This window comes from Polypterus senegalus, chromosome 5, assembly GCF_016835505.1.
Source record: "Polypterus senegalus isolate Bchr_013 chromosome 5, ASM1683550v1, whole genome shotgun sequence".
NCBI lineage: Eukaryota > Metazoa > Chordata > Cladistia > Polypteriformes > Polypteridae > Polypterus > Polypterus senegalus.
Window position 1 is genome coordinate 29687242 of NC_053158.1, and position 144179 is coordinate 29831420.

The 144179-nt window shown below is 39.2% G+C and overlaps 1 protein-coding gene across 2 annotated transcripts; it reads right to left on the bottom strand.

Annotated features, from left to right (window-relative positions):
• Window positions 1–15073: 15073 nt before the first annotated feature.
• LOC120530177 (cysteine-rich secretory protein LCCL domain-containing 1-like) lies at window positions 15074–90257 on the bottom strand. 2 transcript variants are annotated; one of them, XM_039754414.1, is made up of 15 exons: window positions 89869–90257; window positions 87419–87751; window positions 51478–51596; window positions 41469–41601; window positions 39384–39499; window positions 37101–37201; window positions 35704–35871; window positions 35440–35500; window positions 32257–32323; window positions 31546–31676; window positions 29595–29638; window positions 29253–29325; window positions 25196–25271; window positions 18452–18585; window positions 15074–16191 (listed from the first exon to the last, which is right to left on the bottom strand). In XM_039754414.1, the coding sequence occupies exons 2-15, from the start codon at window positions 87680–87682 to the stop codon at window positions 16140–16142; spliced, it is 1539 nt and encodes a 512-aa protein (XP_039610348.1). In that variant the 5' UTR covers window positions 87683–87751; window positions 89869–90257; the 3' UTR covers window positions 15074–16139. The 2 variants fall into 2 exon arrangements, with proteins under 2 accessions (XP_039610348.1, XP_039610349.1); XM_039754415.1 differs by lacking the exon at window positions 89869–90257 and adding an exon at window positions 89177–89459.
• Between the last annotated feature and the right edge of the window lie 53922 nt (window positions 90258–144179).

Genomic DNA, 144179 nt, shown 5'->3' on the forward strand with positions numbered 1-144179 from the left:
CTGATTTCCTGCTCTTTACTTTGAGGTGACTGGCTATCCTTAAAAGGACTGATTGTCTTTGCTGCACTAGTTGGAAAAAGCACCTGTGACTGTGCGGAGCTGCCATTTTTATTGGCTCTCCTGCTATAGATGATGTAATGCCAGCTCATTCTTTTGATGATACATCCCAGGCTGATGTGACTTGTCCAGCATCATTTTAATAGCAATATGTGTGCTCTGATTACATTTGGGAAACCGGACATTGCTACAAATTGTGTTTTGATATTTCCTAGTTCAACCAGAGTGTAAAGAAATCTAATCCGGATGACAAGTGGATAATACCTTCTTATACAGCTGGCATGACATGACTCAGTGATGTTTGTGAAATACCTGATTGGTTAGCAAGTTCATGTTGGAAACCTCCTGTGGCTAAAAGCCTGGGAGTGGGCAGAACTTGCAGAGGAGCAGGTAGAGCACAATTCCTCAAAGTCTGCCTTTGTAAAGCCGGCGCCAGTTCAGCACACAGCTCCATGAAGATGCTCTTGGAAATCAAAATCGACTTAGAAGCCAGTCATCATCATGTAAATATACATACTCTCTTCTAATTCTTCCAATTGCAATATCTTCTAACAATGCTAAAGCAGCTATGGTATTTGGAATAATTTGGCTGCCATTCCATGTACCATTATATTGTTACAGAATGGTTACAATCAAGTGAAATAAATTTACCAACGATATGCAATTAATTTCAGCATTTTTGATAAAGCCCACGTCATTGATGCGAATGTAAAAAAGAAAGGCAAATCACAGAAAGAGTAGCATTGCATTGACACTGGGTGCCAAAGTTTGCAAAACCAAGCAGAAAAGTGCATACACAGGTGGCGAGGCTGCCGTGAAAATGTGCGTGGTTTTACACCAAGTTTAGGAAATAGGCATACGCAACATTCTTCTTGTCTTGTCCCGTCTGACATGAACAAACACACTGCAGCCATCACTAAGTCTGAGGCATACAGTACTACACAACAGTTAACACTTTGTCACTATTATCAATCATTTTGTGCTTTCATGTACACACGTCAATGAGTGTAACTGCCTGTGCATGTAGCCCTGCGATAAGCTCTGTTACAGGTAAGCAGTTGTTTGGCTAAGTGGCATAGCCCAATGATTTCCAACATCCTATACACAAGTCTCAGAGAATGTAGCCACTGAGAGGAGGAGGCGACACTCTGAGCAATTCCTTGGACAAGACCGCATGTTTCTTACAGTTATCAGTTTGTGATGGGTTTTTGTGCCATCATTATGCCTTTTCCAACTCCATGAGGTAATATATCATTAACAGAAACACTAGAGTGTTGTCACACATGTGCACCAGAGGATCACCTTCCAGTCTTACCTAAGGTATGTGGTACCACCCCAGACGAGAGGGGGCACTGTCGCTAACAGACTTGTCTCTTTTTTCCCTCACAGCCTCCAGAAACCACCCCTTAAGGGCAAAGAAGCCAAGGAAGCCTCATCCATTGTGGTCTGCTCAGTATAAAAGGGAGATTTTCCAGGAAGGTGGCATCTCATTTCAGACTTGAGTGCTAAAGAGAGTGCACACTATAAAAAAGCACTATCCTAGGGGAACTGTACAAGCGAGAGAGCGCTATTGAACGTGTGTTTCATTTAACATTTTCTAAATTCTGTTGGAATTTAAAAGGGCGTTTTGCCTGGTTGGCACCCCAAGGGTTTGGATTCTGCCTTCCATTATTCCTGCTACAATGTTTAAGCATAATGTTGACAAACTGTAAATACTCATACTTAAGTTGTGTTATTTTTGTTTTGTGATTTAAAGTACAGTAATATTGATTCACTGTTGTTTTATTAAAAGTTGCTTCAAATCATGGGTCGGTCTGTCAGCTAAATGACATTGCCTTCCAGGAACCCGGGAAGCCCTTATAGTTGGTGAACAAGATTGGGCAGAGCTAGGTGCCCTCACTGGCCAGTTTGGGTCATTACCTACCTTGACAGAGCCCCAGAGAAGGTCCTTGCACGTACATGTGTGACAATGTACATACATTTGACTAGCGGGTATTTTCAGGGCTCTGCTGAGATTGTTACATGTACTCCCGCTAGAGACAGGATGCAACTGATGATTCATTTTTATTTTTTTAATATACAATATGTTTAATTTTGAATACTGATTCTGTTTGTAAATTTGAGTTTTCAATGTACAGTATTTCTCAAGATCTTTTATTTTTATTCTTAAGGATATTTCTAGCCAACAATTACAGTGGAACCTCGGTTTGCGAGCATAATTCGTTCCGGAAACGTGCTCGCAATCCAAAACACTTGTATATCAAAGCGAATTTCCCCATAAGAAATAATGGAAACTCAGATGATTCGTTCCACAACCCAAAACTATCCATCCATCCATCCATTTTCTAACCCGCTGAATCCGAATACAGGGTCACGGGGGTCTGCTGGAGCCAATCCCAGCCAACACAGGGCACAAGGCAGGAACCAATCCTGGGCAGGGTGCCAACCCACCGCAGGACACACACTAACACACCCACACACCAAGCACACACTAGGGCCAATTTAGAATCGCCAATCCACCTAACCTGCATGTCTTTGGATTGTGGGAGGAAACCGGAGCGCCCGGAGGAAACCCACGCAGACACGGGAGAACATGCAAACTCCACGCAGGGAGGACCCGGGAAGCGAACCCGGGTCTCCTAACTGCGAGGCAGCAGCGCTACCACTGCGCCACCGTGCCGCCCAACCCAAAACTATTCATATAAAAAATGATTAATACAAAATATAAAGTAAAATACATAATACAAATTAACCTGCACTTTACCTTTAAAAAGAATCATGGCTGGTGTGAGTTTCTAAACTCATGTGGGATTCCACCCAACAGGACGACACGCGGAAGAGCGTCCCAAAGCAAATCGCAGTCTCCCAGCACTGTAGCAGTTCGCCGTATAAGCGCATCCAAAAAGATCGTAGACATGCTATAAGCGCCTGTCGTCAATGGGTCATACAAGGAACATTATAAAGATCCCGCAGCAATAAATAACAGCTCTGTTGCTGTTTAAAGCTGAATAAAGCTAGTGTTAAAGTACTGAGACTCAGCTTCGTGTTTTGGGGAGCAAGATGGGGACTCGCACTTCACAGCGCACACACACACAGTCACAGTGCTGTAGTAAACAGAGAGACGCGCTGGGCGAGCGAGATAAGGAGAGAGAGAGAGAGACGCGCTGTAAACAGAGAGACGCGCTGGGCGAGCAAGCAAGCAAGATAAGGAGAGAGAGAGGTGCTGGGCAAGCGAGCGAGATAAGGAGAGAGAGACGCACTGTAAACAGAGACGTGCTGGGCGAGCGAGATAAGGAGAGAGAGAGAGACGCGCTGGGCGAGCAAGCAAGATAAGGAGAGAGAGAGACGCGCTGGGCAAGCGAGCAAGATAAGGAGAGAGAGAGAAGAACCATCAGCTCAGTTGTGATCACATGACGCTCAGCAGACAAAGTGTATCCATACTGCTGGTATTGCAAGACATCGCTCGTTTATCAAGTCAAAATGTATTAAAAATTTTTGCTCGTCTTGCAAAACACTCGTAAACCGAGGTTCCACTGTGCTAAAAATTCAAATTTTAAATGGCAAGTTACCACATTAAAATATAGTCTCTTAAATTAATTTTTCATTTGAGAATTCAGTCACTTCATACATATTGTATGGAAATGAATCCAGCAAGGATTTGCTGAAAATGTGTGAAACTATCCTAATGTTTGAAAATAACATTTCTTCAATAGAGAGTCTACATCTATGCCAGGCAAACAAAACTGCAAACAGAAAAATCAAACCTAGATGTGCCGCTACAGTGGCGTTCTTTGTGTGCTGCTTGATTTTGAGCCAAGTGAATGAAGTAAGTCTTTTTAGCATATAAAGTTTCTCTATTTCCATATTTTAAGCAGCATGTAGGCTAAAGCAGGCTTCCCTTTTTGTTTAAGTAATCTTCTGCACAGTGCTATTAGTCTAAATTTTAAGTGATACTTTGAAGATATAGAATAATGAACGAAAGTGGAATGTTTATGTTTCAAATGTAATCAATTTACCCTTAGGAGAGGAAATAACATATTTGATCTTCCTAGTATTGTAACAAAATAAAAATTAAGATAAACGTGACAAATAGCAGTAGAGTATATACATAAACAATTGTGACACATCGAAAAGCACCAGCGATCCCCAAACCCTGGACACAACCAACACAAATACAGTCGTGGGTTAAACAAGAGGTTTTTATTTTAAAAATACCTCACAAAGGCTTCTCCAGCAGCAGCACCAATGAATTGCAATTCTGATTCCTTTCTATTCTTCTCTCTCTCTCTGTGCACCTCCAGCCAATGAGTGTTGACTTCCTTACTACCAATTCTGACCCCTCGAAGGAGGAGGGGCAACTTCCTTTTATGTTGGACCCTTGGAGTACTTCCTGTGCCAGGGCATAGCTCACTGGAAGCAGTTCTGGTTCAAGCAGAAGTCCCAAAAAACAGGGACCGTGAATTACAGAAGCACCCCCTGGCAGCACTCATAACACCCAACAGGCCTGATTCATGGCACTTCAACTTCCCTCATGCCCTGCTGGTGTCACTGAGGTCCTGGGATATTGCCATCTGGTGGGTTGGGGACAAACATATTTCAGAAAAGGAGCCTTCCCATTATTGCTCCTTTGTTTTATCATCCCATAAGGGTAAGGGTCCTGTGCCTATCCTGCATGGGATGCCAGGCCAAAGCTGTCATTCCATTCCAGCTTCCCTTCTAGATAGATAGATAGATAGATAGATAGATAGATAGATAGATAGATAGATAGATAGATAGATAGATACTTTATTAATCTCAAGGGGAAATTCACATAATCCAGCAGCAGTATACTGATACAAAGAAACAATATTAAATTAAATAGTAATAAAAATGAAAAAAATAAAATAAAATTAATGTTAGCATTTACTCCCCTGGGTGGAATTGAAGAGTCGCATAGTGTGGGGGAGGAACGATCTCCTCAGTCTGTCAAGACAGTGACAAAAGTCTGTCACTGAAGGTACTCCTCTGTCTGGAGATGACACTGTTAAGTGGATGCAGTGGATTATTCATGATTGACAGGAGTTTGCTTAGTGCCCATCGCTCTGCCACAGATGTTAAACTGTCCAGCTTTATTCCTTCAATAGAGCCTGCCTTCTTAACAAGTTTGTCCAGGCGTGAGACGTCTTTAATCTTTATGCTGCCACCCCAGCACACCACCACGTAGAAGAGGGCACTCGCCACAACCGTCTGGTAGAACATCTGCAGCATTTTACTGCAGATGTTGAAGGATGCCAACCTTCTCAGAAAGTATAGTCGGCTCTGACCTTTCTTACATAGAGCATCAGTATTGGCAGTCCAGTCCAATTTGTCATCCAGCTGCACTCCCAGGTATTTAAAGGTCTGCACCCTCTGCACACAGTCACCTCTGATGATCACAGGGTCCATGAGGGGCCTAGGCCTCCTAAAATCCACCACCAGCTCCTTGGTCTTGCTGGTGTTAAGGTGTAAGTGGTTTGAGTCGCACCATTTAACAAAGTCTTTGATTAACTTCCTGTACTCCTCCTCCTGCCCACTCCTGATACAGCCCACAATAGCAGTGTCATCAGCGAACTTTTGCACGTGGCAGGACTCCGAGTCATATTGGAAGTCTGATGTATATAGATTGAACAGGACCGGAGAAAGTACAGTCCCCTGCGGCGCCCCTGTATTGCTGAACACAATGTCAGACCTGCAGTTCCCAAGACGCACATATTGAGGTCTGTCTGTAAGAGAGTCCACAATCCATGCTACCAGGTGTGAGTCTACTCCCATCTCAGTCAGCTTGTCTCTAAGGAGCAGAGGTTGGATGGTGTTGAAGGCGCTAGAGAAAGTACTCTCGACAAGGGTCTCCCCTTTCTCCCGGATAGGATGCCAAGAAATCCTCCTTGGCACTTAAAACATGTATAATTCCATTGTCAGGAATGCATTATTGATTAATCTTTGGCATTTCTTTTCATTTTCGTACAATAGTTTTTTATTTGGTTTCACACATTTTAAACTTACAATGGTGATGTCACTGTGTCACCACTTTTTTGTTTGTTTTTTTATGTGTGTTGTCATTTTCTGTATTTGGGTGCAGGGGCATAGCCATTTTGTGCTTAAGCATTTCATGCATGTGGTGATTTTGTGTGACTGGTCACTATGATGTGCATGGCTTTCACCCATTAGATAATGAAGAAAAGAGAAGTCCAATGTAAAAAAGAGATTGTAGCCAGAACATAAATCTTACTGCTAGGGCCTACTTAAAGGAAAACTGTGACATTAACAGCGCAATGATCACAGTCACAAGATCAACTAACCAGGTGAACAAAAAGTAGATGGTAATGTAAAGAGCAATTTAATGAGACTGCAATTCCTGGCCTGCCCTGCAGGTCTCCATGCAGGCATTGTGGCCCTGAGAGACAGCCACCTATTGCAATGGGCTAGTAAATAGTGCTGCGAGTGGCCTCCCGCTGTCCTTCCATTAAACTGGCATCCTAGCAGGATAAGGAACCTTGAGCCATCCCAGTTGGAACGCCAGCCCACGCCTGGTGGCCATGACACAGATTACGAGGAATTTTCCTTTCAGCTGCAAGAATCTATGTGACATTTTTGTGTGACAGAATTCTGTTTTGGGTTCAACATGACGTCATTGTCGTTTAGCCATATGTGTACAGTATAGTATACTTGTTTGATTTGGGCATTGCACCAAGGCAGAAGACATTGACAATCCAAAAACTGAATTAGAAGAACTCAGCACCTCTTCCTCCTCCTCTCTTCTTTCTCCCGCTGCCAGAAATATTTGCGCCCCAGACAACTGGGTTACATGTGGGCCCCGCTACCTTCGCCTGGGTCCCCACATGCCAAAACCTTCAAATACGTATACAAAAAAAAAATCAAGCGTAAAGGGGCCCCCTTCTGTTAGGGCCCGACCCAGTGTCCCGTTTGTCCCCCCCTGGCGGCGGGCCTGCTCCCACTTGCTAATGCAATGTCACCACCACTCCAGTCTCTCCTCTTCGTTCTCAATTGGTTTGGTGTGTGTAATGTTGATGTTTTTTCCTTTTTGCTTTACAAATGCTGTTTTATTGTTGTTGTTTTTTTTCATTAAAAGACTAATACTAGTCAATTAAGAAACAAATATATTTTTGCTTTGTTTGCAAATTTAAGTGTACACTACACAATACAGTAGCCACAAATAAGTTTAATGGGAGCCGGTAAACAGACTATATGATTAAATCATACATTAAGGGAAAATACCTCTTTAGAGTGAGTTACAATAAGTAATATTAACTGTTGAAGTCTCTGTGCTCATTTTAGTGGAATCTGGGGCAATTTTGGGAAAGATGGGCGTCAATTATTTGAGTTAGAAATGCTTATGATTAATTTAATAGGGATTACATTTTCAGATTCTAAATAATTTGCTTAGGTGAGAATTGCATTTTGTTAGTAATGTGACCAGAAGGGGGTGCCACTGAGCCCCAAACCCAAGTCACAGTAATACAGCGCACGTTGATGTGATAAATTAAAGGATTTTTATTCTCAAAATGCACTTCTTCTCTCCAGCAATCAGCCACAATAATAATACACACAATAATACACAATTCTTCCTCCTCTCTACCTCCTGGATTTAACAAGTTTGAGAATGTTACATTATATGACTCTTTTCCTTTGTGGTTTTTAACGTTTTCAAGTATTTTGACAGTTTACATGTTTATTCTCATTTTCCTAGTCTAATAAAGAGGAAGTGCTATTTATACGTTTGCATGCTTTGTGGAAGCCTTTAAGACATCTTGTTGCATGGCCTCACAGTAAAGGTTGTGAGCAGCGGCATACGTTACAATTTTATCCTTTGTAAGCAAATCCAGACAGCACAGAAAAAAGATTTTTTCCAGAGTGGATTTTTATTATCGTTGTTTTATATTTGCATTTATCCTGATTTTATTTCCTATTATTATTATAAATATACAGTGGATTCAGAAGGTATTCAGATTCCTTTACTTTCTTACTCACAATTTCCTGTGTGCAGCCTTGTGCTACAAGCACTCACAGTAAATTCATTTTTCACCTCATTGAGCAACACTCAATATTTCAGAATGACAAAGCTAAAACAGGATTTTGTACATTTTTACAAATTTATTGAAAAACAAAAATGTGGTGGCTTCATCACAGTAAGGAGACCAAGGTTTATGTTTGCATGTTCTCCCTGTGCCCCTGTGTGGGTTTCCTCCTGCCCCTCCACAGTCCCAAGTGGGTCAGCGTGAGTTTGTTCTTCTGTAAAGGACTGGTGCCCTGTCCAGGTATTTGTTACTGCCATGTGTCCCTATGCTTGCTGGGATAGGCACCCGTGACCCAGCACAGGATAAAGCAGGCTTTGAAACTGGTATGGTATTTAAAATACAAACCTGAAATATTACATGTATTCCAACTCTTTGCTATAACATTCTATTGATCATCACTAACATATTTCTACACCTTGTCTATAGAAGGTCTCACAACTGACAATGTGTAACAGAGCATAAACCAAGCCATGAGATCGAAGGAACTGCCTGCAGAGTTCAGAGACAGGATTGTGTGAAGGCACCAATTTAGGGAAGGCTACAAAAATCCTGCCACATTGCAAATTTCCAAGAGCACAGTGGCCTCCATAATTCTTAAATAGAAGAAGGAGAAAAAATCCAGGACTCCTCTTCAAGCTGGCAGCCTGGGCATACTAAGCACATGGGAGGAAAGGGCAATGGTAAGACAGGTGACCATGAAACCAATAGTCACTGGCTGAGTTCAAGCAAACCTGTGTGGAGATGAGAGAAGGAGAACCATAACTGCAACTGGCCACTGATTTGGACTTTATGACAGAGTGGTCCAGATAGAAGTTTCTCATCAGCAAAAAAACATAAAAAGTCACTTGGAGTTTGCAGAAAGGCACCTAATGGACTCTCAGACTGTGAGAAACAAGACTTTCTGGTCTGATGAAACCAAGATTAACATCATGTCTGGGGAAAATCAGGCACCGCTCATCACCTGTTCAATACCCTTTCAATGGTGAAGCAGAGTGGTGGCAGGAGTATGCTGTATGGTTGTTTTTCAGTTGGGAGACTAGTCAGTGTTGAACTAAAGTTAAACTGAGCACAGTAAAGAGATCTCCTTAATGAAAACCTGCTCCAGAGAACTCTGGACCTCAGACTTGGCTGAAGGTTCACCTTCCATCAGGACGATGACCCCAAACACAAAGACAACACAAGAGCAACTTAGGGACAACTGTGACAATGTCCATCAGTAGCCAAGCCAAAGCCTAGACTTGAATGCAATTGAACATCTCTGGAGAGATCTGAAACAACTACAGCAATTGTTATCTAGAGGCCTCCATCAAACCTGACAGAGCTTGAGAGGATCTACAGAGAAGAATGGATGAAAATCCCGAAATCCAGGTGTGTGAAGTTTCTCAGTGAGTGCCCGCAAGAAGACTCTGGGCAGAAATAGCTGCCAAAGTGCTTTAGTGATGTTAAGAGTCAGAATAGTTGTGGCCACGGTATATATTTTTTATTTTTTATTTTTAATTAATTTGCAATACCTCCTAAAATAATGACAGCATGAGAAATATGTGAGGGGCCCTGAATACATTGAACCTACTGTGTATACATATACAGTATATATATATATATATATATATATATACATATATATACAGGGTGACACAGAAAAACGGGAACTTTTGAAATGCATAGTGGCAGCCATGTACAGTTGGCAGCACTGCGGAACAGGGACCTTGCGCTGTAAACAATCTCGCCATTTAGTAATCAATTGCAAGGCAATCAATGGCAGCTGTGCGAGAATTGTTCGGTAACCGTGTCATCTAAAGATTCGGTGACATTCCCTGGCCCTCAAGATCACCGATTGGTCCGTTTGTGATTTTTTCTTGTGGGGCTACCTAAAGAATCGGGTCTACACGACTCGGCCAAGGACACTGAATGAATTGAAACAAAGAATTCAAGACGAAATTCGTGGTATCCCAGCTTAGATGTTGCAGCGATCAATGGGGAACCTCAACAGCAGACTGGAAGAATACATACGTACAGGAGGACGCCATCTACAGGACGTAATTTTCAGACATTGATAATTTGGATTACTGTCTCTTAAAAGGCAAGTTGTAGTGGTTCAATTGCTGTCAATAAAATTTTTTGTTGGATTTCTTTTATTTTTATTGGGTTTTTCAAACGTTTCCGTTTTTCTGTGTCACCCTGTATTTATATACATATACACACACTAGGGGGTTCGCCCCCTGCTTGCTTCGCTCACCAACCCCCCTGGCCTGCGCTACTCGCCAGCCACTTCGCATCTCCGCCACTCACGTTGTGAAGAGGAGGGGCTGAACGCACCCCAAGGAGACGCGGTTGCTCCTCTGAAATCCCCTCTTAAACGGTGATACAATAGGAAAAAAATATAGGTTTGTTTTACCTCATCTTTGCTCGATCAGCTGCTGGCTTGCTGCTGCTGCCGTGCCGCATGATCTGCATCTCACGTGGCTCTTCGAACATATAAAAGCCTGTACAGCAGCTGTCTTTGTCACCTACTCTTTGTCTTTTATTTCCGGTACCGGGTATGGTTAAATCTTGGCACAAAGTCTCGTCTCGCGGAACGTGAATTCCTGATATTTTTTAGTTTATAATTAAAAAAACAGAATAAGAATCTGAAACTCCAACAACATCACATTAAAGTTTAAAAAATTCTGAAAAGAATGACTTCAAACATATATTTGTAGGTTTTAAAATAAGCCCGATTTAAAGCGCAACAAAAAAGTGACATAAAAACATTGCACAAAATCGTTGCACTTTTAGGCTTAGGATTTTATATATAGATTTACAGTGGTGAGTACATGAGGCCGGCACTTACAAGATTGTTCCTAAGTGCATTGTGACATTCTTTTGAATTAATAAAGTTAATAAAACTATTGCGTTTATAAAGCTATTGTAATAATCATAACCTGCATTTTCCATAGGAACAACTGTAAACCTATGTTTGCCCACCTCATATATATATATATATATATATTTGTACATATATATCCATCCATCCATTATCCAACTTGCTATATCCCAACTACAGGGTCATGGGGGGTTTGCCGGAGCCAACCTCAGCCAACACAAGGCGCAAGGCAGGAAACAAAGCCCGGGCAGGGCGCCAGCCCACCACAGGACACACACACATCAAGCACACACTAGGGACAATTTAAAATCGCCAGTGCACCTCACCTGCATGTCTTTGGACTGTGGGAGGAAACCCACGCAGACACAGGGAGAACATGCAAACTCCACACAGGGAGGACCCGGGAAGCAAACTCAGGTCTCCTAACTGTGAGGCAGCAGTGCAGTGCAGTGGCACTACCATGCCGCCCTGTACACATATATATATATATATATATATATATATATATATATATATATATATATATATATATATATATATATATATATATTGAGGGACAGCCGACATTTCAGTCTGGACAGGATGTCCCTCAACTGGAAAGAACAGCCTCTAAAGGACACTACATCCCCCGGAATGCTAGATGGCAGCCTCCCTGGATAGAAATGGCTCCTCGAATTCCCGCAGGGCAGCATGGGACATGGAGTCCGTCTCTTCAGCCCTGTTGGGTACCGTGGGTGCCACCAGGGGGAGCTCACGAAGAACCCGGGGACTTTTATGATTACGCCACCCCGGAAGTACTTCGGGGTCATGAGGACAGAAGTCCACAGTTCTTCCAGGGCACTCGAGGAAGGAAGATGTGGAGTTGACCCGGAGAAGAAATGCTTCTGGGTCATGGACTATAAAAGAACTTTGGGAACTCCCAGATGACGAGCTGAGTTGGGAGGCAGGGTGGCTAAGCGTCTGGGAGTGGAGGATTGTGATTTATGAGATTAGTGTGTTGTTTATTGAGAATAGTGGAGTGGTGGTGCTTTGTGCACTTTATTATTATAATAAATAATAATTATTGGACTTTTACCTGGTGTTTGGTGTGGTACCTGAGGGTTAAAGGGAGCAATAGCGCCCCCTACTGTCACTATATATATATATATATGTTTTTTTTGTTGTTGTTGTTAAAAACAGTAACTCTGTGCTAATTGGCCCTGATATGCATGATGTAGAAAGACAGCTGAAGGATTGAAAGTGACTATTAATGTTATAATCATATGGCTGAATGGATCTCTTTTATTTTTGCTAAATTAACTCATAAAGATTTTTTAACAGTTTTGTACATTATTTTTTAAATTGTTAATGATGTCATTGTGACAATACTAACTTTTATTTTAAAAGCTTTCAGTTTTAGCATTACCATAAGATTTCCCTACATTCTTAAGATAGACAACACTTTATTTATCCCCAGCTTTTTACAGAAGCTCAGAAAGAAATAAATCAGCTCAATGAATAAACAAATAAAACAAAACAAACAAATATTATTATATTAAAGCAAACAGCAATACCTCCTCTCAAATACACACCAGAATAACTAAAAGGAAAGAAATCTAAAAATAAAGAAAGGAAAATAAACTCCTAACTTGGTTAAGGATAAAAGGAGCTCTACCAGCCACAGTGAGGCATTGTTACTGTGTGTTACCCAAGTAGTGTTTCTTTACACACAAATACTTTAACATTTACCTTTTGAACTAAAGTACTGGCATAACACTTTAGTTTATGTACTTTAAAATGCCTCTGTTGATCATTTATTACTCCTGTAACAAGACTTTAACAAAGACTTCATTTGGTGTTCACACCTACAACACATCAGTAACGTGGCTATTCATCTGTGCAAAGTGGCCTATTAAAATAACTGGTAGCCTTTAGTTTAAGCACTGATAAAAATGCATCTATTACCCATTTACTATTATGTAACAAGACCTTACCAAACACTTTTTGGGGCCTTCATAACTCTTACAATGCATCAGTCAAGTGTTTCTTCATCTCTGTAATGTGGCCTACTAATAAAACGTCACTTTGGAGTGCTCCGAGGTGGCTTAACTGAGACACATTTCTCTTGATATTCCATATTTAGTATAAGATTAGTGAATCCTTCATACTAACACGTAATTTTACCATCGTGCCACTATGCCACACTGTACAGAGTTTGATAACCGATCGAATGTTGTTTTACAAGTGTCATGAAGACCAAAAGAAGCCTTTATGAAGGTCTTGTTACATAAGAGTGAATGAGTAATACCTTTTTGCAGTACCTAAACTAGAGTGTTACAAATAACTTCACTTTGAAATGGTCAGAGGTGGTTAGAGTGAGACAAACCATACTGTATGTCTCTTGATATTGCATACTTCATTGTAAGGCCTGCAAATCCTTCATATTCATAAGCAATTTTACCAACATTTCATGTGCTACACTGCATGGATGAACAGCCACTTTACTGATGCTTTATAGCTGTAAATTAAGATGAAAAGAAGCTTTTGTTAAGATCTTGTTGCATAAGAGTAAATGTGTACAGTCGGGCTGGGTGGTCTCGTAGCCTCAGAACCCCTGCAAATTTTGTTTGTTTTTTTTTCCTCCAGCACTCTGGAGTGTTTTGTTTTTTCTGTCCTCCTGGCCATCGGACCTTACTTTATTCTTTGTTACTTAGTTTTGCCTAATCTTATTTTTATATTTAAATTTTGTATAAACTTTTCTTTCTTCACCTTGTAAAGCACTTTGAGCTACATCACTTGTATGAAAACGTGCCATAGAAATAAATGTTGTTGCTGTTGTTGAGTAGTACAGCAGATATATGTTTGCAGTACCTAAAGTGTTATCAATACTGCAAACTATTATCTTTCGACCTTTTTGGTTTAATCCCTGACTTTATGCAAAGGAGAAAAACACTGAAGCTTCCGATGCAAGAAATTCTTCAGTTTTTATGATCATAGAGATAAGAGCCACCTTTGATAAAACTGATCACACCATTTTACCTCATAGTTGGGAGAATAATGATGGATTAACAGATTTTGCTTTTATGAGGTTTGCATCCTGAGATAGGGCGGCACGGTGGCGCAGTGGGTAGCGTGGGTTTCCTCCGGGTACTCCAATTTCCTCCCACAGTCCAAAGACATGCAGGTTAGGTGGATTGGCGGCACTAAATTGGCTCTAGTGTGTCTTTTATGTGTGTGTGTTCACCCTGGGATGGACTGCTGCCTTCTCCATGGTTTGTTCCTGCCTTGTGTCATATTCATGCTGGGAGAGGTTCCAGTATCCTCACAATCCTGTTCATGACTAAGCCAGTTAGACACAGACTCTCAGTAAAATGACTAAGTCTCTCGATGTGAAGACTTGTTTGTAGCAGGTTAGGTGCATTGGTGATTCTAAATTGTCTCTAATGTGTGCTTGGTGAGTGTGTGTGTGTGCACGCCCTGCGGTGGGCTGGCACCCTGCCTGGGGTTTGTTTCCTGCCTTGTGCCCTGTGTTGGCTGAGATTGGCTCCAGCAGACCCCCGTGACCCTGTAGTTAGGATATAGCAGGTTGGATAATGGATGGATGGATCCTGAGATAATTAAATTGCATTCAGAGTGTAAAAGTCTTAAGTCTTCTTTTTTTTGTCTTATTTTAAAAGCTAGAAAACTTGGGTTTATAAAATGAACGAATGAAAATATTTTCATTTTTAAATTTGTTATATGTAAAGTTACAAATATTGTCATTTAAAATTAGGACTTATTTCAAATTTCAGTGTATTATTACATGTACAATGTCCAATAAAACATCTTATTTACAGGCCTAATGAACATGCCACACATTGCCGCTCCCTGGTGCAGTGATCAGCAAGAAATATTAGTCCACAATGGAGCTTATCTTCAAATCCCTTTAGATAAGAAAAACTCCAGAGGTTTTGTCAAAAGTGAGTACATTTAAAAACTCACACATTTGATTGTTTTAAATTGTCTTCAGCTGCAGTCATTTATTTGTTTAGAAAAGCATATTAGATTTGTCAAAAATGAATTACAGAAAAGCACACGCAAAATCCGATAGAAAAACAGTGGTCAAAGCCAGGGATCTCTACACATTTCAAGAAAGATGTTTATTCAACATTTGTAGAATGGATGGTAGTGAGTTTTTTCAACTGATTATTATGGTATATTGCGTTCCTTGTGGGGGGAAAAAAAAACACAATAAAGTCAAAACTTGAAAAAAAAAAAAACAAAAACCATGGGACTTTAATAAAAACAAAAATTGCACAAAGCTTTTAAGCACATGAGGTAGTACATATCTAACAAAGGTTTAACAAAAAAATAAAACAAAAAAGAAAAAACAACACCACTTCCCAAATCAACATTTCAGGGGACACCAATAATCAAAGAGTTTAGCAGACCCATAATAAACAGCAGCATACATTATATTATAAACAGGCTTTACAATACTAAGCATACATTTTAATTTTTATATATAAACAATTGTATTATATCTTGTGAACAATATTGTAATTCTATTTCTTTGATAGCGTTTCACCTAAATGTTTGAGCGCATATATTAAATCACAAGTACATCCTGGCCTGCAGGATCTTCTGCCAGCTTGCCAGACTACAAACAACAAAACGTGCTGAAATACATTGCCGTTATTAGCAGCATCCCATCATTTTTTTTATTTTACTCACACTAATTTGGCTTTAGGAAAACTTTTTTTTAATAATTTGAAATAAACATATTTCTGCTGCCATAAACACAAGTTGCAAATATAGGCAAATTGAAATAATGAATATGATACACAAAAACATTTAAGAAAAATGTGGGGTAAAATAGAGAGCTCATGCTTTTTTTTTAATTTATTAGCTTATTGTAGTTTCCCTTAGTAATCGATGAGCTCCAAGGGCTGAGTTAACATAAATCTGCATTTAAAAACAATGAGCCATCAAAAAAGACACAAAATGGAATGGTAATACGTATAAAATGCAAGTTCTCTGGTAAAGATATATTCTGCAGTCAATGCCCAAATACTCAACAAAATGAACACAATGGAAATTGTTTCTGTTTTCAACACTTTGAGGTGAAATATCAAAGAAGATGCTGCAATCTCGGATTGCTTCCTTCCAAACGCTGCACACAGTATAACTTTCTTCATCGCACACATTCATATGACTGCAAATATTCTGAATGCTTTTCCTCCTGGTGGATTCTGTAAACTGAAATGTATTAAAAAAAAACTTTTAGCATAAAGATGAGACGCTAAACATACTCATACACTCGCAGAGCTAATTACTGTATTAGGAACAACTGTACTGCTTGTCCACGCAATTATCTAATCAGCCAATCATGTGACAGCAGCACAATGAATCAAATCACACCGATGCAGATCAGGAGCTTCAGTTATGGTCACATCAAACACCAGGACAGTGATTTCAACAGTGACATGAGTATCTATCTATCTTTCTATTGTTGATGCCAAATGGGCCGCTTTGAGTATTTCCGCAGCTACTAATCTCTTGGGATTTTCGCGCACAACAGTCTCTAGAGTTTACTCAGTAATAGTGCGAAAAACAAAACAAAAAAAAAACATCCTGCAAGTATCTGTCCTGCAGATGGAAACACCATGTTGATGAGAGAGGCTAGAAATGACAAAAAGGCTACGGTAGCTCAGCTAGCCACTTTATACAACTGGTGAGCAGAAAAGCATTTCAGAAGGCATAAGATGTCAAATCTGGAAGTGGATGGGCTACAATAATCAATTAATTTCTTTTTTTAGTCACATGGCTCAGTAATTAACTTAATTCGAGAACAGAAGAAGGAGATGATAAAATGCACGGGTAATGTCTATGTTCAACATCCTTATGTAAAAAAGGTGCAAAGTCACTGATCTTGCCCTTCATTTTCCGAATATTTTCTCTGATGTGTGATGATCCAGACTGTGCTGGTAGGAAGGAAGAATATCCTAGTCTGGAAACACTACAAGAAGAACTTTTCCAACCAAAAATTTCATTTCATGTTGTTATTGGTTAACATATGGAACAAAACGTTTTAATGGATATTTCTGAAAGCGTTCTCATCTCAAATGAAATATGACTGCTGGTGTGGTGCTGCCACAGTGGTTTGGTTTGGCTTCACTCCCTCACAGCTCAGACACCTTGGTTCAGATTCTGGGAATTCTTCCCAACTTTTCCTGGTATCCACATGGATTTTTGTTTGGGAAAACTTATCAATTTCCACAACACAAGAACGTGTATGTTAAGTCTGATTGACAACTATAATTGTACCTGTTCAAGCCTGCGAGTGAAGGGAGTGTTCGATGGAATGGTGTCTTATCCTAGGGTGGGCTCCTGTCTTACCCACAGTGGTAAGAGGTAGGTTTTGCCTTTCAGTTATTCTTATTAAATACATAGGTTTATGAAATGGATGTGTGCATGTTTATTCATTTTCCTTCAGAGATAGTAACTACTCTTGGACTGGTACTATCATTACTACCCATGCTGGATTCAGTGCCTTTCAGATGTATAGTAGCCAGCATCTGGTATTAGATGAACAACAGGTTAATGATTTTTAATTATGTCCTTGCTTAAAAAAGCAGAGGCCTAATATCTGTGGATTTCCTTATGTTACTTTTTAAAAATACATATAGTGATGTCAATTTTTATAACCTGTATAATTAAACAAGTCATACAAAACACACAGAAATAATTTATCAATAATTCATAACCAAGCAGAATGAAGATGTTCAATTTCAAGATCAAACCGAATGCCATGTGTACATAGCAGAGTGAAATTCTTACATGTTTGTCTCCCGCAAGCTACTGAATACAAGATAAACAGTAAAACCAAGAAAGACTGTCATTCCGGGAAACAAATATTATGTGGGAGGCGCCAAATTCACCATTTGTACACTAAACAAAAAGCTAAATGTATTTATTTAGTGAATTGATTTCATACGGTGCCTAAGAATTACTTATATTCCAAAGTGGAGTGCAACCAAAAAGGATTTTCATTGTCTTTATCTGAATTTACAGATACAACTTCACGGGGCCCTGCCTGTTTCTTTATTACGTTTACATCACACTGTAAATCCTAACTAGTGAAGTGTGATTCAATCCCCTAAAAGATCTATTCATCCATTATTGAATCCACTTAATTCTATGCAGAAGAGTGGGGGTTACAGCCCATATCCCATGTATACCACTAATTTTTAGACTTTAGTGATCTCTGTGCTCTTCAAAACTAACAATAAAATGTTCTTACTTATGTGATGCACTGTTGTGTTTCTAATGAGCTTTACATGTGACTTGTCACTTTATATGCTTACAGGTAAGAGGCAGTTACATCACTAGACTTCTGTATCATTGAAACGAGAATTGAAAAGAAAATTTGGTAAGACTGTAAATATAAAGGAACGTCTTAGCTCTGAAATGAAGACCTGCACCAGTGAAATGTAGAAATTCTTGTTAGCTTGGCTACCTTTCTGAGAAGATTCCATTTTGATAGGAAGCGATGTATTGTTTTCTTTTATCTACTGGCATCACATCCACATAGCCTCCTAAATGGTTCTGAATGACCCCAGAATGCACAGCAGTCCTGCATATACTTGATTGCTGAAATAAAGGAAAAAAGGACAATTTCATTTATAAATCACATATTGCTGTATCTATTACATTTAAGCTTTATATAGTGCACTTATAAGCTTAATGCCCTTTATGTACAAGTGGTACAAATCAACAAGCCTACTTTATCCCATTCAGGCACACAAAAGTGCAGAACCAATTCAAGCTGAACTGAACGCATGGTGGGAGCCACCCTAAATGGGGTGCCAGTCTACTGCAGTGTAACAGTCAGAAAAATTCAAATGTACTATAACTCAGAAACTAAAATCACAATAGGAGAGAAGTTGAATAGTATTTTCAAACCTATGCTGTATCTTAATTATGAATTAAACTCCTAAAATTAGATTAAACCATGTCAGTCAAGAGAAACCCACCAGTGCAATTATTAATATCAATATTTCAAACCCGTCTACTGATATCAAAATCGCACCTCAACAAAATACACTGGGTGAAAAATTCATCATATAACTTCATCATAGTTTCTGACAAAGATATATGATGAATTTTGCACCAGGTGTATTTTGTTGAGGTGCGATTTTGATATCAGTAGACGGGTTTGAAATATTGATATTAATAATTGTACGGGTAGGTTTCTCCTGTCTGACATAGTTGAATATAATTTTAGGAGTTTGATTCACACCCTACTGCAGTGCCCATTCACTTGCATTCTCACACTTATATCTTCTTGGGACATTGTGACGATGCGGGTTCACTTCATGCTCCCATCTTGCCTCTGGGAGCCCTTGAAAATGTCACCGTCGGTAATGTCACCAATGAGCTTAGCAGTGAGACAACAACATAGCAAGGGGATGGTGTAAAAGTGTCAGGTGCTTTTATTTAAAAACAATTAACAAAACAAAGTGTTCAAATAAAGAGTGCAGTGTTTCAAAAGTCAATAAATAAATAATCCAAATAAAAGCAAGTGAAAATGTGGAGGTTAAAAACAATAGAAAAAGTCTTCTTAAAAACAACGAGGTTAAAATACTGTAGGAAGCAATCTTTTAAAACAACAAAGCCCGGTGTCTTCTTTCCTGCGGCAATTCCCCTACTCCCATCTGGCCTCTTCAACAGGGGAGTCGCACTACCTGCAGCTGGCCTTCTCTCTTCCCGCAAATTGGTCGTTGGCCTTACCGATCCCTGGCTCCGGTAGGCACCACTGAACAGCGACTTGGGATTCCCCAACGACCAAGGCTCTCACGCTGGGTACACCACGTCCCAAGTCCCGATTTCCTCGGCCTTACACGGATCGTCCTCCGCCTTCTGGTCACTCCCGCCCTTCAAAGTAAAGTCTGCTTGAGAGACCACAACTACTACTTCCCCGGGTGTCGGCTGAACACCCAGTCTGCCTTCTCAGCTGCCACGAGCCTGCTCTCGCTCGCTTGTTCTCCCACACCGACTTCCTCTCTCTCCTCACTGCTTCCTGCTTTTCCTCCACAACCTCTGTTCTCTTCTTTCTTTCTTTCTGTCTTTCTCTCCTTAACTGTTTTGGGCTTCACTTTATAATGGACATGGCAGCTGTGGCAATCAACAGTTCCCGGGAACAATTACGGAGCGGACCGTCTCTCACCTGTGCACTTAGGTGAGAAACATCCACAGCACGAATCCACCCGGGAACCGTTTCAGCCACACTACCACGCCCCCTCACTAAGTTGCGAGCATGGTGATTATTTATTTAAAAGTGGCCCTTTGACGGGAGCTGTGGACCCGCTATGCCACAGACATTAGAAATGATAATTAACCAAAGTTGAATGTCTGTTATTTGAAAGAAAAAAAAAAGAGAAAAATCCACATAGATGTGAAAAGAACATGCAACCTCAACACCAACAATTCATGATGTCACATTAACACAAGTATTCAGATCCTTTGCTCTGACACTTGAATTGGGGTACAGGGGTATCCAATTCGTTTGACTATCTGTGATTGGTTTCTACTAGGTGGTACAGTGGTAGTGTTGGTGCCTCATAGTAAGGAGACTCGGTTTTGTCTGTGGGGTCTCCCCTGTCTCTCTTTCTATCAGGACAATGACCTTAAGCACAAATCAAATACAACATAGGAGCAATTTGTCTGTATGGGTTTCCTTTGCGGGCTCCAGTTTCTTCCCATTGTCCAAACGTACATGTTAGGTGAAGTGGTTTGTGTTCGCCCTGCGATGGACTGGCTCCATGTCCAGGGTTTGTTCTTGCCTTGTACCCTTTGCTAACTAGTATAGGCTCAGCACCAACAATTCTGGTCAGGATTAAGTGGGTTAGAAAAATGACATGACATGTTTCTGCAACATATTTGGAGTCCACTTGTAGTCAGTTCATCTACCTGGACATGGTTAGGAAAGGGGCACACCTGTCTATAGAAGGCCCCACCATTAACATTGTGTATCACAGCAAAAACCAAGCTATGAAGTGAAGGAATTTCCTGCAGAAATTAGACACAGGATTGTATGGAGGCACAAATGTGAGTAAGGCTACAAAATATCCTGCAGCATTTCAGTTTCCCAAGAGAACAGTGGCCTTCATAATTCTTAAATGGAACAACCACAACTCTTCCTAGAGCCATCAACCCAGTCACACTGAATAATCGGAGGCCTTGGTAAGAGAGGTAAACAAGAACTCAATGGTTACTCTGACTGAGCTCCACAAAACCTGTTTGGAGATGGCAGAAAATCCAGAAAGACAATCATCACTCCAATACTACACCAATCTAGGCTTTATAACAGAGTGACCAGATTGAAACTGCTCCACTGTAAAAGACACATGGAAGCCCATTGGGAGTTTGCAAAAAAGCACCTAAAGGACTCTCAGACTGTGAGAAACAAGATTCTCTGGTCTAATGAAACCAAACTTAACGTCTTGTCTTGAGGAAACCATGCACCACTCATCGTCTGTGCAATACCATTCCAAAAGTGAGGCAGGGTGGTGGTGGCATCATGTTGTGGGGCAGCAGGGACTGGGAGACTATATGGGGTTGAGAGAAAGCTGAATGGAGCAATTAATGGAGATACCCTTAATGAAAACCTGCTCCAGAGTCCTCCAGAACCTAGCTTCACCTTCTAACAGGACAATGACTGTAAGCACAAATCAAATATAACATAAGAGTGGCTTTGGGAACAACTGTGGGAATGTCATTGAGTTTCTCTGCCAAATCCCATACTTGCATCCAATCTAACACATCTGAAGAGACATGAAAACAGCTGTCCACCAATGGTCTCCATCCAACCTGAGAAAGCTTGAGAGGATCTGCAGGGAATAAATGGTAGAAAATCCCTGAATCCACGTGTGCAAAGCTTCTCACATCATACCCTAGAGCCAAAGTGGATTCAATGAAGAACCAAGTAAAGTGTCTAAATCATTGTGTCAATGTAATTTGTTTTTTCCCCCCATTTTATGCAAATTTGCATACAAATCAGAAAATCCTGTTTTTGCTTTGTCATTCTGGGATATTGAAAGTTGTTTGATGAGCTCAAAAAATTAATTTGAATGATTTTAGCACAAGACTGCAACATAGCAAAATGTGTAAAAAGAAAAGGGGTCTGATTACTGGCAACAACGTCTCACTAAATGTCAATGAATAGTTGTCACTTATCAAGGAAACTGATGGAAATGTTTGCATTAGTGTATGAACACATATTTTCATGAATATTAAGTGTAAAATTATCTACTGTATGCGAGGATGAAATATTAATGATATGAAATGAAGCTGTAAACAGTAAAATAAACATAATTAACAAAGACAAACTGAACAAACGGTGTACTTGTGAGACATTACATGCAGCGTACCCCTTTGATTTAGCACAGCTTTAGTTGGCTTTTTATAAAGTTCTGTAAGAGCAATGTAAAGTTGTGTTTAGATGAAGAAAATCCTGATAAGTCTGCTAAGCACTCCTCATCTTCTTCCAATTGCAACAGTCTTCTTCAAAGCTTCCAGCCACAACATGCAAAATTCTGTTTTCTTTGTAATTCTTACCTCTTATTAATTTACTACCACTTATCTATTTTTGAAGTGTATTATTTTACTGGCACAGTTTACTGTACTAACTTTTATTTTTAGATTAAGAAAATGTTTTATGTGGAAAATTAACAATGCTTGGTGCTTACTTAAGATTTGCATCTATTACTTACAGATATTATTGCCCAGTATGGAACTCGAATCCACACTATCCACATTATCCAATCCGCTATATCCTAACTAGAGGGTCATGGGGATCTGCTGGAGCCAATCCCAGCCAACACAAGGCACAAGGCAGAAAACAAACCCTGGGCAGGGTGCCAGCCCATCGCAGGGCACACACACAGGGCAATTTAGGATCGCCAATGCACCTAACTAGCACATCTTTGTCCCACTTTGGACTGCGGGAGGAAACCCACACAGACACGGGGAGATCATGCAGACTCCACGCAGGGAGGACCCGGGAAGCGAACCCGGGTCTCCTAACTGCGAGGCAGCAGTGCTACCCACTACACCACTGCGCCGCCCATTCACAGTCCGTTTCTTGTCTGTCTCTTCTGCTACCTCCACTCCCCCCATCACAAGCTCCGCCCTCTGCCTCCCGACTCCGGCTCTCCAAATGGTGTGAAGCGGCCTCTTTTATACTTCACTTGGACCTACTCCAGCTGCTTCCTGATAATCTTCCTTGGCTCCATAATCGTCTGAGCACCCCCTAGCGGTGGCCACAGGCCCCAACAGGGATGAACTTCCAAGCTCTGATCCCGTGGTCCCCATATAGACTAGGGCGGCTGCCCTCTCCTGGTCCTTCCAGGCATCCTGGCTCGGCAGGATCCTCAGCCGTCCACCACACCCACTATAATAGCATTTAACTTTACATTTCATTTTTTGGGTTTATGACGCTGTTGTATAGAGGAAGCTCCCTAAAAATGTACAGCTCCTTTTATATTTTTTTAAATTCTCATCTCATATACATTTCCTTTAACATGCAGAAGAGCACACATCTCCAAGTTGTTAAACTGCAGAGTTTCAAAGAAACTACCCGAATTGTATGAATGCCAGCCTTGGTTGGGTTAAAACCTCAAAAAGATATCGGCCGCAGCCCAAGACCAAAGTAGAAGAAGCCTTTGTGGGTGTGCGGTGTCTGATAGGTTGAGATTGTTGCTGTTCTTGGAGCTGCTTCAAAAGTGTTGCTGTCATTAAACTTCATCTGATAAGATTCAAAGTCAGGCTCCGACATCAATAGGGAGGAAATGTACAAAAAGTTAAGCAAAGAGCTGGCCTTGGCTATTCACAAAAAAAACCTTCTTGCTTTAAGGAAAGCAAACTGTCATCATTTAAATTCCTGAGGCAAACAGATTTTTTTGAATGGTCACTAAAGGATATGAAATTGTGTGTCTGTGAAAATAATTTTGGCTTTATGATGTCAGATACTGACGATGAATGGTAGTCCTGGAATGACAGGAGAAGGTTGGGAGCAGGCGCTGATACAGCACCACATGACGAACCACCTCAGGATCCCAAATTAGGACCCGAGTGCAGCCGTGCAACAGGTGACACCTCAGCATCACACTGAACACTGTGAGATTTTTTTATGGTGGCTGAAGTGCCAATCCTACCACCAACCCCCGGGTTTTCCCTGTAAATTGGGGGTCCTGCTAGCAGGGCTGGATGCAGGTTAACGTCATACCTGGGACAGAGCAATTGCAGGTTAAGGGCCTTGCTCAGGAGCCCAATGGAGTGGAATCACTTCTGGCATTTACAGGATTTAAACTGACAACCTTCTGATTGCTGGTGCAGACCCCTAGCCTCAGGGCCAGCACTCCGCCAAATGGAATGACAACTGTGATGTTATTCAGGAAGAAAAGAAGTCCATAGCTATCAGATTGACTTTGCTTCTGAACCGCAACATTTCAGTCTTGCTCTTCTATTTCACTTGTCTGTCCATAGATAAGTTGAATGTCCTACCATAATTAAACAATGTGAGCGTGATGCTACCCCTCCTTCCACCCATTCACTTCTGCTAGGAAGTTCACTTACCACTATCATTTTTTTTATGTAATGCATATCAGCCAAAGATTAATCTTTCGGTTCTCATTTTGGTGAGGGTGGATGAGATTATTTCCCTCACTGATTTCAAATTTGACCTTTTTATATCCCTTTTCTCCCAAACCCCCATTTTATCCAAACTATTACTTCTTTGCTCTTTTACTTTCTGCTCTAACAAATTAGGACCTCTCATTTCCTATGCAGTCCCCACAGACCTACAATGAAATAAGCAACTTTCAAGAATGGACACAATTTTTCCTTACCTTAAATAAGTCTGATGGCCACTTTTTATGTCCGCTAACCTAATAACAAATTGCTCCTTAAATACCACATGCAAAGTTACTTAAAATGTTAAATGTTGCTAATTCTTCAGAATTACAGACACATACATGCATATTGACATTCAGTACTTCCTTTCTTGTTAGCAATAGACTTGTCAGCCAGTATGTTACTACCACTGATTACAGAGAAGCCAGTTATCGAGAATATCAGGCCACTAAATACAGTAAATTATAATAAATGAGTTTTTAAATATATAAAAATAACTATATTTTGTTTTTTGCCATGTAGGATAATGAATGATTTTTCAATTTGAACAAAATTTTCAAGTACTTACATCAGAATAAATTCGGGTTCCAATCACACGTGCAATATGAGGATTTTCTTGCATACAGTTCCGGGGGCAATATATTCTTTAAAAAAAAAAAAAATAGTGAGATAAAAACATTTATTTTGCAAAAATTTTTAAATCTTTCTTTTATTACAGCTTCGTAACTTCTAAACATACATTAATTAGTGGATGAATTTACAAAGAAATCTAAGTACATTTCTCTGGCCCCTTGCTGGTTTATCTACCATTTTCCGGGTTCACCCAGGTTAGCCAGTTTCCCCCTTCAAAGAGTGGGTGCTGGAGCTCATCCTGATGCCAACCTCCTTTATTCACCTTGTATGACACACCAGTGGGGTGGTGACCTTAAGCCCATCTCACAACTTTTGTAATGATTTTCAATCATAGATTTCATGTACAGAATCTTAGCGGATCTACGGCAGTCATGTCCTGCTCCGGTGACCACCAGTGGCATGGTGTGACATACCTAGTGGTAGGTTTATGTCACAGGGGTGGGCTTTGTGTGCATGACAGCAAACAACCAATGAGTGCCCACCAGAAAGTACATAGCATATAATGTATCAACAAAGAATATAAATATGAACGCTTTGGACATTACAAAAAGAAGAGGGACTCTTTTTTTTTTTTTTAATAATGTCTTGCGTTTTATATACAGGTAAAATTCCGTTATAACGAAGTGCCAGGGACCTAAAAAATATTTTGTTGTAACAAATATTTCATTGTAATGAGATTCTGTATTTGTTACTATACTGCTTTCTTTAACTTGTATCCAGGCGTTTGCAATCATTTCAAAAGCTTCTTTCGCATTACTTTTAATCTTCTGCCTATAAGCTATGCTGACGAGAATTTCTCTCAGCATTTCCTTGCAATAATACACTTTCAGAGTGTGAATGATGCCCAAATCCAATGGCTGAAGCACTGCCATGCAATTGGGTGGGAGGTATTCAAAGCGAACATTATCTGAATGTGGAAGCATGCTGTGGGCAGCACAGTTATCAGTCAGGAGCTGAATCATTATTTCTTCTTCTTCTTATTGTGAGGTTTCTGAACTCTTTTGAGACTCCTACACCCTCCCCCCCTCCACCCAAAAGGAACTACACACTGAAGTGCGTCCTGTAGCGCGATTGCAGCGTCTGTGGAAGTGTGTTTGTCCTTTGCCGGGGCAGGGCAATAGGAGTCTCACAGCGCTGCAGTGAAGCGCCACAGAAACAAATCATAAAAGATCGCAGTCGTGCTATAAGTCCCTGTCTTGCACCCCAACATACGAGGCTTAGTCTCAGTACTTTAGTAAAACCAGCTTTATTCAGCTTGAAACAGGAACGGCACAGTTATTTATTGTAGCATGATCTGCCACTCCGCTATACACAGACATAGCAGTCAGGCAGGGTCGTGGCCAGGTCAGTGATCAAGTAATCCTGTTATCTGCTTTTACAATTTACGTGCTCTTAGCCTTGCATCACCCATGGAGTTCTTTTCTGTTTACCTTGGTGGATAGACGCAGTATATCTGTGAGCCTGCTATTGCCCCGTACAGACGCGGAGATTGCACTTCAGGACGCTCTTCGGCTTGCTGTCTAGTTGGGAGAGGTCCCAAGAGAGTTTATAAACCTCATATTTTCTTGAATGAGTGCCGCATTAATAGGAATGTTTCTTGAACAAGCATCACTGAACCACATAAAAACTGCTTTTTCGACATCTTCAAATGCAGCAGTTCACATATGTTTGCAACCTAAGATTTTTCTACATTTTTTTGCTCTGCCTTTCAAGAAAGTTAGCAGTGTCAATGGCAAAATTTCCGAATTCACTGACAACATCTTTTTTCTTTTTGCAGCAGTTGAGAGCTGCAAAAAAATTTAAGGTTTTTTTTTTCTAATATAAACTGTTATCGTTTTTCCGTATCTACCGTTTCTATAGGAGGTTGACAATGAGTTAAATTCCAATGGATGTTTTTCAAATGTTGACAATCAATAAGTAAAAGGTATCACTGAAAACCACAGGAAACAAAAAAGGCAAAAAAAAAAAAAAATACGATGAAAGTTCGAAGAAAGAAAAAAAATTACAGTGTTTCTGTTTGGGGATCGTTGTGCACAACTGAGCTGTGATCACAGAACTAACTGCTCTGTGGATGATTAATTCAGGCATTTTGTGCACTTCGCTGTAATGAAAATATCTGCTGAATGTACTTCGCAGTAACAAGATTTCAATAGACTCATGTCATATGGGGAAACTGTCGAGACCATAAAAATACTTTGTTGTAATGAAAATTTCATTGTAAAGATATTTGTTATAATGTATTTTTACCTGTACCACAACATAGAAAAAAAAAAAAAAGTATACTTTTAACCGATTTTATTTATTTTAGTTATAAATTCACTAACCACACTTTTCGTATTGTGACTGAATAAAATCGTGGGGCGCACATAAATTGATTGATTCAAACAATCTTTCAAACTTGTTTAGCACGGTGGGGAATTACAATGTTGTTGTTTTTTTATACTTTATGATTAAAGTACCTATTCTATTAATTGATTGAATGAATTAATTTATGTGTGCCTTCTTCCTTACCTGTGGTCACAACAGTAGTGACTGAAAGAATCAGACTGCAAGAATAAGCAGCCAAAATGAGGTTCTTGCATGGAAAAATCTGGCTCACTGTAAATAAGGTGAGGAGGAGTTTGGCAATACGGGGTGGCTTCAGAGTAAAACTGTTGTTTCTCTTATCAAGAGGAGCCAGCTGATTTGGTTTTGGCACCTAGTCACCTACCGCACACGTGCAATCAGCGCAACCTCTTTCCTCTCTTAGGATGTTTATGGGTTTCTCCCATGAAAGCTGGACGACACAAGGCCCAATTACAGAAGACCAAGGTACAAATATAGGATATGTTGGAGGGGTTATACTGTATCTCAGTTGTTCCTTCTCCAACAAGATCTGGAGGAAATTACTAGGAAAGGGAGGTCTGGGCAGCCCAGCTCAATGTGTTGCTACCATGACCCTCAACAGAAAAAAAAAAAAAGTGTTTATAGCATGTTTGTTTTTACTTGGATAAAATTAGGAGATCTTGCTTTCAGGAAAAATAAAATCATTGCCGATTTGGTAGCTTTCAAAAACAGATAAACCACTACATTATAAATTTAACTTAAAATCAAATAAAAGAACAAAAAAATCAAAACAGAGATGCCCGAATAGCGACAAAAACTGACCTCAATTGAATTCAAATAGCGCTGCCAAAGTATCTCATTTGTTACTAACTGACAAACTACCTTTTATTTGATATATCATTTCAAAATGATGTGTGGCAGGGTGGCAGAGTGGTTGCGCTGCTGCCTCGTAGTAAGGTAGCCAGGGTTCACGTGGCGGGTCTTCCTTGTGTGGAGTTTGCATGTTCTCTCCATGTCTACGTGGGTTTCCTCCGGGCGCTTCAGTTTTCTCCCTCAGTCCAAAGACATGCATATTAGGTGGATTGGCGGCACTAAATTGGCTCTAGTTTGTCTTTTATGTGTGTGAGTTCACCCTGTGATGGACTGGTGCCTTCTCCACGGTTTGTTCCTGCCTTGTGTCCTGTTCTTGTTGGGAGAGGTTAGACAGACTCTCAGTAAAATGACTAAGTCTCTCGATGTGAAGACTTGTTTGTAACGTTGTAAGAAGTGACTTTGCTAGATCCCTGGCCTAAATGATCGATCTTCCTGTAACCATGTTACAAAGTGGAATTATACTGGGATGAGAACATGGACAACCCCAAATCCTTAATTATCACCTATTTGGAGAAAATGTATGTTTTTAATGTTTTAATGTAATTTAACATTACACAGAGGGTCAGCTTCCTTGTTCTCATATTCAATCCACCCCATTTTGGGTAAGCAGTCAGATAAATGTCTAGTAATGATGCTCACGTCAAGGTATGACCTTGAATGCTGAAATGTTATACAAATTTTGTACAAAAAAATGTAATTTGTCTAAGACAATACAAAATTGTTTCTGAATATTATCCTTGTCAGCTGCTTACCAGCAATAAAAACACTAAATTTCCCCATTTAAGTGTTATTACCTTGGACAGTGTGTCACTGGCTTCTGGAAGGGGCAGAATTGGGCGACTGTTGTCTGACAGGTGACAGCTTTTACTAAAAAAAAAAAAATTGACCATGTTGATAATAATTCAGAAATAATCGGACAGAAAAGGGCAAGACTCCATTTTTAAAAGTTGACATTTATCACAGTAGGACAGTGTACCATACTGAAACATACATTTCAATCAAACAGTAGCATATCAAAAACTCTGAAAAATGTGCAAATATATATAAAATGGACAGAAGTTACATATATAAAGCAAATTTTAAAGGGAAACATCCAAACGAAAAGAATAAATCAACATGGTGAAGTTAATACTAACCTGTTACTTTTGAGACTGTAAATGAATTAGCAGACTGGTATTTCCTGTTAAACAATGACAAAGATTATTACTTACACATGTATCACTAATTCTAAATTATGTACCCATCCATCAGTTCTTACATTTTTAAAGAGCCAGCTTGCTCAGAACTACCTCAATGGAATACCAGTTAATGTCATAAAAGACCACTGGCTAAGTGAATGGAAATTATTACAACTAACCTGACAGAAATGATTTAATGAAAAGCATTGCGTGTATTAGGAAGGTATACTCACTTACATTAATAAAACTCCAACCACTTGTAATGGAAAAAACAAGTTAAATTTGATACTGTGTCACTTTGGAGAGTACTTGGATACTGCTGGTTTGACTTTGTGTCGAATGAGCGGTTGCTCACGGAGTCCCAAATGAGGCACATGACCTGCATTGTGAGGGAGCGTCAGTTATGGCACTACGGCCATGTGACGCGATTCCCTACAAGGGTGATCCGGCTCCCAGGATCCCGATTTTAGAGGACCTGAGCAGCTGGAACAGGCCAAGGGGATGCCCACGTAACACCTGGCTGCGGCAGATACAGGGTCATTTCTGGAGGGTGGGACTGCATGTCTGCCTGGGGGGTTGCCAAACGGGATCCTAAGCTGTTTCGTCAGGAGGTGGGTGTGGCATACGATGTACCAGTGCATGCTGCCCAGCCTGACCTGACCTGCCCATAAAAATACAGTCTTCATTTTGCAAATAAAAACCTTTTCATTCATTTTTCCTTCCACTCCTCAAAATTTATAGTAAAAAATCCCTTTCAAATGGAAACTCACGGACGAAGACATCCCCACATGGAAAGCAGAAAGCCGCATTGCATTTTTTTGAGTACTGGAGCGAGCAGTATTTTGTTTAATAGTAAAAGACATTGGCTGCAGTCGTCCCTAAACTGATATGTAAGCGGGTCCGACATTGCTATGTTTGTCAGGGTGCTAATTGCTCCCACGGTGTACTGTAAGGTGAACGCAAGTCTGTTTTCTTGTGTTTAGAGTGAAAAACAGCCATGTCAGCAAATCTGTTAAAGTCTATTAAAAGAAGATTTTTTTCCCCAATTTGTACATTACATTATGAGTAGAAAATCAACAATAAAATCAAACAGTCCCATGTAACTGATACTTAGTATTTTGATGTCGGCACCGAGCGCTGCAATGGATGGATTCTCTGTTCTTTACATGGCTTACTGTTCTTGAAATAACTTCTTAAATTTGTCGCATTAGTTGGGAAAGCATGCGATTTTGCAGGCTTGCCACTAGTGACATATTGCCAGCTTATACTTGGCTGACCCATCCCTGGCTGATGTAAATTGTCAGCGCTGTTACATAGCCCTCCCGCTAAAGTTGCTGCCCCAGCAACCACTTCCAACTCCTTGCAATGGCAGACAAACTCATTCAAACGGCAGTGGGGTCTTCTTTCTCACTTTTGTCATGCAGCTAGTGAAGATGACACATCAGGCCAGCAGAGCATACATAAAGACACACTCAATATAAAATTTATAAAAGATTGACATGATGGTACAACTCATACTGAAAAGATTCAGCTCCCTTAGGCAGTAGAGTCGCCGCTGTCTCCTTTTTCTGTTGGCTTTTTAGTTTTCATTAAAAGTTAGTTGTGAGACTATGATTGTCCCCAGATATTTATAACTTTCAGTAATCTCTAATGCCTAGTCTTTCATTTATTTTCCTGTGGGTGAATGGTGTCCCTTCTAAAATTGATCATTAGTTCCTTACTTTATTGTACCATTTAGGTGTAGAAAAGACTCGTCACACCAGTTAACAAGATCATCTACATGTTTCAGTCTCATTCAGTAGGATTATAATCGCCAGAAAATGTTAAGAAACTTATAGTGAAATTCATTATACTGTATTATAAAAAGTACAATTCAATATGTAATTTAATCAAATGTTTTTTTACTCACCCTATAGACTGCACACCATTTCTGTTTGATTTAATAAAATAATCCCTCCTTCCTTGTCTTGTGACATCCAACCAGCCACCATCGTTGTCGATTATTCCATAATGTATTGCAGATCTACAAATACTGGATTGCTTTGGAAGAAAACAAAATTACTTTAAACCGAGATCAGTTTTTCATTTCTGTTCTATTAAATCCATCTGAAGCTGCTTCTGCTGATTTCAGAGTCTGGGAAATTTTCGGTGCAAGGCAGAAACCAACTTTGGGTGGGAAATGAGACTACCACAGATCACAGCAAGATAAAACACCTAGACCTACATGATTAAAAGTATATGTAAAACGTCAGACAGTAAAATTGATAAATGCAAAACATAAAACTTTGAAATTACAAGCCCACAGGCATTGGGTTCAAAATCAGCAGTCGACTAAAAATTTAAATGAATGCCCCTACTGCGAGCTCTACCTTCATAATTCATTGCATTGGTTTAGAAATTCGAAACTGAGTGCATCGTCTAATTGTTCCCATCCACTTTTAAGCCAGATTCACTCATGGTTGTATTAAATACCAATGTATTTTACACATCTGGCTCTGCGAGACTAGTGATGTCTGCTGCCCCATCCAGAGCTGGCTCCATTTTGTCATGAGTTGTTATAATAGAACACCTAAGCTTCCCATTCATTGATGGATAGATGAAAAATATAATATTGTCTTACCATTTCAAAGTACACGCTGCCTATTACTTTTGCTTTGCTGTCTAAACAACCAGGAGGGCACTCGTATCTTGAAAAGATATTGAAAAAAGAGAAAAAATTTAAATGTTGAAATTAGTTTTTAATATGTTTAGCTTTAGACTTTGAATACAGTATATATTCTGAAGGCACTATCAAATTTAGATTAATTAACTAGATATATCTTTATTGTCACATATACTGCAACAATACTGTACAATGTAATGTACAGTAAATTTCACATAAACCAGCAGATGGGTACAGCACACAGTGTATTACCTTCATTCACGCCATAATCTTATGGTTGCCTCTGCTGTGTATGCTCAATCTGAAAACAGTATCACCTCTAAGAACTTTGTGCTTAATGGCAATTTTTTTAATATAAATCCTGCTGATTACTCCTCTGTATTACTTAACCTTACAAATGTGTCCAGCAAATAATGACCATTCAAAATTCAATGAATGCGGACTGCTTTGGTGGTTCTCATTCATTCTGACTTGTATCCTATTTGACTTATGTCAGTGTCTCTCATCACTCTTTGCAGGCCAATATTTTACTACGTGAAATGAATTGGAAGAACTGTTTGTGTTGATGAAAAAAATATAATTTTCTTTACTCAATTGTGTCGCAGTTAGGCAAAATAAAATATCTGTAATGTGCCACATAACTTTTAGTAATTAGAAAGGAAGTAACATTTAAAATTAACATCGCAGGATAGCTATCAAGAATGGTAAAAAGTCTTAGGAAGAATATTGACAGAGAGTCATCGTGTCAGTGTTAAATGGACTGAAAAGAATGTCTTTATCATGCTGAACTGACCAGCTCATCTCTATAATCTGCAATGAACCATGAAAGAGTACAAAGAGAAGCTCTACAATCTTTAGAAGCATGGCGCTTTAAATGAGTCTATTGTTTTGAAAGCAAGTTACACTTACATTAGGAATTTACTCATCCAATCACCAATTCAACAAGAGCTAGCAAAAAAAGTGCTTCCCTCCAAACAACATGGATAATGAGTAAGTATGATAAAGACTTTATAGATGTGGTGGAGGGGGGGTTAAGAGTCTGTTATAGGCTCCTTACTAGAACTTTTATTAGGGACAAATTAGTGGATAATATTATTGAAAATTTGAAACAGATACCCCAGTCAGCTGCAATTGATTTCACATCACGTTCATGTTTTGCCAGAGAATATCCAAAGTGAAGTGTTAGACAGTGTCAGTCAGCCTGATCCTATGTCTAGTGCCATTGATAAATTGACGGACGTCACAGGCTGTGTGTTTATGTTTGATATTTTGATAGAGCAGGATTCAAAGAGGAATAAGCAGGCATGTTTGGGGATGGCTGGGGTACCTAAGGGGGGTTTGTTTTAGCCAGGGTTGCTGTTCTGACTGGCGCTCAAATTCCTTTATGTCTCTTTTCTGTTGTTCATTTTTGAAGCTTTTGCTAATGTTAATATTGTTGTTCATGATTATTTGTATAATTATGTATTCTTCTTGATCTATATACCTATTAAAAATATGTGAATCTCATTTAGAACTTGAAGTCAATCCTGGGAGTGGTGTTTATCGGCGAGAACCTTGTGGCCTCAAGATCCATGCAGTGTGGTTAGACTCAACTTGAAGAAGCAATGGAATGCAGCCATGCAGCTTCATTGACCATGTAAAGCAAAATGTGGCAGTTAAATGTACATGACAGGCATGTAATAGGTTTGCGTGGGAAAGATTACAACAGACTTGACCTTACTAACAGAATCTCTTCCTTAGGAAATGAAATTTGTACAGCATTGACACCAGATCCAGATTTGCTAATATTATAGGGCTTTTCCCCTTTCCGTTTGGGTGAGACCCTAGGTCTTTGTGAAGGTACTCAAACTAATGGTAAATGTACAGTACAAGCTAGAGGTTTTACCAGTCAACTAAACCTTAATGCAAATTTGAATTGCTATCTGTCAGATTTTGTGAATGTATATTGTAATATCAAGTTCAAGGCTTGAACTTGAACTTCATATTTGTGCTTTACATTTTAAATTGGATTCATTAATGTTCAAAACATTCATTCTTTATTTTATGCTATTTGTTTTACCGATGCTGGTATCACTGGGTTTCCAAACAATGATGCAATAGATGAGGAAGCAGTTGCCATTGTCCTACACATTGGCAAACATGTTAGGGAATACAATCACAATGGCCATTTCATGAAAAAGGCAAATACCACATTTAGATCTTTACTGAACTTTGTATAAAAACAAAAAATAAAAAATAAAATAAATCTAGCACAATATTCTATGCGTTTTATAAATCTCTGGACCCTTTATATCCCAAATGTTTTGTTGAGCTCTTTCATATTTTCCAATGGTTTGCATTACATGGAATCGACCGCAACCTACCTTCCTATTATAAATGGGCTTAGCTTTAAAGGTTATCCACTGCTTCTCGAAATATAAATTACTTGCTATACTATTTTGTAATTGCTATACATGTGGTTTTCTGTGATCTGGGAGTTTGTGAGAACTTCAGTTCTGATCTTACTTTTTCCTTTATGTATGTTTTTTGTTACAGTCTTGTTTTTATTATTTGCTTGACACCATTTTGTTACTGTGTCATCACATGGGATTCAGAATCAGATACTTTATTACCTTCCCTATAAATATGGTAATGCATGACAGATTTGATATCTCTCACTAGTTGGTACATATTCGAAACAACCACAAACTTTAGCAATAATTAGCTTCTTTACAAAACAGGCCCTAACTTTAGGATTTTAGTTTTGACTTCAGCTCTGTTTCTGATCTAAGTTTATCTTTGTCCTTTGGTTTTGATCATTCAATTCTAGATGACTTCCTTGCTTTGACCTTGACTCATCCATAAATTTCTTCTGTCAGCTACTGTATCATCTCCTGGTCACCCTTCGCTCATAGTTATTCTAGGGCACACTATTGTCTCCATAACATGTACAAGGATCAATTTAATGCATAGATCTTTTTTAGATATTACATTGGGTGTGGGCTCTTTCCATGGCACATTGGGCAATTAATTGCTTATTTGGAGTCCATCATTTGGTTTGCCAAGAGTCAACGAGTGGTAACACTAATAAGTTAGTTTCATCATGCATGCAAAATATGGCAGATCCTTGTTTCAGTAGATCATTCTCATCATTTTGCTCACCTGTTACAAGTTGTTCCTTTGCATTTGTCCCGAAGTCTTGTTTCACATGTTACAAGCTGTGCTGTAAACATTATTCAAGAATATAAACAGTCATCTTTGTATTGATACTTATTATCATATTCAGTTACAAATATATAAATTTTCATGTACCATCCAGAAAATATAAAGTAACAATTTAGAAAACAAATTCTAAACGAAACGTTTTTGACATTTAATATACTAGTAAATAAACTGACAGCGAGCTTTGTTTATAAGAGTTCTTACACATTTGTTGGGTATTTATAACTTCATTTTTGTCAAGCTCCTCTGTTCTTGTAGATGATGTTGGAGTGTGTGTTCTTGGTTTCGGTTCTTGTGTTTTTGTTCTTTCTCGTTCAATTTCATTGGTTTCTTCAGGTTCCTGAGGTGAGTAATGGGTTTCTGATTCATCACCTGAAATAAAACATGTCACTGACTTTTCCCATTGAAATATATTTTTAGATAAACTTCAATCCTAGGTGGGCAACATTAAAAAAATTGTTGAAATATTTAATGACAATGGACCGCAATTTTTGTTCCTAACGAAATTGTAGATGTGAGGGCACCGAGTCCAAATCTATCAACAAAATTGCTTTATCAGATCCAATTTTTGAGAGATGAATGTTTAAAAATAGAAACAAACTTTCCAAAAATTATTTAGACTTTTAAAAATTATAAACTACACATATAATTATTACTTTCAAAAGTAATCACTTAGTTTTTTTTTTCCTGTTGTAATCCTCTGAATGTTTTCCATGGTGGAATAACCAACAGATACAGTATTTTTTAATAACTGGTAAAAAAAATTAATTCCCCACATACATATCAAATGTATTAAAAAATTGGTTTGTTTGTGTAATATATTTCACTTTCACAAACGTATGGCTTTAAAAATAAAACAAGCTTCACTGTTAGACAACTGAGGTGCTACTGAATCCCAGGAGTGAATGATAGAGTTTGGTTGGCCAGAAGGATTGCCCTCCACTTCCTTTTATTCAATCTACTCCTCTCTCAAAAAGGTGTAAATCCAACAACTTCTGTTGTCTCAATATAAAGGAAGGGTGTGTACTGTTTATAATTCTTCTAAGGATAAGCATTGCTTACAAAATGAGGTGACTTGGTAGCGTTATTCTCTTATAAACCCCTGAAGGCGTTTTACAGTGAAATAACCGACTTCTAACGTAGACTCACTCCACTTTCCTCTATAAAGTCTCTCCATTTCAGTTTTGTTGTAACCTCTCTTCATGTTCAACCCATTTAAACAATTTTAAAAATTTTCTCTCTTCTGGATAATAATCATGCATCTTTTTAACCTTCGAAATATAAAGGCAACTCACAGATTGCTATGTTGAAGGAAAAGGAGAGGAAAAAAAAATGCAGATTTACAGCAAAAAATCTGTGGGTTGTTTCTGTCTCAGTTAACATTATGAACAAGGAAGCAAAACCTACTTCAAAATAAATTCTGAGCATGAGAAATAATTATGTATTTCATACATGGATTCAGAACACCTAAATCTATAAAGTATATTGATTTTTTAGCAAGGAATGATTTTGGAATAGACCAGTGTTTTGTTTCATCAGCAATTGGGAAAATAATAAAAATGCATGTCACCAATAAACAAACAAATAAGGTTTGCACTCACCTTGATAGCACAGATTTTCTCGACAGCCACCACCATAACTAGGTGGACATGCAGAACAGGGACGGCCATGTTTGTAGGGAGCATGACCCCACCAATTACCCCTGTAAAAATAGAGAAAAGCCAAGCAAAATGACACCTTTTATTGGCTAACTAAAAAGATTACAATATGCAAGCTTTTGAGGCAACTCAGGCCCCTTCTTCAGGCAAGATGTTTTACAGAAACTGAAGTTTCCTGTGTTTATATCCACACACTAGGACAAGAAACAACAATGGTAAATTTTTAAATGAAAACTCTTAAATGTAAAAAATTAATAGGTTCATTCAGGCTAAGATTAATTTAACAGGAGAAATTTAACATTTAATTACATAGAAAAACAAATGAGTTCTGTATGGGAGTTAGAATTAATATAATTCATTAATTGTTTAATTAAGTGCAATCTTACTGTGATAGAAAAATTCCAACAAACATTGGACATAGCAGCACAACAGTCATTTATAAAGATTATAATAGTATAAAAAAATCCAGAAAAACAAAGTCTGACACCAGACGTAATGAAACATTGTGGTCCCAGTTTGTGAAGATCAAAGACAACGTCTGTCGGTTACCTTACTACACCTCATGTCTTTGCAAAGGGGAGGCCACTACAGTAGTTTATTTCTTTTAGCAGTCATTGATGACAGGCTCCACGTATTCTGTGAACAGCTTGCAACCTACATCGGATATAAAGTACTGCCCTAGCTAATCATACAAACATATAAACCCAAGAACTTGAACGTGAAGTTGGGAAGGACGAAGGACATTTTGTGACCTCATGGGGAGACTTTTTTTTTAGACCTCTCAATTTGAAAGCTGTGACAACGTTGCCCTCATCAGATGCCGAGAACTATTTGGGGCCTCCTGAAGTCAATGGTGCTCAAATCAGCATCAATAAGGAAGGAAGGCTGCTGTGCTCTTAACAGCACTGATAAAGATATTTCGATGGTTTGGTTTTCCTAGAGATGTTTTGATGTTGATGGGTGGCTACTTTGGGGTACCTGATTAACAGGTCTCAGAGTACTGATGCCATATCATGCTGAATGAACGTTAACTAGTGTGCACCATCTTGTCCAGCTGTGTAATCATTTTGTACTTTTTTTTTTCAAAATGTAAGAAATGTCTCCAAATCAAGTTGTATGCTGGACATAAAACAGGGCCTGTACCCAACTGTTATGGTTAACATTACATTCTCAATCCCATTTCGTCTAATTTAGGGTCAAAGGAGGATCAGAAGTTATCTCAGCAGCACTAGGCAAACATCAGAACATTAGAAAATAGAACAAAAGGTCATTCAGCCGAACAAAGCTAATTTAATAAAATGAACATCAAGTACTAGTTAATTTATTTGTTTGATGTCCGTAAAGTCCAACTTGGGAATTTATTCCATGTGTTTATGGTTCTGTGTGTGAAGAAAAACTTATCATTGGTGCAAAATTCAATCTTAACAAGTTTCCAGCTGTGTCTCTACATTCCTGTTGAACTTATCTTTAAAGTAACAGCCTGGATCTAATGTATTACTTCCTTTTGTAATGCTAAAAACATCATGTCATTTTATAATCTCCTGTAGTCCTACAATCAGCCTAGGAGAGTGCTGGACTCTCTCTAGAGCTTCTGTGTCTTTTGGTACTATGAAGACAAAAATTTCATGTTGTACTCCAGGTGAGGCCTCTCAACTCCATTATAATTCTTAAGAATAACCTTCTTTGACTTGTACTCTACACATCCTGCTATATACCCTAACATTCTGTAACCTTCTTAATAGCTTCTGAAAACTGTCTGGATGTTGCTAGTGACCACTAAGTCCACTATGACTCTTGGGTTCATCTCACATGGGGTGCTTTCCAGTTTCAGATTGACAATTGTGTAATCAAATATAACATTTATGCTTCTTACATGTAATACCTTATATTTATCTACATTAAATTCCATCAGCCATAAATCCAGAGGAAAACTTATGTAGACCTAGGGAGAACGTGCAGACACTCCACATGGATGACAACCAGGCACAGGTCTAAAACTCTGTGTAGGAGAAGCACTAACAACTGCTCTGCTAGGCCAACCAAGTGAGATGTGATATTTCTAAATAAATTAGGATTTCACTACAATGTTTAATGTTTTTCCAAACATATGACAAATGTCATTAAGACAGATCCAGTAGCAGTAGTACTAATCGTCTGAACCATAATGGTATTCCATAGCTTTTTCACATACTTTAAAAGTTAAAAAAAAAAAAAAAAATCACTTACTTGGGGGAATAATTGCAAACCAGATAAACTGCTTTTGGCCATATCTGTCCCCAAATGTTCATATTGTAGCAGAGATTAATGGCACAGCCTATACGACTGCTGGTTGCCCAGACTACCTAGAAGATAGATTAATTTTCTTGTTAAATAAAATAAGGACCAAAATCTCACAATCCATAGATCAGACATGTTTCATTTGTTGTCGTAAGAAAATTTCACAATGTCTATTAAATTACGTATGTCACATTTATTATATAATGGTCACCAGTCTTAGTCTGCACATTCCCCCTGTGTCTGCATGAGGCTTCCTGGTTAGTTTGTTTTTTCTCACACATTGCAAAGGCATACTGTATATGTTAGGTTAACTTGTAACTTGGCCCCATAAACAAACCAAGAACCTTTGTTTAAATGGCACCTTTCTCTAGTGAACTTTCCAAGGTGCTTTACAGAATCACATGGAACAGTTAACTCACTCAGGGTCACTGGTTAGTTAGAGGTGAGAACTAAACCAATCATCTTTTGGTTTATATTACAAAATATTTAGCCACTATGCCCAACTTTAATCATAAGAATGGTTGTGTATGGGTGTGCCCTGAGATGATCTTGTCCAGATTTGGCTCCTGGATTGTTCCTAATTGCAGCCAGGGTCAGCTCCATCCTCCTTGACCCTGTACTGGATTCTGCAGGTTTCATAATGCTGAACAACAAGGCGTCGCTCCCTAAAATAATAATTGGTGACTATGATGGACAGTTGCAAACTGAGCACAAATGTAATATCAGATTGACTATATCACATAGGAATTTGGAGAAACGTGAAATCAACGTTTATTGAATTTAGCGTGTTTTAGTGCTAACATATTGCATTAGTTCAATTAAGCTAAAAATGTTTTACTGCAGAATTTCATTTGCACTCAGCTTCTTGTGCTTCTCATTTTACCGTCCAATAATAGTCTGTCAGAATTGATGGATTCCACACCCCCGTTACCACTTTTCCGTCATTGTAATGTCCTTTTCACTGTGTTCGTCATTGACTGTACCAACATTACCAGTGAAGAAGTCCAAGTGTGCAGAAAATTAATCTTTAACAACATATTGAACTTTGTTTTGTATGCTTGAAGCATGCTATTAAGCAGCTGGATGAAGTTTGGTGCTATGCAGCTGCCAAGAAAATTTGCAACAACATCCTTGAATGCTTTCCATGTGATCTCCTCTGGCCATACTAGCAGAGCCACTCGTCATTGAAGATGGGTCTTATTTGTGGACCACCAAAAATGCCTTCCCAAGTCTTGGTATCAATTGAGAATGTTTCCGCAAACGTCTTCCTTGTTCATCACTGTCACAAAATTTATCAGTCCACGTTTTATATGAAGAGGAGGGAAAGTCAACAAATGGTTTATGTGCCACGATTTTCTATCCTGGAACCAAATGTTCACCGAGTGTCCAGTTCTTTAGAATTTGATGACACTCTTTAGCACATCTGTCCCATTCACAAATGAAACAACTGTACTTGATATACATGAGCTGCATTCCTAGCAGCAGTGATGCTACTTTTAGTTATTTTACGGAATTATGTATATGAGAGGAAATCACAAAAACAGTAAATAGTAGGAAATGGTAAATGGTAGGAAAATTTAAATGTTTGTTTTTTGTGATCAGCAAGCCAAAGTCCTTAAGATACACCTAGAAGTGTTCAGAATGCAAAATCTTTGTTGTCATGTGTAATGGATGATACTCAGCAGCCTTAGCTCAAGATATAAAGTTAACAAAACAATTGTGCATTTTAATACACACTTGCTCATTAATACATCATCATATTTGGCCATTTTAAATCTGCTACTCAACCTAACAGTGACATTCTTGAACCCAACCCAACACAGACACAAAAGAGAACATGTAAACTACACCCAGAAAAGTCACTGGAGTTTTAAAGCGTTACCCCCAATCACAATGCCTGCTTAAAACCTAAAACACTAATAAAACAAAAAGTAGCTCTTTCTTATATTGGTAAAAGCATTCAACCTATATAGACATACTATAATAAATAACTTGCGATAGCAATAACAATATTAACAAGATATTAAGACGTACCTGTGTATAATGAGTGCACACTGGCCCAGAACACCTGAAGGGACAATACGGGTTACACTCTTGGGGGTATGGAAATGTGTAATCCCTTACTTCATCATACCATGCCTGAACATGGAACGTTGGCGGCCTGTACCTGAGGTGCAAAGCAAAATAGTAAAGGTAAACCGATTTAAAAGACTAGTAAATATGTTCATACACACAGTAAAACTGCCAGTATCAAATTAACACTTTATGTGTAGATGTGGGTTTCTTTCAATACTGTACAGTATACAAGGTGTGGCAGAAAAGTAATGAGACTGATGTTTAATTTACCAAAGTTTTTATTTTTTTCAAACATCAATGTTATCCCCTTCAAAGTAGTTCCCTTGGGCAGCTACACACCGATGGAGACGTTGTTCCCACTGTTGGTAGCAGCACTGGAAGTCTTCAACCAGTATGGTCTTCAGCATGTCCGTTACACTCTTTTGGGATGTTTTTCTAAAGTCCCGAAATGACGTCCTTTGAGGACATTTTTCAGTTTAGGAAAAAGGAAAAAGTCACACGGACTGAGGTCAGGTGAATAAGGGGGCTGGGGAACCACAGGAATGCCTTTTGAGGTCAAAAATTCTGTTATGGAGAGGGCAGTTTTTCGGCACCATTTTGGCACAGACCTTTCGCATGTGCAAATGTTCAGTCAAAATTTGATGACCGGTAAATCTGTTCAAATTTAATTGTTCACTCAACATTCTTAATGTTAAACGACGGTCTGATCTCACAAGAGTGTTCACACGTTCGATGTTTTCATTGGTTTTCGAAGTTGAAGTCCTCTCTGAACGGTGTTCATCTTCAACGTGTTTTCTGCCTTCCAAAAATGATGTGTGCCAGCGAAAAACTTGAGCTCGGGATAAAGAATGCTCCCCATAGGCCTGTTTTAACTTTTCAAACGTCACACTTGCCGTTTAATGGCACAACGTTGCTCCAAATTCCACTGTTCCATTTTGCGTGACGCACAACCAAAAACACAACTTCGCTAATAGCAGTCACAAAAATCACGTAGTTAACAGAAGGAGTTGAAACTCGCACTGAGCTATGGGAGGGTACTGATACACGTGCTCTATCAAGGACAACAGCGCAGCGTTGCCAGATCGCTTGCACTGTTGCCAGTCTCATTACTTTTCTGCCACACCTCGTATACTACTTTGACACTATAAAAGTTCATTTAAAACTGGTGTTGTTGCTGTGCACTACATTAGCCTTTTTAAAATACATTTTCTATTAAAACACCTTGAAATCCCTCATAAAATCTAGAAGTTCCCCATAGTTGAATGAATTATTCTCAGTATTTGGCAATTAGTTCCAATGTAACGATTCAGAAAGTATTAAGACCCCTTTACTTTTTTCATATTTTGCTGTGTTGCAGCCTTGGGCTAAAATCATTTAAATTCATTTTTAAATCACATCAACCATACTTTATACCCCAGGATGACAAAATGAAAAAAGGACTAGTAATTTTTTTAAATTTATTAAAAATAAATAGAAAAAAATATATTATATTGACAGTTTTCAGACCCTTTGCTATGACAGTTGAAATGTCACTTAGGTGCATTCTATTCTATTGATCATCGTTGAGACATTACTTCACTTTGTTTGGAGTCCACCTGTGGTCAAGTTAATTCATTGGACATAATTAAGAAAGGTGGACACTTCTGTCTATAGAAGGTCCCACAATGCAATGCTCATCAGAGCAAAAACCCAAGCCTTGAGGTTGTAGAGCTTAGAGACAGAATGGTATCAAAGTACAGATCTGGGGAAGACTACTAAAAATTCCTGCAGCAATAAAGGTTTCCCAGAGTTCAGTGGCCTTTCCTAATTCTTAAGTGCAATAAGTCTGGAAAAGCCACAACTCTTCTGAGAGTTGGCCACCTGGACAAAGTTAGCAATAATTGTAAGAATTGTCATGGTAAGAGATGTGACCAAGAACTCAATGGTCACTCTGCCTGTGCTTCAGAGAAGTCGTGCAGAGACAGAAAAAACTTCCAGAAGGACAGTCATCACTGCAACACCTCACTGATCTGTGTGTTATGCCAGAGTGGCCAGACAGAAGCCTGTACTCGGTAAAAGAAACACGCAAGCCCACTTTGCAAAAAAGTACCTAATGAGCTCTAAGGCTGTGAGAAACAAGGTTCTCTGGTCTGATGAAACCAAAATTACTTTCCAACAGGACACATGACAGTGACCCTTAGCACAAAGCAAAGACAACAGAGGAGTGACTTGGGGACAACTCTGGGAATGCATGAGTTGCCAAGCCTGAGCCTGGACTCAAACACAATCAAACACCTCTAGAGAGACCTCTAAACAGTTGCCCACTGACGGTCTCCATCCATCCTGACAGAACTTGAGAGGATCTGTAGAGAAGAACACCCCAAAATCAAGGTGAGTGTTAAAGTTGTTGTGTCATACCCAAGAAGACTGCAGCCTATAATTGCTGCCAAAAGGGCTTCATGAAGTACTAAGTTAAGGATCTGAATATGTGACTAGATGATATTTCAGCTTAATATTTTAATACATTTGCAAAAATTTCTAAAATTCAGTTTACACTTTGTCATTTTGTGGTATTGAATGATGCTAGATGTGATTAAAAAATGAATTTATGATATTAGCTCAAGGTTGTAACATATCAAAATGTGAAAAAGTGAAGGAGTCTGAATACTTTACAGATCCCATATTAATTATATATATAATTATATATATATATATACATACACATACACACACACACACACAGGGAGTGCAGAATTATTAGGCAAGTTGTATTTTTGAGGATTAATTTTAATATGGAACAAACACAGTGCTATCAGTCAATCCAAAATGTTAATAAACCTGAAACCTGAATGTTTCACAACGGAAATGTGAGTGTGAACATCATCAGGGGAATACATATGTGCGCACAATTATTAGGCAACTATTAGTGTGCAGATTTATTATGCAACTAAAGAAAAATGAAAATTTTCCCATCTCACTTGTTTATTTTCATCTGTTATAGTGAGAATAATAAACAAACACCTCAAAATTTACAAATAAACATCTCTGACATTTCAAAAAATAAATCAATCAATCAATGACCAATATAGCCACCCTTCTTTCCAATAACAGTCATAAGCCTTTCCATTCATGGAGTCTGTCAGTTTCTTGATCTGTTGACGATCAGCTTTTTGTGGAGCAGTGACTACAGCCTCCCAGACACTCTTCAGAGAGGTGGATTGTTTTTCTCCCCCGTAAATCTAGTGTTTAAGAAGTGCCCACAAGTTCTCGATAGGGTTTAGGTCAGATGAGGAAGGGGGGCCATGTCATTATTCCTTCATCTTTAAGGCCTTTACTGGCTGGCCACGCAGTGAGAACTTCGATGCAAGTGATGGAGCATTGGCCTGCATAAAAACATGGTCTTTTCCTGTATCACTGTTTGAAGAAAGTGTCTTGAAAAACTGGCAGTAGGTTTGGGAGTTGATTTTGAGTTCATCTTCAATGCAAAAGGTCCAACTAGCTCATCTTTAAAAATACCAGCTCATACCAGTACCCCACCTCCACGTTGGAGTGGAGCTCTGTGCCCATTACTGATCCACAGGTCCGTCCATCTGGTCCATCAAGAGTCACTCTCATCTCATCGGTCCATAAAACCTTTGAAAAAAATCTGTCTTCAGATATTTCTTGGCCCAGTTTTGGCGTTTCAACTTATGTTTCTTGTTCAGTGGTGGTTGGGTTTCAGCCCTCCTTACCTTGGTCATGTCTTTGAGCACTGAACACCTTGTTCTTCTGGGCACTCCAGGTAGGTTGCAGCTCTGGAATATGAAAGTACTGGAGGATAATGGGTTCCTGGTAGCTTCACGTTTGATTCTTCTCAAATCTTTGGCAGCTAATTTGCGTCTTTTGTTCTCAACACGTTTCTTGCAACCCTGTTGACTATTTGCAACAAAATGTTTGATGGTTCTGTGATCACACACCAATATCTTAGCAATTCCAAAAGTGCTGCATCCCTCTGAAAGACTTTTACAATTTTTGACTTTTCAGAGTCAGTTAAATCTCTTTTTTGGCCCATTCTGCCTGAGGAAAACTAGCTGCCTAATAATTCTGCACACCTTGATATAGGGTGTTGATCTCCTTAGGCCACACCCTCCCTCATTACACAAATACACATCACCTGACGTGCTTAAATCCAATAAGCATTCAAGTTAATACAGCTTGGAGTTGGAATATACGCATTAAAAATGATGATATGGTCAAAATACTCACTTGCCTAATAATTGTGCACACAGTGTATCTATCTATCTAAATAAATAAATAAATAAATAAATAAATAAATAATATATATATATATTAGACATTAAGCCTGTTACAATAATGGGCGCTACAACAGTAGTGCATAAACATTAGTAGAAACAGTCTATATTAAATGGCAAGGGACCTTGTATGTGGCTGTAATATGCGTCACTGTATTCTGTGCCTTTAATTTTCTCTCTCAGTAATATTGGTTTGTATTTTCGTAAAATGGCTGTAATTTTGTCAGACACTAATACAGTGGAACCGAAGTTATTACTCCCTTGAACCTTGAACAACAGAGAAAACTAACTGCAAGAGTTCACGCTATAGCCTTACGACCCGCTCGCTAAAAACACCTTTTTTGTTTTAAGCACAGGGAAAAAAATGAACATTTGAAAAATCCGTAATCTAATAAACAACCAAGAAAAGTAACATTGCAACAATGCACGCGTGCGCCTGTGTGTGTGTGTGTGTGTGTGTGTGTCTGACTCTGTCCCATGTGTGTGTGTGCATGCGTGCGGGCAGGTGTGCATGTGTGTGTGTGTGAGAGTGTCTGTCTCTGTCGCAGGCCTGCCTGTGTGCGTGTGTGCGCGTGCATGTCTGTCCCCCATGCGGGCCTGTCTCTGTGTGTGTGTGTGTGTGTGTGAGTCTCGCGTGCGTGCGTGCGTGCCTCTCGCGTGGGCCTGCCTGCCTGTGTTTCTGTCTGTCTCTCAGGTGGGCCTGCGTTCTGTCTGTCTGTCTCTCGTGCGCACGCACCTGTGTGTCTCTCTCTCTCTCTGCACACACAGGGAATGCACAGGAAGAGACTGAACACATGCTGTGTGGCCCCGCGCATGCACACTTCACCAGAAGACACACACACACGGACACCTGGACACACACAGGGGTTTTATTTAAGAGGATGATATACATATAATTATATATATTGTGAGCTGGAGGGCTGATCGCACCCCAATTAGAAAAAGACATCCCTGGGAAAACCACAAACCCTGAAACACTGACTACCCTCACATTGCTCCTTATCCTTGCACTATAACGCATAATACAAGCCTCACGCGGTACTCCGCCGACTTATAAGCCTTGCGCAGCGCCTGTCAGTTTTGGAAATGATTGTTTGCTTTTATCTCTCTTATCTCTGACTTGTCATGGAGCACGTTTAAGCTCATGTGTTTGCGGTGTTTGAATAAAAATCCTTCTTGTTTCTACGACCTCCTGTGGCTCTGTGCAAATCTGTGACCCAAGTGTGACAAGATATATATATTTAGTGACAAGTAGTTGGCGCTCTCGCTCCATTGAACCCCTGTCCACGACTCCAAACACCAGGTAAAACTCCTCAAATTGACTTTATTTTTATGCCACAGTGTACAAAGCACACTCTCCACCACTATACTCATAAATTAACAATAATCACTAAAATCACTATATATATATTTTATAGCAGCAGACAGCCGGAGTCCATGCCCGGCAGGGACGCCCCATCGCTGTATATTCAGGGGCAGCAGCCATGGAATGTGCAATACCTCCCCCTGGATGCTAGATGGCCACCCCTGGGTATTGACTGGGATAAACGGCCGGTGCCTCAGTTGCTGCTGCCGCAGCAGACAGCTCCATAGGGACGCCATCGCTGTATATTCAGGGGAGTTGGCTGCAGCCCTGTTGTGTCCTGCAGCAGCCACCAAGGGGTGCTGCAGCTGGGACTCCTGAGCCTGCATGGGCAGTGTATTTGGGTGGACTATAAAAGGGGCTAGCAGCCACCACTCAATGGCCAGAGTCGGGAGAAGGAGGATGAAGCTTGGAGGAGGAGTGGTTGTGCAAAAGCGGAGTGTGGTGTGCTTTATTTTGTATGTTTTGGGACTGTGTTGTGCCTGTGGAGGTCATGGGGAAGATGTGCCCCACAGGTCAAGAAAAATTAGACTCCAGTGTGAGCCTGTGTCAGGTTAGGTGTCTATATAGCTCCTTTTACAATATTTACATATCATACTTACATAGACATACATATACACATCTTCCTTTATTTATTTCCTATTACTAAAACTATATAAAATTTGATTTAGAAAACCCATTTTCTTATAAGGTGTGCCACAAGATAGTTTAAATTGATGAAAAGCTCTTAATTTTTTCATTGTTTGTGACATAACCTGTATGAACCATAATGAACATTCCTTTGTTTCTGAGTGGTGCATATTTCAATTGTATTTGCAAAATACTAACACTCTTTCATAACAAAGATGTCAATAATGTAAAAAAAAAATGAATCTCTCTTTTCTTTTCATCTGTGTGTTTGTCTGTGAATATTTGTCAAGGCGTCACTTGCTCACCATCCTTCATGTGACAGACTACAACACAGCACAGAGGTGTCTTAGAATGCTTATACATTTATGTGACTGCAGATGGAAATCTGTTACGGAGCAAATGAGATGTTACAATAACAAAGAGTGACATGAAATTAAAAAATCGGCAGGAATAATTAAACAATTATTGAAAACTGATTATATAATAGATAAAAACACTGTTTATGTTTTGGCCTTCTGGCAAAAAAGAGCCACCGCCTTGGAAAAATCCATACTGAATCACTGAAATTATAAGGGGGTGGGTGATCATTTTGTTAAAAAGGAGCCACTTGCAACTACCCAAGTAAATCTTTATTCTCACATTCAGTCCTAAAAAGCAGGGAAGTAATAAAAATATTCACTATTATGTCAGTCAGATTTTTATTTTCTGTATTACACACTTCATTCCATTAATAACCTAATCTCAAAAATACATGTAATATGGATGTATCTTTGACTTCCTCCACCTTAAACCTACCTTAACAGATTCATAGATCCTCAAGAGAATAAATACTAATGCAATAACTACTAACACACCACACATGGACTCTCCACTTCTATTGTAGTTGGGAAGCCCAATTCACTTGCTAAACAAACAACACAGACAAAAAAAAAAAGAAATAAAATCACCTCTAATTCAATTTACCTCATAACTGATTCATGAACATAAGAAATTTACATCAACATTTAGAAATCACCTCGACAGTTTGTTTGAAAAATATAAAGTCTGTTTAGATTCCTAATGGAGTCAAATGTAACAGGTGAGCACGTATGCTGTGCCGACATGTCACTTTGGGTATAAATTAATGGTCAGTTTAGTCTTGTGAGAACTGACACAGCAGAATGAGTCTGCAGGGTGCACGGTTATTAGGTGAAAGTGTTTGAAAATCCTTTCACCAGGAGCTAAAGGAGTGGCACAGTTCAGCTGAGGGTCTAAGGCCACCTCTTTGTCTGTCTCAATCAGTAGCACCAGGTATACAACTCACACATTGCAGAAATATTAAAAAAAAAAAAAAAAAAAAAAGATTAAAAACAAAAGAATTTGAAGGCAAGAACAGGAAGAGATAAAAACAGAAGAATAATAAAGATCAGTGAAACAGTACTGGCAGGCACAATTGACAAGATCATGGTCTGGAATAGGCAGAAGATCTAAACACAGACTGGAGGAAAAAACTGATCACCAAATCCAAACGCACAAAAAGGAAATGTATCAAAGAACCAAGGCAAAGACATAACCCTAATATTTCTCAGGAAATTCTAAAGACAGACACAAAGAATTTTAGAAAGAGATCCAATATTTGGACGGCAGAAGCTGTGTGCCACCATCTTTTATAGATGAAACTGATGACACAATACATCAAGGCCAACAAGTCTATTGAATGCAAACAATACAACCATGCAAAGAGCAATATAAAAAAAAGAGTGTTCTGATCTTATTGCAACAAGAAATAAAATGGCATTTCCAGAAGAACGATACAAAAAAAATGAAAAAAGGAGAATGTCAAAGCAAAAAAAACTCCTGAATCACCACAAATATGGGGCTTCAACAAGCATAAAAGTGACCAAAGCAATATGAGTAAACTCCTAAACAGCTTCAGAACCTGATTTATGTTGTAATGATAGATGGTAAGGAAAGCCTGAGCTTATTTTGCCAGTAATTTTAACTTGTCAGCCTCGGAAATAAGAAAGTAGAGCATGGTGTGATAAAGCCCTAAAAATCCAACTTGTAACAGTATACCCGACAGCAGGGCCGACACGTAAAGTAATACGAGTCTGAAGCCAGTAACAGAAAAGGAGTGCTTCCGCTGGTGAGGGCGACAACCACCATACTTTACTTAATACCGCCTGAGGCAAGGTATATATTTGCTGCCTATTTTCCCCAACCCCTAAATATCCTAATTACGCATTAGATGATACATTTACAATACATATTTCTGAACAACAGACAGAAAAAGCTATTTTTGGAAAAAAATGTACAATGTCACACACGTGCTCATGGGAGGCAGCTAAAGGGCTCAGAAGAAGGTAATTCCCGGTCAGACCAGGGGGTGGCAGAGTGCACCAATTCTTTCTCTTATCACCCCACAGACCAATTGCAGGAAATTCTGCATGGCTCTCAGGACGACGTTACTTCCAGTTCCACCCTAGAAGATGTTACTTCCAGTCTAATAGAAGAAACCACCTCCTAATTACGTACTTTCCACATCCCAAGAAGTCGCAGCCCGATCACCTAATTACTGGTTGTGGTCCCAAGATCCCTCTTCTCTCTAATTTTCAAATATACAGTATATAATCCATGTTGCCTGTTCAGTTCTGTTGTGGACTCTTATCTGTAAAGCCTTTGCATCAACCTTTTTTGCTATCAGCAGCTAATTCTCAATTACACGGGAGGCTGCCCCAAACCTCTTTATTGTGTCAACCCTTGATTATTACCACAACAACAATAAACATAATTAGCCTTTAAACCATTAAAAAACAGAAGATTGGTATTAATGGTAATAAAATGTATCATACAAAACAGAATGCATGAAATTCTGTTGTGACGTCCCTCCTGCAAGCTAAAAGGTGTATGTCCATTTAACAAAACTTAAGATGCAAATTTAACAGAGACATTTAACAGGCACTGTGACCAACAACAAAAACAGATTAGGGAAATTAACAAAATTGTGGAAATTAACAAGAAAAATCCCCAGAAAAAAATTACAACAATGTCCCCTCAGGGGCTCCATAATAGCGTATTAAGCAGTTAAACATTACAACTTTATGTAAATACCCTAAAAAAGTTTACACCTCAAAACTTTTAGCATTCCTGTTAGTTACCCAATTTTATTTGGCACAATACTCTTGAAACAATGGACAGAAACTGCTGACTCACTAGAGACAATAACAGAAAAAAATGAGAAATGACTAGGAGGTGCGTAATCAAGGAACAGGCCAGGGTCAAAAAAGGATCTTATGTCAAAGCCAATAACACAAAAACAAAAAAAAAAAAAAAAATGGAGTAAAAAAATAAAGGATTCATTACCTAGAAACCCAAGAAAATAACTTTTTTGCTATTTTAGAGAAATCCAAAGAAATTGGATACCCTGGAAGTGCCGAGGACAACCATTAACCTGTCTGCCTGGATGATGTCACAAATATGCACGACTTGGGGAATTCTGGGAGGATTTCCAAGGAGATGTTCATAAGCCAAACATGCCTGTGCCCGTTGCTATAGAAAATCTAAACAAATTATGGGCTTTTTAACAATCCAGGATACAACAAATCATACTTTAAAAGTTCCCCATGTGTCAAAACTCATATTCCATACATAATTAACCAGAAATTAGGAACTAGATGAAGAATGTATATGTTCCAAAGATCACAACAGATACTGTAATACAAACCTGCCCCAGTGAGCACCCAGATTTTGACCTATAGACGGCAGAAGGCTAGCAGGCCCGTGTTCCCACAAACATGTCTCAGCCCAGGCTTCAGCTGTTCTTTCTAGCTCTGTATCCCAAACCTATAAAGAGGAAACACAGAATTATGTCAAAGAAACACGTTATGATTAAAAAATGAAATGAACACAGCATGTGCTTTTAAAGAAGTCTACATACATTGAATAATGTGGCCTCCTTTTTTATTGCAGTGTGTACTGTCTTGCAGTGAGACTGTGTAATTATTTAATGAGGAAGGGCTGGGAGGATAGACATAGTCTGAGATTTGTGCCAAATACATAACCAAGAAATCTAACCAATCTGTCGCCAAACCCAAAACATTAACCCAAAAATCAAAGTTCCTAGTAACACAGATAACCACAGATACATTCGCAGAATCCTAATTTTGGATGATCTGGGAAGGCATGCCTTTATACTTAGTCTCCACTGACATCAGATATTGCTCATTTCCGGACCTCATGGGTAATATTGCTATAGCAACAGACAAAGCTCTCTAAGTCCAAAATAAAAAAGTAAATAATTCAAAGAAAGAAATTCAAACTTTTACAAAACCTTCTAGCAAAAAATATCATAACCACATTCTTTGGTTTAAAAACCCCAGAAAAGACCCATACGTTTCCCCAAATTCACACTACAAACACAATGATGAATGCAGCAAAATATGTATAATACAGTAAAAACCCTTCAAGGTTTGCACCTTGAGCATGAGAAAGGCACTATATAAATAAAATGTATTATTATTATTATTATTATAAGGTAATTAAGGGTAAACTTTCACAGGTTTACAAAAAAAACAGCTAACAGAGTACAGAAAGTAGTTTTATTTTTCACCTTTTCTTCTGTCTTTTAAGATAATATTATAAGAATAACATAATAATATAATAACATGATAATATAATATATACATAATAATAATAAGAAGAAGAATATAAGAATAACCTTCACCTTATAAGGAATACTATGAATATTAACATCTTGAGACAGTAGCTGTTAAAAAAAATTAAGAAAATCTAAGAGGCATTGCCAATCTTTCTCTAATTCTTGAAAAAAAGATCACTCAATTCTTCATCTTTAACAATTACTTGTAGAATCATTTTTCCGTTTTTTTTAAATCTTATTTTTTCACAATTGTAGCATTCATTTGCTAATTTATTAATCAGACTTCAACAATTTGATCATACTGCAGATCAAATGACCATGGCATTCACCTTTGATGTTTTTCAACCTTTGTATATAGCTATAGTATTATAATGGTATATTAATTGCTTTTTGTTCACCTACCTTAATAAAAATAAAAAAAACAAAAAAAAGTGTCTGAGTGTCATTGTATAGATGCTATATCTCTGTTATATGCCATTTAGTATGGAATTTGTTAAAGCAGTGTTAATGTTTGTGATGTGCCATCTGTTGGAATGAAAAATGTAATGAATTTTATTACTACATGCAATGCAAAAGATGATGCACTGTGAATGTTATTACTGAATACATCCAGAGAGTAACTGTCTGATGGACAAAAGATCAGCTTATCCACCTTAATAAACGGTCCTGTGCCTTTGTATATGCGTGTGTGTGTGTCCATCTAGTTGCTGAGTAAGGGAGATAAAATTTGAAAACGGGTGAAAGATGGAGAAGGGTCAAAAAATCAAAAATTCTAAAACAAATTACAAATAAGTGTCTAAAAATAAGAACATTGGTCGTTACAGTCTATTCTGTTGTCCGACATTATACGCCAGAAGTAAGGTTTATATCTGTAATGCTAATGACTGATAACTGCATGGTGGAGGAGTAAAAATAACAATAAAATTGGCTTGCATGTCAGGGAAACCAAAGCCCCAACACACCTAAGCTATAATTGCTAAACCAGGCCAATGCAGTAGTGACCTCTGACGCAGCAACACAATGCTGAGCAAAGCCCTTTGACTATAAAAGGTGGTTAATTCAACAGCAACACCAAGAGGAAGCAGTGAAAATGGGTGACTCTATCCAAAGACGAAAAGGCCACTGTAAGGGAAATTGATTGGCTGGGTGTTACTATACCAAACCAAATAGTCAACCAACATATCAAAAAATATAAAAAACACAAGGTCTGCATTGATTACTTAGATGTCAACCCATCTTAAACAGGTAGCACAGCTAGACAGTCATCCATCCATCCATATCTTAACTACAGGGTCACAGGGGTCTGCTGGAGCCAATCCCAGCCAACACAGGGCGCAAAGCAGGAAACAAACCACAGGCAGGGTGCCAGCCCACCACAGGGCGCACACACACAGCACAACACTAGGGACAATTTAGGATCGCCAATGCACCTAACCTGCATGTCTCCGGACTGTGGGAGGAAACCGGAGCACCCGGAGGAAAACCACACAGACACGGGGAGAACATGCAAACTCCATATAGGGAGGACCCGGGAAGCGAACCCGGGTCATCTAACTGTGAGGCAGCAGCACTACCCACTGCACCACCCTGCCGCCCAGCTAGACAGTCATAAAAAAGTAAAATAAATACAATGTACAATGCCCTCTGTAAGTGTTATTATACTCATTCATTCATTTTTCCGGACTCTCTTAATTTCAACACTGTGTAATGGGAAGCAGGAGCTCATCACAGCAACATTTAGTTTGAGGACGGAAATGTTCAGGACAGTCAAATCCAGATGAATGAGACGATGAATGATAAATTACTACTGTTGATCTGTACTGCTGTGTGATGATGCTGTGAACATTTCGTCTTTAGACAAAATGTTGGGAATGTTTGTTAAATGAAATATTATTCAATTGTACACATTTCTATATGTTGTATTGTTCTTCTTTACACAGAAGTTCAAGAGTATCATTTAAATCATCTTGATCTTTTGCGAGTGGAGGCATCTTTTTTTGCGTTTTTTCAGCGTAACCCAGCATATATACTGTGTATCTGATAAAGAATTATAAATCAGCCAACAATTCAGATTATAGTTCCATTAATCCTTCCTGGGAAAACTTCTCTCTGTAACTCTTAAATTTAACAATGTGTCTTTTTTTGTCTATGTTAAAGTCAGGTCCCAGTCTGTTTTCTTTACAACATGTTTTCAGATCTGCTCTTGATGGCATTATGTGCCATCTGAGTATTGCTGCTGATCACCTTGCTTTAATCACATCAGTAAATCTGGTACATGCATTGCCACCAGGTTTGGAAGTACACTCAGGCGTGAATTGCAAGTTGACTCTGGAGAAGAGCCTGCAGCCTCAGTAGCCTCCAGTGTTGAAAATATCCATAGATGACATCGCGTTTCTCATCTTTACTGTGTGAAGTCTGCCCATTAAAAGTAAATCATCTAGTTGCACAAGGAGTTTGAAAGGCACTGGGATGCTTGCCTATGTTGACTCTAGTGGGTTTGTTTGTACAGATGCTCAGTTGGATTTGGATCTGATGACTGAAGAGGCCACATCATTAATTCTGAAGTGTCTGTCATATTCTAACATCATTCTTGGACTTCACAAGCTTTGTTGCATGGTTGTAAATTTTTATTAAAAGGACAACAAACTCTTTTAATCAAGAAATATAATTGAACAATATTCAGATATTTTGGGGCTTCAAATTTTGCTTAAGCCTTTTCAACTGACAGATTTGAAGTAATAGCCCTTTGTCTGAAAGTTTTGTCAAGTTAAATGTTTGTATTCTAGGAAAGCCAAAAGGCAACGGAGGATTGAGAGTAATTTACACAGAAAGTGAAGCAGGACCGTAAAATGGTTTCTATAGCCAGTTTGTTTTCAGCTTTATGAAGCTTTCGATGCCCATGGGGATTGACCTTCATCTTGTATGATAAGTACTACCATTTTCTGTGTTTTGAGAAACTGTAAAAATGTCAACGGTCCTCCTAACAGAAAGAAAGTCAGATGTGTGTACTTATCTTCATTCACAACCTTCACTAAGGCAGTACTGTGCTGACCAGATATATACAGTGGGATGCAAAAGTTTGGGCAACCTTGTTAATAGTCATTATTTTCCTGTATAAATCGTTGGATGTTACGATAAAAAATGTCAGTTAAATATATCATATAGGAGACACACACAGTGATATTTGAGAAGTGAAATGAAGTTTATTGGATTTACAGAAAGTGTGCAATAATTGTTCAAACAAAATCAGGCAGTTGCATAAATTTGGGCAACGTTGTCATTTTATTGATTCCAAAACTTTTATAACTAATTATTGGAACTCAAATTGGCTTGGTAAGCTCAGTGACCCCTGACCTACATACACAGGTGAATCCTATAATGAGAAAGAGTATTTAAGGGGGTCAATTGTAAGTTTCTCCTCCTTTAATTTTCTCTGAAGAGTAGCAACATGGGGGTCACAAAACAAATCTCAAATGACCTGAAGACAAAGATTGTTCACCATCATGGTTTAGGGAAGGATACAGAAAGCTGTCCCAGAGATTTAAGCTGTCTGTTTCCACAGTTAGGAACATATTGAGGAAATGGAAGACCACAGGCTCAGTTCAAGTTAAGGCTTGAAGTGGCAGACCAAGAAAGATTTCGGATAGACAGAAGCGACAAATGGTGAGAACAGTCAGAGTCAACCCACAGACCAGCACCAAAGACCTACAACATCATCTTGTAGCAGATGGAGTCACTGTGCCTCATTCAACCATTCGCACTTTACACAAGGAGATGCTGTATGTGAGAGTGATGCAGAGGAAGCCTTTTCTCCGCCCACAGCACAAACAGAGCCGCTTGAGGTCTGCTCAAGCACATTTGGACAAGCCAGCTTCATTTTGGAATAAGGTGCTGTGGACTGATGAAACTAAAATTGAGTTATTTGGGCATAACAAGGGCGTTATGCATGGAGGAAAAAGAACACAGCATTCCAAGAAAAACACCTGCTACCTACAGTAAAATATGGTGGTGGTTCCATCATGCTGTGGGGCTGTGTGGCCAGTGCAGGGACTGGGAATCTTGTCAAAGTTGAGGGACGCATGGATTCCACTCAGTATCAGCAGATTCTGGAGACCAATGTCCAGGAATCAGTGACAAAGCTGAAGCTGCGCGGGGCTGGATCTTTCAACAAGACAACGACCCGAAACACTGCTCAAAATCCACTAAGGCATTCATGCAGAGGAACAAGTACAACATTCTGGAATGGCCATCTCAGTCCCCAGACCTGAATATAATTGAAAATCTGTGGTGTGAGTTAAAGAGAGCTGTCCATGCTCGGAAGCCATCAAACCTGAATGAACTAGAGATGTTTTGTAAAGAGGAATGGTCCAAAATACCTTCAACCGCAATCCAGACTCTCATTGGAACCTACAGGAAGCGTTTAGAGGCTGTAATTTCTGCAAAAGGCGGATCTACTAAATATTGATTTCATTTCTTTTTTGTGGTGCCCAAATGTATGCACCTGCCTGATTTTGTTTGAACAATTATTGCACACTTTCTGTAAATCCAATAAACTTCATTTCACTTCTCAAATTTCACTGTGTGTGTCTCCTATATGATATATTAAACAGACATTTTTTATTGTAACAACCAACGATTTATACAGGAAAATAATGACTTTTAACAAGGTTGCCCAAACTTTTGCATCCCACTGTATGATTGAAACAGCTGGTGCCATTCCATATAAGAAATTAACTGTGAGACAACAGTAGGCTCCAGTACCAGTACAGCAAATAATGGAAGGTTGTAAATCGGTCTATAATTAGAGAAATCAGCTTTTTTAAGGCTGGTGTGACAGTTGGTATCCCTGGTCACACACATGCAAGACGAGGGATTTGAAGACCAGTAACATCGGTTACAGCACTTTCAGGTCACGACTTCGAGACCTCTTCTACTGCTTTGTCTTCCTTATTAAGGGTTCTACCGCGTCAGCCTGTGTTTCAACTTCCATCTAAAAGGGGTCTATTGTAAAAGTTTTTTTTTTTTTCGGAGTTCACCTAACTGTGCCCCAACTCTTTATTTAAGAGAAGAACCTAAGAAATTATTTATTACCTTTAATGTTAGGTACATGTCACAGGTGATCTGATAACACAATTAAACATCAAGCAACTTTAATAGAAACACCACATCACCATCACCACTTGTTGACCTAGCAGAATTGATTCCCGGACTGTTGGATTTCTGCCATATCCCAGTAATCCCATAACTATTTTTCAGTTTATACTAGGATTCATCAGAATGGTTGATGTTTATCAAAATCCTCCAGTGACTGGTCAGCTTCTTGTTTGCCTCTAACAGAAATGGTAAACATTATACTCAACGGCTGCTATATCTCATGGTATGATTGGTTGGTCTGCCATGTTTCTTGTAACGGTTGTAGACAGCTATTAGATGACTGACTAAGTCCCTCTGTTATTCAGCAGACATCTGTTTCAGACCACAATTAGCCAGATGTCCTTTAGTGGAAGCCCATTTGATCAACCTGTTGTCCAGCAGGCATGCAATTCCAGTATTCTTATTCTAGTAGGCCTCATGCCTTTTGACACATCATATTCAAGGCCACTTAAGTTTTTAGTTTTACCAATTCTCTCCCATAAATGCACACATCTCATCTATTAATTCATGTCTTTTTACTTTAAATAGCCTTTAAACAGCACTGATTACTTCCAAATGGGCAGATCTACAGAAGAAACTGGCCACGTCAAGTATTCATCTTGCCTGTTCATGTGTTCAAGAAGAACATGTAGGTCATTTGAGAATAATGCGTTGTTGGGGGCAACTGCAAGTGTTTTCATGTATTTCAAGGTGAAATAGACCGGTAATCCAGAACACAATTTGTAAAGCATATAAATCCATAAATAGTCTTTTGTGCACTTTAATGCCTGTGCTGCCATTGCAACTGGTTAAAATTGCAAGTAAGGGCAGAGCAGCAATGGCTACTGCTGGCTGTTACCCAACCTGGGAGGTTTCATAGGTGACAGTACTTGCCTGGTGCTTTATTTATTTGTTTTATTTTTATTACTCAGAATACACTGGTAGCACTTCCTTGATTTAGTACCAAGGCCATGCTGGCTGGACTCATGTCTTCTGTAAGGTTTGTGTGTACACCCTGCAAACATGTGCATGCCCAGCGTACCCATGTTAGAATGTGGAATTCCCATCAATCATGTTAAACAGTTGCATATCTAAGATGGCAAAGCAGAGAGGATGAATAAAGTGTAGCTGAAGACAATAAATAATTCCCCTAGTAGTAAAGATTTTGGCTCCAAACCAGCATTTCACGGATTAAACCCACCTTGGGTATCAAGCGTCATACCAGCGTCAAGCCCCAAAAATGTCTCGTAGAGGGACCTTACTAATAAAGTGCAGGGGCTTTCAGAATGAAACACAGCTTATGCTTTTTTCCCTGTACAAATGAAGAATCTGTGCAACATGTGGCAGAGAAACATTCAATGGTGTGGATTTGCATACCAGACAAACAAAACAAACACATTCAGCTTTACATTTTACAAGCTGAAGTACCCACAGTTGCCTGGGTATATTTGTATAGCGGGTAAAGGTAAGAAAGCAAATATTACATTTACATTTATTTGCTTAGCAGATGCTTTTATCTAAAGCAACTTACAAAAGAGGTCAACATAATTGAGTAAACATCAGCCTGGGTGTCTGTTTGGGAACAAGTGTTACATGACAAGGTTATAAAACTGATCACCATAAGTGAAAAGAACAGAACAAGAAACAATCGAGTAACAATCTGTAAGATGATAGAAAGCTAAGACAGAAACTGACAATAAAAGAGAGTCTTCAGACACTTCTTAAACACATCGAGGGAGTCCAGATTTTGAATGGAGAAGGGCAGCTACACATGAAAAGCCAGGATTGAGATTTGATGCCACCTCTGCATCACCATCAGCAGACTTGAGTGGTCAAGAAGGAGCACAGGACCTTAGTAGTGTCTCCATATGTATAGATGCTGACCCATCAACTACACTATGGACAAGCATCAAGGACCTGAACTTAATACAGGCTTCTACAGGAGGGCAATGTATTGATCTGAAAAGAGGAGTGACACCAGACATGGTGCTGGATTTTGAATTATGTGTGTGTTTTTTAAAACTTTGAACCTTTTATCATTGCTGGCTGAAATGCACCTGTCTCATCCATCATCTACTCTAACTCTCTGATGACTGTCAGTTTCTCTTCTTTCATTTAACCATTCTTGGAATTACTTGCATACTCATTATTATATTAGCATCTTAAAATGCTTCTTGTTACATTCCTTCAAAAAATGATATAGGTTATAAACACTTCCTTCTGTTCTTATACGGGTGGCCCACGATAAAGTGGCCCGCCTCCACTGACACAACTCTTCTCTGATTTCACCGTTGTGTCAAAGGTGTATCTGCAAATTTTTCACCAGTTCTATGCACAATTGACGGACTATGAATGAGATCGTTGTTACTTCCAGCGTGCGACTTGCCATACTTCCCACATATCTATGGCTATTATTCGGGAGCATTTCCCTGATGAAAGGATTATTAGCAAGGGTTTATGGCCACCACAGTCGCACATTATTAAGTCAGGTGATCATTTCTTGTGGGGTCATTTAAAGGGCTGCTTGTATGAGACAAATCCATAAATGAACTGAAGTTGAGCATTGAAAATGCAATACAGAGAATCAATCCCAGGACGTTGTCCCAAGAGTGCACATGAACATGCTGAAATGGGCACAGAAATGTATTGACACACAATGAGATCACTTTCAGCATCTTCTGGAAATGTGAGTACCAAATCTGATCCTTTTTCTCTTCACCACGTAATGCAGTCATCTCGGTGGAGGTGGGTCACTTTTTACGTTTCGTATAATGCTTCCTAATTGCACGGCTGCTGACCCGAGAACAGTCCACATGCAGTTGCCCATGTAAGAAACATTTGGATATCAAGTGCAGTTTTGGCCCACCACCCAACCTCATTACTGCCCTGTTTGTCAACAGAACAATCTAACAGCCGTAAAGACTAGATTTGAAGCTGTGTCCATTGTTATATGCAAAATATTAAGAACTTCAACTCAGCCATTTTGGAGTGATCCCTTCTTTTGCCTTTCCCACTCATCCAACTGCCATCACCAATGAGATTTTGGAAACACCACATAGCCTACTGTATATTTTACATTGAACCAACAGCAACCTGCATGCAAAAGTGTGGGAAAATGTTTTTGCATGATTAGCAAATTAATAAACAAGATACAGCTTAAGGATTGAAATAGCCTGCAAAATGTATAAAAAAATAATAATAAAACATCAAACCAGGCCAATAAATTCAAAAGACAAACAAACTGAATTAGGATATTATTTATGGAGTATATTGTAAAAACTGTGGATATCATTGGTAATAGTATATTTTCAGTTTTTTTATTTTTTTTAAATAAATGTTTTTTGGTGGAAGCCTGGTGAATGCATCCTGTTAAACCAAATTATGTCAGTGACTAAGTTTGGTTTAAAAAAAAAAAAGGCATGCAAGGAAAAGATAGGAAGGCATACTTCTGTTAGATTAAAATGAATGGATTCCTTTTGACAGCACGTCCCCTTGCTGGTTTCATGTGAACTGAATGTCTTTCGCTGGTCACACTGTTTTCAAGTTGTCCGATCTCTGCCATATACAAAACATCAATTTGAACTACAAAGTGAACGCTGGATAAAATTTATGAGTCTGGATAAAATGACATCTTGCCTAAGAATGGACCGGAGTTGCCTCAAAATCTTGTATATTGTAATCTTTTTAGTTAATCAATAAAAGGTGTCACTTTGCTTGACTTCTCACTTCATCCATAATAGCTAACAAGGTACAGCATCCTAGTACTACTAGGCCTGGATATAAACAGCAGTTGATATTCTGCTTTCATTGTAGACCATGAGTTATTATAAATTACAAAACCTAACAGGTTCTGGTACAGAATATGGTTAAAGATAATTATAAAATTAAAAAAAAAAGTATAGTTGTGAATATAGACACATTGCAACTTGGACCTTCTTCCCTTCTTCTATATATATCTGCAATTCCCTCCTAAATGCTGTAGTGCTAAAATTAGCAAAAAGGGCCAAGACTTTCCCTTTCTGCCTTTAGCAGATTTAAACAGCGGAACCTCGGTTTCACGAAACATCTCTGAACACGTACAAATCAGTTTACAACCAAAAAGTTTGCCAAACTTTTGCATCTGTTCACGACCACATACTCGGTTGGAGAACAAGCCAGTTTTCCTTCCGGTTTGTACACGCCGATGATTCCCGCACGTGTTCAGTCCCTCCCTATGCATTCGCTGTGAACTCTTTGTGCTCCATTTCATTTCCCTTCCGGTTCGTATGCGCCAATGATTTTTGCACGTATTCAGTCTCTCCCTGTACTGTACATTGTTCTTGGTGCATCACGCAGAGGGACTCTCCCTCAAAACTGTAACCTCCTCTCAACCCAGCTTCCTTCTGTGGTATAGTGGGTCCGCAGCTCCCGTCAAAAAGACCAGCTTTAATAAATAATCACCGCACTCACAGCTTAGGGGGGCATGGTGGTGTGTGGCCGAAGTGGTTCCTGAGGAGTTTGTGATGTGGGCGTTTCTCACCTAAGTGCACAAGTGAGAAGCGGTCCACATTTGTAATTGTTCCCAGGAGCTGCTGATTGCCACGACTACCACGCCTCTTCATAAATAGATGTGCGAGTCAGCTAAAGGGAAAAAGAAGAGAACAGGAAAGAATGGGAGGTTGCAGGAGAAAGCGGGAAGCAGGAAGAGAAAGCCAGTGCAGGAGAGAGAGCGAGAGAGCGTGAACAAGTGAGAGACAGAGCGAGACAGAGAGCGAGTGAGTGTAGGCTCACGTGCATCTGAGAGCGAGCAAGCTGCTGAGCAGGGAGCCTGGGTGTTTGTCTCAGTGTTATTCAATGTTTTTACATTTAGTTTACTATTACACTGTGCATTCTATGGTATAATTAACTATTTTTGTGCTTAAAAATCTTTAAAGAAAATATATTTACATACAGTTCGTACGGTCTGGAACGGATTAATTGGATTTATATACAATCCTATGGGGGAAATTACTTCAGGTCCACTATAAGATTTGCCTTGATTTTAGCCCTTCAATATTCTCTATCAGTTATATAAGTATACAAAATATAAGATTCAAAGACAAATTCAGTGTTTCAGTATCCACATTGTAGTGTCACCGATATAAAGCAGCTGGTATAAATACACATCTGACAAATGAGATGTTACATTCAGTCCATCAGGCTCATTTATTAAGCTAATAGCTAAGCTGTATATCAAGATTCTTCTTAAAGGTTGTGAAAGTTTCTGCTTCAACAACAGAGTGTCATAGTTTACTCCAGATATCCCACAACACTTTGCGTAAAGAAGTGCTTCCTGGCTTCAGTCCTAAATGCACTTCTTAACTTCCACTGGGGTCCTTGAGCATGTGATTCACCCATAAGTTGAAAGAATTCTGCTAGATCTAATTTAGTAAGGTCTTTCAGAATTTTCAAGACCTGGAATAGGTCCTCATGGACTCTCCTGTGCTTGGGGCTAAACTGGTTTAATTACCTGAGTCTGTCAGAGTAGGACATGTCTTTAAGTCCTGGGATGCACCTGGTTGCTCTCCTCCGCACAACTTCAAGTGTCGCTATGTCTTCTTGTAAGGGGGTAACCAGAACTGCACACAATACTCCAAATTGCGGTCTCACTAGTACATTATATAGTCTAAGCATAATGTCCTTTGATTTATATTCAACAGTTTTTTTCATGGTTTAGCCTAATATTTTAATTGCCTTTTTGCAATTTCTGCACATTGCATGGATGACAGAAATGTTGCGTCAACATAAACCCCTAAATCCTCATCAGAGGTTTCTTCCTGTTGGACAGTGTCTCCCGTCTTGTATATTTATAATCAATGTTCTTTTTTCCCCCCATGTGTAGTACTTGGCACTTTACTACATTAAACTGCATTTTCCAAGTGTCTGCCCAGTTCTGAAACTTGTCCAAGTCTTCTTGAATTCTTTTTGCTACCACCTGTCATCACTCCAATTGTAGTATCACTAAAATAATTATTTTAGTAAACTAAATAAAAGTTTTCATTTAATTTAATAATAATTAGATTTAATAATCGGCGGTGGGCTGGCACCCTGCTCAGGGTTTGTTTCCTGCCTTGCGCCCTGTGTTGGCTGGGATTGGCTCCAGCAGACCCCGAGACCCTGTAGTTAGGATTTAGTGGGTTGGATAATGGATGGAAGGATAGATTTAATAATAATAATTTAATATTTTTTTATAAGGTCAGCTTGGGGAGCAGGCACTGGTACAGTGTGTTGCTATACCCACCACACAACGAAACAGCTCAGGATCCTGGTTGGCAACCCTCAAGGCAGACACGCAGTCCAGTCCCACCCTCTGTAAATGACCCTCTATCTGCAACAGCCAGGTGTTATGTAGGTATCCCCTTGGCTTGGTCCAGCCACATGGGTCCTTACAAGCCAGATCACCCTCTAGGAAACATGCCACAAGGCCGTAGTGCCGTAACTGACACTCCCTCACAATGCAGGTAATGTGCCTCATTCGGGACTCTATGAGCAACCACTCATTCGACACAAAGTCGAATTAGCAGTACCCAAGGATTCTCCAAAGAGACACAGTACCGAAGAAGTCCAGTCTTCTTCTCTAGTCACTGGACAGCATCCATGTCTTGCAACCATATAGCAAGACAAGAAGCACCAGGACTTAAGACCTGGACCTTCGTCCTTTTGCAGAGATATCGGGAGCGCCACACACCCCTTTCCAGCAACCTCGTGACCCCCATGCTCTCCCAATCCATCATCTGACTTCATAGGAAGAGTCACCAGAGACATGCTAAGTCAGATTCATTAATTAAATAACAGTTGCCACTAGTTTACAACCAATAGCTCACGCCCAATAGCTGCAGGCCACTAGCATTGCTTGGGAGTGGCAGTTCCTTAAACTAACACAAATTGCTTTTTCACTCAAAAAGAGTCAAAAATCTAAAATAAAATAAAGTGTTGTCACTTTGGTATGTGAAGGAAACAGTCCTCCCTGTCCACAATGAAATCCTTGAATAGTCCGCAAACATCATGTCTACTTTGCGCCCAGAGGAACGCCAAACACCCAGGCTGCACAGTGTATGGTCAGGCTTTGTCCTTATGAGGAGGACCAAGGACTCATTATTATCTTCATTCATACAGTATACAGATGTAATCAAGAATCTAAGGTTATATAGCCTTACGTGTGGAGTACGAAGCAAGGGAAGTTATGGTTTATAACACAGTAGTGAGGCTTCATGTGGAGTACTATTTACAGTTTTGATCTCCAGGCTACAAAAACAGACATAGCAGCACTACAGAATTTGTGACTAAGAGGTATGAGCTATGGGGGGAGCCTAAGGTCTCTTGACATTAGCCTTGAATTTGACTCGGGCTTGGAATTCTATGCAATTACAGTTGGACAACAAGAACACAGGGTCACAAATGGAAACTTATTAAGGTTAAACGTTCTACAAAAATTAGGACCATAAACATATGGAATAAATTACCAAGTAGTGTTAGTAGTGTAAGTTATATTACCCATGACTCTGCGACTATCTGCAAATTCTGTTTCACTCCATTTAGTTTTCAGTACACCCTGACAATGCACAAGGCAACAAAAGTATGTTCTATATTGGGCATTTATTTTGGTCAATGTGAAACCACTGAACTGAATTAAATGAGTTTGAAAAGAACTAACAGGCAATACATATTAGGCCTTTTAAAAAAAATAAAAAAACTGTATTGAATCTTAAAATGAAAGTTTGTTATAATTTAATTTTGACCAGTAGAATATTCCACTGACTAGGAGTGCAATGGCAAATCTCCTATGCACTTTTAATCCTAAACCTGTCACTGTCTGTTTGAAACTAATGTGGATTTTTCCTACAAGTGGCCTTTTGTTCTCAAATATGCCAAAGATGTGTGTTAAGTTGATTGATCACTCTAAATAGGCCCCATGTGGGTGGACTGTAGTCTCATCTGGGGTTTGTCTCTGTTGGAGCAGACTTCTGGTTCTCCAGGACTGTAAACTTTTGAAGTGCGTTTGAATGAGGTGGATATGAGGTGAAGCGAGTGGATATAGGGTACTCTGTTGACCAATGATCCATTTGCATCACTGACTTACATCATAATAAATTGTCTTTATTGTGAAAGAGGTAAAATAAATGAGTAAGTTTATGGAAAATCAAAGTCAAACCTTTGACTCTGTCACAATACTTTATTTTGGCCTATATTATGCATATGCAAGATAATTCTACATCTTAAATGAAGTCTATCTATTGTCAATTAAATTGATTAGACATGATTATGGAAAAAAAACAGACACCTGTCTATTAAAGGTCCCACAGCCGACAATGTGCATCAGAGCAAAAACCATGCCATGAAGCTAAAGGAACTGCCTGCAGAGCTTAGAGACAGAAGACTACAACAAAATTACTGCAGCATTGAATGCTGCTGATATTATAGTTGCCTTCGTAATTCTTAAAAGGAAGAAAGTTTGATACAATTAAGACTTCTTTGAGCTGGCCATCTGACTAAACTGAAAAGTCCTGGGAGAAGGACATTGCTAAGAAAGGTGACAAATAACCCAATTGTCACTCTGGTTGAGATCCAGAGAACCTGTGTGAAGAAGAAGAAACTTCCAGATGGACAGCAATCATGGGAACACTCCACCAGTTGGGGCTTTTAGTCTAAGTGGTCAAATAGAAACAACTCCTCAGTAAAATCCACCTGCACTTCAGAACAGGTAATCCACTTGAAGCTAAGGATGCTTGGGCCAGGCCAGTTTCTGGATGGGAGACAAACCAGGAAAGGCTTGGGTTGCTGCTGGAAAGAGGTATTGGACAGATCAGAAGAAGAATTTCCTCTAGTCTGTGTGTGGATCCCAATGCCCCAGTGCAGTGACAGGGACACTGTGCTGTAAACAAAGGTGCCACCTTTCAGATGAGACATAAAACCAAGGTTCTGACTCTCTGTGAGCATCTTTCAAAAAGAGCAAAGCCCAATATCCAGGCTAAATTGTCCACCACTGACCTAGTTATTCTGCCCCCCTAATCAACCCCTTTCTCTATTTGGCTAACTATTTCTCTCTTCACAACCTAATAAATAATGTGTGGCAAGCATACTGGTGCAAAAATGGCTGCCTTTCCATCATCCAGGTGAATGCTGCACATTGTTGGTGGTTGAAGTGGCACTCTCTGTCTATACAAAGCTGTTTGAGAGAGTCTACAAAAGTGATATACAAATAGAAGGATTATTATTTATACTAAAAACATTTGCAAAATTTCCCCTAGGGGACTCTCAGATTCTCTTGTCCGATGAAACCAAGACTGGCATCATGAAGGAAACCAGGCACCAGTCACCTGTGCAATATCTGTGCAATACTCTTCCAACGTCTTCCAACAGTGAAACACGCTGAGTTACAGCAGCATGGACTTGGTTAAGGGAAAGCTGAACAGAGTAAAGTACAGAGATATTCTTAATTAACACCTGCTCCAGACCACTCTGGACCTCAGACTGTGCTGAAGGTTTACCTAACAATAGGATAATGACCCTAGGCACAAAGCAAAGGCAACACAGGAGTGGCTTAGGGACAGCTCGGACAATGTCCATGAATTGCAGAGCCACAGCCTGGTCTTAAACCCAACTTAACACATCTGGAGAGACATGAAAACAGCTCTCCAACGACAGTCTCCATCCAACCTGACAGAGCTTGAGAGGATCTGCAGAGATGAATGGCAGAAGTTCCTGAAATGTAGCAGGAAGACTTCAGGCTGGAATTGCTGCCAGAGGGGCTTCAACGAAGTACTGAGGAAATGGTCTGAATATTTGTGTCAATGTGATATTTCAATTTTGCATTGTTAAATTTACAAAGATTTTCAAAATCCTGTCTTCACTTTGTCATTCATGGTTATTAAGTGTTGCTAAATGTGGATTAAACTGAATTGAAATGATTTTAGCATAAGGTTGCAACATAACAAAATGTGAAAAAAGTGAAGGGGTCTCAATACTTTATGAATCCCCAAATATCTTATATATAAAGCAGACTGTGACAATTATTCGGTCTTGTATGTATGTTATCACCCAGTTGACGCTTAGTAACCACAAGGGGGCGCCAGAGAGCCCCAGACACAGCAATACAGTCCACATTATAGGAATATAAATACAATAAAGAGTATTTCACAAAGCACCTTCCAATGAACACCTCTCCAACAATTAGCCTCAATCTTGTATATAAAGCAGACTGTAACCATCTTGCGGTCTTGCATGTATGTTATCATCCAGTTGACCCTCGGAACGTTTCTGGTGTGCTCCAGCTCCATAAAAGCTCTTTATAATGAAAAATCTTGCATTTTTCTTATTGTAATAACAATGTTGTAGTGGTAATAGAATTCAATCAACCTAATCATAATATTAATTTAATTGAGTTTTTTTTCGTCGTCAAAATTTCTGCACGTAAAAACTTATTACTACATCACAAAACAAAAATTAATCTGTCAAATTGTGCTTTTTTATATTATATTTTTTCAAACAATTAAAAAAAACGTTATTTTCCTCCCAGGCAATGGCGGGTATTTCAGCTAGTATTATATATACAGTAACAGAGGTATTTATATGAAAAAGAAATGTTCTGTAGCCTAAATGTGAAATCTGCCTGCATAAAGGTTTCAGGAAAATCTACACTAACCACCACCTTTAGTTCCGACGTAAATGAAAAAAATGATGATGGATAGGTAAGCAACTGTCTGGCCATTGCATATGAGCTGTGGCACAATTTCCTACATGAATGTGTGACGATCCAGCAGCCAGCAGTTTAGACTGGAAGTTTCAACCTCTGCTCTCACAGCTGTACATCTGGAACCTTTTAGAATACATCACTCGGTATCTACAGTATGTATTTTTTGGTTCCGATTCACAGTTCTTACCTTTGTTATCGTGGACTGTGACAGACCATTTCTGACTTGAAGAATTCTGAACTGACAATTAAGCTAAACAAACTTCCACCACATTTTCAACACAAGTCCTCACAGAACATGTTACACTGTACTGTATATAATACGTTTCCGTTCGAATGTCTGGATTCATTTCAGATAGGAAGCCGAGTCTTATTTCTGTATTTGTCTAAGCAAGATTTTGAGGAATGTGTGGTTTCACATAGCCGACCTGCTTTTTGCTGCCTGATTACATTCACCATTCAAATTATACTGGGGGCCTGGTGTAGTTTCTCTTGAAATGTATTGTAAAATGTCATATCTTTTGAGAATTAGTCAAATATACTGCACCACGCAAGCCAGCTTGTAGTAAGCACGCAAAACAGGTCCTAAAAACGCGTGGGGTGAGTGCCGACATTTCACACTGCCTAATATGCAGTTTTATTTTGTGTGTAAGTATCAAGCCATTCCAAATTTCTGGCCTCCAGCCTGAGAAATGGATGAGTTCAGATAAACTGAGCTTAGAGATTGTTATAACAGCCACAAAAAAAGTGCATTCCATCAGTTAATGCTTCTAGCCACTGCAGTCAGGCATTTTGGTTCCTAGACAAAAGGCCTTGCTGCCTACGGTCTACAGGATACAAGCACATTCCTCCTGAAGCAGAGTTAGCTGCCATCACAGAACAGTTTTTACATTTGGCAAACTGGCAAAGCAGAAAGCAAGCAAATAATACTAAAGGTTCTGAAGATTTGCAGTGAACAAATATGTATATACCTGTACTGTATATATATATATATATATATATATATATATATATATATATATATATATATATATATATATATATATATATATATATATATATATATATATATATATATATATATATATATATATTTTGCAAAATGCAAAACTAGAGAAGAATCAGCCAGGAAGGATAAGGAGAGAGCAATTGTCTCTGACCACCACCTGCAAAACCATTCCCTTTTTGGAGGTGGTCTTGCTGTTGTCTCTCCAGTGCCCCTGTAGTCATTTTCATTTGCACAAAAGCAGGTGAATTGATTCAGTTGCTTATACTTCCTAACTGAACAGATTGATATCCCTGAAGATCCCAAAATCAAGTATTTGTTACACCATTTCTGCCAGAAATTAATATTTAGAAGGTTAAAACGATACATTGTTATTGTCCATAAGACAAAGATGTTATTTAAATGGTGTTTTACAGGAAAATGCAAGGTCAGATTGATCCATACCTTGTTTTGACCAGGTAACAGTTAATCTAACCAGTCAAAGAATACACAGCTTTCTTTTATTAGGGAAAAAAAAATACAAAAAAAGTGTGCCACAGTTTTCTAGGGAATACAAAGGTGGGAAGCTACGAGGAACTGGTTGAGGAGCTTCTCTCTTTCTATTTGGCATTTAGGCACCACATGTCTATCTATATCCTACTCTCCGATCTGTAGTCAAAAACAATGTGAAAGTGGTCTCTGATGTACATGGGCTGAGGTTCAACCAAAAGATCACTCAAATGGAGGGACGTAAGAGTGTAAAGTGGAATGTATGTTATGTTAGCACACTTCTGTGGGTCATTCTAATGTGAAACACCTTCCGAAGATTATAAGAGGAAAACAAAATTCCCAAGTGATTACTATTTGTAGTAATAATTCCTTTAAAAACAACAATGTCTGAACAATTTTACAAAAATTTTTTTTTTTTTAGCTAAAAACAGATTTTTTTAAACTGTCATCTCTCGGAAATGAATGTGATAGAGCATTTCTTTTGCCCGAATTGAATTCAGCACCCTCAGATCTTTAAAGAACACGTAAAATATTGGACAGGAGTAAAACTATTCCCCCTACCCGATTAGCGCAATCGTTGCACAACAGACAGGCAGGGATAGAGGAGGACTTGGGTGTAGCCGCTGCATACTAGTGACAGGCTTTAACTGTTAATCTCCATGGTGGGTTATTAAATAATGATGCAACAATATGAACTGACCTTATAATGATTTCTTTAACACACCAGCCTATTAACAAGACTCACTGAGGTCTCACATTTGATTAGCCAAGTGGCTGGCAGTGCTTAGTGTCGCTATCTCACTGTCCAGGTACCTCATTCAAATCATGGCCTAGGCACTGTCTGGGTAGATTTTTCAAGTTATAATTTGTTACTAACCCTCACCTATACGGTTTCTCTTCTCGGTACTTAAATGTGGCACTTGGCCCATCTGCCGTTGTTTTGCCTGCCTAAGGTAAAGTCATCTCTGATGGAGGATCAGAGGACTCGTCGAGGTAGAGAGATCCTTTCATCAGATTGGCTGGCCCAGCACTGACTCAGCTGTGGAATGGCCAATAGGGGGAGGCAGCTTGATGGCCGAGGTCTTCAGGACTGAACAAATCCAAAGTGTATTATGGGATATCATCTATCGTTGAATAGTAATATACTATAATGTACTTATAATATTTCTATTGCACTATTATATTATATTGAGAATTACTGGTGTTTTGTTCTGTGTATTCTATTGTATTTACCCCATTTTTTGACACCCATTGCATGCCCAACATACATGGAAAGAGGTCTCTCTTTGAACTGGCTTTCCCAAGGTTTCTTCCATTTTTTCCCTACTAGGTTTTTTTTGGGAGTTTTTCCTTGTTTTCTTAGAGAGTCAAGACTGGCAGGGGCTGTCAAAAGGCCTGGTAAAGCTCATTGTGGCACTTCTTGTGTGATTTTGGGCTATGCAAAAATAAATTGTATTGTATAATAACTATTCATAAGTGAACAAGATTGTGCGGGTAAAATGAATGAATCTCATTTCTTTTTATTTTTCACAGTTGACTCTGCAAATCATTTTCAGACACAAGTATGACAGTTTGAATAACGAAGCTGCATGAAACCAACAAGTCTGACAGGCATCCTCTGGCGAGGTGGTGGGGGTCAGCTTTGCAAGACCATTAGGAATTGGTTTGTAAACCAACACCAAGAAGCAATAAAGCCGGTGCTGAAATTAGAATGGCTTCCGATTCTCTCCTTGTTATGTTATAGAAAAAAGAGGTGCAGATTTTTAGGGGTGAAAGGGCGAGAAGTGCGTCAGGAATAGGCCTATACAGCATTCCATTTGCTCCCAAAACAGCTCTTAAACCAGGCCATAACTGTAAGAATATGTTGCACTTTGCTCCCAAATGAGAAGCCCTCATTAAGAACAGTCTCAGCTATAAAGAAAATAAAATGTGCGCCTAGTTCAGAGTCAGCGCCACAACACAGAGGCACTTGTTCAAGTCAAATCACACCACCAACATTTCAGACTAAGGTAAAACATTCCTATTTTATGTCCTAGTGTTCTTTAAGCACTGCAGATCTCACACAATTGTTAATATTAGCCATCATTTGCATTGCAAAATTAAAGAGAAACAAAACGGTTTTCATGATGGAAATTGGTTATATTGTAAACACACATTGTGCCAAAGACACAGAAAAAAAAAATCAGGATTACATGACGGGAGTGTTCAGAAAGAAGACAGTAAAAATTGCTCAAAAATGTTTTTAAGCATCAAATACATCTGCTACTTTCCAGGATGGAAAATGAAAAGAAATATAAGGGATGGGCAACAGGCTGTATGCAGAATAAGTGAATTAGTGACTGAATTTCCATTCACTTCATTCATGACAGGACTTATGCAGAACCTATGAAATCCCCAACATGGTTGTGAGATATGGAAGCGATCCAGTGACCTGAGACAAAGACTGGGCTCCTTTGGTACTGTGTATCTTTGGAGAATCTTTGAGTACCACTGGCTTGACTTTGTGTCGGATGAGGAGTTGCTCATGGAGTCCCGAATGAGGCACATTACTTGTAATGTGAGGGAACGTCAGTTACAGCACTATGGCCATGTGGCGCATTTCCCCGAGGGTGATCCAGATCGTAAGATCTTCATTGTTGAGGACCCGAGTGGCTGGACAAGGCCAAGGGGACAACCATGTAACACCTGGCTGCGGCATATAGAGGGTCATTTCCGGAGGGTTGGACTGGACCACGTGTCTGCCTTGGGGGTTGAAAACTGGAGTCCCATGCGGTTTCATTGTTGGTGGGTGCGGCAACAAGCTGTACCAGTGCATGCTCCACAACCTGACCTGACATGACCCCTCTCTCCTAAATTCAAAAAATTTCTTTACAGTTAGGGCTCATCTACTCCAAACCCCAGCACTCAAATTGTACACAAACTATTCAGTTGGTACTGCCAGTCTAACGAAAATGCATGCATCTAATTGTCAAATCAAGTGCAGTGTAAACTTAATAAAACCTTTGCTAGAGAACTTGTCATTTACTTGGATATTCTGACAAATTCTGTCACTTTTGTGTTTGCTGATAATGACAGTTCAGTTAAAGTTTTGATAGCAGTGCATGATGAATGATGACACGGACCAGAGGTGCCTGACATATGTGTTAATATTTTACTGCAAAATGGACATCTGTCTCAGTAAGCAAATAGTCGCTGGTTTGGAGAGCCTTTTCAACGCTGGCCATGTAATTTTCATATGTTTTATGTCATGCATTATTGATTGTATTGATGTATTGTGTCCAGTATGACAAGAATGAATCCCATGGTCAGCATGCTTTGATGGCACACAGGCCTAATATAGCAAACTATAGTTAATTCTTTTAATTATTTATTTGTTGGTCACACAATCCCACATACAGCATTTCAAACTATGTTATGTGCCATGTGAATTAAAACGGGTTCTGCAGGTAATGCAAGTCTCAATTGCAAAGCATCCGCTTGTATCAGGCCACTGTGGCCTGATGTCATCTGTATCGTGTCTTTAACCACTCTTAGACACTTATGCTTTCCTATCAAACATTTGTGCCAGTGCAAGAAAGCAGGAGTGACTTAAGAAATGGGAGTTAGAGACGACATAGTCAGATGTGATTCTCGAAAAAGAATGCATGTCTGGGGACAATTCGCTAAAATATTTGCGGAGAATAGCTAGAAAGGCTCTTCCCAAAGGGTTTCTTCCTAAAAACCCAACCACAATTTTCTCAAGTCTGTGCACTTTAAGCATTTGGCGCTGCAGTGTCCCACTTCTATTGATGGATCAGACAAATAATTCAAATAACTATGGGATGAAAATGAAAGAGCAAATGAAAATGAACAAGAGATTTACAACCAAGAGAAAACAGAAAGGTAAAATTTCTGATTTTAATTTAAGAGCTCAGTACCTGAAGCCTATTGATTAATTTATATACCTTGCTGAAGACAAATTCAAACACGGTTGTCTCCATACAGATGTTTAACACATCTGGTAGAAGGAGATGGACAATATACAGATTCTGCAACCACAATATTAACAAGCAAGCAAATGTCAGTTGTAAAGATTGGAGCACAAAACATATTAATAAAAAATAAGTAAAAGATCAAAGCAAAAGACAAAATGCCAGCAGAAATAAAAGAGCGAGAGAGAGAAATTAGACTTCGACACACACTTCTTGCCAGTAACCCTGCCCATTTATTTGTTATGCTCTGCAGCACTTACTGTAAAAGAGAATGTACACCTTGGGCTGTGCTCTAGCATTGTGCCTTCATGCCATTGAGAAAGCCATCTAGTGTTTTAGTAATGTGGCTATGTATCAGAAGCACAATCTCTGTACACAAACATGCAAACCTTACTAGTACAAATAATGGAGCCTCCAAAGACAGTGATAGTTTACAGGCTCAGCCAGCACTGCGTCTGCATGCCTTTGTCAATGTCCCTGCCACCCATTGCTGTTGCTACCGCTTGCGGAGCTCCTTTTATGCCACCCTCTCTCTGTGCTGCAGAGCTGTCCTTCCTTGCTCGCAGCAAGGAGTCTGAATGTATTTTACACATTCTACCAGTTCATTTACAGATTTATTGCTATCTGTGTATGGCAGGAAGTATACTCGCTCAAAGATGTTGTCAGCTCCTTTATTGCCATATCCCTCTACAAGAGCAACACACCCTACCTTAATAAAAGTTGATAAATTGTTTGTCACTTCAGTCCGCTCTATGACATACACAAAAATCAAAGTCTTTTATTAAAAATACAATACAATGTTATCAGTTCATATATACTGTTATTTGTACAAAGTATTGTGAAATGAAACTCTTACATGCTCTTTTCACTATGTTGCCACTAGGCCAGAATCTCGCTCTGCAAAACACAGAATGCAATTTGGGGAAAGTAAGCAACATTTAGGACAAATTAATCAAATGTGAGCGTGCATCTGTCTGTTGTTACAAGCTATGGCAGAATATACAACATAAGTGCTGAAAAAAATAGATTTGCAGAAGCACAAGGAGGATTATAAGTAGAATATAGTTTGGCACAGAAAGGTCGCTGAGGTTGTCATAACTCTACCCATGTATTCATACCTCAAGGAAAATAGTTACAGGGATCCATGATAAAATAATTTGCAGTTTCCTTTCATTATCACAAGCTTGTCTTAAAAACACGGTAGGCAAATTTTCTTAAACTAGCCAACCTGTGGCATACCATACGCCACATAATCAGGCCGGTTTTTTAATGATTTTTAAGCACAGGGAGAAAATTAACATTTGAAAAAAATCAGTAATGTAATAAATCAGCAAGAAAAGCAACATTGTAACAATGCATGGAATGAACCAACACACAATGGTCCGTGACTGAAAACTGGCGGACCGCCATCGCTCATGTGCCCACCTCCAACTCGTCACTTGAGTCGTTGTCGTCTTTGCACAGTCCAGATGCACCTGTGACTCACGTAGACTTTCCATGTTCCTGCAGGAGCATCTAAGAAGATGCATGTTTGTCGCAGATGTGAATTACTGTATGTAGCGTGTAAAACAGTTTGCTATGGTGCACGCGGTCGTGCGTCGTAACCGAAAACTCGATTTTTAAAGACTGCTTACATCTTGGAGTTGGTGGGCGTGACTCCTTCCTGCGTGCGCCATAGGTGTCTTACTTGTCGGCGGCTTAGTGAATCCACGCCCCTTCCGGCGTGTTTTCCATGGGTGTCTTGCCTTAGTGAATTATATATATAGATTGATACCTTTATTGCTTCAAAGTAAAGTGCAATTCTCAGACTCACTTATCTTACTTCTTCAATCAACTTTGGTATAAAGTATACAACAAAGTAACAGCAAATGAACCAGTAGGAGGAGAACATGAAAACTTCTTTTGAAAATTATTCACATTAAAGACATACTTTCTCAATCAGGACAATTTCATTATGTTAAAGGTGCACTTATAACATGGCCTGCTAAGATGGATCATTTTGCCCTGAACAGAGATATGTTTGAAGAAATTAGTAAGGCTACATCCATACTGCATTTTTGTTTAAAAAAATAAGTATACATTAGGCCGGAGTTATACTTCACGTGATGCTTGCTGCAGTGGACGCTCCTGCTACGCAAGCATTGTAGTTTTTATACTTGCGCGCGTACTTTACATAAATCAGGAGGAATCCACCAGGAGGCAGTGCGAGATATCACGGTGAGAACATGTTCGGCTTCTCTGTGTTGTGAATTGCCTGCAACACTCATTAAATTCTGATGACACTTTACCGCAATATCTCTTAAAAGGATGTTTATTGATTAAATCTATCAATCCAGGGATGTGTCCATTCCAGTAAGCATTGGGCATGAGTGAGAAACAATCCCTGGACGAGGCCTCAGCTCATCGCAAGGTGAATACAATCACGCGCATACACTGGCGTCATTTTAGTGGCACCAAATCCCCAAATCTGCATATCTTTGGAAGGAAACCAGAGCACAGTGTGGAATACATGCAGGAAATACCAGCAACATAACTCCCTGCGAGACAGCAGTGCTATCGCTCTGCCACCGTGACACCCCCATGTGTGTAATTATTTCCCCCATGTGTGCAATTATTAACAGTATTCATTATTTAAACGAAATTATATGTAAAATGTAACCTACACACTTTAATGCATTTCATCATGAAAGTGGTATCAAGTACAAATCTAAAAGATTCTAAATGTGCAGAGAGTTGGAATATCATACATGTCATGTGTTCTGTGTTGTGATCTATTGCTGCTTGCCACTGCTGTCAGGTCCAAGAAGCTCGTAGCGATTAAGAACTGGGATGACGTTTACGATGGTCTGCTTTAATGATAAAGTAAACTACGAGGTTAAAGTGGACATTTCGAGATTGAAGCCGAAATTTCCACTTTAATCACAAAATACACGTTTTCACCGTGTCCTTTACTTTTTTCTCAGTGGCTCAAATACAGCTCTATACATTATGTTGCTGTTGTTAAGTTACCAAAATTAAAAAAAAAAAAAAAAAAAAAGACGGCACAAAAGATGGTATGTGAGACTGTTACGATCGAGAATATGCGACACTTGAATATAAAAGCACCACGAATGCATCTGTATGTTCGCATTTTGCTTCACCACATCGAAGCATTCATCCCGTAGGATCTGCATAGAGGCCTTGTGTCACATGTAGATAGTAAACAGAGACACTGACGTCACGTTCTGACTTTTAGCACACTGCGCCCCCCGATTTTTTGCTGGTACTGCAACTCGCGCGTGCGTCACGCTAATTTCTGAGGACCTGCTCAGAGGACGCGTGAAATGAACGCTGGGAACAAGTGGCAGGCGCGTACTCATTCTGAGCGTGAAGTATAAATGATCCCTTAGTCTGCTTTGTCCACATTAACCTGGCATTTTTAACCCCTGAAAACTGAGACTTTAGAAAATGTTTTCCAGAGCCATATACTTTGTAAGGACTCTAATTGGGCTCAGATTGGTTCAGGCTTATTGGCGGCCGGAGAAAGACAGCAAATACTACTTACTAGAACCTAACTCAAAGCCTACAGAGCCAGGGGAGCCTGGATGATGAGGATCAAGCATCACATCCCCAGAGCCTAATCCAACTCCAAAGCCCACAGGGCTACACTGGAGGCTGCAGAAAGACAGCAAACAAGCCGATAACCCAAAAAGGGCCCTACCCACCATCTGTAACCAGATACAGTCCTCACAACAATACTAGAAACACTCGCTGGTATAAGGGGCAACAGCTCCAAGTATGGACAGACAGTGCCTTCTTCCTTTTCAACCTCTCTCCTGTGCTTTCCAGAGAAAAGTTTGGGAATGGAGTATACCTCAAAAAAAAAAAAAACATGGTCCTGCTCATTACAGCGTCTCATTCCCGGATTAGTGAGCCATCATGAAAAAAAAAACAGAATTTCAACATAACAGACACAGAAGAGTTGCTTTCCAAGGTGTTTGTTGCTTTTAAATTTCATTTGGTACAGTGCGAGTGCTGCATATCTGCACAAGAGACAAATTAATTTACCGGTCACTACAGTTTTGTGATAAATCCCCTGGTCAGTGAAATTATCATTCCTTTAAGGAATTTTCCACCAGTGCATGCATGCCCAGTGTAAATGAATGTCTACTGTACATCATATTCGTTTTTGGATATTTCTGTGTAGACAGAGATAGTAGTGCAGATAGAGATTGTTCTGTTTACAAATGCTGTTTTAAAATACAAATGTAGTAGTTTGGATGTAGCTTAACAATCCCCAGCTGAATCCCAAAAAAATGTAAAACCTTAAAATATTCCTTATCACTGGGGTCCATGGGCATTTTGCAATCATTCTTCCAAAAAGTAATTCGCTAGGTGAGATGTTCACTAAAATAGCAGCTTTTGACATTTGCATAGAACAGGACTTGATGATACAGAATTTTCACATTTGGCTTGGCATCTGTAGATTTACATTTACTTAAGCAAGCTTTGGGTTTAACAAAGGCTAAAGTAGTTCCAAATTTTCCTTATATATACTTGGGACCACAAGATTTGTGACAATGTCTGGCCAAAACTGTAACAGTAGCAGTTTCAATATCAATTTTTGGAAAGCTTTATTGTGTAGTCCAACTGGATGCCCTCAAGCATGAAGCGTTTATTATTATACAAGTTATTTAACTGTTACAAAAGAATTATGTAACTTCACAGTTATACTTGAAAAACAACTTTGAACCCGAAATCCAAGAAAGGAACGATAAGCCTGTCACAGTGAAAACCAAGGTTCTGAAAGGTGATGAGAAATACAGCAGAGTTTCACTTCACAAACTCGTCCCGAAATCACTTTACATCTAATTTTGTGAATACGAAACACAAAAGTTGTTAAAGTCAGATTTTGTAAAGTTTGAGTTTTTGGGGAAAGAAAGTTAGGAATGTTGCTCCCTAAGGGTTATTTCACAGCCAAAGCCGCTCCCCTCTTTCCTTGACTGTCCTCCAGCACCATTCCGAAGCTCAACACATCCTTCCATGTAATTCCATTGCACTCCCTGCCTGATCACTCATGCCACCAGTCCACCTTGCACCACTCGTTCAGGGGCAAAGGTAACACCTTTGGCAATACCATCTGGGCTCAGTTTACCAACTCTGCCCATCAATCACTAGCAGCCACATAGCCAGTGTAATGGATGCAAATATCTGCTCTCCAGCACCACTCCGCTTTCTACATCTGTACACCACAATGAATTGACCTGTGCTTTTGCACATAGAGAAAAATGTTGTAAATAAGATAAGAAACTACTGTATATGTGCTAATATTATGGATTTCACTTTTGATTAAACATAATTTGTTTTGTGAAGTTTTTGGCAAGTAAAACTCCCACGTTTTTCTGCAAATTCAGTTTTACTTGAATCATTTCGCTCATAACTAGTTCTAAATCTCTCTTCTCCAAAGTGCAAAATTATCTGTCATTTTATTCAACAGTTTCTACTGTAAACTCAAAAGAACATTATACTTTGCAATGATGGCACCCTGTTATTAAATCAAATCTTGCACTTGGAAGCTTTCAAGATGGACTCTTGCAACCACATCATTCTCAAATGGTGTAAAGCATGATTACAATATAAGTCAATAATTTGGTAATAAATAAATCTATTATTGAATGTAATAATTTGATATACATGTCATAATATTCAATATTATCAGAGTTACCCACTAATTCAGAAAAAAAAAAGTCCATTCCATCCAGCTTATGAAGAAGTTGCTCAAACTAATTGACTTCTATGAAAATGGTGATCTGCTGAAAGGGATTTTGAACTTGAACTTGTTTCTGCATAGGAAAGAAAATAAAAACACACCACACATCCTGACGTACAGTCATTTCTGTATGTCAACTTTCCAATTAAGTTTGATTTGGGAAAATGAGACCATCCAATATGAACACATTTGTAAATTTTTAATTCAATGCCTTTTTTATGTCTAGCTTGCTGCCTGAAATTGAAAAAAAATCAAGCATAAAATCTTGGAGGCATTTCCAGAAAGCTCACGGGTCCCGTATAAGGTGGGTAATGTACACATTGACATTTTTCATACTTTTAAATGCCTCAAATTATAGATTTTGTGGTTTCTTTTTGTAATTCACCTTGGACTTACTAAGTAAGCAATACTAACAATGACAAAATTCAGTTAAAATTATGTGCTATAAATCACGCAAACCAGAATTCATCTGATATGCCTAAGTAACTGAATCCACATGCCTGCTGTGATCTCAGAACCTTTGTGGAGTGTAGCAGTGCCCTTCTGTAATCTAAACGTCTGAAACAGTCACCCTGCTCTCCTGGTGGATATTTTAAACACATCCTAAATAACCATTGATCCATATATCCAACCATCAGATAGAGTCCACTACATCAAGATTAAGATTGATTAGAAGTGGGCCCAATCCTGAAAGCATTTATCATAAGGCAGGAACCAATTGTGCTCATGGTGCCAATCCATTGTAAGGCACATTCATGCACACAGTCACCCATATGAGGCAAATTCACTGTTACCAGTTATCCTAACTCCAAACTTTTGGAAATTATGAAGGAAAATTAGAGTATCAAATTTGCTACTATACAAATATTAATAATAATCTACTTAAGAGCAATGGTATGGCTAGCAATGCTGCCTTACTGCTCCAGACTTCTGGGTCAGGATCCCAGACTGGTTACTGTTTGTGGAAAGTTTTCACCTTCTTTGAATATCCGATTTCCTCCAAAGATGAATAGACTAGGCAGGCTCAGGTCAGGTCAGGTTGGGGAGCATACACTGGTACAGCTTGTTGCCACACCTACCACACAACGAAACAGCTCGGCATCCCAGTTGGCAACCCCCAAGGCAGACAGGTGGTCCAGTCCCACCGCCCCCAGAAATGACCATCTATCTGCTGCAGCCAGGTGTTATGCGGGTATTCCCTTGGCATGGTCCTGCCGCTCGGGTGCTCAGCAATGAGAATCCTGTAAGCTGGATCACCCTCGGATAATTGTGCCACATGGTCGTGGTACCGTAATGGATCCTTCTTCACAATGCAAGTAATGTGCCATATTCGGGACTCTGTGAGCAGCCACTCGTTCAACATAAAATCAAACCAGATGTACCCAAGGATCCACTCAAGAGACACAGTGCCGAAGGAGTCCAGTTTTTGTTTCAGGTCACTGGATAGCGTCCATGTCTCATAACCGTATAGCAAAACAGGGAGAACCAGGACTCTAAAGACTTGCATCTTTGTCCTTTTGTAAAAATGTTGGGAGTGCACACACACCCCTTTCCAACGACCTCATGATCCCCCATGCTCTCCCAATCCATCTACTGACTTCATAGGAAGAGTCACCAGAGACATGAATGTCACTGCCGAGGTAAGTAAACCTCTCGACAAGGTCAACACTCTCTCCGCAGACAGACACACTGCTGATGGCCGTGCCCAAGAGGTCATTAAAGGCCTAACATGCAGGGTATGATCATTACAATAGCTTTATTAACTCAAAAGCTTTATTAACTTTATTGATCCAAATGAATGTCACAATGCGGAGTGTATAAGAGGTCATTAAAGGCCTGGATCTTGGACACTTAACACAAGCCCAGACACTCAGACTCTTCACTCAGTCTCAAAGGCCCCGATCAGAGCCTCCATTGACACCAAATTGACGGAGTATGAGTGGGTGTACCAGGAGGTGGACTGCTGCACTGTGCAGGGTCATTACAATGAAAATCTAACTTACATTTCTCACCAGCAGACTACCTTTTGGCACCATGATGTGCAAGTATTGAAATTTTGGGTTTTTACTTTCCCACAAGTAATTTGTCTTATCTGGGCCAGTAACATATGTATCAGTTGGCTGCAGAAGAAAATATATTCAGAGAAATCCTACCAGAAAATTGAGAAAACATGCAAATGTGATAAGAACAATAAAGTGAACCAAAATATCTGTGAAGTTGTGAAGCACCAATTTTTAATAAAAACAAAATATCAGATATTACATTCAGTGGGTTAAATTCATCTGCCAACTTGTTTTGTGTCTATAATCCATAAACCGACAAATATAAAACACATCCATATTGGGTCCTAAAGAAAATCACTGTACTCAGTCACTCTGAAAAGTCTACCTTAGTGAGGCCAGCGTGTTAAACTGCAAGATTATCTCTACAGTGACAATTCGATTTTGTTTATTGTGTCTTGTCTTAATATGGGGGTTTACTCTGCAGTTCATAGGTGGTCACCGTACAAGGCTGATGGAGTTTTAAGATGCTGTTTAATATGTGCAGACTCAACACAGACAATGACCAGACTGGGATGTAGATCCAGTTTTAGAGAGCTATGAAGAAGACCGTGAAATGACACAACACCATTATGAGGGCCGCTCAAAAAATGTTTTGCTTTCTGTGGTTAATGTGAAATATCCCGCTTGCTAATGTGGCTCTGCATGACCACCTGTTTCTTTGTATATGTGCACCTGGCCCTCAGAATGGTGATGTCTGTTTAAAACCAATGGACTGTTCTTAAAATTTGTTATGGCAAAAAAAGTATTCATTAATGTTCCAAGAAAGTTAAAAAGGTGTAAATATCAAGTTCATAAAAGTGATGTCAGTCAATAGGATTCATAAATAGTGGATTCTGACAAAGGCTGAGTGGAGCTCAGTAACATGGCAGCCAATAACAAAGGCTAATCCGATGATTCAAGAAGGGGGGTACATGCTCTTGTTCATGGATACTGTGTAAAATGATGATTGTGTAGCAAATGCATCCAATTATCCTATTAGAATGATTACATAGTTCTGCAATACATTACTAGCAATGGGCATCCCTTTTAGATTCAGAAGTTAACCCTAACCTGCACATCTTTAGGATGAAGGAGAAAACCAGAAGACCCAGAAATAGGGAAAAACTAAAAAATCCACACACAATGATGAGGCTGCCAAAATGATGAGCCATGAGGCATCAGCACTAGATGTAAGAAAATGTTACAAACGAGGGGAGACCATTCAGTTCATCAACCTCATTTGTTTAGCTAATAGCTAAGCTATCCAGATATCTCATCCTGATACTTCATAAAGGTTGTCAAGAGTTCTGCTTCAGCTACATATCTTTACATACACTGCTCACAAAAATTAAAGGAACACTTTAAAGAAACACATTAGATACATCAGATCTCAATATGAAGTTGGATATCTATACAAATAACGACAGGGCAATGTCTTAGGAACAAAAGGATGCCAACTCTTTTAATGGAAATAAAAGTTTTCTGCCTACAGAGGGCTTAATTGTGTAGACACCCTAAAATCAGAGTGAAATGAAGATGTGGCAGGCTAGTCCATTTTTTCAAAAACTTAATTTCTGCTACTCAAAATGCTTTTCAGTATCTTGTGTGGCCCCCACGAGCTTGTATGCATGCTTGACAACGTCGGGGCATGCTCCTAATGAGACGACGGATGGTGTCTTGTGGCATTTCCTCCCAGATCTGTATGAGGGCATCCCTGAGCTGTTGTACAGTCTGAGGAGCAACCTGGCGGCGCCTAATGGACCGAAACATAATGTCCCACAGATGTTCTATTGGGTTTAAGTCAGGGGATCGTGAAGGCCATTCAATTGTTTCAATTCCTTCATCCTCCAGGTACTGCCTGCATACTCTTGCCACATGAGGCTGGGCATTGTCGTGCATTAGGAGGAAACCAGGACCTACTGCACCAGCGTACGGTCTGACAATGGGTCCAAGGATTTCATCCTGATACCTAATGGCAGTCAAGATGCCGTTGTCTAGCCTGTAGAGGTCTGTGAGTCGCTCCATGGATATGCCTCCAAGATCATCACTGACCCACCACCAAACCAGTCATGCTAAACGATGTTACAGGCAGCATAATATTCTCCACGGCTTCTCCTGACCCTTTCACGTCTTTCACATATACTCAGGGTGAACCTGCTCTCATCTGTGAAAAGCACAGGACGCCAGTGGTGGACCTGCCAATTCTGGTATTCTATGGCAAATGCCAATTGAGCTCCCGGTGCTGTGCAGTGAGCACAGGGCGCAGTAGACATTTGGGCCCTCAGGCAACCCTCATGAAGTCTGTTTCTGATTGTTTGGTCAGAGACATTCACACCAGTGGCCTGCTGGAGGTCATTTTGTAGGGCTCTGGCAGTGCTCATCCTGTTCCTCCTTGCCCAAAGGAGCAGATACTGGTCCTGCTGATGGGTTATGGACCTTCTATGGCCCTCTCCAGCTCTCCTAGAGTAACTGCTTGTCTCCTAGAATCTCCTCCATGCCCTTGAGATTGTGCAGGGAGACACAGCAAACCTTCTGGCAATGACACGTATTGATGTGCCATCCTGGAGAAGTTGGACTACCTGTGCAACCTCTGTAGGGTCCAGGTATCACCTCGTGCTACCAGTAGTGACACTGACTGTAGCCAAATGCAAAACTAGTGAAGAAACAGTCAGAAAAGATGAGGAGGGAAAAATGTCAGTGGCCTCCACCTGTTAAACCATTCCTGTTTTGGGGGTCATCTCATTGTTGCCCCTCTAGTGCATCTGTTGTTAATTTCATTAACACCACAGAAGCTGAAACTGATTAACAACCCCCTCTGCTACTTAACTGACCAGATTAATATCCCTTGAGTGTTATTGACTTTATGCTATACTCTGATTAAAAAGTGTTCCTTTAATTCTTTTGAGCAGTATATATAAAAGTGCTTCCTGGCTTCAATCCTAATTGCACTTCCCCTTAATTTCCATATGCCAAACCCTATGACACTCTCCCATAATATTATTCTTCATCACAAAAGCATAATCGTTAATACTGCTGTTTCAAAGCCCCACATTCCTGGTTGCGTGTAGTGTTTGAACATTTATATTGTACTTGGGTGGGTTTGGAATTCTCAAAGATGTACATATGATGTTATTAGACCAGCATGAATTTATATGATTGCACCCTGCAAAGAACCATAGTCTCAAATCAGGATTGCTTTCCACTTTGGACTTGATGATGCTAGGATTGGTTTCCTGGAAACCTAAAACTGGATTAATCTGGTTCAGGATATGGATCAACAAATAACAAATCTTCTCTCAAATCCTTAGTAGTAGCAGTATCACTGTCACGTGTGAAGAGTAGAGTAAAATTCTGACTTGCATGTCCAACCACCAAGAAACAGGTCTCTATTAGTGAGGAGTGAAATGATGCGAGTCAGATTGAATTTGCAATGAAGTTCGGCGTTTCAGCTTGCAAAAAAATGTTCTGCTACCAGCGAAAGTTGTGTCATTGACAAAAGAAGAAAGGTGTTCATTTTCTGTCTGAATTCATTTTCATGTGTTAATTCGGCATTGTAATTACAATCCCAAAAATGCATTGGAGACAGAAATGAAACCCTCATCTGTAGGAATCAAAACAGGGAAGGGTGGTTGCTAGGTAAAGGTAAGGGGAGGTTTTCAATATATCGAGTGTTCCTATGGAGAAAATACAGAAATGGGCATAATGGTGCGTTTTAGAGTGTCAACTTATGAAAAATATGCAGTATGTCATGTTTGTAAAAAAACACACTGCACCTCCGCAGTGATCCAAAGAAGAGGCATAAACAAAATTGATTTTACAGGTAAGTAGGTGGTGAATATGTGGGGAGCAATAACACTTGTTTTCTATCACAAAAAAATCGGGAGTGGTCTCCCCAGGACTTTCTTGTATAATCAGATATAGGGATGGATAGTTCAGGAGTTAACCGCAAGACAATGATTACATTTTTAAATTATTATGTACATTAATGAACCACCAACAACAAATCAAATTAATAATATACAGAAAAATTATTATAAAAGTAAAGTTGAATAAATCAGACACTGGAACTGAATGAAAAAAAGGTAAAGTGCCACTTCCGGTTAACAGAAATAGCCCAAAAGTTGAGAGAAATCTACGTTTTGTACCAAATACTTGTATGCAAAATTTGGTTGACCTAAGTGAAAGCATAATCAAGTTATGATGTTTATACACACACACACGATTTCAAAAATGGTATTTTTGGACTCGGGGAGGTCTAAAATGTTAAACTTCATCAATATCTTGACGTCGAATTTTGTGGATGATTACAATACTTTCCCTATACTTTGTATATGAGAAAGTAAAAAAAAGAAACCACTCCCCCCAAAAAAAACTTTGAGTTTTTCTAAATGACTGTATGAGGATCTAAACTGCTAAATCTATACATTAAATTTTCAGGTTAACAGTTATAAACATATACAAATTTCAGAATTCCTGTCCCAACAGAGTTTGATACAAATAGGTTTCATCCTTCAGGGAGAGCACATAAATATATCACAGATGAAAAAAATACTTCCAAACTCCAGCCAGGTTGAAGCCCTATTGATCCAGACTCCAAAAAGTTCTTCAAGCTCAGGTAAAGAACTGATTGCTTCTATTATGGTTACTTGCTCAGTACTGCACAGTAGTTTTGGTTGAGGATGGAACACTCACTGCCAGTCAAAGACCTGCTCCATTCAACTTTATGATCCCTATTCTTAGTCTTAAGCCAATGTCACATTACACAACTTCTAGTTACTTTGGGTTTGTCAAACTCATTGAAGATGTTACTGATCTCCTTACTGGACATGTCACATTTAGTCACTGTGTGCCAACCTTCCAGCACAGTCGTGTTTGTTCCCCTTTTTCTGAAGGTCAAGATCATGCTGCCTGATGGAGCTGGTGTTGTGCAAAGGGTTAACAAGTACAGTGAATTAAACCGCAATCTCCACCCCTTTCTTTTTTATTTCATTATGTTGTGTTATGTAATGCACAAGACGTTTCTCTTTTTGTGAGGTCAAAAAGCTGTGCTTCCTCTATCTATCTATCTGTCTAATCATTGCTATATTATTGTCAGTCTAGATGAGCATTCATTGGTTGTCCGCTCTCTTGAGTCCTTCCCGCAACTAAAGGCAAAATTGACTTTGTTGGGGTGAGTCGTGGACTACTTGAAGTGAGTCACTGGGCACGTTGCATTATGCGATTGGCCTTCATGGGAGAGCACCACCAACTTCCCCCAAGTCACTAATAATAAGCAAATGGAGACAACAACTGTAAATTTTGGAAGAGTCATCTAATGTGACAAAGCCTTTACTGTTCAAACCAAAGCTGATGGCTTCTTTTCTCACTTATGCACATTTAAGCTTGTGTATGTGAGAAGTAAATTACATCTTTTATCATCATTATCCTTAGTTGACATGGCTATGCAGTGGTGAGCTTCATTACTCCAAAATTGTTCTCCAGGTGCTCATTATTTCCTCATATATCCCAAAAATGTGATTGGAGACTGTACATTAGCCCAGCATGAGTGAGTGTGGGTGGTCCTTGCAACAAACTACTCACCCCATTCTGGGTTCATTCCTGCCTTGTGTCCAGTGCTGTTGAGACAGAATCTATGCCCCCACAGCCCTGAACTGCACCGAGCAGGTTTGAAAGTGAATGGATGGACCATTACTTCTTTGCAGTGCTGTGTAAATCAGTTTTGCAGGAGTGCAGTGTATTGCCAGAGTTATTTTATACTGTGGATTTCTAAATGCAATGCAGTCTTATCTTTTTATTTAATTTTGCTAATAAATTCCCTCCCAATGCTACTGAGAATAGTGCTATACATTTATGATTAATTGATAAAGTTATTATCACAAAACAGTATACAAATCATGAACTCGTGCTTACCATGAACTCCATATTTGATGATGGAGGATACACTTGACCTCTCAGTTTATTGTGCAGGTCCAGGATGACTTGCTTATCACTCTCAGTAATTGCTCTTTTCGCTCGATGTTTAGAGATCAGCGTCTCTGAGCCTTCATCCTTGTCCATATACTTTTCCAGCAGTGTTTCCAAAAGCGTTGAATTTGGGATCAACATTGGGACAACTGCTGGGACTATAAATAACAGAGCAATTCCCTGTACCCATTCCAGAGTGGCACACTTCATGATGGATTGATGGATGACCTCAGATTCTCTGGGACAGTCTCCAAATTGGCCTGTTTTCGTCTACAAAGTCTGCACACAAAAAGTCAGAAAGGGAGAGCCGAGTCACTGGATGTCGAGAAGCAACCAATCAGTTAATGCTCTGCATGACAAACGTCAGTAATGATGAGGGGTACGGCAGTGTGTACTATACATATGTTTGGTTTGGTTCTGTTCTTTTCAAAAGAATCTTTATTCAGTAAAATGAAAAAATACAAAATCTTCAATATATTCAATTAACATACACTCAAGGTAATTTTTTAAAAAGAAAAATACATTTCCAATATTAGTTTTTAAATTTCTTTCAATCGAATTTCATAAGCCACTCCATCCCCCTCTACATACATACATACTGTACGCCCACATCAAAAACAAACTTGTCTTTCCTCCTTCATCACCACCATACACACCTCCTACTACTTACGTAAATTCAGACATAATGTTTGATATATCAGAATTACTATTACAACTACTCCCCATACACCACAAAATAAATCCACACAGAATTCTGAAATATTACAATTAACTTCATTACTATCACTACTCTCCCCAATATATTTCCTATCACCTCAGACATAAATCTGATATGTTAGAAATAAAGTTCACCTCCACCATTTCTCTCACAGGACACATAATTCTGAAATACCAGTTAACTTAACACACTTAACTTTATTACCGCCACAACTCCCCAAGTGCAAGCCTCCTACTACATGCATACATTCAGACATATGTCTAAAATATTAAAATTACTCTTATTATTGCCACTACTCTCTCTGTACACAGCTCTTTCACCACACATAAATCCACACTGAAATATCACAGTTAACTTTATTACCACCACAACTCCCCTAGTACACACCTCCTACTACATGAATACATTTAGACATACTGTGTCTGAAATATTAAAAATAATTTAAATTACCACCACTACTCTCCCAGTACACACCTCTTACACCACACATAAATCCAAACATAATTCTGAAATATTGCAATTAACTTCATTACCACCACTACTCTCCCCAATATATTTCCTCTCACCTCAGACATAAATCTGATATTAGAACTAAAGTTCACTACTACCACTTTTCACCCAGTGTACATCTACTACATCATACATAAATACAGATGTAAGTCTGATACATTAGAATTAATTCCATCACCGTCACTACTCAACCTTTACACACACCCTACTTCATATATTCTGAAGTCTAGAAAGACAGATAGGTCGATCATTAAGACTCACATAAATAGGTATATCATTATAAAGTATTAGTCAAAGTGATACTGTAGTTATTTATTACAGTCAGTAAGTAAGAAACAGCAAAAAAGATCCATGGCCATTTCCATCACCGATTATTTCAATTCATCTCTACATGTCCCGTACTGCTCAAGTTAAGTCCCTGCGGCTGCGCCTCCTGCCTCTTTAAAGCCGCCTTTGACGTCTCGGCTTTCGCTTACCTTAAGTGAACTGTGAACTTCTCTTCTAGGCGAGTCAAGCGGACCCAAACCACCTCAGATCAGTGCACATTTACAGTTCGTCCGCTGGTTTCACGACTCAGGGATGATCGTAAACGCCCTCTGATGACATTCCTGCCCCCAACGCAATGCAGCCCACCTATTAAGTCTTGTTTCACACTGTATGATATCTGAAAAGGAGAAGTAACGGAAAGCTACGAACGCATATCCCGTTTGTGTAGGAATGGGACCGTCTTCGTTGCTCGTTACATTCTAATTGCGCCCTATTCTTTTCTCGTATAGTACAATTCGAAACACATTTATTTTTATTTTTTGCAGTCGTGGGGTATTTTTGCTTCCATCTGCAATAAAGATATCTCTCCGACTCGTTTTGTCTTTCTCTTAACTCATTCGCAGTTATCGCGAAACCGGCGCTGACCAATCTGCCGAACTAAACTTGAAATTAAAGAACCGTGCTGCAATGTCATTTACAAAACAGTCACTGCTTATTGCATGCACTATTTTGCACACATTTAGGTAATAAAATAACACGTAAAAAATTAAAGTGAATTAATATATGCTGTTTGCACTAAAAATTCATAATGCTAATAACTGCAAATCAATCCCCTGATACTACCCACACCTAAAAACAACATCCCACAAACTTTATCGCGTGCAGTTAGCATTTCTTTTACCTAAGAGCAGCGCGGCTCCACTCCTCGACTTCGGCTAGCAGCCCAGCTCTGAATGTCCCCTTCGATCAAGAGCCTCTGACCCGCCTCAGCTCAGGTTGCAATTCTTTCTGCAAAAGGTTGAAGACAAAAGCAACTGGCACTCGCCGTTTCTGGTAAAATCAGTGACCAGCCCTTTCACTCGAAACTGACGTGCTTCATGAAGGTTTACTTTAAACTGTAACGTTAGATGCACATTCGCTTCTTCTTGTCTGTGCTGCAAAGTTTTCTTTTTTGGGGGCGCAAATCAGCAATTTCCGTACTGCATATCCAGCCAGCCTAACACAGCTGTCCCAGTCTTCAGGAGGTTTGATTCTGCTTTGTGGTGAAACGTGTTATATTACAATACTCTCAATCACAGCTCAACCGCTTCTCCCACTTTTATCCTAATTTTGGGGACTGGTTGTCGGGTGACGATTGCAGACCCCACCCACTTTCCGGAATCCTAAAGTCGAACTTCAAAACGCGCTAAGGTGTTGGTCATTTTACCTGAGACTGCGCAGCTGGACGCACTAATAACACGCGAGGAGCGACTTTCTTTCTTTCTTTCTTTTATTATTATTATTATTATTATTATATGCTTTTGGTATTCTCTAAACAATAACACGTCTTAGCAGCTTGCGATCCAGTAAAGCGCCTTACAAAGCAATACATAATACAGTAACCAGCTGAGTTTGCATATGATCAGTTTAGCGAATTTAGCATTATTTCTGTTCTGCAGTCACAAGCATAATTCCATTTTTTTTTAATAGAAATTTGTAAACTTTTGTTACATGAAAGTAAGGAGATTTAGTTGAATTGCTCAGGTAAGTTCATCTCAGCTAACTCCAGCCAAAATGCACAGTGGTATTTTTTTTTTTTTTTTTTAATTGAGGCCTGTCTTGTCATTTTCTAACCCACTTAATCCAGACCAGGGTCACAGGGGGTCCTGGAGTGTATTCCAGCTAGCATAGGGCTCATGGCAGGAACAAACCCCAGACAGTGTACCAGTCCATCACAGGGAAACACACACACACACACGCACACACACACACACGCACACACACACGTACACTAGGGCCGATTTAGCATCACTAATTTGCCTAACCTGCATGTCTTTGGACTGTGGGAGAAAACCAGTGAACCCAGAGGAAACCCAGGCTGCCATGGGAGAACATGCAATCTGCACACAGGGAGGACCTGGGACTTGAATCCTGGTTTCCTTACTGTGAGACAGCAGCACGACCACTGTGCCACCGTGCCATCCTTCTTCAGAATATTTAACTGATAAAACTTTCACTTGTAAGAAGTGAAACAAGGTAAAATATTTAATAACACTGTAAAGGTTTTAAGGTCTTTCTATAACAACAACAATAACATTTATTTCTATAGCAAATTTTCATACAAATGATGTAGCTTAAAGTGCTTCACAAGATGAGGAAAGTAAAGTTTAATGATACATAAATAACTATAACATATCATTCTCAAACTCAGTTAATCTAACTCATTGTCACAATAGGCTGTAGCATATTCAGGGACAATTATCATAAGAACAAGAAACATCATTTTCTTTCTGAGATTACAGGTGGTCTCCAAGCATATCTTTTGTTCTACACAAGAAAACAACAGAAGAAAAACATATCTATAGTCAAAGCCACGTACCAGTACACAGAGCTTCAACCGCTAGCACAAAGTAGCAAAAGTGCAAAATTAAATTAATGTCATACAGACTTCTGCCACTGACTAGCAAAAAAAAACCTTCTAATAGTCCTTCAGTAAATATCAAACAACCACACAAAAGGTACATGATTATTTATATGATTATTGCTGAAGGCCACTGTTCCCCATACTGCAGGGCCGTTTGAAGGAATTTGGGGGCCCCAAGCAAAATGGACATGGAGGCCCCCCGCACGCACGCACGCACGCACGCAAAGGAACCACAGCATAGCCATACATATTTCTGCTAGCCTACCTGCTGCAAAATTGCACCATTTGTACAAGACAAGTAGAGCTATTTTATGTGTGTAATTTATCACTTACCACTGTCTTGTTTTTTCTTATCCTCCTCTTCCTTTCTCTTCTTTCTTAATTTCATAATTCTGCTTCATGACTGCCGAGGAAGTTTTGTATTTTGCCGGCAGCAGAGATCGCGTGGTTGGCTGGCTGCTGTCAGCGAGGGGGGCCCCCCTTGAGGGGGATCCCGATAACAGTGTCATTGCACTTCACTGCATTCACTATCAATGGGGCGCTCACACAGTTTGTCGCTGCATTTTATTCTTAACCAGTCGTTGTCTTGGGGCCCCAGGCCAGCTCGGGGCCCCAAGCAATTGCTTGGTTTGCCTGCCTTGTCGCGACGGGCCTGCCATACTGTATATACTGTACAGAGAGGCTAATACTACAAGATCCCTCACACCTTCAGAATCTCTGGTTCGACTCTCACCCTGTGTACTCTTTATGTTGTGTTTGAATGTTTTAACCGTATAGAGTTTTCTCTGTGTCTATCCCCTCCCATGTTTAGACTTGAAAGGAATTTTTAAACAATTTATATCAGATATTCATATGTTATTTTGTTTGCTGTTGTAACAACTTTCCATACGTCTTTCATACAAAAACAACACATATTACATAAAATGTAAAACTTACTATATGTCATATATTAGTTAGTTATTACTGTATAACATATGAACTTTTCTGGGCTAAATGGCCTGTTTTTTGTCAAACCTGTCTAATACACACAATGGTAAATGTAAACCTAAACCTAATGTTTTGATGAAGTACACCATTGTGCTTCCTAAGCTATCAAAATGTACTACCTGAATAGCACTACTGTCAGTAAAATTTCAAAGGTATTAATTACCATGTGTTTCAACTCTGATTTTGGTATACAATTATGTTAAGTTTAACTTTGGTATATCAAATTGTGATTAGATGCAGCAAAGTCTAAAGGGATAAACTGAGGTAAGTTTTTAAGTATGGAGACAGTTAAGGAGCAGTGAAAAAAAAAATAACATATAATGCAGGATCGCTTTGACACAACATTAGGAACTAGTAGGAAATTAGGAAAAAATTCTCTACAGTGGGATAATAAGGTCACGAAAAGGAAGCCGCAAAGGAAAAAAAACAACCATACAAGGTGTATAAGACTAATACCTCCAATGTGAATTGTAAGGCATACGAGAACATGAGGGCAGCCATTAAGATGGATATTAGGGAAGCTAAAAGGCAGTAGGAGAGAAATATTGCAGTTAAGGTGAAAGATGACCCTAAGAGATGCTTTTAGCATTTTAGTAGTAAACTGAATAACCTCCTAGTCGTAACAAGATCTATTAAGGAGGTACTGAGCGATTTGGAAATTAGTGAGGGAGAAGTACTGCTCAGATTAGATAGGCTGAAATTAAACAAATCACCAGGACCAGATAATATTTATGCTTGAATACTCATGGAGTGCATGTATAAATACTTTGGACTAGTCTGTTGGCTCAAATCCCACTTCTGACACTGTGTGACCATGAGCAGGTCACTTGACGTGCCTGTGCTCCAATTGGAAAAACCAAAAGAAATGTAGCCAGTTGTATCATAAAGGTTGTAAGTCGCCTTGGATAAAGGCATCAGCCAAATAAATAAATGTAAATTAATCTAAAATGAAAATAACTGCACACTGGCAAAAATCCTAAGGACTGGAAGATAACAGATTTGATCTCGTTATATAAAAAGGGCAATTGGGCAGATCCAATTAACTATAGGCCAGTAAGCTTAACATGTATCACAGGAAAATTAATGAAAGAAATTATTAAGGAGAAGACTGAGCAGCAGATAAGGCCAGGAAATGTAGGAAACATTCAGCGTGGGTTCAGATGAGGGAGGTCATGTTTTACTAGTATGCAATCCATACAAAGCAATCAAGTTTTTACAAAAAGAAAAATTGAGTTAAGAACAGATCGATCCCCACCCCTGAGAGAGACAGCAAGCCAAACGGCATTAAATTTAAGGCTTATAAACATACCTAAATTAATAAATTCTCTGTGCTTTATGAACTTATTTTAAAATATTACTGATTAGATCCTGCCATGTTTTGAAAAAAGTCTGTACGGATCCTCTAACTGAGTATTTGATTTTTTCCAATTTCAAATAGTATAACACATTGGCTGCGGTGGGTTGGCACCCTGCCCGGGATTGGTCTTGCCTTGTGCCCTGTGTTGGCTGGGATTTGCTCCAGCAGACCCCCGTGACCCTGTGTACGGATCCTCTAACTGAGTATTTGATTTTTTCCAATTTCAAATAATAAAACACATCGGTTTCCCACTGACTTAAAAGAGGAGAGTTTGGGTTCTTCCAGTTTATCAGAATAAGTCTGCGTGCCAAAAGTGTAGTGAATGCAATCACAATTTGTTTGTCTTTCTCCACCTTAAACCCATCTGGAAGAACACCAAACAAAGCTGTTAATGGGTCAGGAGGGATTGTGAGTCCAAGGCTGTCTGAAAGGTAATTAAAAATTTTTGTCTAGAATAATGTTAATTTGGTGCAGGCCCAGAACATGTGACCCAGTGAGGCTGGGGCTTGGTTGCAACGTTCGCAGGTTGGATCATGCCCTGGAAACATTTTGGAGAGTTTTAGTCGAGAGATGTGCTCGATATATAATTTTGAGTTGTATAATTGTATGCTTTGCGCATATGGAGCTCGAGTGAATTCTCTGCATTGCTACTTTCCACTCCTTTTCTGATATATTAATTGAGAGATCTTTTTCCCAGGATCTTTAAAAGGAAGGGATTGTAAAATGATTTTATATATTGTAGAGATGGAGTCTAAGTCCTTGAGACTGAGCAATATTTTTTCCATTATGGATGGGGGTGCAAGATGAGGAAAATCTGGAAGGTTCTGTTTAACAAAGTTCCTGATTTGAAGATAGTGAAAGAAATTTGTAGCTGGAATGTTAAATTTGGAATGTAATTGTTCATAGGATGCAAAGACGTTGTCTAAAGATCTCTAAGCAAGTTAATTCCAAATTTTTTCCAGATATTAAAAACTGCATGTTTGCGAAGGTTGAAAGGGGTGGTTCTCTTGCAGAGGTGCCATAGATAGAAGCTTCTCCATCTTAAAATGCTTTCTACATTGGTTCCAGATTCTAAGTGAGTGGAGCACAATTAGGTTATTAGTGTATTGCCGATAACGTGTGTTTATTGGAGCACAGAGCAAGGAACACAAAGAAGTACTGCAGGATTTTACTTCTATTGCGGGTCAAGCCTGAGTACGTTCTTCTATTTGTGTCCAGGTTCTTATCGCCTTTATATTTACTTCCCAGTAATAAAACTGGAAGTTAGGTAGAGCCATGTCGCCAGTATGCTGGAATTCTATGAGCAAGCACCAAAAGGATGCAATCAGAGTACAGTAGTGCAAAAAATATAATCTATATTGATTTTCAGAAAGCATTTGATAAGGCCCCGCATGAGAGATTGAGCTAACAGAAATGGGAATTCAGGGTGTAGCGTGTAGATGGGTGCAGAATTGGTCAAACATAGAAATTAGAGGTGCGACAAACATTAGAGGAATTGGGTGATGTTAAGAGTGGTCAGGGGTCAGTGATAGGGTCGCTGCTATTTTTAAAATGCATAAATGATCTGGACAGGAATATAAACAATAAACTGATTAAGCTTATAGATGCTAGAGTTGATTGGCAGATAATCTAGAATTGGTCAAATCATTATAGGGGGATCATGTATTGTCATTCCTACATGGCTCATATGATATTTTTGGTAAACCTCTTAAATTAAATCTAAAAGTTTACACTTCAATCACATAATAATTGCTTTAGGGTGAAATTAAACATGAAAATGTAGTAGCAAATACTCCAAAATAAATTATTTCTGTGTTTGCATATATGAATAAGTCAATAATGTCCCAGTAGCTACAAGGGCTAAGAGAAATATTCAGGGATTTAGAGATAGTAGAGAAAGAGTTAGTTGCTAGGATTAAAAAGGCTAAAAACAAATCAAGTGGACCAAATAATAATTATCCTATCACAACGTACTTAAAGTTAATGCTAAGTATTTGACCAAAACCCTCACTCCATTAACAGGGGGACTACATTTTTTTGTCCTCTTTTCAGAAACTCGACAGACAATTCTTAAAGGGTCCATGTCTAGTCATGGATTTCTTTTTAAATAATTACTGAAATCACTCTGCAATAGTTTATTATAAAGTTTCATTTACTACATCATAGCTGGAGGAGGACAGTATGCAGTCTTGGGCATTCAGCCTGGCTGTTCTGACTAGACAAGAAACATACAGAATGTCGCAACAGCCAGAAAGCAATTAATTATCTTAAAGGCTGTGAAAAGTTACAGCATATTAAAAAGTCTTAAAGAAAATAAAGTTTAAGTAAAGACATCTTTAAGTAGTGTCTAACTAGAATTCCTTGTTTAAACAAAAGCAATGTATGAATATACATATATATTAAAATAGAAATATGTATACACACATATATATATATATATCTTTACATATAATACGCTACCATGGCTGTTCGTTTGTCTTTCCAGGATTTTAAATCAAAAGCTCGCAAACCATTTGACCAATTGACCTGAAATTTGGTACACATACACTATTTGACGCCTACTATCAGCTTACAGGGTGATGGTTGACCTCCAAGTTATCCTCTTTTTATTTTTATTTTATTTTATTGTAGAATCAACTCTCGGCACCGGCCAGCAGGGCGCTGTTCTCTTCCCTACCACCTTCGCCGTCACTTCCCCTACCACTTCATATCTTAAATCATTCTTGAGGCAGATTGAAGACTTAAGTACCAGCTTAAGTGAAAAATTAAGGAAAACATACTAAGTAATTGCAACACAAACACTGACTTAATCAGTTTCAACGTGAAAAGCTGCAGAAGAAAGAAGAGAAGAAGCAGGCTGCTAGGGTGGGGATAAGAAGAGCTGCTCAGAAAGCAGCAAGCGTAACAAACTCTGAGCAAACAAATGCTAAACATACAGAGAAATAGGATGAAAACCATGAATGCTCAAGTCAAGTGTATTCACTGCACGTTATCGTGAAGTGTGCCGTTACTGGTATATATATATATGTATATATATATATATATACAGTGTATATATGTATATATATACTGTACATATATATATATATATACACTGTATATATATACAGTATATATATATACTGTATATATATCTATGTAGAGTGGCAAACGGCCGGCACCCTTGCCCATCTTGACATCTTCTTAATGGAAGGATGAGGTGAGAATGCGTGCTCAGGCCATTATCTCCCCCGGATCATTAGACCTCCTGAGTTGTAACAGCTCCATTGATTCCCATAGGGCACACTGGGAGTTGGAGTTTGGTGGGTCAGCCCAGTTTGATACCAGGGGTGCTGAAGACACTGTTGAGCCCTACTTAGTCGGGCTCCCGCCTCACTCGGAACAACAGAAATACTCACGGGTGTAGCATAAAAGAAGCTGGCTGCTGGTAGGAAGAGGGGTGAAGTTTGCTGGAGGAAGGATGAGGCAGATTGACAGAAAAACAGTGAGAGATGACAAAGTGCTGTGGCCTGCTTTTCTCCTGAACTCGTGCTTCATTGTACCTGGTTGGTGCTATAAATATATATATATATATATATATATATATATATATATATATATATATATATATATATATATACTCAGCAAAAAAAGAAATGTCCTCTGACTTTCAACTGTTTTTACTTTCAGTAAACTTAATGTGTAAATATTTGTATGAACAGTAAAAGAGTCAAAACCATAAGACATAAACTAAAAATGTTTCACAATGTGTCCCTGAATGAAGGGAGGCTCAAAATCAAAAGTACCAGTCAGTATGTGGTGTGGCCACCAGCTGCTTGAAGTACTGCAGTGCATCTCCTCCTCATGGACTGGACCAGATTTGTCAGTTCTTGCTGTGAGATGTTACCCCTCTCTTCTACCAAGGCACCTGCAAGTTCCTGGACATTTCTGGGAGGAATGGCCCTAGCCCTCACCCTGCGATCCAACAGGTCCCAGACGTGCTCAATGGGAATGAGATCCGGGCTCTTCCACTGCGAGGATGATCAGCTGTCCTTCCTGTCTCCCTGTAGCTCTGTCTTAGGCGTCTCACAGTGCGGACATGGCAATTTATTGCCTTAGCCACATCAGCAGCCCTCATGCCTCCCTGCAGCATGCCTAATGCACGTTCACGCAGATGAGCAGGAACCCTGGGCATCTTTCTTTGGGTGTTTTTCACAGTCGGTAGACAAGTCTCTTTAGTGTCCTGCGTTTTTAGAACTGTGACCTTAAATGCCTACTTTCTGTAAGCTGTTAAGGTCTTAACGACCATTCCACAGGTGCATGTTAATTAATTGATTATGGTTAATTGAACATGCATGGAAAACATTGTTTAAACCCTTTACAATGAAGATCTGTAAAGTTAATTGGATTTTTAAAACAATATTGTTGAAATACACAGTCCTGAAAAAGGGACGTTTCTTTTTTTGCTGAGTATATATATTTTCCGGCCCCGTATATTGTAGACAATCCACAATAAATCAAAAGAAAGCAGGTCAAAAATATAAACTTAAAGCGTCGGCGGCCATTTTATTAGGGAGGAGCCGGAAGTGGAGGAATGCTGGGAAGGACCGTGAGGGAGGATGGGATTGATGACATCAGAACAAGATGGCGGAGGAAGGGCGGAAGTACCGTACTGCGGTCAAAACCCGGCTTATGGTGGAGGAAGGTCTTTTCTCCTATGAGGAAGCAGAGGGAGAAAGTTAGTCCCCCGCCATTCCATGCCGGCGAATGTGTCCCCAGGTGCGTTCGAATCCGTCCACGGTCTCCTACTCGCGCGTGCGTGACTATATATATATATATATACACACACACACACAGAAAAAATCATTTTCCTTCATACCCTCCTCTTCTCTCTGTATACAGTGGATTCAGAAAGTATTCAGACCCCTTTACTTCCTGTATATTTTATCGTATTGTAGATTTAATTTTAAATTGATACATTTGCCTTTTTTGCCCATCAGTCAACACTCAATAATACATAATGATAAACCATGTTTTCAGAAAAGTTTGCAAAATTATTAAAAATTAAAAATGGAAATCTCTCATTCATACATGTATTCAGACCTTTTACTGTGGCATTCCAAACTGTGGTCATTTGTGTCCTGTTTACTTTAATTCTCCATAAGATGTGTCCAGAACCTCATTGGAGTCCACCTGTGGTAAACTGAATTGACTGGACATCACTTAGAAAAGCACACCCCTGTGTTTGTAAGGACTCACAATTCACACTGCACATCAAGGCAAAAACCAAACCATGATGTCCAAAGCGACTCTCCTTAGATTTCTGTAATAAATTGTGGTGAGACAAAGATCAAGGCAAGGCAATAACATCATTTCTAAAGCTTTGGGTGTTCTTGATAATTGTGAGATGGAAGAAGTTTGGAGCCACTGGGGTTCTTCCTAGAGCTGGCAATTTGGCCAAACTGAATAACTAAGAAAGAAGGGCTTTGGTCAGTGAAGTGATGAAGAACTCATGAAGAACTCAATGAATGAAGAACAGAGCTTGCTCTGCTGAGATGGGAGAACCTGGAAGGATAACCAATAGCACTGCATCAATCAGACATATATGACAGCCTGCTTTAATTTCACTAAACTGCATTTAAAATCCTCTAAGAGCATAAGAAAAGTATTCTCTGGTCTGATGAGACAAAAGTTAAACTCTTTGGGAAAAACTCCTAGGTGTTTTGTCTTGTGAAGACCAGGCACTGCTCATCACTTGCCTAATTCCTTTCCTATGGTGAAGCATGATGGTGACAGCGCTGCATCTCAGTGACAGGGACAGGGAAATGGGTCAGAATTGAGGGAAGAATGAATGCAGACAACTACTGAGAAGTACTTGAAGAAACTCTGGTCCAGAGTGCTCACGACCTCAGACATTGGCAACGGTTCACCTTTCAGCATAATAAAAAGCACACAGCCAAGGCAATACTGGATTGGCTTCAGGGCAAGTCTCTGCCTTTCCTTGAGTGTCCAAGCCAAAGTCCAGACTTAAACCAAATAGAATATCTGTGGAGAGACCCAATGATGGCAGTTTATAGGCATTTCACATCGTATTTTATAGAGCTTACGCAGGAATTCCAGGAAGAATGGAATTAAAATGGAAATTTAACTAGAAATATGTAGATTAATTAGGGAATTTAAATTTCCACCTGTCTTCCAACCCTTTCCTTTATGGATTAACTATCAGTATCCGCATATTTTGTATCTACCTGTTTTAATCTCATCAATGTGGTGAACAATGTTACCCTCTCACATTCACCACTTGTTAAGACCCTCATGATAATACACATGATAATCAGCTCATAGGCTGAGCCCATTGCTCTAATCCTGTCTATTATTTCGCTACAGTGTCAACAGGAGCTCTCCCTCCTTCAGAGAATATGCTGTTCTACATCTTATTTCGGCTTGTGTATATTGTGTTCTGCTATATTTCTGTTTGGTTAAGGTCCCTGGTACTGCCATCCATCTTCCTCAACCTATCCAGAATGCTGCTGGTCTATTCCATTTCCCTCTGATCTCAGACTACTCCTGTTTTGCTTTCTACATTTTTACCCATTGCTGTCAGTCTCACCTACAACTCAATGCATGCCTTTCTCCTAACTACAATACTTCAGTAACTTATCTCTCAGAATGTTCCTCCAAAAAGCTGTCTTTCTGCTCTTACTCCCTTAAGCGTTGTATCTTCTCTCTCTGTCTCTCTCTACATGAATGGCCTGTTTTCAGCTATTACTACAAAGCTGTGGAATTAGCAGTAAAGTGGTGAATGTAAAGACAGCCCTAGTTGGAAAAATTAGAAAAGAACCCTGCCATAGGGGTCCGTTGGTTTAAATACATGGGGGGTGGCATGGGCAATGAAACAGGTATGAAGTTCCAGGGAAAAGTTGTAGAGCTGGTTTAGACATTTTTTCCTATCCTCTCCTTAGAAAAGAACTTAAGAGGTTATTTGGTATCTTTCATGCCATGTGCATGTCATAGATGATCTGAGAAACATGATGAAGCATCAGTTTTCTCTCACAGTTCTACGTCTCAGCTTCAAGCCGTACTAACTATATACACTGCTTACCTGCTTTCTCCAACAAAATCTTCCATTACCTCATGTATTTCACCAGCCACCTTTACCTGTTCCATTTATGTTAATCAATCAGCCATATACTGTACTTCTTTAAATGTGCACAACTGGGATACACTTTCGGGGTTTTCAGTGCAATCCCATCTGATAACGTTTGGCACAACCAAGTCACGGCATCTTCTGGTGGCCTTTGAGGACAGGATCTAAAGATATGTAACGATCTTTGGATATTTGGTATATATTTTTTTAAATGATTATTCCTTTTAATCCTTTTTATGGTTTATGTTACTTTTGCATTCTTTACAATGTCCTCTGTATTAGAATCTTGTTGGTTTTCATGAACACTTTTTAGATGCACTGATGCTGTTGTGCATGTGCTAATTGGTGATAGTCACCATCTTTATGTAAGGGTGAGGACTTGTGGGTTCTCCACTGTCTGAACTTTGAATTTAGTTAAAGGACATACCTCAGCTAAAGAAATCCAAAATAATTTCTTAAAATTATATAAGGCATTCAAATTAGCTTAGCTGTGAATTTTGGTTTGCATCATATAAAAAATTTGCACAATTGATTGATATCTGTATGTCTTTGCTACTTGATCTGAAAAAGAAACTCATGAATCCAGAAAATGAGAGGGGTTTATTTACATTTTCTTTACTTTCATAAGTTTTTCTAATTGATGGTTTAATTTTGCTTGGCAAGTTTTTAATTATGGAGTTTATTATTTTACTTTTGTTTTGCTAATATTTTATCTAGGCATATGTAATATTTGACTGTTTATAATTTACTGTTCTTCTATGATGCCATTTTGGTTTTGAGGTGTTTGCCACCATTTTGAGTTTTCGTTGTCAGGATGCTAGGGTTGATAGAAGTGAATACAGTGTGACATCATTGAGAGCGGCGGTATTTAAACCAGCACATCAGATCATCGTTCAAGTTTATGGATTCTGTCAAAGTTTTATGGAAACAGTTTAGTGGGTATTGTTGGATCTATGACAATTCATTTTTGCGTCACTTATTTTTGAGTACAATTCTTTGGGTTATGTTTTGGTTTGTTCCCCTTGTTTTTGATGTTTGTCTATAGTTTGAGGTTGTTTCAGTTTTTATCCTTTTCCAGATCCTGTGCAACATTTTCCCCACTGTCTGCCAAGGATTATCCTCCCTAGAATATTTTGGGCTTTATTTCTCCCACAACTAGGTATAAACCTTTCCTTCAGGTTCTTGTCATGGGACAAGTTGCTCCATTAGAATGGTCAGAGAGCTACTCCAGCATGCAGAAGACAATCAAGTTACAATAATGAAGCACAATCAGCCAGAACACAATGACTGATGTTTGGTAATGTCTTACATATTAACAGTTGAGAATGCAACACTGACATCTGCTTCACAGATAAGCTAGCATCACACATGCGAGCATTGGGTTTGTCCCGTGGTTAACTAAAAATACAATGAAGGTTTTTGGTGTGACACTGCCACTAATACAGTTTCTATTTACTTTAAAGTGGAGATGAACTCTCTGTAAGACTACTGACATCACTTCCGGTTTGGATGTCGCCAGCTCTGCCCCTTCCATTACCCCTCCTATATAAACAGGCTCCATACAGGCTATGACAGAGAAAGACCTCCTCTCACGCACGACTTTTAACCTTCATTGTCATTTTCCTTCAATCAGAACTATCTATCTGTTATTAAATAAAATAAAGTGCTGTATTTTAATACAATCTTGTTTATAATGGTGTTAGTTCACTGTACTCTGTAGGAATGACAATACTATTATTACTACTACTAACTAACTACTACTACTCTTAATTTAGAAAAAAAATCCTGATTTTGTATAGTTATTTGGTTTTCAATGCATATTTATTCTATTTTTTAACTGCAATTGTTAATCCACTTCATCATCAGCCAAACCAAAAGCTTTGTTTGATAGTTTTTTTCTTTAATCCATACAAGATCATGCTATATTTTTAAATGTTAGAATTGTACGTAATATTCACATTCAATTTCTGCTTAAATGGAAATCTTTGATACTGAATAAACAGAAAAAATGTCTTTCTTTAAATCTGCCTGCTGTTAAGCTCAAATTCTGATTTGTTCTTTTCTCCCACTAGATGGCAGTGTATCTTTAAATGGCCGTCCTTGAATCAGTGGTTCTCAAGTTCAGTCTTGGGGGCCCACTGTGGCTGAAGGTTTTTGTTTGCATCTTAACATCTGCAAAAACAAGGAACTGATTATGGACATTCACCACACCAAAGAGCCTCTATGTCTGCTCACTAATCAGGGAGAGAATATAGTGGCGGTCCACTCCTACAAGTAGGCTACTTGGGGGTCCACATCAATGACAGATTTGACTGGTCTCGGAACAGAACGAAACTATAAAAGAAAGATTGTGCTCCTTCTATAACTCTGTGATGGCCAGTGTGATTTTCTACATTGTGGTGTGCTGGGCTGATCAATTTGAAAGAAACTAACTGAATCAACAAAAACAATGCTGCACATCCTCTCTCTGACAAACCAACACTGAGGACTTTCAGCCATTACATTATTTATTTCTTTTCAGTGATTCTGTTGTGTGATCAGACTATAGTGTATAGATAGATAGATAGATAGATAGATAGATAGATAGATAGATAGATAGATAGATAGATAGATAGATAGATAGATAGATAGATAGATAGATAGATAGATAGATAGATAGATAGATAGATAGATAGATACTTTATTAATCCCAAGGCGAAATTCACATAATCCAGCAGCAGTATACTGATACAAAAAACAATATTATATTAAAGAGTGATGACAATGAAGGTATAACCTAGGTTGCATTGTGTGGTAGAGGAATGATCTCCTCAGTCTGTCAGTGGAGCAGGATGGTGACAGCAGTCTGTCGCTGAAGCTACTCCTCTGTCTGGAGATGATCCTGTTCAGTGGATGCAGTGGATTCTCCATGATTGACAGAAGCCTGCTCAGCACCCATTGCTCTGCCACGGATGTCAAACTGTCCAGCTCCGTGTCTACAACAGAACCTGCCTTCCTCATCAGTCTGTCCAGGCGTGAGGCGTCCTTCTTCTTTATGCTACCTCCCCAACACACCACTGCATAGAAGAGGGTGCTCTCCACAACCGTCTGATAGAACATCTGCAGCATCTTATTGCAGATGTTGAAAGATGCAAGCCTTCTAAGGAAGTATAGTCAGCTCTGTCCTTTCTTACACAGAGCATCAGTATTTGCAGTCCAGTCCAATTTATCATCCAGTTGCACCCCCAGGTATATATATATATATATATATATATATATATATATATATATATATATATATATATATATATATATATATCCTTTTCTCACTATTTCTTCTCTTTTCCTTGGCCATCTCCCCTCCTGATGGCCTTCCTGCAGCACTTCCTGGTGTGGCGAAACTCCGGGTGTACCTGGTTCCTGTTCCAGCAGCATTTCCTAGTGTGGTGGAAGTGCTGCAGTACATGGCTCTGAAACTGTCCAGGCACCTCATATTTTGCAGCACTGCCTTATCATATCTTCAGTGTTGTCCCATGGGAAGATATAATAAAATATTTACAAATATGTGAGGAGTGTACTCACTTTTGTAAGATACTGTGTATATATATATACAAATATATATATATATATATATACACAAATATATATATATATATATATATATATATATATATATATATATATATATATATATATATATATATATATATATATATATATATTATTTATTTATTTATTTATTTAAAGAGCTTCTGTAAAAGCCAAATTTCCTCCTGGGGACAAATAAAGTTCTATCTATCTATCTGTAAATACATGGGTTTAAATTAAGAAATTGGTTAAAGCGAAAAAAGCAGACTACCCAGGATATAATTACTAAGTAGATGGCTATCCAGGATATGATTGCATAGCCCTGCATTAGAACAACTCGGCAGTAGGCTGATTGCAATGTGCTTAATAATAATAATAACAATAGTAATAATAATAATGTGTATACTACATGCTGCACAACAGTGAAACCTCATAAATCTTGGGATCCTGTTCTTTTCCCACTGTGTTGCTATTCCTGTGCCTTCCCTAACATTTCATGTATTATCCCTGTGCTCATGGGATGTCTTTGCTTCCACATTGAGATGTGGTTAACTGCTCAAAGTGGCTTAGTGTCAGTGTACTAGTGACTGTGTTTAACTGTGTCCTAAAATGGAATGCCATATTCCTAAAAAAAACAAAATGGCTCTATGACATGAAAAAATGGGTTTCAAAAACAGATCAGCTCTCTATCCATCCTTTTTATGGAAAGCCTACCAATATTCCAGCAGCATCAGAAGCAAAGCAAAAACCAAACCCAGATGCAGTGCCAGTCCATTGCAGGGCACACTCATTCATGGACCCACATTCATTCATGCAGGACCAATTTAAAGTTGCCAGTTAAATTAAAACTAGAGATTTTGGAATTAGAACTGGAATACCTTGAGAAAAAAAACATTAAAACGTATATACTTCATTTAGTTAGAGGGAAAAAACTGAACCACTAAGCTGATTTGCCACCTTGCATCCAAGTTATTAAAGTTCTTTTAAGAAGTGTATGCAAGTTTGATGCATTGGCACTTGGTCCTATTTAACAATTCTAGAGTCTGGGGTTCAAACACTGGCACCATGTACTTATGTTTTAAATGTCTGTTCTCTTTTTAATAGAAGTTTTTGGATATTTCAGTTTCCTTCCACATTCCAAGGATTTGCTTGTTACATGACTATAAAGGAGTGTAAATATGCCCTGATTCAAGTGCCACTTCATCTGGGGTTGCTTTCAGGGCTTCTAGGAGAGAGTATTGCTCCCTGCGTCTCTGTATTTGAATAAGTGGCTTCATGTAATTAATGGATGGGTGTTTACGAGACATGTGATCCATATGTTTGTTCACCAACCTTTGCAATCAATAGTTGATTCTTTAAAGGTTTTATCATTTTTCAGGGCCCTGCAGACTGGACCTTATTGTTTTTTTGGTTTATGCACAGAAACTGCATGTTGCATTTCAAAGCTGGGTATTAACATACCCAACAGAGTAAATATTTTGTTTTTAATATTGTCGAGACTACTGGTAAAAGTAAAGAAGCTGCCTTTACTGATGAATGAATGCTACACCTATCTTGCTCGATTTAAATGGATCATGGTTAAAAGTGTTTTCTTTAAAAAAATGGATTAAATGTCCCTATAAATATTTTTCCACTCATAGAAAATTTCCACTTAGTTTTGAATCCTTCAGCTAATTCTAGCTGACAGTTGCTACGGTGCAGGCAACGCTTTTAACGCAAGTGTGGAGTGAAACTGCAACAAGCTTAGCTTCTTGCTATTAGATGAAAAACTTTCTTTCTTTTCTTCTTTATCTCTGAATATAGTTTGCCTTATAGTCTGCCTTTTAGTCTTTTTTAATTGTTTTATATTAAAGATATACAGAACGTAATAGCAAATAACATAATGAGAACAGAAGACAATCCCTCCAATTAAAATTATTCACCCCATTGGTAGTTTTCCCATTTTATTATTACGTAACATTGAATCAAAGTGGATTTGATTTGGCTTTTTGACATTGATCAACAGAAAAACACTCTTTAACGTCACAGTGGAAACAGATCTCTTCAAACTGATCTAAACTAATTCCAGATTGTGAAATAAAGAGCTTTGAAACAAAATAAAAGTTTGGAGCAGCCACCCGTGTTCTTGACCTTGTCTGCAAAATAAGGAAAAGTATTCAGCGCAACAATGTACAGAACAGAGTCCAAAACAGAACTGATCGACAGAGGAAGAGCTTGGAGTTTTATAGGGAGATTTGCGGAAGTGATGTCGTCCTCAGGGCCGGGACAGGAAGTGACATCCTCATAGCCGAGGTAGAAGTGATGTCTTTGGATTCAGGTAGGATTTCCCGTGTCTGCGGGGACAAAATAAGAGGGTTGAATGCACCCCGCCACCCCCTGGTTAGGCATGGAATTCCCTTGTTTTGGTCCCTGTGACTGGCTCCCATGTGCATGTGTATGACAAGATAAAAAGCACAAAATAATTGACTGCATAAGTATTCACCTCCTTCAAGTCAGTATTTAGTAGAGGGACCTTTGGCAGCCATTAAGCCTCGAGTCTGTGTGTACAGGTCCCTGTTACCTTGGCACTTCTGAAAACTGCCATTTTTCTCTATTGTTCTTTTCAAAATTTCATGAGCTCTGCATGGGGCTCCTGAGTGATCAGACTTTGACAAGGCCAGCCAAACATTTTTAAGTGGATTGATATGTGAACTCTGACATTAACACTGTTGTTTTATGCCAGTACCAGGGCTGTTCATTTACAAATTCTGTTGGGCCAGATTTTCAAACAAAAGAATTTAAATGGGCCAGACATTTTCAGTAGCCGGTAAGCAGCGGGTAATGAGAAATTTTAAAGCAACACAAATGAATGAATTGAAAAAGAAGTAATGTTTAGTCTTTGTATCCCTTTTAAAATTGGTCACATATGACACAGGCACATCAAAAAGTGCATAAAAACAATAAAAACTATAACTGAACAGAATCTGAGATAGTAACAATACTGTTTTTCCACTTTTGAAATAAGAAAATAAACTTTTTGGTCATATCTGACCTAGGCACATCTCAAAGTGCAGAAAATTTTAAAAAGTGCACAGTATTAGCAATAACAACTGTTTCCCTTTTGAAATAAAATTGATACTTTGGTCATATATGATCTAGGCACATCAAGTGCACTTAACAGAATAAAAAAGAACAATCAATGCTGTTGAAGATATCAGTGCACAAACCCAGAACAAGTGCTAACAGCGACTCATTTTAAATCCCCACCTCTGTGATTAGGCCTAGCTTTGTTACACATCCCCCATTGTGTTCATATTGTGTGACTTGCTATAGCGTGGGCTGTGGGGGGCGGAGTCTTGGGGGAAAGCACTTTGTCAGGGTGAGAGGCGAGCCAATGGTAAAAGAGCAGGAAGAGGCTGTTTGTTCTGGAGGTGATCCAGTGACCCAGATGCGCTGCACACCAGATAAAAAGACAGTCAGCATTTTGATGATTCCCACAGAGAAGCGGTTCCTGTGTGTCTTATTCGACATGTCATCAGAGTATCATAGACTACCACCACTACTTCTAGACACATAACAACGCACTGCATTGTGGGGTGAATGTTGCAAGACTATGCGGAGAGTTGGATTAATATTCTGCACTACTTGCAGTAATTTTTAATACTCGTGAGATGTGTTTTTCTTGCTTTTTCTCTGCATTTCTGGCAAGGCCACAGGCTTGGCCACTCAGTGGTTGCCTCTTGGCCCTCTTTTTTCTGCAGGCCACCATTTTAAAAGGCCTGTTGTATAGCATTGGCCTTATCCATGGGGTAGATGACTTGCTGGAAAACAAATCTTCTCTCAAGGTGCAGGTTTGTTGCAGACTGCATCGAGACTTCCATGGATTTTCATATTCATTTTACCTTCATCAACCTTCCAGGACCAGCTAGTTAAAAGTGTCCCCAAATTATGATGCTGCCACTTTCATGCTTTCACAGTTGCAACGGCTTACACCAAACATGCCATTTAATCTGATTTCCAAAAGGCTCAATTTTGGTCTCATCAGACCATAGAACATTCTTCCAGCTGACTTCAGAGTCTGCCATGTACTTTGACATTCTCCTATAAAGCTGGTGCAACAACCATGCAACATTTGTTGTCTGCATAGTCTCTCCGATCTGGCGCACAGTAGCTTGTAACTCCTTGAGAGTTCTCACAGGTCCTTAGTAGCCTCCCTCATTAGTCTTAGTTTTTGTAGATGGCCTGCTTTTGGCAGATCTACAGAAGGGCCATACATTTTCTGAATCATTGATGTAACTGGTGTAACCAGCAGGAGGAACCACCGAGCCCCAAACCCAGACCCAATGGTACCTAACACAGTCAAGGGCTCAAATTATGGATTTTCTAATCCACCAAAAACTTTGTATAATGACACACAGCCAATAACCACACAAAGAAACTATATCTTCTTCTCCTTCTTCCTCCAGTTGAGTGTTGCCCTCTGCTTCTTGACTGTAACTCCACAAGGTAAGGCAGCAGGCTACTTTTATACTGGACCCAGAATGGCTCCCGGTTAACCAGCTTGTGGGGAACAATTCTGTGTTGCTTGAAATCCAGGATAGTCCTCCCCTGACAGCACTCTTTTGTGGCACCTAGGGACCCCAAGAGGTCTGCACTTCTGGACTCCCATGAATCCCTGAGGGTGTCTCAACTAAGATGCCTATAGTGGACAACTGCCATGTAATGTATGGGGAATGGAACTGCTCTTGGCCTCCAGCTTTTGCATGTCCATCCATTGGCAACCTCCATTTTTTGCAGAGGTCATTCCATCAACCAGCCAGGATGCCAGCCTGTCCTCTGTGGCACTCACACTGGACTCCAAGAGATATTCAGAGACTTGCATATTTTCTCGTCTCTAGCTGCTGACTTGTGATTTTCATGCAGTTGCTTGCTGTATTCTTTTGTCTTCATTGTGTAGGTTAGACAATCTCACTGACTCAGGACAAATTAGCTCTTCCACATTCAGATGCATTTATACCACAAGACAGATGATCTCCATTGGATTAATTCTGTGATTTCAGAAAGCAACTGACTGCACCAATGATGATTTAGATGTGTCTTATTAAAAGGGGCGGATATTAAAATGATATTTTAATGATGCAATCAATTCTTTTGTGTTTTATATTTGTAATTCATTTTGACTACTTTGCATAAATTTGGTTTAGCTTTGACATTAAGCAGTTTTTTTCTGTTCTTCACTGTCAAAAAGACCAAATTAAATCCATTGTGATTCAAAGTTGTATAACAATAAAATGTGAAAACTTCCAAGCGGGTGAATCATTTTTGCATGCAGGTTACAGTAACTCTCCATTTCTGTTCTAGTGGGTTGCCTAATTGGAAATGGGATTATAGGTTAAAGGGAGTAAATGGCAATGAGCGATGACAAATATTCGAAAAGAAGTGTTTGAGGTGAGAAATTGGATCCTCAGTTTCATGTATGACTAATGCTGCAAATTTGTGTTCTGAATTTGTGAGAGGAGCAACATGTTAAAAAGAAAGGAAAGAAAGAATAAAAGTCAGGAGGTGCATAAAATATGTGAGCGGAGGCTTAGATGTGGTCAGGGGCAAACTAAACTCATTTTAAAGAGCTTTTGGGGTTTGTGAGTGGAAAACAAATAGTATTGCTTCCTGAAGCCTGAAGTACACTTTTTCACATACCTGTATTTTTTCACAGTTTCATGACACAGATAATCTACAGCACACCAGTAAATCAGTAATATGTGGTTCTTGTTCATATCACCACAGAGGCACAAAAGTGCATATTAAAAAAGTGACATCCTGTATGCTTGCCATAAAGACACACCAAAACACACCATTGTATTGACACAAATAGATGAAAATACACAGGCTTGGTCTGCAATAGAAATAAAATCATGCAGTACTTCTTTATATTGCTTGCTTTGTTCCCCAGTAAATACAATACAATACAATATACTAACAGCCCAATTGTTCTTCATTCACTCAGAATATGGAACCAATGTAGAAAGCACTTCAAGATAGGGAAGCTTTTATCTGTGGCACCTCTGCACGATAACCACCTTTTTCCAAAGATCCCAGAGTACAGTGAGAAATGAATCTCTTACTCAACATTTCACTAAAGAAATGGAAGGCAGCAATTCACAGAATACTTGAGTTCAATTTGCACAAAACAAACAATTATTCAGCTTAAAATCTTTTATCGAGCGCATCTGTCTCAATTAAAATTGTCCAAAATGTTTCCAAGGCAAGATCCAACCTGTGAACGTTGCAATCAAGCTCCAGCCTCACTAGGCCACATGTTTTGGACGTGTAGCAAACTAACATCATTCTGGGACAAAATCTTAAAATGCCTTTCAGACAGCCTTAGGGTCACAATCCCTCCTAACCCACTAACAGCTGTGTTTGGTGGTCTCCCAAATGGGCTTAAAGTGGAGAAGGACAAACAAACTGTGATTGCCTTTACTACACTATTGGCACGTAGACTTGTATTGCTCAACTGGAAGAGTCCTAACTCTCCTCTGTTAAGTCAGTGGGTAACTGATGTTTTATATTATTTGAAATTGGAAAAAATCAAATTCTCACTTAGAGGATCTGTGCAAAACTTTTTTAAAACCTCACAGGATCTAATCAATAACATTCTAGAATAAGCATTTAAAGTAGATTCTTGTACCTTATTTATTTTAATTATTTTTATTTATTTATTTTTCCATCCATCCATCCATCCATCCTCTTCCGCTTATCCGAGGTCGGGTCACAGGGGCAGCAGCTTAAGCAGAGAGGCCCAGACTTCGCTCTCCCCGGCCACTTCTTCCAGCTCTTCCGGGAGAATCCCAAGTCATTCCCAGGCCAGCCGGGAGACATAGTCCCTCCAGCGTGCCCTGGGTCTTCCCCGGGGCCTCCTCCCGGTTGGACGTGCCCGGAACACCTCACCAAGGATGATCAAATGCCCGAGCCACCTCATCTGACTCCTATCATCTTGCTACAGAATGTTTTGCTCCGTTATCCTAGCTCTCTTTCTCGTGGCCGTTGATTTGATTTGAACTTAGTTTTGTAAAATTTTACTTGCTTGTATGGAATGTTATTTGCTTTTAATACATTTCAATAAAATGTTTTTAAACATGCACCATTGTGTATAGTACTGTGTTTTCTCTACAGATAAATTAATAATACTGGAACCCTTATCTTACACTTCCTAGCAGCTGTGCTTTCGTGGTTCTTGATTTCTGTAGAACAGACCAAGGACATCCACAACTCAAGAGCTGCAGAATGCAGGATATCGTTTCTGTCTTCAATGCATCTTTAGGATTGCAATTGCCAAGATTTTTATCATAAGTGATGAAGTGAGCATTGCACTGTCAGAAGACCCACAGCACACGTTTTACAGATCAACAAAATGTCTACATGTGACAACACATTTTTTTCAGTGGGGAACTTTATTTTAACTCTAAATGACAGACAGACACAGGCTGAATTACCATAAGAATGCGTTTTCTAACATGGTTTAAAAGCCTTTCCTCCTGAGGTAAAGGAACACTCAAACCCAAAAGGATATTTTTTTATTTATGTTACTTACCACACGTAATTGGTAGTGGTGGCTGTGAAAACATTTTAGTCTCATGGTTTTGTGGAGAAAGGGCATAATATTTCTGATACAATGGAATCCAATGGTGACCAACATTTGAAAACAGCAAATAATATCAAAAATGTTACTTTTGTTGTATAATCCACACATCAAGCCATGCAGTCGTATGCTCACAACATGCAAAACGCATGTATGTTTTGCTAAAATATTGTTGACTAAGTAACTCCATTAAATGAAAATAGCCCATTATTAAGCAGGAACCTCCTTAATAAGGGGTTGCACTTTTTAATTGAAGACCTGACTCTCCCCTTCATTCGTTGGTCAAGAGTCCTCTCTTTGATTCAAATGTGCCATACCATGTGAAGGACTTTCCTGTTTGTGGATTACTTTCATATAACAATGTAAATGTTGTGAACTACCAGTTCCAAAGCACATAAATCTCAAAAGTTCCAAAAAGCAGTTCCAATAATGACCAATTGGGGGTGAGAACACCATTAAAGTCCCCAGCTGGACATACAAAGGGACTTGAAGAATCTTTACAAAATGAATGATTTATTGTAACAAAAATGCTTTTTCAACACAATAAAGCTCCACAGAACACCAGAAGGAGTGCAATTGCCCTTAAACAAAAAAGGGAATTCTATGCACACCCCAAAACAGATCCAAAAATGTGATCAGAGACAGAGTATTAAGGTTATAAAAAAATCCAGAAATCTATTAAAAGAAAGCATAAAAATACTGGTAAACTCACCACTCTCTAGCTTGTTCAAAATGAACTATGGGAGACCCACCAGATTTATAGGTCGGTGACCGGAGGTTGGTATTGCCCTTTAGGGTACCACCCACAACACACATTGAACATACACAGGCACTGAAAACAAAGTAGATAATAAACAAATGTAATGTTAACATGGATAAATGTGCAGAAAAGCAACATAAAATAGACACATAGATGTGTACCCCAGCCTGGCTGAAACATGACAATTGTGTGCATGAAGAAAATTTTTATTCTTCCAAAACTCTTCTTCAGACTTTTTTTATGTCTACCTGTACACTTCATGATCTAATAAACAGTTATGACAATAGAAGAAACTCCAATGTTTCACCAAGCCTATTCATGATATTTAGTCAATTGGTGGTAGCAGTTTATCTTTTGTAAAGTGATATTTTTAAATTGGTTGGTTGTTAGACATATATCATCTCATAAGGTGTACTGTTCCAGATTGAGTAAATCATTATACCTTACACTAATACTGATCCTTAATCAAAAGGTTCATAATTTGAATTGAAAATCTGGTGCAGGCCTCATATTCTTCCATTCATTCACTACTTATTTCCAGATCTACACTAGTAACCTCTGGCACATTTTAAAAAGTGGTAAAGAAGTCGCTTCTGTGTGCTCCCGCGGTCACTGGCTGCCATCCGTACCCACAAGTTGAAGCTGCTTAGCTCTGTAGGCACTGCAGCCAAACTGGGTGTTGCAGCTGAAACAGCAACCACCGCTGTAACCAGCCTCCCACAGGGGCGCAACCACAGTAGCCCTGCTGTTCTCCATTTAAATTTTACCTAAAAAAAAAAGCAAAAAAAAAAAAAAAGGCAAGTATATTCGAAGATTTAAGCAATGCAAAAAATAGTTATAGATAGAAGTAATATTTTTTTTTTCTTTTACTGAAACAAACCCAACCAAACTTTACATTACCACCAGCTGAAGGTCTTCAGCAATAAAAGCTGGATGACATTTGAGGGCAATTATTGTGAAATAGTTGTATTCCATGGATCACCCGTGTTGGACAATATCTTGAACAACTAAGTTGTGCAGAAAATATTAAGCAAGCATACAGATTAACATTTTAGTTAAGGAATTGAATATATTTCTAATTAAAAGGCTAAAAAGTATTCAGTCTCTTGTGCTGTGTTTGAAGTAATAGAGCTAATGAAGTGGCAAAAAGGTACTTCCCATGAAAAATTTCTTGAAAAATCAAGAAAAAAATGTCCTTAATATCTTTTTGTTCTCTGCTAGACAGCAATGAGATCAGAAACAAGTAAAATGGAGACATTTTCTTTTGTCTCATACTTGTCTCAGATTTTTCTCCAGAGATAGAAATGCGTTTCAGGGGAGATTCAGATTTCCAATACTGTCTTGACTTTTTTTGCAGTTTAAAAGCATTTGCATTGTGTGCTCAGTAATAGATAGATACTTTATTAATTCCAAGGAGAAATTCAAATACTCCAGCAGCAGCATACTGATAAAGAACAATGTTAGATTAAAGAGTGATAACAATGAAAGTATAACAGACAGACAATAATTTTGTATAATATTAACGTTAAAACCCCTCACCCCCACAGGGGGAATTGAAGAGTCGCATAGTGTGGGGGAGGAACAATCTCCTCAGTCTTTTAGTGGAGCAGGATTTTGACAGCAGTCTGTCACTGAAGCTGCTCCTCTGTCTGGAGATGATCCTGTTCAGTAGATGCAGTGGATTCTCCAAGACTGACAGGAGCCTGCTCAGTGCCCGTCGCTCTGCCACGGATGTCAAACTGTCCAGCTCTGTGCCTACAATAGAGCCTGCCTTCATCACCAGTTTGTCCAGCCGTGAGGCGTCCTTCTTCTTTATGCTGCTTCCCCAGCACACCACCGCATAGAAGAGGGCGCTCACCACAACCATCTGATAGAACATCTGCAGGATCTTATTGCAGATGTTGGAAGACGCCAGTCTTCTAAAAAAGTATAGTCGGCTCTGTCCTTTCTTACACAGCGCATCAGTATTGGCAGTCCAGTCCAATTTATCATCTAGCTGCACTCCCAGGTATTTGTAGTTCTGCACCCTCTGTACACAGTCATCTCTGATGATATTGGGGTACATGAGGGGCCAGAGCCTCCTAAAATCCACCACCAGCTCCTTGGTTTTGCTGGTGTTTAGTTGTAGGTGGTTTGAGTCGCGCCATTTAACAAAGTCTTTGATTAGTTTCCTGTACTCCTCCTCCTGCTGCCCACGATAGCAGTGTCGTCAGCGAACTTTTGCACATGGCAGGACTCCGAATCGTATTGGAAGTCTGCTGTATGTTGGCTGAATAGGACCGGAGAAAGTACAGTCCCCTGCAGCGCTCCTGTGTTGCTGACCATCATGTCAGACCTGCAGTTCCTGAGACGCACATACTGAGGTCTGTCTTTAAGATAGTCCATGATCCATGCTACCAGGTATGAATCTACTCCCATCTCTGTCAGCTTGTCCCTAAGGAGCAGAGGTTGGATGGTGTTGAAGGAGCTAGAGAAGTCCAGAAACATAATTCTAATATGTGGTGAAATATATGGACAGTTACATATGGTAAACACTTTACTGTGATAGCAAAATGGTAGTCCTTGCTTCTAAATAATACAGTTAATTTGTTTAATTTATATGCTGTGCTCCAACTAGATCATACTCATTCTGGAAGAAAAGGCAGAGTATACTGCTGGTGAAGCCCAGAAAGCTTAATGTGTTGCCTTGTACTGAAATCTGCTATATTACTTTTTAGGACAAAAAAAGTACAATCTATCTATCTGTCTATCTATCTATCTATAAAATGTAACATCTGTCTGTCTGTCTGTCTGTCCGCTTTTCACAAGAGAACTACTTAACAAATTAAAAATTTTTTTTTTCTATAATTTGCTTGAACATTCCAGTTGATTTTGTGACTTCTCTCATCGCACTATGTATCATAGTTCGCTTGCGGGAGCGATATATTCATGCTAATCCGAGATTTGCGCAAATCTGAGAGACACGCATTGGCCCAAGAGAAGGGAGTGGGGCCCTCCTTACTCACACACCAGCCTCGGGATGTACCTTACCTCTGCTTAGCTAGCAAACGAACGAGAGAACTACTTAACAGATTTAGATCGGGTTTTTTCTATAATTTGCTTGAGCATTGCAGTTGATTTTGCAACTTCTGTCATCGTGCTAAGAATCATTGTGCGCTCGCAGGAGCGATATATTCATGCTAATCCAAGATAGAGGCTGTGGGCCAAGGGGAGGGGGAAGCGTGATATCAGGGAGCCAGGCAGGGCCCTCCTCACTGTCCTATTTCACAACTACGCAGGCGTAGCCACCAGGGACGGCTACTCTATCTATACAATAATACACCCCATCAGTTAGTTATATAATGATATAGTTCTATAATTAGACCAAGTTTAAAAACGTTTTGTAATATATAATCACATAAACATTAAAACATGCAAAAAAAACTCAAATATTAGAACATTTGAACAACTAACCCCTGCATTCGGATTCAACGGGTTGGAAAATGGATGGATGGATAGATGAGAACAGGCCATTCAACCCAACATGATGTAATACAAAGGTGTCCAACTCCAATCTTGGAGGGCCGCAGTGGCTTTAGGTTTTCATTATAACCCTTTGCCTAATCAGTGACAAGTTTTTGCAGTTAATTAACTTCCTTTTTCTTCATTTTAATAGTCCTGTTTTTAAATATTCAGTCTTCTGTATTTATTCTTTTCTTTATTAAATGGCAACCAAACAGAAATGAGATGTGAAGTGACCCAACAGATGACCAGCTAAGTTGGGGCTTCAAACTCCAACCAATTTCACTCCAAGTAATTTCTTAATGAGATGTTGTTAATCAAACCCGTTATTTAATTCCATGGCTTGTTGCTGCTCTCATTCTGCCACAGCAGACATTTCCAAAGCTTTTGATGTTCTTTTTTTTGTAAGAAAACCGTCAAGATATGTTGGATGACCTGAGCATATCAGCTGTCACACATGTGCGTTAAGGAGACAACTAAAGGGTTTGAATACATGTGATTCAATGCCAGACCAGAGGGTGGCGAAGTGCACTAATTTTCCCTCGATCTTTTGCAGACCATTCTAGGGAAATTCCGCCCAGCTCTGGGGTAGCCAATGACGTCACTTCCAATTCCGGTATTGATGACATCACTTCCTTTACTGGCCTTTAAAGCCGCCATCTTGTCTCCAAAGAATCAGTTCTGTTTTGGACTCAGTTGTATGAAAATGTCTTGCTTTTTGAATCAGTTTTGCAGTCGGGAACAATTATACGAGTGGCTGCTCCAAACCTTCTTAATGCTTGATGGTCGTTATTGTGACACAGCCTTACTGAGACCTTAACCTTTCTTTATTTTCAGATATTTTGCGATGGCCACAGGTGAGCTGGTCATGCAGCGGCCTTGTTTTGTGTCTCATTATTGCTTGGCTGGTAATTAAGGAAAAAGAAACAATTCAGGGGACAGAGTCAAATTAATTAAAACTAAGGCAAAAGAAATTACTTAACAGCAAAACCTAGTCACTAATTAAGAAGATGGTTACAATGAAAAAAGACAGCCACTACAGCCCTCTAGTATCAGAGTTGGTCACCCCTGATGTAAAGGATTAAAAGTAAAAAATAAAGTAAAAGGTTTATCAGTTCTTCCGTTTTAGTACAATGCTTTGTCTAAATTATTTAATCCCAGCAAGACTTTCGGGGTATTCATGAGTAATTCCTGGAACTGAGTGTCATTCCTGTCAATGCCTTGCTCCCTCTTTTTCCTGGTCTCCAGCTCCCTACAAATTTATGGTGGCATAAGACTGAAATGGTGGATATACATGCACAATGCCACGCATTTTGGAAGGTCAGGGGCCTCATGTATGAACGGTGCGTAAGCATAGAAATGTTGCGTAAGAACTTTTCCACATTCAAATCGCGATGTATAAAACCTACACTTGGCGTAAAGCCACGCACTTTTCCACGGTACCTCATACCTTGTCGTACGCAAGTTCTCCGCTCGGTTTTGCAGACTGGCGGCACCCAGCGTCAAAGCAGTGCTACTGTTCCTGTGTGGTTGCTCTTTATTTTCCTGATGCGGCTTTATAAATACACCGAAACTAACCGCATATTGTTTATTAGTGTAATGCATCTGATTGTAATTAACTTGTAACAATATAATGGTCCAGGGAATAGCCATAGTATTCCAAATACCATAACTGCTTTAGCATTGTTACTCTCACTGCACCTTCTTCTTCTTCTTTTTTTCTTTCAGCTGCTCCCTTTCAGGGTTTCCACAGCGGATCATCTTTTACCATATTACTCTCACTGCACCACTCGGAGTATTTATATGACTGTATCTGAGTGTGAATTACAGCAGCAGCTGATTGGAAAGAGAATTATCGGGATACAGCATCAAGCTCACGCTGCCTCAGCCGTGGCAAAATGCTTCAAAGCCTTTCCTGTACGGACCTCGCGGTTCAGAAACAGTTTCATCCCAAGAACTATAAACACACTCAATCAATTGCTCCTTGTAGAACAAGTTTGCACTTATAAATACAATTACCCCACTGTAAACTTCCACTACAGTTATAATATTACACAACCTGCGCCACTTTATAAAGCACGTATTTACATATGATGACGATATCATTTGTAAGATGAAATGCAGCAAAATATGTTGATTATATTATACAGATAAAACTTTAACTTAATTTAAATATTCTGTATTGTTAATAATTAAACATGTGAGGACACGGTGCCGCAGTGCTTGCATGTTCACGTATTGTTCCTGCCTCGCGCTGTATATTTGCTGAGGCTGGCGCAACACTGGAAGGATAGATGGATAGAATAATTAAACACATACTATGAAGATATTTCAATGTTCCTTAACAGTTTTGAAGAACCGTCATTGTAAGCTTACAGATGGCTTAACGTCTATTACAGAGCTGATTGTGTGGCGATTGGGTATTTGGGGAAAGAAAAGTAAGGACAGGAATTGGAGGTTAGTACGTTTGAAAGAGACAGTACTGCTACAATAAATTATTTCATCAAAGGTCATGCACGGTGTAGCAGCATCTTGTGTGAGACATGAACAACCACTGCGCCATCGTGTTCCCATGTTAAATAACATGCTTTCATTCCAATCATCATGAAAATGATATCACGTATACATCTCAGTATTTGAATTATTCAGAGAGCTGTAATATCACAAATGTAATGGATTTTGTGTCCTGTCGGAGAAAGAGAAAGAACGGAAGCACGTAGTGATTCACACACATAGAGCTCATTGAAGATCAAATACAAAACAAAGCATTTAACGTGCTACTTTAGTTAGGATGGGATTTGCGAAACTAGTAAATTAAATAATTTTAAGATGAAGTTAATGTTCTACTTTAATGACAAAATAAATTATGTGATGAAAGTGGATATTTTGAGACTGAAGTTGACATTTCGTGCTTTTTTCCTACTCTGTGCCTTTTTTTCTCACTGTACCCTAATAAGCTTCCATATGACACTCAGACGGTGGGCTACGTCTCGCCTTTTCACAGCGACTTTGATATGTGACAACTTCTTTTCATTTCGGGCACTGTGCGACTTTGTGAACTTGAGCTTGTTTCTCCAACAAGCTATGTCACTCGATCAACTTCCTTTTGTTGATTATACCACTGTATAAACCAACAAATAGTATGTTTTTCTTTGCCTCCACTTGGTATTCGCTGAAATTCTTATATTTTCCCTCTTGCTTTTGCCATTGCCTTTTCACAGAACGCTGAGCTTAAGGTCTATTTATATTGATTTGCATATTCAAAGAGACGTAATTCTAGGAGGAGATGGGGCAGGACAGAAGGCACATGCACGTGCGTTAGTTTTCACGCTGATCGGGATTTATGGAGAATAAGAACGCGGAAGTTGGACTACACACAGATTCCTGCATCTGGAATTTTCTGTGCGTAAGCACATTTCGGCTTTTGTGTTTACGTCATGTTATAGTGCGAGTTCTACACACGGCGTTATACACGAGGCCACAGGTGACTAAGGTGGGCAGACAACATTACAAAATTCAAATTAAGTGGGAGAAAAAAAACACAATTTGCAGCAGTTCCAGGCCAAAAGACTACCCAGTCCCTACTGAGCATTCTACCTAATGTAAATATTCTCAAGTAGTTTTGTTTTAGGGTTTTTCTCAGAGGATTCGACACAGTGTGACTCTTGGGGCATTCGCTTTCATTCAAACATCACAGGCAGCTGCACAGGACTTTGATCAAGTGGTGGTTCTGAAGAACTGGAATAGTCAAGATCAATCACCACAGATTTATTGAAGACAATAATAATTATATGCATGCAGTATCTAGTTTATTAAACTTTCTTAGGTAGACCAGTTAAGAATGCATTATAGTAATATAGTAATTACAATATTCTGTTATAAAATACCAACATATCTAAAATACCTGGTGATCCTGTGCCTTATCTTTTCAGTTCTAGGAAGGTATTTTTTTTCATCAGTGCTGCATTGTCTTGTATAAAATGTGTATACTGCTAAAAATGAAAATGGATCAACGTCACTTTGGTAAGTCTGTTTAAAGTTTTACTATTTTAACTTGTAGATGAGCTAAACTATTGTGTTTCACTAAGCTGATGAAAACCATAAGGCAAAATTAAATTTGGTACTGAAGGAGATGCCTGCTATTCATTTTACAAAATGATGATCCCCCCTAGATCAGAAATAGACAGTCTGCTCCTGAAAACCATGTTAAAATGAGTAAATGACTGTACTAAAAACAAATCCTAGGATGATAGATTTTTTTTTACTGATTTGGTTTTCTTAATTTTTTTTCTGATGTCAAAGAATATAAATACCGTATATATTCACGGATAAGTCAGGACTTAATTTTATAGTATAATTTCTGGTATTTTATAATGTCGGTCATATAAGTCAAATGCGGAAAACTCACGGTATTGGTCCAACAGATTATGATATGCTAACGCTCACCTGAGAGAGTAACCACAGGGCACGGAGCCTTTTTTTTCTATGTGAGTGCAGCAATGCGCTGTATCAACGTGTGCTCCTAACCTCTCTCTCTCTCTCTCTCTCTCTCTATTTTGCCTACACACGGACCACATGGTAATACCCAAACTATTCTGAAGCAATGTTTGCACTGTTTTGTGTTTTTTGTATCTCACACCCTCATACACCTTTATTGTAAGAGCTTTCCTTATCTACGATGGAGCGTTTGATCTGAAGAAAATATGAAGCTGGTTTTAAATTAAATGTCGTTGAAGTGGCAAAAGAAATTGGTAATTGCACTGCTGCAACAAAATTCGATGTGTCTGAGAAACTGGTGCGAGATTGGAAGAGGCAAGAAGATGTAAAATAAAAAATTAAGTGTAATTTTTGAACGAGCGTATAATTCAGGGTCTGATTTTATGATCGATTTTTCGGGTTTCAAGACCCAACTTATATGTGAGTATATACGGTAAGTTTATCTTCCTTTCAGTATGTAAATAAAATATAGTGCGTAGCCGTTTGATCACTTGTGTCTGCACCCTGACAAGATTTTCCCCTTTTTCTTGTAATGTCTCCTCTCCTAACAAAGTGGTATTCACAGGGACATATGGTGTTACTACTTTTTTGAGTCCTTGATGAGTCCATATACAGACAAGAGGTGGAAAATATGGCATTGTGGTGCAGCCATAATAATTTGGACCTTAACATTTAAACAACTAAGGAGATTTCAGGAAAACAGCCACCCATTCTATCACTTGATATAAATGGCTCAGCCGTTGAGATGATAGAATCATTTAAGTTTCTGGGCACTATGCTGTCACAACACCTTAAGTGGACAATAACATCACATGCATTATTAAGAAAGCCCATCAAAGAATGTTCTTTTTTCTTCTGCTGAGGAAATTCAATCTCGCTCAAGCAATATTGGCTCAGTTCTACAGAGCCATCATAGAGTCCATTGTGAGTTCATCTGTGACTGTCTGGTTTGGTGCTGCCTCTATTCAGGCTAAGACCAATCTGGAGCACATCATCAGAGCCTGTGAAAAGATCATAGGCTGTAACTTTCCTCACTTTCAAGTCCAGTATGAGTCCAGGGTAAGGAAGCATGCCACAAAGGTCATTGCTGATCCGACTCACCCAGGGCATCACCTGTGTCAAAGACATCTTTGTGCAGTGAAAGCTAGTTTTTTTTGTAGTTTTGTAATTATTCTTAGTAATCAGGTCTGAGCTGCTACTCAGTATCTATGTACAGTGGAACCTCGGTTCACAACCATAATCCGTTTCAAAACTCTGGGTCGTAAACCGATTTGGTCATGAACTGAAGTTACTTAAGTAACTAAGTTACTAAGTAACTTACCCCATAGGACTGTATGGAAATACAATTAATCCGTTCCAGACAGTACGAACTGCATGTAAATATATATTTTGTAAAGATTAAGTACAAATATAGTTAATAATACCATAGAATGTACAGCTTAATAGTAAACTAAATGTAAAAACATTAAATAACGCTGAGAAAACCTTGAACAGAGAAAACTAACACTGCAAGAGTTTGCGCTATAGTGCTACGAACTGCTCGCTAAAAACACTTTTTTTAAAGAGTTTTAAGCACAGGGAAAAAATGAACATTTGAAAAATCCGGAATTTAATAAACCACCAAGAAAACTAACATTGCAACAATGCACGCTACAAACCGATCGCTGTAAACTGAAGTGAAGTGGAGGTTAAAATCCAACAGAAAAAAGTCTTCATTAAATACAACGAGGTTAAAACAATGCTTGGATCTGTCTCTTTAAAAACAAGCCCAGTGCATTCTTGAACTGCCTTCTCGGCCTTATGCGTCCAGCCGTCTCTCTCTCTCTCTCTCCTTCCCTCCCTGCCTCGACCGCCTGCCTACCTGTGTCTCTCTCTCCCGCCCGTATGTTTCTCTCTCGCGCGCATGTGTGTGTCTCCCTCTCTCTCTCTGCACAGGGAATGCACAAGGAGAGACTGAACACATGCGGAAATCATCGGCACGCACAAACCGAAAGGGAAACTGGCTTGTTCATATACTGAGTGTATGGTCGTGAACAGATGCAAAAGTCTGGCGAATTTTTTGGTCGTAAACCGATTTGTACATGTTCCGAGACGTTCATGAACCGAGGTTCCACTGTATACTTAAATATCTGACTGCCTGGACAGTTTAATCCTACTGTCTCTTTATTTTTTGTATTGCCCTTGTATGTGTATTTTATCATTTTATATTTTATCTTTTCATATTTATCTTTTTTATTCCATGTTGTCCTTGTAGGTTGCAGCAATTCTATCAAGACAAATTCCTAGTTCATATTATTGAATTTACATAATCTAATTGATTGTAAACCTAGAATGAGTCCTTATTGTTTCTCAAAGCAATGACTTGACCACCGACTTTTGACCAGCACTCAATGTCTGCCGCAGCTGAATCACACTATTTACACTGGACATGAATTCATTCAAAGCATTAAACAGTTTTATGTGTGTTCAAAAAATATAGTTGAGATCAGGGGTCTGCAGAGTCCGTCTGCAGGGTTTTGTTCCAACTCTGTTACTTAATTAGAAACCACTTTGCCAATAAGAGATCTTATTTAATTTTATGGCTTGTTAGAATTTTCATTCTGCCATGTCAGATCATTCTTAAACTGTAGATTTTTCCTTTCCAAGAATATCATCCAAATGATTTGTAGCCTGTAACAGATGAGTAATTCTCAGTCCTTTACTTTTTTCTCAGATTTCTTCCAAATATATTATTAAATCTGATAATTCATGTTGAAAATACACAGGTGTAAGTGGAAACAAGTTGGATGGAGAACTGCTCATTCCTTTGTCATTGTCCTTGTATTGCTAGTAAGGAGCAATTAAAAACAGTGAATGCAACTATTTAAGGCCAAATTAAGCAATTCAGGGTGGGGTGTCCTTTTTGGCATTTCTGAATTTTGGGCTGTGATTGCTCCTCTGCTGTCTATTTAACCAACCAACCACCACCGTGTTTTTTTTTTAAAATAAAGCTGCTTACCATCTTCATGGATCATGGTTAACCATACTGTCAGTGCAAAACTCCTTATTATCTTACAATGTTTATAGCATTTTTGCCTAGTACTGGCTTATGCAGATTGCAGAATTAATTTCTGTGTACCATGTGAAGGTAAATTGTTCTCCACTCCCCATAGTATCATTTTTTCTTCTTCTTCTTTTGCTGCTCCCATTATGGGTTGCCACAGCGGATCATCTTCTTCCATATCTTCCTGTCCTCTACATTTTTCTCTGTCACACCCAACACCTGCATGTCCTCTCTCACCACGTCCATAAACCATGTCTTAGGCCTTCCTCTTTCCCTCTTGCCTGGCAGCTCTATCCTTAACATTCTTTTTCCCAATATACCCAGCATCTCTCCTCTGCACATTTCCAAACCAACGTAATCTTGCCTTTCTGGCCTTGTCTCCAAACTGTCCAACCTGAGCCGACCCTCTAATGTCCTCTTTCTAATTCTGTCCATCCTCGTCACACCCAATGCAAATCTTAACAATTTTAACTGGGCCACCTCCAGCTATGTCTCCTGCTTTCTGGTCAGTGCCACCATCTCCAACCCGCTAAGCTGGTCTCACTATCATCCCTTTCAATCTTGCTGATACCAGTCTGTCACAAATCACTCCTGACACTCTTCTCCACCCATTCCACCCTGCCTGCACTCTCTTTTTCACCTCTCTTCCACAATCACCATTACTCTGTACTGTTGATCCCAAGTATTTAAACTCATCCACCTTCACCAACTCTACTCCCTGCATCCTCACCACTCCACTGACCTCCCTCTCATTTACAAACATGTATTCTGTCTTGTTCCTACTGACCTTCATTCCTCTCCTCTCCAGAGCATATCTCCACCTCTCCACGGTCTCCTCAACCTGCTCCCTGCTCTCGCTACAGATCACAATGTCATCAGCAAACATCATAGTCCACGGGGACTCCTGTCTAATCTCGTCTGTCAACCTGTCCATCACCATTGCAAATAAGAAAGACTTCCCATAATATCACTGAGTTCATGATAATTTGACAGTGGGTTTTTTTTACAGGTTGTAAGCAGAAACGTTTGCAGTAACACTGGAATATATGTTACTGTATCTAGTTGCATGTTTTTCCGTTACATTATATATCAACAACAACAACATTTATTTATGTAGCACATTTTCATACAAAAAGTAGCTCAAAGTGCTTTACATAATGAAGAAAAGAAAACTAAAAGACACAATAAGAACTTAAAATAAGACAACATTAGTTAACATAGAAAAAGAGTAGTCCGATGACCAGGGTGGACAGAAAAAACAGAAAAAAAACTCCAGACGGCTGGAGAAAAAAAATAAAAATTGCAGGGGGACCGCCCAGTCCCCTCTGGGCATTCTACTTAACATAAATGAAACAGTCCTCTTTGTAGTTAGGGTTCTCACGGAGTCACTTGATGTTGATGGTCATACAGACTTCTGGCTTTTAATCCATCCATCATTGTTGGAACATCACGGTGCTTTGAGTGGATGGTGGTGGCGAAAGCCAACACCAAAAGGATACTGGAAAAGGAAACAGAAGAAAGAGTAGGGGTTAGTACAGATTTTAGAGCCACCATGAATAGTTATTATAATTAGTTGGATATACAGAGTATCAGGATTTTAATTACAGTGAAGTTATGAGAAGGCCATGTTAAAGTAATGTGTTTTCAGCAGTTTTTTAAAGTGCTCCACCGTATCAGCCTGGCGAATTCCTATTGGCAGGCTATTCCAGATTTTAGGTGCATAACAGCAGAAGGCCACCTCACCACTTCTTTTAAGTTTTGCTCTTGGAATTCTAAGCGGACACTCATTTGAGGATCTGAGGTTACAATTTGGAATATAAGGTGTCAGACATTCCGATATATAAGATGGGGTGAGATTATTTAAGGCTTTATAAACCATAAGCAGAATTTTAAAGTCAATCCTGAATGACACAGATAACCAGACATCAAAACTGGAGAAATGTGTTCGGATTTTCTTTTCCTAGTTAGGATTCTAGCAGCTGCATTCTGTACTAGTTGCAAACGATTTATGTCTTTTTTGGGTAGTCCAGAGAGGAGTGCGTTACAGTAATCTAGTCAACTGAAAACAAACATGTGAACTAATTTCTCAGCATCTTTCAATGATATAAGAGGTCTAACTTTTGCTATGTTTCTTAAGTGAAAAAATGCTGTCCTAGTGATCTGATTAATATGCGATTTAAAATTCAGATTACAGTCAACAATTACCCCTAAGTTCTTTACCTCCGTCTTGACTTTTAATCCTAATGTATCCAGTTTATTTCTAATGGCCTCATTGTATCCATTATTGCCAATCACTAAGATTTCAGTTTTCTCTTTATTTAACTTGAGAAAGTTACTATTCATCCATTCAGAAATACAAGTAAGACATTGTGTTAGTGAATCAAGAGAATCAGGGTCATCAGGTGCTATTGATAAATACAGCTGTGTGTCATCAGCATAGCTGTGGTAGCTTACGTTGTGCTATATATCTAAATACTTTACTTAGTGTTAACAAGACTGAAACAGCATCAATGGGATATGCGAGGTGGTAATAAAGATATTTTTAATGTGTCTTTTAATCAGTTACTACTATGTAAAAAGACCTCAACTAAAGCTTTGTTAGTGATATGCGGTAATAACTGACTATTATATGAACTATAAAAGTTCTGTTGTAAAGTACTAACACGTGCTTTTTGATGGATGAAATACACATTATAGTGGCTGTGGTTATAGATGAGTGAAAAGATTTGGGAGAAACTGAATTTGCAGCAAAATGATTGACGTGAAATTGAATTTGCAGGGAGGTTTAGTGTTTCACATCACAAAAAAAAATTGCACAAGAAGAGAAGTGTTTAGCTCCTGTCTGGAAGTTTCTCCATGCATTAATTCTGCTTATTGTTTAGCATTTAAAGATTTATGAAAATATACATATATATAGATATATATAATCACCGACTGTGTGTATATCTTCAATTAGGATAATGTCGTTGCCAAGTAATGGGCGAGGGTTTGGGGTTTGGCAGTGACAACCTTACATGCAGTGAGATTTTCCTGTGGTGAAAACACAGTAAGGGCTGGTATTTACTTGACGTTACACAGACACTGCTGCTACACAAGAAAGTGCACTGACTATACTTGCGCGCATACTTTATGTGAAAATGGAGGATTCCACCAGGTGACAGTGAGAGATGCTGTTGCAAAGGTGGAAAAAAAAGACTGAAACAGCGACACAGAAGATGGTATGTGAGACCTTTAAATGTATTGTGTCTTTATGATGGATGAATATGCAAAACTTGCATTGCCTATGTGAGAAATGAAGGAAGAAGAGCGCCATGAATACTTTCGTATGTCAGCATTTAAGTTTGATGATTTACTTGGCATTGAAACATTCATCAGACATCGAAGCACACTCATCGAACATGTTGAAGCTGCAATACAGCTTGCAGTCACACTGTGTTATCTTGCAACAGCCGAATCCCCACTTGTTCTCTTTGCTTTACACGGACGTATCTGTCTCAAACTTGCTTCCATCATGTCTAACATGTTTCCACATTCACTTTCAAAGAGTTGTTGATTTAATGCCAGCTGTACCGACAGACATGTTTGTCACTATAGAGATATTGATAGTAAACAATGATGCTGATGTAACATACCAAATCTCGAACACACTCACCACTCAAATTTTTTCTGGCACTGCAACTCACACACGCATTGTGTTAATTTTGACAATATGCTAAGAGGACAATTGAAAGGAGAGCTAGAAATGCGTGGCGGGCATGATGCTTGCACATAAGCGTTCTCAGCGTTAAGTATAACTCGGCCCTAATGTGCACAATGGGAGGTTTTGTTGTGTCTTCATGTGTACAACGGTTCCCATTTTTCAAGAAACGTACTGTAATCCTTCAGACAGAACGTGAGATAAATTGAATTGATTTTACCAGAGTGGTGCGGATTAGTGAAAAAAAAAACATCAGGAAGTAACTTTTCTTCTTTTTCATCCATAAGAAAAAACGTTTAAACCCAAAAAACTCTTCAGTGAGTTTCACATTTCACAAATTTAGTTCTAATTTCTGTGAAATTGTATGCACATTGACACTTGCCTGTTTTGCTTGTCACTACTTGAAATATACTCACTTATCATGGTAAGAATTTCACTATAATGTGTACACATGGCAATAATGAACCTAGAGTACATGCTAATAGTGACCCTATAACATGTGTCATATGATGTGGAGTCCTTGTGACGCGTGAGTTCCTGTCTTGCACCCCAAAACACAAGGCTGATTCTCAGTACCTGAGCAAAACCAACTTTATTCAGCTTGAGACAGGAGCAGGTATTTATTGTAGACGGATCTACCATTTTCCTATACACAGACACAGCCATCAGGCAGGGTCGTGACCAGGTTAATGGCCAAGTAGTATTGTTCCCTGCATTTATAATGTTCTTTGCATCACCCATCAACGGCAAGCGCTTATAACATGACCGTAATCGACTCAGATCTGCTTTAGCTGCGACCTGCTACAGCGTTGGGAGCCCACGCTTGCCCTGGAAACTGCTAAACTTTCTTCCACAGATGTGGCAATCGTGCTTCTGGGTGCTCTTCGGCATGTCGTCACATTCGGGGGAGTCCCAAAAGAGTTCAGAAACCTTACATCCTGTTTTAACTTTTATGTGGTTACTAGTGTTAAATGTTGCTGTTGTCTTGAATATGTTCTAGGTTTACAAATACTAGACATTAACGCTGAAGGTTGGCTGAACTGCCGGTTAGGTGTCTCCTTGGCTGCAAGGACCAGTTTAGGGTTAGGCTAAGGAGACATCAGTTTTTAAAGAGTCATGTTTTTATGGAAAGCTTCCTGCCAAGTAATTTTAACTTCGCTTTAATTGGATTATTTAATGGATTGTTTTTAACTTCCACCAGCACATTTTGCACTACACTTATTGAACACCGTTTAGATTTTTGTACTTTTATACACCTATCCCTTGCTCTGTGTGAGTGTCCTCATCTGCTGGCTCTTCCCTCAGGTATGTTATTGGCGGCAGCGGGATGAAGAGTCTCCCTAGATGAACCGGGAGTGTGGAGCCGACCCACACCATCATATTCCGATCTTTGAAGGAGACTCTCAGCATGAGCTCTCCGCCTCTATTCCTTTTTATGTGTATAACGCTTGTACCTTCTCTTTCAATTGTGCAACCAAAGTCAAACTGACAAACCAGGTGCTCTGTGGGACCAGACACAGATTTTAGCTTTTTATTATGTAATAAGTGTTAAAGAAAAATTAACTGCTTGCAAGCTATTAAGGGTTAAAAGCTGACAAAGCTGTTTTGCTCTAATGGCAGGTTATTCACAAAGGCGTCTGTTCTAAGACAGGATGCAGTAAGCTGACCGAGGACAACTTCCTCTTTAGGAACGCGTCTGTTACACACAGGAAAGATGACCTTTCCTTCTTTAGGGCACACAAAACAGAAATGGTTGGCCGATTTGCACAATATAAGATGAAACGTTTAGATAAACAATATTATGCTTATTGACAAGTAAGGAAGAAAAAATACAAAGCTGATCGAAAAGGCGAATCTGCGCTCTTCTGCCTTGCAACACATGAATCCATGTACTTGTCTGTGACTGAATTAAAGCTGATTGATTGAACTATTCCTGTCTTCCTCTGAGGTTTCTTCCACAAAGGTAAAGTTCTTAAGGATGTTAACACTTAGAGTGGGTTACCTTTTTTTTCCACCACCCTCTCAGAAGCTAATCGTTTAATCCATGTTATTGTCATGGGGAGCTGGTAGCACTGGGCACATACCAGAAACCAACCAGTTCATGAAAGGGCACACTTACCCACAATTCAGAGTCGTCAAGTAACCAAATACTCCATTTCTTAGTAACAAACAGCTAATTACAAATGGGCACTGGCACAATGGTTTGTACATCAGTCTTGGTTTGAGGCATTATTTTTGTGGCATTTGCATGTTTTCCACATGTCTTTCAACATTTTCGTCAGATACTCTGCTTTTCTTCCGCATCCCAAAGATGTAAGCATTAAATTGGCTTAATGTGACTGAGTGAGCCCTATGATGGACTGGCACTCTATCCAGGATTGGTTTCAGCCTTATTGTCAAAGCTGCTGGAATTAGATCCAGCTTTCATAACCTTGAATCTGGTTATGCGGTTTTGTAATGACTGGCTGGCTGGATGGATGGATAATGTAAAGCTCAACGTCTTAATAATTTCATGGATCGACGCATCAATAAGTGAATTATTAATGCAACAGCTTTCAAAGTAGATATACAGTACATAAGAATGAAAACGTGGAGTCCAAAATAGAAATGACAATAAAATGATGTAGACGCACATCAAAAGATAATATCTGAATGTGAAGTTAAGAATTATAAAAAATATATGATATTTAATAATTAAATAAAAGCTGTATATGTCACCTAGAAACTAAAATGTCAGAACATTTGGAAGTAAATGTATTAAAAGCACAAATAATACGAAAAAAAACAAAAAAACAAAACAAAACTGATTCTTCCTTGTCTTTAAGGAAAAAGATTTAGGGTACAACTAACAGATTTATTGGACAGATGCTTAAGAGGCACCGGGATGAAAATGAGAAAATTCTGGCTCAGCTCAGGAACACTACATTTCTTTTGCAGACACTGCATGGATGACACTGCCAAGATAAATTGGAATTTGAATTACTGGAGATACTTGAAAAGAAACTTTTATTAAATCCGTTGCATGCCAACCAAATGGAGGAGCGGATCACTTAATTTTTAAAGATATTGTCACAAACTTAACTTAACAGAGTACAATGGGATATTGTCATATCCTTGGAAATAAACAAATTAAATAAAGTGAATGACACTTCCCCAGCTATAATTACCTGGCACCATAAATGCATTTTAAATTCCCATCAATCACCTCTGTTCATGTCTTCTTTGTGTCTTCACAGTTTTTTTTAATAATTCAAGATCAGGCACTAAACCCACGTGAACTGGACAACAGACCATGAGGCACCAGCAGGGAGAATTGGGGCACAAACAGGGCAACCCCATTTAATGAACAAACCAGAAAAACAACACAAACAACAAGTGCACAATGGCACAACTTATATAATGGCTGCACTTGCCTAATCAAGGTTGGGAATCGCACAGGAGCTCTTCCAGCGTTGAGTACCAGGCCCAAATTGGGACGCCTCCTTCCAGTACCATCTTTAAAAAGCCCTGATCAGAAGGAGGTTTGAGTGCCCTCATTGGGCTTATGCTCAGAGCTGAAGGTGGAAGACAAGATACAGTTAGCATTAGCGCCCCCTCTTGTACTGGAGTGGTACAGCTTAACTCAGCAGAGCCAGGAAGGTGATCCCAAGGCACACATGTATGAGACCCACCTAAATAATGTAATGACTGTACTAGCATCATCTCTGCAATATGGGTGCAGTTAAAACTCCATCTTTACAAGCTAATGACAGCAAGAATTAACAGGGAAGCAAGAAATTCCAAAAGGCAGTTAGGGAAGAAAATGACCAATAATGCAAAAGATAACCCTAAGAGGTTCTTTCAATATTTGAACTGTGAGCTCAATTTAAATAGCAAGAATGGAATATAACATATATACAAGATAATAATGTTCATATTATTTTGCACTTTTAAAGTATACAACATACTGGTGTTACATGGAATATTAAGAAAATACTAATCAGTTTAGAGATTGCAGAGAGTGTCATTAGGATTAAATGGGCCAAAACAAATAAGTTGCTAGGACTAAACAGCATTTTTTAAAGTATGGCTGAATCAGCTAGTAATAATAAACAGAGTATTGTCACCCATGCACGTTGGACGATTTCCTTACAGGCTCTGCCAAGGTATGTAATAACAGAGGGAGAGGTCATTAGCACTAAGAGTGTTGTCTCCTTCTCTCTCCAAAGTGTTGAGAAAACCGCCCAGTGAGGGCAACTGACTCCGCCCCTTCTGCATCAGCATCCACAAAAGCCATAGAGGTGTCATTTCTGGTAAGAGCTGCCAGGCAGAAGGAGGCTCTGCTGTGGAAGTGAGATTGCTTTGATTTATGTTTTCAGTCCTTCTTTGCGGTACACAGCCACTGAAGGGCGCTATTTTTGTTCTTATTTTAAACAACTAAAGGGATGACCCAGTTGGCACCCCAAACGTTTTCCATTTAGTGGAGTTGTCATTCCTGCACCCGGCCACAGTATATTCACATATATTCACATGAAAAAGTAAATACACAGTAATTTAATTTTATGGTTTTACTGGATATTAACTAAAAACTGTCTTTAGCAATAGCCATATGCAACAAGTTAGAAAATGTACGCAACACTTTGGTGATTTTGGGGACTCAGTTAAAGGATTTAACAGTTGGGGCATTTTCATTTTTATTCACTCCATCAAAGAGTCAGTTAGCACATTTTTGTTTATTTATAGTAAGTCATATTCAAAAATAGCAGCTATTACATACTTTAGTAGGCAACATTAAACATGATTTTCAACATTATTTTACAATATCTAATAGTTAAAAATGGAGCCCAAAGAGGCTTGTGGCAGCTCAAAAGCTTTCCTAGACAGCAGATTCCAATTCCAGTGATGTAAAAATGAATCAATTGATGTCCCGTTGTCAGTCACACACCCTCCACAGCCAATGACTTTTCTAGCTCAGATTTTTTAAACATAGCATTTGTGAAAGACGTACTCGATGGAGAGTTAAAATCCCAGTTATCCTCCATCCATCCATTATCCAGCCTGCTATATCCTAACTACAGGGTCACAGGGGTCTGCTGGAGCCAATCCCAGCCAACACAGGGTGTAAGGCAGGAAACAAACCCCAGGTAGGGCGCCAGCCCACCACAGGGCAAATCCCAGTTAGTCTTAAGATAAAATAGTTGGTTGATTCGGCCCATTATAGACAGCAGGTCTAGAGCTTTGCCAATAAATTAAGCTGTCAGAGAAAGACTGAATCATTATAATGTGCAGGTAATGCAGCCGTCAGGTTGTTTTTAGTGTATCATAAATACTGAGTACAGATATGTTCACCTATGCATGTGGGAGACAAATTAAGGGCTTTGTTGACCCACCAAACCAGGGGCTGGCACTAAGTTCTAATACCTTCTCTTCTACTCCCTTTACATAACGGAAGACTGACAGCCACCCCATCGCTGACATCACTTCCTTTGTCTGTTCATCTGGACCCTCCCCTTCCTGCCTGAAGACCATATAACCCACAAACCAGACATCTTGTTTTCAGTTCTGCCCTGAACTCACATCTGAGAGGACATCTATGCAATTATTCAGTGATTTGTTTGGTTTTCAAAGCCTTCAGTTACATGGAGGTCACTAAGGTGGTGTCCCAACTCTTTAGCTTTTTTTTGTCTCCTCTTATATAGCTTAGAGAGCTACAATCATATAAATCTTTTCTTCTTACATTACCTTACTTCAAGCAGCAGGAGAACTGAGCTGGTGAAGAAGCAGCTTGAGCGTGCGCCTCTCCCAGCTTTAGACTGACTTGCATTGAGGATCTGTTTTGTCATCAGGAGCAGCTGTTAGACAAGTAAAAGAGGAAAATATACAAAATAAACAAGATGAACTGAGCTATCTTTTAAAACTTGTACCAGATGCACGTTCTTAATTGACACGTGGGGTTAGTTTTTCATAAATTATTAAAATAGCACAAAAATGCATCACTGTTCGAAAATGTGCATGTACTACTACTCTAATTTTAAATAAAAGAAAAGGGAAAATTGATGACCTGTTGTCAGTCACACACCCTCTACAGCTTTGTCAATTCCACCCGGGGAGGTAAACGTTAACATTATACAAAGTTATTGTCTATCTGTTATACCTTCATTGTTATCACTCTTTAATTTAATATTGTTCTTTATCTGTATGCTGCTATTGGAGTATGTGAATTTCCCCTTGGGACTAATAAAGTATCTATCTATCTATCTATCTATCTATCTATCTATCTATCTATCTATCTATCTATCGGTAAATGTCAGGAAAGTAAACATCATCATGTAATAGCCATTTAGCAGAGTATAAAAATTCAGATTACAAATAACATTATATGAGCAAAACGCCATAAAGTATAATGAAAGTGCAGCGTGCAGAAGTTTCAAAGAAAACAATTTAAAAGAAATGAACGTAATTGACTGTCTAAAATGTATTACTGCCCATCTAAACATGAAGAGGAATGGGTAGCTTAAAATAAAGATTCATATCCCCTTACTACCTATTAGCTGGTACTAAAACTTGGGTGGCTTAAAGCGATCATTATAAAAATGATCGACAGTGACCAGAAACCCCATCTGAAGCATCCAGTTTGTGTTTTTCTTGTTTTTGTGTCAGAAGTAGGATGGAGAAGAAAGGTTTAGGTGGGGGTCAGAGGCAAGAAGAAGGTTGGTATTTTGTTGAATGGTGGAGCGCAGATTGTGTTTCGTCGAAGGTTGGAGGATGGATGCTTTCTTCAGTGAGGTGGGATGGAGTTTTGTTGCAGGAAACACGAGCTTTGGCAGAAGATGAATGATTTTTTGGCAGAGGTAGGGGGGAAGTTGGAGTTTTGCTAGTGGAAGGATGGCATTTTGTTAGAGGGTGGATGACCAAAAACAGACACCATAATATATGACTGGCAAAGCTCCCTCGTTCTTTTAGCATTTTGAGAATGACACTGTTAGTCTTTTCCTAATTTTTGTTTCTAACATTTCATTTATTATTCATAGTTAGCAGATTGGTCTCATCATCTGAGCTTTGAATGAACATGATGGTCTGCAACCTCCGTCTGACCTCATTTCCGTTGATCGTAATTTGTTTATAGAGAATTAAAAAAAAATCACGAATAAAGGAGGCTAAGACACAAATAAACAAACGTAAATTGCTTTTTGTGTAGAGCTCTTGTGAAATCCTCATTAATTTTAAGCTTTCCAGACCCCACCAGGTAACATCTAACTCTTAAATTCCATTAAAGTCAGTATGCAAAAGCTACTCTACTGTGCATATATTTATTTTTTCTAAATTCTACACGAGGCAAAATAGCAAATCAAAAAATTCCCATCAGGTTGCATGAAATATCAAATGGACCTCAACAGCAAGCATTTACATCATAGCACATCAAGTCAAAGATTTTGTTTCCCCCTAAAGTGCCAATTGTGGTCAGATATTCAGAAAGCCGCAAGAGCTGATTGTCTGCTGGTATAATATATCATAATTGTATTTTTGTCCTTTAGACTTTGAACTAAAAAAAGTACAACTATTATGGAAACCTGATTTTACATGCAATATATGAATTAATATTAAATTAACAAAAATAAGAGAAAAATAATATTAACCTTTTGCTTTCTACCAGCTTAATGCCACTTAGAGTTCGCAAAACAATCAACTAAAGGACTCTCAGACTATGAGAAACCAAGATTCTCTGGTCTAATGAAACCAAGACTGTCTGGCCTTAATTGTAATTGTCACGTCTGGATGATGGTCGGCACCACTCATGACCATTCTAACGGTGAAGCATGGTGGTGCTAGCATTATGATGTGGGGTTATGTTTCAAAAGCAGGGACTAAAAAGACTAAACAGGGTTGAGGAAAAGTCGAATGGCACAAAGTACAGAGATAGCCCTAATGAAAACTTGCTCCAGAGATCTCAGGACCTCAGAATGGGCTGAAGGTTCACCTTCCAACAGGACAATGACCCTAAGTGCAAAGCAAAGACTACTCAAGAGTGACGTAGGATCAATTCTGTGAATGTTCTTGAGTGACTTAGCTGGAGCCCAGACTTGAACCCCATCAAAACATCCGTTAAGAGATCTGGAAACGCTGTCCACTGATGGTTTCCATCCAGCCTGGCAGAGCTTGAGAGAATCGGCACAGAAGAATGGCAGGAACTCCCCAAATCTATGTCTGTAAAACTTGTCACAGCATACTGAGGAAGACTCCAGGCTGTAACTGCTACCAAAGGGGCTTCAACTAAGTACAGAGTAAAAGGTCCGAATATTTGTGTCTACTGGATATTTCAGTTTTTTATCTTTGATAAACTTGTAAAAGTTTCTAAAATCTTGTTTTTACTTTGTCATTCTGAGGTGTGGAATGTTGGTTGATTAGGGAACAAATGCATTTAAAAGATTTTAGCATAAGATTGCAACATTACAAAATCTTTAAAGGGCGAGTGGGTCTGAGCACTTTCTGAAGGCACTAAAGTCTTGACAAAAGGCAGCATTTTCAGTTTTGCTCTATAGTGAACATGGTTGACATATCACAGTAAACAAATAATTAAAAAATAATTTATCATATTTGCATGGGCTAAATTCATATCTGATTCCCTTTCTACTATGCTTCAATTAGGCACATGCTTACATTCTGCCTTGGAAGATAACCCTTCTAAAAATGTCAAACAACCAGACCTCTTTAGCCTCAGGTTTTGAAGCTGCCAAATAGCATTCCAAGGAAACACATTTGCTAATTCTTACTTTTTTTCTGAAATAGTGTATGAAGCCCTTTTTTCCATTTTGCCTAAAGTTTCCAGAAAACAAAATTAGCTTCATTCTCAGTACTTTTCAGGTAAAATAAATAAATCTGTATCCAGTTCCTTTCCATTATGTGGTCTCGTACATCTCTGCGATGAAGTTAATAGACGCCTTACAGCTGAATTATATTTAACAAATTATACAATTACTCTTTAGAACAGATTTATAATTAACCTCAGAGATCATCCTACAAGCTCAGAATGTAACACATGTACATAGCCAGAAAATTTAATGTACAGTACAAATGAATGCAGAATGGCAGAAATATATCATAGATGTTTAGTTTAAAAATTATTTGGCCTTCTACTAGTTTTTTTCTTCTCTAAATGAATATTTATCAACAATACATTTTTCACATTTCTACATAATCATTCAATTTTATTTATAATATTACCATCTGGTGGCTTTATTTTATATTATATCTAGAAAAGGTTTGGAAAATAATACATTTCATATAAAACCATGTTTGAGATTGACAGGATTGCCATTTAACTTAGTTTGGACTTGGAATTATGATGCCTTCCACAAGGGACATACCAGGCCTCACTATTGGCATAACACATGTGGAGTATTTGCTAATTTCGTAGGAAGAGCAAATATGGTTGCTGAGGACTGGGTGGGCTGGTCTTTCCAGTTTAGTGTATTAGCACCATCGCATTCACCAAAAATGGATTCAAAGTGAAGCATGGTTAAAAACACTAAAAAGATACAAATTTCTGGTCTCAATAAGGTTTCTATTAAGAGACAGAGGTTGGGAGCATGCTCAGATAGTGCGTTTCCGCACCCACCCCTCGCTGAACCACCTGGATTGGGACCCGAGTGCAGCGGGTGACACATCAGCACCACACTGGAACAGTGTGAGGGTTTTTACGGTGGCTGGAGTCCCAGTCCTGCCACCAACCTCCCAGTTTTTTCCCTGTAAGTTGAAGGACCTCCTTGCAGGGCTAGATGTAAATTAACATCATACCTGGGATGAAGCAACTGCAGGTTAAAGGCCTTGTTTAAGGGTCCAATGGAGTCACTTCTGGCGTTTATGGGATTCGAACTGGCAAAATTCCGATTGCCGGCACAGGTCTCTAGCCCCAGAGCCACCACTCCACCCTTAGGGTTTCTATTAACATAATATAAAGAGTAAAGGAATACCTTCCAGAATGGTGTCAGGGAGAGTGCTGGTTTTGCTTCCATAAGATGCTTTTGCTCCAAGTAAACAAACTCTCATGACTTTAAATCACTTTAATATGAGATTTATCAATGCTACACTGGTGCTGCTACAAGTCTCTGTCATGTTAAAGAATAAGTTCTTTCAAATCAAAGTTATTTCTCCACAGTCATGGTACAATATAGTACGGGGTGGGAGAGCCGCAGTAGCTACAGGTTTTCATTCCAACCCAACTGCTTAATTAGAAACCAATCCCTGGCAATTTCAGACCTTTTTTAATTTTATGGCTTGTTAGTCTACAATGTAAGGTTCTTATATCGTAGATTTTTTACCCTCCAAGGATATCATCCAAATGATTTGAAGCCTAAAACATTTCCAATCTGTTGCATTTTCTATTAAGTGTTTTATTATATCAAACAGTGTATGATGAACACACACAGATGTAAATCAGAACAAACTGGATGGAGAACTGCTGGCTGCTTTGTCATTTACATTTTATTGCTAATAAGGAGCCATTAAAACAGTAAATGTTGCTGTTTAAGATTGAAATAAGCAATTAAGGGTGGGGAACCTTAACAAGCGAAACCACTAAAATGAAGTATCAAAATGTCACTTAAGCAATAAGTGTTTTATCAGCAATAATTGCTTTCTCATTAAGAAACTGGGTTGGAACAAAAACCTGCAGCCACTGCGGCTCTCCAGGACCAACATTGCCCACTCCTGATATAGTATATTTATTTATAGCATGAAATTGTGCTCTTAAGTGAAGCATTTTGTATATAAAGGTGTCATTTAACTTGACTTCTTACTACATTCATAATGGCTAACACGGTACAACACCCAAGTACTAAAGTACAATGAACAAATGGAGACCATGAATTTACCAAATTAATAGATGTGAAACAAAAGACCCACAGTACCACAAATTGCTTGTGTTAAATTAATTCTTACGGTGTATCTGTGGAAACACTTTATGCACGGCTTACACTCTTAAGGTTTGCTTTAACATGGTAAGAATTAACTTTACATGGACAGTGTCATTTTTACCAGTTATGCTCTAACTATAAATGAACTGAGGTGTTTTTCCACACACCCTACCCTCCAAAAGTATCCAGCACATTTGCACCCTTTTTAGCTGTCTCACTCCCTCTCTCTCTGTCTCTGTCTCACTCCCCAAATTCAGCCTCATAATGACTCTGGAGTGTATAGTTCCCCTTCTAGTAAATGTGATTTCTTTAGATTCCACTAGGTTGTTGTTCAAAGACAGACATTTACCTTCAACTGATCATCTTTAAAGGTAGCCTAGATCTGCTCACAGTGACTCTTGTGACGGTAAAGAAACAGTCTTGTGTACTTAGCTATTGACTTCAAAGTCATCTTTATCCAATTTCTATTAGACATTTTATATTTTTATTTAGGGAATATCTGTTGTCACAGCACCACCTGCTGGCAATTCTCGTCTGGAGTAAATATGTCCCCAAATCATACAAATATACAAATTAAAATTAACTTTAAATTAAAAGACAATGAAATGGACCATTAAATGAATATACTGTATAATTTACCTTTATTTATGTACAACAACAACATTTATTTATATAGCACATTTTCATACAAATAATGTAACTCAAAGTGCTTTACATGATGAAGAAAAGAGAAATAAAAAACAAAGTAAGAATTAGAATAAGACAACACTAATTAACATAGAATAAGAGTAAGGTCCGATGGCCAGGGAGGACAGAAAAAACAAAAAACTCCAGACGGCCGGAGAGAAAAAATAAAATCTGCAGGGGTTCCAGGCCACGGGACCGCCCAGCATGCAGCTGATTTTGATTTTTTCTTGTCCACAAAATGATACAATTGAAAATGGCATGTGTAAATATTTCTGTAAATGAGGCATTAATTCCTTACTAAATGAGACTTTTGTGACTATAAATTAGAGGCAGCTAACCTGTAACCTTTGCACCCTGACCCCTCCACTTCTTTCCTTCATCTACCTTCAATATTATTAACTTGGCTTTGGGTTCAAGACCCAAGCTTATTTTCAAGTGTCAGGAAACAGCCTTTTAATAATTTTCCTGGAGTCTGACATTACTTTCATGTTGCCTCCAAGTACACATCATCAGAATTCACTTTATTCATCAGGAACACTAATGTATACCAGGAAATTGTCTTGATAGAACTTGTGTAACATACAAGGACAACACAGAATACAAAAGATAAATATAAGAAGATAAAATATAAAATGAAAAAATATGATGCAGCATACAAGGACATCCATCCATCCATTATCCAACCCGCTGGGGTCTGCTGGAGACAATCCCAGCCAACACAGGGTGCAAGGCAGAAAAGAAACCCCGGGCAGGGCGCCAGCCCACCGCAGCATACAAGGACAATACAAACAAAAAAAGAGATAGTAGGATTAGAATGTCCAGGGAATCTAATGTGTAGGTATGCATCGAGTAGAAGTTCAGACAGCAATACAAAGAATAACTGCACGTGGAAAAAAATGTGTAGGTGACATATTGTTTTAGCTTTCACTGCACAAAGACGTTTGCTGCATGGAAGTCTTTGCAACAGGTGGCACCCTGGGTGAGTCAGATGAGTAGTGATCTTGGCGACCCTCTTCCATACCCTGGACTCATATAGGATAGGTACATTACAAGGCAGATTGGCCTTAGCCTGAACAGAGGCAGCATCAGACCAGACAGTTATAGAAGAGGACAGAATGGACTCGGTGATGGTTGTGTAGAATTGGACCAATATTGCTTGAAGGAGATTGAATTTCCTCAACTGACACAAAAAGAACATTCTCTGATGGGCTTTCTTAATCATGCATGTGATGTTATTGTCCCACTTAAGGTTTTATGACAGCACAATGCCCAGAAACATAAGTGATTCTGTCATCTCAACGGCTAAGCCATTTACTGTATAGCAAGCGACAGGTGAGTAGGTGACTGTTTCCTGAAATCTGTGAGTTTTTTGAATGTTAAGGTCCAAATTATTATGACTGCATCACAATGTCAGATTTTCCACCTCTTGTCTATATATGGTGGGGCAGAAGCGCTTGGTTGGCGCCGACCCGGCACAGACTGACACCGGAGGCACAGGTGAAAATGAAATAAAGATTTTATTTTTCTTCCACTGGGGGATCACATCTTCCTCATGTCCCTCAGCTACAGCACAGTCCCAAAACACACCACACGAAAACACCAAAAATAACCACAAATCACTCCTCTTCCTCCATTACTCCCAGGTAGCTTTGTTGTTGTCATTGTTGTCCTCGTCCTCATGACTCTGGTGCCTAGAGTAGTGGCTTCATGCTCCTCTTATAGTGCCCCCAGAAGTGCTCCAGGTGCTCGTTAACCTACTTCAGGCTGCACTTCCGGGGGTGGTTGAATTCCAGCCCACACGGGCTCGTTAAGCCATGCAGCTCCTCCGGGTGGTGGCCACAGAGCCCAACAGGACTGAGCCCTGAAGTGCCACTCCTGTGGCCCCGATGTAACCCAGGAGGGCTGCCACCACGCGTTCTGGTGGAGGCAGTGTGCATCCCATGGCAGCTCCCCCGGATCCAGTGTCAAAGGGGCATCCCGGTCAGGCATGGGACCCGTCACAATGGACTTGTCATTGTTTGAAATGAGGCATTTGAGTGTTATGTCATCTGCAGATTTAAGAAGTTTAAAGTGTGAAGAGTAGTGGGGAAAATGACACAAACCTGCAGTGGGTCAGACATGTGTGTGCCCAACCACATGTACTGTTTCCTAAATGTAAGAAAGTCAGTGATCCAATGGCAGATTTAACTGGGCAAGTTTCTTAACTGAGGAGCTCTGGGATGATTGTATTGAAAGCAGAGCTAAAGTCCACAAAGAAGATTCTCACTTATACCCCCCCCTGGCTTATCGAGGTATTGGTAAATAAATTCACTGCATCATCCATTGAGCAGTTGGCTCTGTATGCAAACTGAATTGGGTCCAGGAGGTCTTTTGTAGCATTCTTGAGGTAATTCGGAATAAGTCGCTCAAAGGTCTTCATTACCAATGAGGTTAAAGCTGCTGGTCAGTAGTCATTTAGGGCTGTGACCGTTGTTTTATTTTCGCTACTGGAATGATGTTGGAGGTCTAGAAGCAGACAGGAACAGTGCACAGATCTGGAGACTGCGTAAAAAAAGATGAAAATACCGTAGACAACTGGCCTGTACAACGCCTGAGTGTGGAAGGGGAATAAAAAAGCTGCAGACTCAGACCTTAATATTTTTGCTTTTTAAATAAGCTGCAGGCAACTTTTGTGGTGGTTGCAGAACAGGGAAGCTGAAAAGAAGAGGAGTGTACAGTAATAACAGTGAGACGATCAGGTAGATTTATGTCCTATTGTCTTTCAAAGCGACCATAAAACTGATTAGCAAGACTGGAATCAGCAGAATTGTTGAATATTTGTGTCTTGTGTCTTGGAGTTTAACGCCTCTCCAGACTGACGCACCGTCATCTGCAGACAGTTGTTCTTGCAGCTTATCTGAGTACTTTCTTTTCACACCTTTGATCCCTTTCTCAAAAATATACTTGGCTTTGCTGTATTTCTCACGATTGCCAAATCTGAAAGCACACTCCTTGTCTTGGCACAGTCGTCTGAGCTCTGGGGTGAACCAAGATTTATCAGCGCCAATCTTCACAATTGTTTTTGTTGGAGTGCAAACATCTTTACAAAAGCTAATACATGAAGTTACAGCATCAGTATAATCGTCTGTGTTGAAGGTGGCAGTTTGGAGTCCTGAAGCTCATCTATTGCCTTGCTGATCCACTTTCTAACTGTTCATTTTAATTACTTTACTGTTTTCAGCTTTTGTTTGTAAGCAGGAATATGGTGAATTGTAGAATGGCCAAAATTACCAAGAGGGGTCTGGAAGAAGGTGTGATAAGCATCCTTAACAGCTGCACTGCAGTCAGTGATCTAGGACATTTCTATCTCTGGTAGGGCATTTTGTTTGCTGTTAAAATTTAGGAAGGACCTAGCTAAAAATGACATGGTTAAAACCACCCAAAATAATGATTTGCTGTGACCTTTTTTTTTATTTTGCTACTGGAATGATGTTGGAGGTCATGAAGCAGACAGGAACAGTGCTCAGATCCAGAGTCAAGTCAAGTTGGAGAGCATGCACTGGTACAGTGTGTTTCCGCACCCACTACATGTTGAAACAGCTTGGGATCCCTGTTGGCAACCCCCCAGGCAGACACGCGGTCCAGTCCTACCCGCCGGAAATGACCCTCTATCTTCCGCAGCCAGGTATCACATGGGCGACCCCTTGGCCTGGTCCAGCCACTTGGGTCCCCAACAATGAGGATCTTACGAGCTGGATCATCCTCGGGGAAACGCGCCACATGGCCGTAGTGCTGTAACTGACGCTCCCTCACAATGCAGGTAATGTGCCTCATTTGGGACTCAACGAGCAACTGCTCATTTGACACAAAGTCAAACCAACAGTACCCAAGGATTTTCCGGAGAGACACAGTACTAAAGGAGTCCAGTCTTTGTCTCAGGTCACTGCATAGGGTCCATGTCTCACAACCAAATAGTAAAGCAGGAAGCACCAGGATTCTAAAGACTTGGACCTTTGTCCTTTTGCATAGATATCGGGAGCACCACACACCCTTTTCCAGTGACCTCATGACCCCCCATACTCTCCCAATCCATCTACTGACTTCATAGGAAGAGTCACCAGAGACATGAATGTCACTGCCAAGGTAAGTAAACCTCTCAACAAGGTCAACACTCTCTCCGCAAACAGACACACTGCTGATGGCTGTGCCCAAGAGGTCATTAAATGCCCAGATCTTGGTTTTTATCAGGACACTCGCAAGCCCAGACACTCAGACTCCTCACCCAGTCTCTCAAGCGCCCCGATCAGAGCCTCCATTGACTCTGCGAAGATCACAGCATCATCAGCAAATTCAAGATCAGTGAATCTTTCTTCACCAACAGATGCCCCACAGCCGCTGCAGCTCACGACCTTGCCCAACACTCAGTCCATACAAGCATTGAACGGAGTTCTTGCTTCTTGCTCCTACAGATCCAGAGACTGCTTAAAAAAGATGAAAATACCATAGACAACTGGCCTGTACAGTGCCTGAGTGTGGAAGGAGAAATACAAAAGCTGCAGACTCAGGCCTTAATATTTTTGCTTTTTAAATAAGCTGCAGACATCTTTTGCAGTGGTGTCAGGATGGGGAAGCTGAATAGAAGAGAAGTGTATAATAGTAACACTGAGACCATCAGGTAGATTTGTGCAGTCAGTTGTTCTTGCAGCTTATCTGAGTACTTTCTTTTCACACCTTTGATCCCTTTCTCAAAAATGTCCCCTTCTGTATTTCTTAGGATTGCCAGATCTGAAAACACAGAAGGCACAGTAATCTGAGCTCTGAGATGAACCAAAATTTATCAACAAAACAAAACAAAGGTCATAGCAAATCATTATTTTG

What these genes read in the sequence shown, in the direction of transcription:
- LOC120530177 (XM_039754414.1), bottom strand. Translation starts at nt 87,682, where the DNA reads ATGAAGTGTGCCACTCTGGAATGGGTACAGGGAATTGCTCTGTTATTT. An exon ending in CTGGGTGCTCACTGGGGCAG is followed by an intron (nt 41,602 to 51,477) that starts GTTTGTATTACA and finishes TTTGCACCTCAG; the next exon opens with GTACAGGCCGCCAACGTTCC. An exon ending in AGAAAATCTGTGCTATCAAG is followed by an intron (nt 35,872 to 37,100) that starts GTGAGTGCAAAC and finishes GTTTTATTTCAG; the next exon opens with GTGATGAATCAGAAACCCAT.